Source organism: Panicum virgatum, chromosome 8N (genome assembly GCF_016808335.1).
Source record: "Panicum virgatum strain AP13 chromosome 8N, P.virgatum_v5, whole genome shotgun sequence".
NCBI lineage: Eukaryota > Viridiplantae > Streptophyta > Magnoliopsida > Poales > Poaceae > Panicum > Panicum virgatum.
In genome coordinates, this window is record NC_053152.1 from 42763730 (window position 1) to 42905897 (window position 142168).

The 142168-nt window shown below is 44.7% G+C and overlaps 11 protein-coding genes and 2 pseudogenes across 26 annotated transcripts; 9 read left to right on the forward strand and 4 right to left on the reverse strand.

Moving 5' to 3' along the window:
- Positions 1-1807: 1807 nt before the first annotated feature.
- On the forward strand, positions 1808-6093 carry LOC120685337 (annotated as a pseudogene).
- A 2520-nt stretch (positions 6094-8613) lies between these two features.
- On the reverse strand, positions 8614-14159 carry LOC120685340. Of its 3 annotated transcripts, none has more exons than XR_005679516.1 (5): positions 14020-14159; positions 12211-13121; positions 9767-12119; positions 8783-9687; positions 8614-8690 (listed from the first exon to the last, which is right to left on the reverse strand). XR_005679516.1 is itself a non-coding variant. In XM_039967195.1 (2 exons), exons 1-2 carry the CDS (start codon positions 12542-12544, stop codon positions 11776-11778), a joined length of 678 nt encoding a protein of 225 aa, XP_039823129.1. In that variant the 5' UTR covers positions 12545-12814; the 3' UTR covers positions 11709-11775. The 3 variants fall into 3 exon arrangements, 1 of the variants encoding a protein (XP_039823129.1); XR_005679515.1 differs by having other exon boundaries at positions 8860-9687; positions 14020-14158; XM_039967195.1 differs by lacking the exons at positions 8614-8690; positions 8783-9687; positions 14020-14159 and having other exon boundaries at positions 11709-12119; positions 12211-12814.
- A 3296-nt stretch (positions 14160-17455) lies between these two features.
- Positions 17456-18470, reverse strand: LOC120685338. Its single transcript, XM_039967193.1, has 4 exons — positions 18346-18470; positions 18098-18271; positions 17630-18019; positions 17456-17548 (listed from the first exon to the last, which is right to left on the reverse strand). Exons 1-4 carry the CDS (start codon positions 18460-18462, stop codon positions 17456-17458), a joined length of 774 nt encoding a protein of 257 aa, XP_039823127.1. The 5' UTR covers positions 18463-18470.
- A 6798-nt stretch (positions 18471-25268) lies between these two features.
- On the forward strand, positions 25269-29871 carry LOC120685336. Its single transcript, XM_039967192.1, has 12 exons — positions 25269-25558; positions 25844-25941; positions 26256-26338; positions 26449-26575; positions 27382-27445; positions 27865-27962; positions 28046-28130; positions 28244-28367; positions 28505-28606; positions 28774-28838; positions 29483-29564; positions 29639-29871. Exons 1-12 carry the CDS (start codon positions 25296-25298, stop codon positions 29720-29722), a joined length of 1275 nt encoding a protein of 424 aa, XP_039823126.1. The 5' UTR covers positions 25269-25295; the 3' UTR covers positions 29723-29871.
- A 15967-nt stretch (positions 29872-45838) lies between these two features.
- On the forward strand, positions 45839-47015 carry LOC120685339 (probable 3-hydroxyisobutyryl-CoA hydrolase 2). Its single transcript, XM_039967194.1, has 5 exons — positions 45839-45962; positions 46043-46141; positions 46227-46328; positions 46436-46477; positions 46596-47015. The coding sequence occupies exons 2-5, from the start codon at positions 46061-46063 to the stop codon at positions 46731-46733; spliced, it is 363 nt and encodes a 120-aa protein (XP_039823128.1). The 5' UTR covers positions 45839-45962; positions 46043-46060; the 3' UTR covers positions 46734-47015.
- A 3662-nt stretch (positions 47016-50677) lies between these two features.
- Positions 50678-54548, forward strand: LOC120686034 (target of rapamycin complex subunit LST8). Its single transcript, XM_039968191.1, has 11 exons — positions 50678-50835; positions 51390-51512; positions 51635-51736; positions 51818-51930; positions 52337-52406; positions 53020-53097; positions 53181-53297; positions 53384-53478; positions 53572-53651; positions 53760-53819; positions 53911-54548. Exons 2-11 carry the CDS (start codon positions 51405-51407, stop codon positions 54036-54038), a joined length of 951 nt encoding a protein of 316 aa, XP_039824125.1. The 5' UTR covers positions 50678-50835; positions 51390-51404; the 3' UTR covers positions 54039-54548.
- An 861-nt stretch (positions 54549-55409) lies between these two features.
- Positions 55410-63313, forward strand: LOC120685087 (proline-rich protein 36-like). Its single transcript, XM_039966928.1, has 3 exons — positions 55410-55685; positions 61203-61576; positions 62686-63313. Exons 1-3 carry the CDS (start codon positions 55410-55412, stop codon positions 63311-63313), a joined length of 1278 nt encoding a protein of 425 aa, XP_039822862.1.
- A 31047-nt stretch (positions 63314-94360) lies between these two features.
- Positions 94361-94819, reverse strand: LOC120685088 (protein FLORAL ORGAN NUMBER2-like). The gene is made up of 2 exons (XM_039966929.1): positions 94729-94819; positions 94361-94578 (listed from the first exon to the last, which is right to left on the reverse strand). Exons 1-2 carry the CDS (start codon positions 94817-94819, stop codon positions 94361-94363), a joined length of 309 nt encoding a protein of 102 aa, XP_039822863.1.
- A 7252-nt stretch (positions 94820-102071) lies between these two features.
- LOC120685089 lies at positions 102072-107099 on the forward strand. The gene is made up of 12 exons (XM_039966930.1): positions 102072-102442; positions 102589-103389; positions 103592-103613; positions 103808-103936; positions 104036-104225; positions 104501-104613; positions 104699-104911; positions 105113-105382; positions 105466-105589; positions 105865-105995; positions 106630-106710; positions 106784-107099. The coding sequence occupies exons 1-12, from the start codon at positions 102072-102074 to the stop codon at positions 106883-106885; spliced, it is 2547 nt and encodes an 848-aa protein (XP_039822864.1). The 3' UTR covers positions 106886-107099.
- A 9187-nt stretch (positions 107100-116286) lies between these two features.
- Positions 116287-120622, forward strand: LOC120685090. Its single transcript, XM_039966931.1, has 6 exons — positions 116287-117819; positions 117926-118033; positions 118114-118254; positions 118485-118534; positions 119127-119285; positions 120156-120622. Exons 1-6 carry the CDS (start codon positions 116287-116289, stop codon positions 120286-120288), a joined length of 2124 nt encoding a protein of 707 aa, XP_039822865.1. The 3' UTR covers positions 120289-120622.
- LOC120685091 lies at positions 120437-123375 on the forward strand (annotated as a pseudogene).
- A 1359-nt stretch (positions 123376-124734) lies between these two features.
- LOC120685801 (40S ribosomal protein S15a-1) lies at positions 124735-127550 on the reverse strand. Its single transcript, XM_039967896.1, has 4 exons — positions 127414-127550; positions 125425-125568; positions 125185-125345; positions 124735-125084 (listed from the first exon to the last, which is right to left on the reverse strand). Exons 2-4 carry the CDS (start codon positions 125555-125557, stop codon positions 124986-124988), a joined length of 393 nt encoding a protein of 130 aa, XP_039823830.1. The 5' UTR covers positions 125558-125568; positions 127414-127550; the 3' UTR covers positions 124735-124985.
- Positions 127551-131620: 4070 nt separating this feature from the next.
- On the forward strand, positions 131621-135441 carry LOC120685799. 14 transcript variants are annotated; one of them, XM_039967894.1, is made up of 6 exons: positions 131629-132631; positions 132713-132747; positions 133161-133247; positions 133641-133707; positions 133830-133883; positions 134368-135441. In XM_039967894.1, exons 1-6 carry the CDS (start codon positions 132011-132013, stop codon positions 134557-134559), a joined length of 1056 nt encoding a protein of 351 aa, XP_039823828.1. In that variant the 5' UTR covers positions 131629-132010; the 3' UTR covers positions 134560-135441. The 14 variants fall into 14 exon arrangements, 3 of the variants coding, with proteins under 3 accessions (XP_039823829.1, XP_039823828.1, XP_039823827.1); XR_005679768.1 differs by having other exon boundaries at positions 132394-132631; positions 132713-132792; positions 133597-133675; positions 134368-134457; XR_005679772.1 differs by having other exon boundaries at positions 132394-132631; positions 132713-132792; positions 133641-133675; positions 134368-134457.
- The last annotated feature ends 6727 nt before the right edge of the window (positions 135442-142168 follow it).

The window sequence follows — 142168 nt, forward strand, 5'->3', positions numbered from 1 at the left end:
CTCCTATAAATACGAACCAAACCCTGAGATAAAAGCGTCCAGTTCGATCAGCACAATGCAAAGCTAGCAAGCATTGGCATCTCTCCCCTAGAGTGTGCTTGCTTGTGCTTAATCAGTGGTGAGAATCAGAGGAAGTATTTCCAACGTCCAATTCGCGAGCCTCCGAAGGAGCGCCGGCCGGCCTCAAGACGCTTGCTTGCCCGTCCCAGGAAGAGATGGCCTCGCTGCCTCCCGGCAGCACTGCTGGTGCTGACTCCGACCAGGTCTGCCAGCCCATCTCAGATACCGTTAGCTTGCTTCTTGTTCGTCTCTGCATCTTCTACCTGCCGCTCTGAGGATGCTGCCTGATCTGTTGCTGCTGCTAGGCTGATTCCGCTAGTTAATTAGGCTTGCAGAATCCTGCTACGATGACCCCTTTAGGAGGGCTTCTCCTTCCAAAATGGCTGTCTTCTAGGCGATATTTGTTATTGTAGCAAAATAATGGCTTCTCCAAATGAACTAGAGCTCCAGCTCTCGCAAGCCAGAGATCAAGCTGGAGCCCTAACAAAGAAGCTCTAGATAGTCATCAGTCAAGGAGTTCTGTCCATACTCCATACTTAAGTTTATGTGTCCTGTCCACACTTAAGTTCTGATGAGATCCAATCAGGGCGGCGAGGTTTCTAGTAGCTATAATATGTCAATGGTGATGATGATCCCGGAGTATGTTTAAAAGACAGTTTACAGTATGTCATGACACTTGCCGAATATGGCTCCGTACATGGGCTATCCTTCAGAGGCATACTTTGCAAGACAAGCTTGTAGTGGCTTCTCATTTCTTGGCATAGGTGGCCAATAATTTTTTTGCCCGGCACATGGGTGGCGGTCTAGTCTTAGGATTGACAGTCATTAGTGTGGAAGGATCTATATCAAACTCTTTTTAGTCTGTGTGTTGTTTAGGCAGAGGTCGGGAAAATTTCAAGACGATGTATCACCTTGATGTATTGTGCTTGAAATCAATAAAATTTCCCTTTTCAAAAAAAGACACTTGCCGAACATATATATGCTCTTGTGAGTTGTATCATTTCTGAATTTTGTATTAGACAATTGTTCTCTGGTCAACTTACCAGGCCAGAAAGCTGTTTTTATTAATTTCCTACCTTCTACTTGCTAGCTTTTGGTAGAAGCAAGCGGCTACACGCGGATACTAATTTTGAACCGGCCAAAGCAGCTGAATGCACTCTCCTCTTCAATGGTATGTTAAGAGTTCACTTTTTTGAAAATGGAATAGTTAGTTCTAGCCTCCACATCAAGAAATGTCTTAGCTGTGTCTTATTACACATGCACTCGCAGCAAAAGGATGCACTTAATTCAAATAGGACAAAAATGCTTACTAAAAGAGAAGCCTTTATTAGTATATTGCACAGTACCTGGATTTACTTTTAGAATAGTGGATCCATGATGATTTTTCTTCCATGTTACGTTGCAGATTAAGGCACTCTTGAGGTGTTTCACTACTTATGAGAAAGATGATGGAGTTAAATTGTTGATAATGAAGGTATATGACACCACTATGTTTCTATTGTCATGTAACGTATGTCTGTGGTGGTCTAACATGGATTTAACATGTATGCTAGTGTTGAAGTTTAAGTGAATTGTCCACATTTCCAAATCATCTTAGGCTTTTGGTTAAACTGATCAATGCATGTAACTCTCTCTCTCTCTCTCTCTCTCTCTCTCTCTCTCTCTCTCTCTCTCTCTCTCTCTCTCTCTCTCTCTCTCTCTCTCTCTCTCTGAGCGCACGTGAAATAACACTTGGAAGATGAGTTGCCCAAGCATGCATGCACCTCTCAAAATCAATAATACAATTAGTTCCAAGTGTTATTTAATTTGTTCTGAAGCACTTTCTTACTCTGTTCCAATTTCAAATGACTGATTTGTGTTGAATTCATGAGGTGCTAATGAAGCGGTATTTGTAAATGTTACTCCTTGTATTTTATAGATCTAACTCTCTTCACTCCTTACTCCTTAGAACACCTTCAGACTCAGAGCTTACATTTTATTTTAACTTGCTGTTTTTTCCCCTTCAGTTCAGATTGCTTCGCATTTTCTTCTATTAGCTCCTATAGATTGATATGATAGTCATTATCCCTTTATTGCGTAGATGTTTCCTGTTGACCTCATTGTTCGTAATTTTATTGAATTTTGTTTCCAGGGGAAAGGAAGAGCATTTTGTTCTGGAGGTGATGTCACTGCATGTATACAGTCTATACATAATGGTAACTACAGCTTTAACTATATAATATTCAAATCTGATTTCTTTACATATTTAGTATTAACTTGGTTACCTGACATAATACCCATGTTACATGTTCCATATGGGTGTAATTTTGTTCCACATGTTTAATTCTTAAATCAGAGGGCTGGAAATGGGGTGCTGATTTCTTCCGAAATCAGTATTTGTTAGACTACATAATTGCAACTTGCACAAAACCTCAGGTAAGCTACATCTCTACATAAATATTCATTGCAACTATTTAATTATATATTCCTTTCCTTTAATGGATATATAAATCATTTCACTATAGGTTTCTCTCCTAACTGGAATTGTCATGGGTGGAGGTGCTGGTGTTTCTTTACATGGAAGTTTTCGAGTTGCCACTGATAAGACGGTATGCGCCATAACCGTCCCTTTTTGTGAGCTTGATCGCCACTATAGGTTTCTCTCCTAACTGGAATTGTCATGGGTGGAGGTGCTGGTGTTTCTTTACATGGAAGTTTTCGAGTTGCCACTGATAAGACGGTATGCGCCATAACCGTCCCTTTTTGTGAGCTTGATCGCTTCTAGTAGGTCTTTTACTCATTTGATATAGTATGGAGAATCTTTGCTTTCTTTTTATTGAAAAACATAATAGTTTCAAGTGCCAAATCTTTATCATTTACATTTCAAATATTCATGCAGATTTTTGCAATGCCAGAAACAGCTCTGGGTCTCTTTCCAGATGTTGGGGCCTCATATTTCCTGTCTCGGCTACCTGGGTTCTATGGTTACCATTAATCTCCATTTTTATTGAGTTGAAGTATATGTGGCCATGTCATTTGTATCTGTAAAATATTGCTGGATATTATTCACATTCCTGAAATATTGGGCATCACCGTCATGTTGTCTTTTGCAGTTTTCAAATTACCATGCGCTTAATTGACTTTTAGCAATTGTGCTTCTTGTGCCAATAATTTATGGAAGCACAGAACTGATTGTAGAGATAATAATTTATGAAGAAACAAAAAAGAGACCAAATTTCTGGTTGATGGTAAAAGTAGATCAGGAAACCTTTTTCACTAAACTGTTACCTTGTATTTGTCCAGGTGAGTATGTTGCTCTTGTTGGTGCAAGATTGGATGGTGCAGAAATGGTTATGTGTGGTCTAGCAACTCATTTTCTCCAGTCAAATGTAGGTTCACTTGTAACTTCAATTGTAAGAGATAGCATCACAAAGCATCCCTTTCTATAAACTCTTGGAACTATATAACAAATCACTGTAGCAGTCACCTTTGTTTTGAGTTATGATGTTTCCTGTTATAATTATGGTTCTTATTGTCCGGATTATGATACATAAATCTTGATGTCATGATATAGTATTTGTATGTTTGGATTTTTTTTTGTTGGCATGCATGGTAAGGCTATGCATGTATTATATGAGTCTATAACTCCTAATAAATACTATTTGTTCTCCAGAAGCTGCTATTGCTCGAAGAATCTCTTAAAAAGGTTGATACTTCCAATACTTTAGCTGTGTGTCGTATTATTGATCAATTTGCTGAGCAGCCATCACTGAAAGAAAACAGTTCCTTGAATCGGTAAAAGTGTTTCAGATTCAGTAACTGAAATATATATCCTGATTCACCAATTTATTAACTTGACTCTCTAGTCCACCACAGGTTGGAAATCATCAACAAATGTTTTTTCCAAAAGGACAGTTGAAGAAATTATATCTGCTCTTGTGAGTTTGTTACAGTAACAGCAGCATTATATGGGTTCACCTCTTTTGTCCTGCTAAATTAACTAGTATCTGTGATGACAGGAGCAAAGGGCCTCAAATTTGTCTGATGAATGGGTTGCTGCGACAATAATCCAGTCCTTGAAAAAGGCTTCTCCTACCAGTTTGAAAATCTCTTTGAGATCGGTATCCCTCAGAAACAACCTCATATCTATCATTAGTATACCACCTCAGTTGTGTCCATTAGAATTTAGTTGCTTCATTTTTTGTTTCTAACTTTGATTTCAGATAAGAGAAGGGAGAACACAAACTATTGGGGAGTGTTTGCGTCGGGAATATAGAATGGCTTGCCATATTGTGCGAGGTGACTTCAGCAGAGACTTCTTTGAGGTAGATATTAACATCTTTAATACTGCTCATTTTTATTCAAGATCTTTCTACTTAGCTGTCTTTGAGGAGCAAGGTCTCTATACTAATATCCAGTTCCTGTTGCAGGGAAGCAGGGCTATACTGATAGATAAAGATCAAAACCCAATGGTCCGGATAATTTCTTAATCTACATATTCCGATCAAAATTTATTTGACAACTTATTGTATCTCAAATAATAGCCTTTTGATGATGGTGATATTTTTTAGAGTAAAATGCACCGGAGGTCCATCAACTTGTAAAGAGGTGTCACTTAGGTCCACTAACTCTGAAAATGCATTTTTGGGTACATAAACTTGTTTAGTCGTTCACCACAGGTCCATAACTCTCCACATAAGTATGTAACGCTGACATGGCACGCTGACTAGTCATTTCCTCTCTCAGTCCTCTCCTGCTTTCTCTATCTCCGTCTCAAACATTTTATCGAGCATGTTTTGTGCAACCAGGTGAGCAGCTTCCTACGGTGGACAAGGCAATCCATCATGCCACGCTCCAGCCGCATCCTCACCTCTTCCAGGTCGCGGATGGCTCGGCTCATGGCATCGTCCGTTGTCCAGAGGCCAGCTTGCAGTGAGGCCATGGCGTGGATGTCCACGTCGGCGCTGGCGCGGAAGGAAGGCGGTCGCGTTTGCGCCGAGCCTCACGGCGAGCTCGTTGGCTGTGGCGTTGAAGCTTGTAGGAGCACAGGCACCTTCTGGTCTGCGTGCGTGGGTGGTCACGGGCAAGGTGTGGCGGCGCCGGCCTGCGGGCGCAGGCGGGTGTGCCACCACCGCATGGGTTGCGACCGCTTCGGGCTGGCTCTCCCCTCCTCCCCGGTGCCATTCCCTTCCCTTTCCCCCTTTCTCTCTTCTCCGATCCCAGCTCAGGTCGAGCCGAGCTCCTCCGCCACCGGCAGTAATACGCCGGCCACACCCCCTCCCGCTGCTGGGCGCTGAGGAGCTCGGCTGGGGATGCGCATGGCGCACGCACTCAGCGACGGCGTGGGCGCCGCCCGAACTGGCCACCACCGTGCCTTGCCCATGAACGCCGCCGTGTAGGTCGCGCAAGCCGCTGGCAAGAAGATGGTGAAGGTGGTGATGCTGGTGTCTCTTGATGAAATGCCTCAACCAGGAGGTGCTTTGAGGAGCCAAGTCAGCATGCCATGTCAACGCTAGGAGCACGCGTGGACAGTTATGGACCTGCAGTGAACAACTTAACAAGTTCATGGACCCAAAAATGCATTTTCAGAGTTAGTGGATCTAAGTGACACCTCCTTACAAGTTGATGGACCTCCAGTGCATTTTACTCTATTTTTTATGGGGATACTTGCAGTGGATGCCTCCAAGGCTGGAACAAGTGCATGATGAGGCAGTTGAACAATATTTCTCCAAAATTGATGATCCACAGTGGGAAGATTTGAACCTACCTACTAGACATTCCCATGGAAGAATTATTGAGTCCAAACTTTGAATGAAGAGTTGAAGTGTTGAACGGAGCCTCAGTAATGATCAGAAAATAAGACATCTCTTAAAGTTTTAGAGTTTGTGTAGACTGCATACTACTGATAAAATATAGCTGAATGTGCCTTATATGTCAACTTTTATCACAGTAGAAACTCTTTGCTATTTATTTATACCTGAAGTTGTACATATTTTAGAATAATTATGATTGGCATGTTGCTGTTGTAGTGATCTCTTATATGATTTGGTGATAGCCAATGTGTTTTGCATTTTTCTTTAGAAAAGGAAAAACTTTATTAATTTCAAGAAAGATACATCGAGGTGATACATCATCTTGAAATGTTCCCGACCTCTGCCCGAACAGCACACAGCCCAAAAGAGTTTGATAAAAGACCTGACACTCTAATAGTCGTCGATCCTAATACTAGACTGCCACCCATGTGCCCGGGCAAAAAAATCCTTAGCAACCTGAGCAAAAAAATGAAATGCCTCCACAAGCACCTCCTGGGAAGAAGGCCGCTGAAGAATAGCCCACATGCAGAGACAATACATAGTTGAGAAGATAACCTGCAAGAAAGAAGATTGTTTGTTATTGAACATCACTCTGTTTCTGCAGTGCCAAACAGACCAACACAAGGCTGCCGCGCCCACAAGTACAAATGGTTTGAAATCTTTAGGTACTCTATTTAGCCAGCTCCCGAACATGTTATACATATTATGCGGTTTGGGTATGCCCCATGCCGCATAGGTCGAGGCCTATACCATTCGCGTAAAACGGCAATCAAAAAACAGATGTTGTATCATTTTATTTTTATGACAGAAATAACACTGTTGATTGTCTTGCCAGTTTCGCTTCGCTAAGTTGTCTTTGGTAAGGATAACACCACGCCTGAGGTATCAGAGGAAAATCTTAATCTTGAGTGGGGCTTTCAATTTCCAGATTTTTTTATTATTGTTCGGGGGTGTTTTGATAGATTAGGCCCAGATAATGTGATTTAACTGAAAATACACCTGTCTGGTATAACCTCCATTTGAATTCGTCTCTGTCTTGGCTTAACACAATATTGGCAAGACATCCACAGGGCATCATCAAAGGCAGGGGCTTCGCTTGCCACCTCACAAATGGATTACAATTATCAAATCATGTCGTCTCTCTCTCTCTCTATATAATCAGACCGCTCATTTCAGCTGGCTGTGACCGCAACACTTTAGCAGCCAGCAAGCAAAATTTGCTGCAACTATTGCTTGCTGGTAGCTGTAGCTGCAGCCAAAATGAGCACAAGGCAACACAACCAATGCCATATTTGGCCTTTATAATTTGTTTCGATCTTTTCATTCATTACTCAAAGTGATAGAATAAAATTGCCCCTAGACACTCGATCGTGCTGCATACACAACCACCCATGCAGTGATGGAACCTGCCCCGTCCTAAAACAGCATGTGGCCCTGCCCACACCAGATAAACCAGTGGTATGAAAAATACACTCACCAGCATACCTGATTGTGGGCCATTGGACTCAATAAACCCGATCCATCCTGCCAAAAAAAAAAGAACAACCCAACAAGTACATCGGGCGGACTCGCACTATTTTTTTTTAGCTTGAGTGAATTATTCCAGGTTGAGCACTATAAGATCAAGGATACTGACTAGAGGGATGAATAGTTGGAGCATTGTAGGATCAAGGATACAGACTAGAGAGGGTTGAATATAATTAGTAACATAAGAGAGAACCTATTTCTATTAACCCTAATTCTAGAGAGGGTTTGAAACCTAGGCTCAAAAGAAACAATTCAATCTCTATAAAAGTAAATTGCAAGAATGAAATAAGCGGACACAGGAGATGAACATTATTTTGGTGTCGATGACTTGTGGATCACCCTTAATCGTCGTTGAAGTAAATTTAATGATTCAACCGCTCCTCTGTTAAGATGTTGCTTGATAGTGTCTCTCCAAATCTCAACTCTGAAAGCATCTAGGCCGATGGATGCTAATGGTAAGTTTCGGTGATTAGTGACAACCATATCTGACTAACGTTTGTTTTGATGGAATTATCTTGTATCCGTTAAATCACGAATGAAATATGAAAGGAGACCCCTCAAAATTCATGATCAACGAGCCACGGACTATTGCCACTGACAGTGAGCAGTGAAACTATTGTTAGTTATAGAAGGGTAAAACAAAGGATGCCGATGACAGTGAGCAGTGAAACTATGCATGAGAACCACAATCGAGATGCAGCCTATGATTCAGTCGACATACCTTTATCACTTTCTTCAGTCGACATGGCTGCAGCGAACACAGAAAAGAATTGATCCCAACCGATACTAGAAAAAGACCCCTACTTATCAGAACTTCAGTTCTTCCATGCACATGTTGTACCCAGGAAAAAAGATGTGCACCTACAAGCACAGTACCTACAAGTACATATATACACACACACACACACGCATGACACCGTCAGTTTCAGAAACCCATTCACACCTTTAGTGGATTCCCACCTGTTCACATCTTGAATGCTGATGCCCACACTACATATGCAGTTACAGAAACTGAAAGGGACACATGTGGCCAACTGAACCTGTTCATATACCCAACCTGTTCATTTCCAGAACCTGTTCATATACCCAATGAAACACATTCAGAAAGGACAGAAGTGGCCGGTTGAACTGTTCATTTTACTCCATTCACACGCATTCAGAAAAGCATGTTCAGACATGTAGGCCAAAAAAAATTACAGAATAATTCAATGGTAATTCTGACACAGGAAGAACTCTAAGCTCTGAACTAATCGATGCAGCCCACATCATGCAGGGAAAGGTGTCAACAGAAATGCCAAATAGGTCAGATACCTGAAACAACAGACAAGATTAAAGGTACATGTCACAAAATTGAATTCAGTGACTAAAAACAGGAATAACTGAAAACAGGACAGGGATTATACCTCTCCATATAAGTTTATACTCAGAGTTTCAGAGAACAATAAAATGTGGCAAAAAATGTGTCTCTACTGAAACTCACCTTAGTACATATCAGGAAACAATGTCTTCTTCAAATACTTCAGTGTTCCAACATGATCAACCTTTTCCTCATCCGTCATGAGCACATTATCTTTCACAAGAAGACAGTTATATGTCTCCATCATTTTGGCTTTAACCTCTAGAGTCTTGGCTTCCTTCTCAGCAAGTTTGACCTCTTTGTGCTCCTTTGCTACTAGATGGGCAACCTTTGATGACTCCAACCTCTCTACTGATAATTTCTGCTGCACTTCCAGTACCTTCAGTCTGTTTGCTTGAGCTTCTTTGAGGACTCTAACATCTGCGTCTTCTATAGACGAAGACATAGACTGCACCTTTGCTTCATATGCTTCCCTCTTTGCTACTTTATGACCAAGTGGTCTAGGTTTGTCAGAGATATCAATAGGGTCCACTTCTTCCCTTTCCTCTTCAGTTCCCTATTCTGTTGTCTTCCTTTTGCGTGCATTTATAAGGCTATCATTGTTGGTTTGCCATTTGGGCTCATTCTGATAGCATACCAAACATTCATCAACACAAAATGTCCTAGCTTGAGATCTTTGTTTTCGTCCTCGTAAAACTTGTGGGCTTGATCAATCCACATCTGATCATTCCACCAGCTTGTATTCAATCTACGAGCTTTCAGCCAGGCACAATGAAATAGTTCCATCCACTTGTTAATCTTGTGCCATCTATCTTTTACTTGCTTCATGTTCCTCTGCCTATGACTCGGCGTTGTGACGTTGTATGTCCTAGCAACATCACCCCAATACTGCTCATTCCTTTTTTGATTACCGCTAATAGAGTCCACCGAGTTCTTCAACCAAGCATTCATCTACCATTAACGACATACATATCAATTATCTAAGTGACCATCTTGACTAAATATGAAACTAGTGAACAAAGTAACTTACTAGTCTTAAATCTTCTTCTTGCGTCCAGAGAATACGCTTATCGGTCCTACCAATTACTCCCTCCGTCCAAAAAAAACATGTCACCCTAGAAAATTTCAGACAGATTAGTGAGGGAATATAATGACCATGCAGCCCCTACCTGTACAAGCAGGTCCCACGCACCATAATCACCGTAATCAATCAATTACGGATATCTGCATGGCTGCATGCAGGAGGTTAGTTGCCGCCATCACAAAACTTTTGGCGCCCTACACTGCGCGCTTTTATTTAGCGCCATGCCGTGTCTATTGCCGCGCGTCGGTATTTAAAAAGAGCCACGCACAAATGAAAGTTACTAGTATTATTCTCACAAGCGCTAAAATTAATTTTTTTATCCAAAATTTCATCCGGCGCCAGAACCTCCACGCACGACCTATAAATTTAGTCAATCTGGCATGTTGTCATTTCGCTTAACATCCTGTCACCCACATCGGCATGGATCTCAACATTCCTGCAGGTGTCCCAGATCTTAATCAAGCCATTGCAGAGGAGAAAGAAGATGGCCCAGATGACGTCCATGATGGTGGACATGATAGGGTTGTGCATCCTTTGGACTTGAACTTTGTTGCTGCCGAGGAAGAAGAAGAATTTATCCCAGGTAAAATTCTCATCGCATGTACTAGTACTACTCCTAAATTGCACTTGGTTTTTGTTAATGTCGAATCTTACCCATACACAGAATAATTGATTTATTCATTAGAGATAGAATAAATCTGACCGGCCTATTACATGTTGTAGCTCACGTCCATCCAGGAAGCAATGAGTACATAATTTTTTATGATGATGACCGTCATCTACCAGCACATCAAGGTAATTAATCAACAAAAAACTGCTTAGAGCAAGTATTCACTGCGTTCGGCAGGCTGCTCCAGCTCCAGACCAACAGTATTTTCCTCTCACACCACTCCAGCCACCAGCTCCAGCTCCAGCCAGCCCAACAGTATTTTTCTCTCACACCATTCCAGCTCCAGCCTCCAGCTCCAGCCTGCCGAACGCAGTGATTATAGCAGGCTGTAAGCATGCTGAATGATGAGGTGGAGGAGAGAGGAGAGGAGAGAGAGGGGAAGTGGGCTGTTAGCTTACAGGGGGCTTCGACACAAGAACCAAGAAACCTTGTGAGAGAGACAGGTGGACTATGATTAATGATGAAAGACTAAACCACTATACGAGTAGGCTGAGAGGTAGGCTACAAGAATCCTTACAGCCAGCAGTTGGCTAAATTATTAACCTTGCTCTTAGTTTCCCAGGAAACAGTTTTCAACCATTGAACTGAATTAATCTGTGGTTGCAGAATCTGTTTATGGGTTCCAAGATCTGGAGGATGATATCCACAATTATGGTGTGTATTCTATAGAAATTGATATAGAATTTGATCAAGAGGAATTGCCAGACTCAAAGGAAGAAATCCATGGGCATGCAGATAAGAGAACTAGGACCAAAGATTTAAAAGATAGAGATAGGCAAGACATATACGAAGCTTTACTTGAGGTAAGCAACTGTGGAATTTTTTTTTAAAAAAACAGCACAACTGTGATTGCTTATAGGTTCAATGTCAGTAGGCGTACAATTCAACGTGTATGGCAAAGGGCCATGGTATGTCGTGCAAACGGAGTGCCTGTTGATGTTAGGTCAAAGAAAGCAAAGAACTCTTGTAGGAAAAGGATTAGTGTGGAACTGTCAGATGTTGCTAGAATTCCATTGCATAGGAGGACCACTATTAGGTCCTTAGCAGATGCCCTAGGTATTAACAAAAGTAGATTGCATAGATGGTTTAAAGAAGGGGAGCTAAGACGGCACTCCAGCTCGCTAAAAGCCTTATTTGAAGGAAGCAAACAAGATTGAAAGGTTGAGGTGGTGTGTCTCTATGTTAGATCAGCATACTTGCCAAATGATCCAAAATTCATTGATATGATATATATTATCCATTCAGATGAGAAGTGGTTCAATGCTTCAAAGAAGAGGGAGACATATTACTTGTTACCTGATGAAGAAGACCCACATAGGACAGTGCAAAATAAGAATTCAATTGCAAAGGTTATGGTGTATTCAGGAGTTGGTATGCCTAGGTTTGATGCAGCTGGTAATTGTACTTTTGATGGCAAGCTCGGCGTTTGGCCTTTTGTAAGAAAGCTCTTCATCATTATAAGGATTAATTCCCTAATCGTCTGTCTCAGCATCGGCAATCGAGATCGCAGTGATTGACTTATTTGTAGTTGTCGTAGCCTGCTGATTGTTCTCCTTCTCGGCCACAATTGTGGTTGATGCTTCACTGTCTTCCCCCAACACAACCTGACGGTAATCTTGGACCAGGTTACTGGAGATAACAACCACACAGTTTAGAATAACACAAAACACACATCACAAAAATCAATTAGGAGTAAATAAAATGTCTATACGAAACTTACCCCAAAGAACGTTGGGGGACATCAACCTGAAGCTGTCCAATCTGTTCATCGTCAGCAATTTTCTGCACCTCTGTCTCCAGAACAACCTCGTCGTCGCCGACGTGCACATTGGATAGGTACCACCATCTTCTTCATCCAAATCAGGGATGAATTCGAACTCATCACTGACTCCATCTTGCGTATCTGCGACGAAATCCTTGCCTTCAACTGCGATACGCTTGTAGACCCGATCCCACCAAGTTCCTCGACGACGCCGATCCCAGCCGTGGCTGCGGATGCCACTGCGTTGAACTCCAACCCTCGGCCTCCATGTCCTGCGGTGGACACCACCCATCTTTGGGTCTTGCGTGGGCAGTGTGGGGGCTCGGGACGGCGCACTGGGGCTCAATGGTGCCACGGACGGAGTGGCGCCCACGCAGGGCTGCGGCGCACATGCGGCGGTAGCAGCGGTGCTGGGGCGCGCACGCAGTGGCAGTGATTTCGGCGACGGGGACGCAGGGGGCACGCAAGCGGCAGCGCTAGCGGCGGAGGTGCGCGCCGACGGCCGGAAGGGGAGGATGGGAAACGAATTGATAATGGTAGTTGGAAGGGAGAGGGTGGGGGACGGAAATCATGGGGCTCCGTAGATGGATTTTGCATCGTTTGTGGATCCATACCATTGTCCAAAAGGTGGGGTGACATGTTTTTTGTTTTTTTGGGACAAAATTCGAATGCTAGGGTGACATATTTTTTGGGGCAGAGGGAGTAGATCATTATCCATATTGTGATTACCTTGTGCTGGTGGAGTGGCTGATTCTTCAATTGGTGGCATGAAGGGGGCAGAGTGAGAGCTTCTCCCAACAAAGTGAGAATTTTCATTTTGGTCTTCAAACATTTGCATGAAGCCACCTGGTGGAACTGGATTATTATCCCTACATCAGAGAGCAAATAATCACTAGACTGAAAATTCAGTTCAGACAGAATTCAGTTCAGAAATATAATCACTAGACAAATTCAGTTTAGAAAAAAGATCAGTACACTGAACTTGATCACTAGACTGAAAATTACCTGAACAACTGAACCTGAAACTTAACTGAAGCTAAAGTTAACTTAAACTGAACTGAAAACTGAAAGAAAGTGAAACCTAAACCTTTTCTGATCACAGGTTTATTTTTCTTGAATACATATTAGTGGTTCTCATCACCAATATATATGTAGCAAGGATTCAGACTTGACATTCAAATCGGATGTCAAATTATCAATGAAATGCAGTTTTCAAGACCATTGACTGGACTAGAAGACCGATATTTAGTTTCACGGCCTGTAATGTTAACTGATTTTTACAGGGTGCTAAGATAGTTCTCAACACTGTAATGTTAACTGATATTTACAGGGTGCAAAGATAGTTCTCAACACCATTTAGTTTGCAGCATGGGAAGGGAAACTAAAAAAAACAGCATGATCATTCTGGTCCAAGAATTAGGGTGCAACATCACCAGACCAGAAAACAGAAATAATTTTCCAGCAATATGTATACATAAAAGACTGGAAAAGTTGAAATACTAAAAGATCACCTGAACCAAACACGTGAAGTGCATGAACAGCTAGCCTGAAATTTATGGTGAGCATCCAATTTCATGAATCTAGCTTACTAAAACAAACAGTAAATTCAAACAAGAAATTTCTGTGTATTCTAACCGCACCAGCTATCTACTGCAAAAAAAAAAAATTACTTGAGTTCTCTATTACACATCTATTAGAGCATACAAACATCCATTGCAGTTCATGCTGCAACCAAAGTTCCCACAAGATTGTGTTCAGAAAACATACCATTATGTGGGATTGACATGAATCCATGGTTGAGACTGTGATTGATGTCGGGCCATGGTCGACGATGTCAGGTTGGGGCTAACGGAGAAGCTCATGCCGCCATTGGACCTTGGGGTGGCCGGGAATATACCGCCGCCGATCGATCTTGGGGGGGGGGGGGGGGGGGGGGCGCCAAAGGTTGGGTTACCAGCGAGGCTTCGGCCGGTGAAGTTTTCCTCTACGGGCGTGCCCATGGGGATTTCGCGCCATCATTGGCGCCTTGGCCGCCAAAACCAACCTGGGGAGCACCGGATCGCCCGCCCCGTCGCCGAGTTGCCGCCGCGCCGTACAACGGGTGACAAGGCGTCGATTTGAGCTCGGGCCATGAGCTTGCGCTGGCGTCTGGCAAGGCGACGGCAACGCCCGTTTTTTGAGTTAATGACCTCTCTAATCGGAAAAAACCAGATAAAGACGACACAGTAATGGCCGTTGTACATGCCCTAAAAGGAGGAGAAAGCAATCTGTACACATCAAGACAGACTGAAGATTTCTACTGATCTCCTCGTTATCTCGGAGTAGGTGCCCGAGCAGAGCGCCATGGAGCTGAAGAAGCAGGACCAAGTGCCGCCGGCGATGAGCCACCACCCCAGCATCATCGCCACGCCGCACTTGTTCCATGCTCTGGCCATGGGTACAAAACAGAGGAGAGCAGACTGGGGATGATGATATGCTTCTGCAGAGCAAAGATCTTCACAGATTATATATTGTTAATTTCCCTTCTAAATATATAATTTTTCTATGTATTAAGATATGGTGTATATTTAGGTGCATAACAAATCCTATGAAGTGAACTCGTGTAGATGTAGAGACAATACACGAAAATAAATCTATCTAGACGTCTGGCTACTGCAAGCAAATTGAGCACCACTAACCCCAAGGACATAGACATGAATTTTATATTTCTGGCGTCTGGAGGCGTCTGGGAGCAAATGCTTCTTAATTTGCGCGAACACCTCGATCTGGATGTTCAAGTCTATTAGGTTTGAAAGAACAAAAAAGCAAACAGCTGGCATCACCTGTCACATGCATTGTGGCTATACATGCATCTATTCAAACAAAGCTTTTGGATCTAGGTGTAGATCATAGATTAGGTGAGCTTGTCAACAATTGATCAACGAGTCTGCAGCAGCACCAATACCATAATGAAGATTCCCCGCTAGATTCTGAATGAAAATTGTCATAATCTAGTGAGAGAGACCAACTACATCCACATACCGCACATCATGTCACATGGGTCTAAAGATATGAGAGCTTAATAAGGGAAACGACAAAATTAGGAATCTAAAACGGAAAGTAACGCAATTAGAGGTGCAAATGGGTTAGGTACCCATTGCCCTTCTTTAGTCAAAAAAAAATTATACTACTTTTTCAAAATGAGCTCCCACTTTGAAAAACTAGTATAAACTTTTGAATTAAAGAGGGGTGGTGGATACCTTTAGTAGCACCTATTTGCCCCGCTAAACGCAATATAAAAAAATATTTCTAAATCAGCGAAACTTGCAGTAATTGCTTATTACGCAGGGCTTAAAGAAAGTGAGGACACATAAGTATCATACTGCTTCGAAGTATGATGGATCAAAACACTCAAAAATATTTGTGGTGGGCGGTTGACCTTGGGAAGGGTAACGGCCCCTGCTTGTACTCCGTCACTGCCGGGCATAGTGTTAGTGTATTGCTTCTCCAACAGATAGGGAATCACAGGCCAGAGCAGAAGCATCCAGTTCACTAGTTCAGCAAAGCGAAGCATTGGCTTCGCTCCTCTGTGAGGGTGAGGCTCGTGAGTGGAAACACTACCTCTGAATCTCACCACTGATTAGGCGCTTGCTTGCCCGCCCCGGGAAGGAGAGATGACCTCGCTGTCCCCCAGCAGCTCTGCTGGTGCTGACTCCGACCAGGTCTGCCGGTCCATCTCACCTACGTTGCTTGCTTGCTTCTTGTTCGTCTCTGCATCTTCTACCTGCCGCTCGAGCTCGCTTTCTCGGCCGGTTCGAGATTTAATTAGATTGCTTAACATTTAGGGACCCTAACATTTATCACACAGGTTTTATTTTGTGTCAGTATGAGGATGCGGCAATGATCTTTTGCAGCCTTGGGATATATATTTCTAAATGTAGCAAAAATGATCGTAGAAGCCGGAGCCATACTAAATAGGCTCTAGATAGTCATCCCATTGCGAGTCATATTGTAAAATAAAATACCTCAATTAATTAATTTTTTTATTTGTCCTATCCATACTTAAGTTCTGAGATCCAATCAAGTTGCTGAGGTTTTTAGTAGCTGTAACATGTCAATGCTGATGATGATCCTGGAGTATGTTTGAAAAATAGTTCACAGTATATCATGTCGATGGTTGTTTCTACATATACACTACCGGACTTCCAAACTTTGCCGAGTGTCAGATACACTCGGCAAAGGATATATTACACTCGGCAAAGTCTTTGCCGAGTGTAACACTCGGCAAACGACACTCGGCAAAGGTTCCCACGGCAAAGTTTAATTTGCCGAGTGTCGGAATACGGGCACTCGGCAAAGGTTTTGCCGAGTGCCCTGATACTCGGCAAAGAAGCCACGTGGCGCCACCCTGGTCCCGCGGTTTGCCGAGTGTCCGACTCATACACTCGGCAAAGTCCCCGCAGCAGGGTACCTCCGCGTGTCTGGTTTGCCGAGTGTCAAGGCACTGGCACTCGGCAAACGTTCAAATCTTTGCCGAGTGCCAGTATTTTAGCACTCGGCAAAGTGACTGCGCTGCTGACCTGTGCAAGCTCATTTACCGAGTGTTTTGGCTTAAACACTCGGCAAAGTGGTGAATTTTTCTTTTTTTGTTTCGTTTTTCTCTGTTTTTTCATACAAATACAACAGAAATATATGTGATTGCAGAGGTCATTACATGCAGTTATAGTCCATCACATATGATTGACAATGACGAGAATGGCATCGATACAAATAACACAGTCCGTCACATATATCACAAGTCCAATACATAACACGAGTCCGATACATAACACAAGTCCATCACATAGAATATAGTCCACATATGTCACAAAGTCCGATACATAACACTAGTCCATAAAACAGAATATAGTCTGATACGTATAATAAGTCCAATACACTAGTACTACAAGGCACTCACTGCTCAGGTCTGTGGGGCCAAGTTGGCCACTGGGCCGCCGGCGAGTTCTGGTCCGGAGGAGGGTCGTTCGATGCGTTCCACGACTGATTCTGCAAATAGGAACATATAAATTGAAGTATAACAAAAATATAATAATATCTACAAACAAAGCATACTCACTGGAGTGTCAGAAGGTCCTGCAGGAAAGTAAGGCTGAGCTGGTAAGACGAAGGGAGGAGGCGGTGGCACATAGTTCATCCAGGTGACCATGCTTTGCAACATAACCGACTACTCCTCCCTCAGCTTCCGCTCCTGCTCCAGCTTGGCCTCGATCTCCAGTCGGCACCTCCTCTCCTCCTCAAACTTTGCCTCCATCTCGGCCTACAAGATTTAAACCTCCATGTTACAATACAAAGCAAAGTTTCATTTTAATCATAGAACGGCAACTAAATCTAAACTAACCTGTCTCTGGTGCACGCTGGCCACTGAAGTCTCAGGCCGTGGGCGAATGGGCGGGGTCGAGTCGGTGGTACTTGCCCTAAGCTGCGAGAGACTGGGCGTACTCGCCGTGTCGACCAAGCTGTTGGCGATCAAGTACCGCCCGTGCTTCTTCCCTTGTCCCGCCCTCATGATGGCTTCTCCGGAGAGTGGCGCGGTGGTCGGATCCCAAGTCTCCCCGTGGAGCGCCCTTCCCACCTCTGTGTACGCATTGATGCGCGCGTGGATGCTTGGGTTTGTGTAGGCCTCTGGTGGAGCCGCCGGGTTGTAGGCCACGTCCGACGTCACCCTGCCCATGTGAGACATGGCGTACGCCGTGAAGTTGTTGCAAGACTGGCCTGGATGAGACTCCGACTGCCAAGAAGTCAATAAGATGATTAGTAAGAATTAAAAATATAGCTTTAGAAAGAATGAAGATCATAGTGAACTTACCCAAGTATTCTTGTACTCGCTGAGGCTAAGGCTCCCTTGATGATGTGCCGGACCCGGCATCATCAAGCGGCGCTCCCGGCATAAGGCGTGCTGGCGGGCCCAATCCTCTCTGATCCACTTGTCCACCATCATAGACCAGCACTCGGCCTTGTTTGCGCACCAGTTCGGAGGCACCTAAACGTAATGAAGTGCATGACATATTGTATTATCAAATACAAGATAAATGAATAGAGATGGCATTTATTTACCCTTAAGTACTGGTCTCGCGTGAGGAAGATGTCCCTTGCGGTTGGTTTCTTGACACTCCTCTTCTCGAACTCGGCGCAGTACACAACGACGGCCTGGACACGCGCCTCGTAGTGCATGTCCTTCACCAGCTTGTAGCAAGGCGGGTGGAAAGATCTTCTCTAGCTTACATAGCAACACAGGGGCCACTTTTTCCATGTCCGAAATAACGACCCGAGATAACTCCTTAGCACACAGCTGGCGGAAGAAATTGCTCAACTCTGCCAACACTCGCCATATATTATCAGGGAGATAGCCTCGAACCATCACAGGAAGAAGCCGCTCAATCCATATGTGGTAGTCATGACTCTTCAGCCCGTTGATTTGCATCATAGCCAAATTAACTCCCCTCCTCAGATTCGCTGCATACCCATCTGGAAATTGTAACTTTTGGATCCACTCTAGTGCTTCCTTTTTTTTGGGGCCTCGTTAGGACGAAATCCGCCGGAGTCTTCCTCCATTATCTCCCTAGTCTCGGAGTCTTCATTTCGTATCTTGGTCTATTGCACAAGGTTGCCAGATCCACTCGAGCCTTGACGTTGTCCTTCGTCTTATCAGGAATGTCCATGACAGTTCCAAAAAGAGCCTCGCCCCAATTCTTTTCAGTGTGCATGGCATCAATATTGTGTGGAAGGAGGAGATCATTAATATAGGGAAGCCTCCACAAGCCAGAGACCTGAGTCCAAGAATGTTCTTCGCCATATCCCACAAAACCACCTGCATCATTGACCTGGAGAGCATCTATCTGAGCATGAAGCACGACACCCATCAGCATCTGCGGTGCAGATTCTGTAACTACGACACCTTTCGTGAAGTTCTTAATGTCTCTTCTAAATGGATGGTCAGCAGGAAGGAATTGTCTATGTTTGTCAAACGACGAATACTTGCCCCCCTTTCTCAACCAAATGAACTGCAGAGTTTCCTTGCATGTTGGGCATGGGAACTTTCCATGAGTACACCACCCGCAGAAAATGCCATACGCTGGGAGGTCATGCAGAGAGTAGTGGTACCACACATACATTTTGAAGTTTGTCTTTGTCGCTCGGTCGTACGTCCACACCCCCTCCTCCCATGCTTTGATCAACTCATCGATTAGAGGCTCCATGTAAACACTCATTTTATTCCCTGGGTGCTCAGGAATAATCAACGACACAAATATGGTTTGTCATTGAAAGAGAACACCGGGGGGGAGATTCAAGGGAATAACGAACATGAGCCAACATGAGTACGATGCGGCCATCATACCATAAGGATTGAACCCATCGGTTGCTAGCGCAACACGTACATTACGAGCTTCTTTAGATTTTTCATGATGAATCTCATCAAAATGAGTCCATGACTCACCGTCGGAGGGATGCACCATCTTATCTGGGTTGTATCGAACACCTTTTTTGTGCCATGTCATCTGTTTCGCGGTTTCCTCGGTCATATAGAGTCTTTGGATCCTTTGAATGAACGGAAGATAACGTACGATTTTCACAGGAATCGTGAGCTGCCTCTTGGGCTGACCGTCACCTGCATCCACCTCTAGGAATCTTGAGGCTTTGCATTTTGGACAGTAAGTTTCAGCCTCATGCTCTTTCCTAAATAAAATGCACCCATTAGGACAAGAATGTATCTGCTCATATGGCATCTTCAGTGCACTAAGGATTTTCGTCGCCTGATACATTGTCTTGGGCAGAATGTGATCTTCCGAAAGAATGCTCCCAAAAACGGTCAACATACTATCAAAGGCGTCTCAGCTCAGGCCAAACTGGGACTTTAAGGCCATAAGGCGTCCAATGCCATCTAGCTGAGAAACCTTTGTTTGGCCGTGAAGAGGTTTCTGTGCCGCCTCCAACATCTCGTAAAACGACTTTGTGCTTGCCTCTGGCTCCTCCTCCTGCGGTCCTTCACCGAAATGTGCCTCCTCATAGTCGTGTAACATGTCCCCAATCCCACCAGCAGCATCACATTCATCGATGCGTTGCCTCACGACCTCGTCCCTCATACGATGGGCTTCACCGTGAAAGATCCTCCTGGTATAGTCTGGCGTAAATCCATAATTGACAAGATGTTCACCCATGACCTTCTTTGTCTTTCGTTTCTGGTTTCCACAACTCTTGCAGGGACACCACATGAATCTCGACCCTTCAGCTTGCGCCCATGCCCCTTCCAAGAACTCGTTAGTCTTCTCAATCCATTCATTGGTCATGCTAGCTCGAGTTACCCAGCTGGTGTACATCCACTCACGGTTATCCATCTTCCAAGATATCAGCGACTACTATCAAATTTAAATGCATGTAGACGTTCAGCTTAGACTCTAGTAGGTAAAGATAGGTCCTAATCCCACCCGACTATGCGTAGATGAGGTCAGTTTATATGATCCACTCCTATCCAAGACAGAATTTCGGCAGCACCTCCCCGCTGTTCTCCAAATACACGTCCCGGAAGGGAGATTGTGTATCCGGAGAACAATGGAGAGATGTTGCCAAGATTCTGTCTTGGATGGGAGGGGACCATGGAAACTAACCCCATCTACGCATCATCGGGCTGTCCAAATAACGTGGACAATTCGAAACAGATACGGCCATAGATATGTAAAAATCTGCATATTTCGAACTGTATCTGTTTCGAACGGGAGACGCCTAACCGGGTTACGAGAACTACGAATAGAATACGAAAACAAAGTCTTGTACACGTGCTCACCTACGGGCTCGATGGTCGGTGCTGCTCGACGACGGCTTGCGGCCAAGTGAACGAGTCGACGACGGTGAATCAACCTCCCTTGTCAACAAAAGAAAAAAGGGTGTCAAATTAGTGTCAACAAAAGAAATCAAGCACTGGCAGAAAGAATTGAAAGGATTGGAAATGATCTTTGACTCATGGACGGTGCCATTTCATTTATGACATGTTCATATGTTATAGCCTTCGATTCAACAACCTTATGGTTATGGTGGTCATTGGTCAATTACGAGTGAAGTAGCTGGTGGTACTGAATGACTTCTGATAAAGGAAGATATGGAGGAGGTTCAGATGCTGGTTCCAGGTATTTGTTTTAAAAAAAATGAAATTAGAGAATGTAAAAGATTGATCGTTTGGGATCGATAAAAATGGTCTGGTTGATCACTAGGTTACATCGCAGGTATCACACTGCTTGTTTAGGTGGTGAAACCAAACCATTTAAGACAGATAAATAAAGGGGAAAACATTGTGGTTGATTGCTGAGCGCTTATTGTTCTTGCCGTTTGTTAACATGTATGCTAAATAACTTTGCAGTTAATCCTAGCAAAGAAACAGTATGGAGTATGGACAATCATGTTTAGCTCAGAAACATGAATCAAAATCTATAAAAATGAAAATTGCAAAACATTGAAGTATACAATGTTTAGTTACAGACCTACACGTTTGAGCCTTTGATCTTGTATTTGAGATGAATGGGTGGCGGGGTTGGTGCGAACCTGCGACGCCCCGGCGAGGAGGCGCTGCAGCGGCACAGTGGAGGGAGGCCGGCGGCACGAGGCCCGGCCAGCAGCTCCGGCGTGTCCGGCGGCGCGGAGCCAGCTCGGCAGCTGCGGCGTCGTGGCCGGGGGCGCGGGGCCCGGCCGGCAGCTCCGCGTGGCCGGCGGCGCGGCACCGGCCCGGCAGCTACGCGTGGCCGGCGGCGCGGCACCCGCCCGGCAGCTCCGGCGTCGCGGGGCCCACCCAGCAGCTTCGGCGTGGGCGTCGTGGGCGTGGAGGGAGGCCGGGCGCAGTGGAGGGAGGCCGGCGTGGCCGGCTGTGCGGGGCCCGAACGACGTGGCGCCCGCACGGCAGATCTGGCATGGCCGGCGGCGGCGGCTGCGCCCGGCACCTCCGGCGGCGGCGGCGGCGAGCGGGACCTCCGGCTTCGCAAGGCGGCGCGCGGAGGGGAATTGCTATGTGTGTTGCGTGTGTGTGTGTTGCGTGAGTGAGCACTGAGTCAGTGTATAAGTGCAGGACTTTGCCGAGTGTCGTGGATCTGGCACTCGGCAAAGTTTACGAGTTTGCCGAGTGCCCAGATCCATGGCACTCGGCAACATTTTTTTTTGTTTTCTGCCTTTTAATTCATTACAAAGGTTTAAGTAAATTTGTTTGAATTTTTTTTGAAAAGTAACTTTACTAATTCACTAAAAAGGTTCATATTTGATGTGTCAACGAAAGAAATCTCATCATTTCATGTAGTATGCATTCAAATTCAATTTACATCAATTTCATTAATATAGAAGTAAAAAAAGATATATTATCAAATGGACTCAAAAAATGACGAAAAATTAACATGAAGCAACCCATCATGACTGTTGCCTATATAAAAAGTTTTGAACTCAAATCTCAATTCGATGTCACTTTGAGTCAAAAGCTTAACGAATCCTGTCACAATTCTCTTAAACTTCTTCGAGGTTCTTTATTTCGTAACCAACATACGTCACAACTTTTGCAAAACCGTCTCAATTTTTTATCACAGCATCCACATATGATATCATGATATTATGACAAATCACATGATTTTCAGAGTTCATTTGCATTTTATAGAATTTAAAACCTATTCGGTCACACGTTCCTATAAATGTTTTGCAGACAAGATATTTGAATTTTCCTTTCAAATCTTCAACATGGGCTCAAATTGGACTCCATTACATGAATATCAACTTTTCCCCGTCATTATAGTACATTATTCCATACAATAGCGGTTCAAATTTGAATTTTTGAAGAAATACTTTTTACCAAAAGAAATTAACTAAATATAGAGAATATAAGGAAAAATATACTTAATTTTAATATGTACGTCTTCATATCGTAGGAGACCAGGGAAAAAAATTGGGAATTGGGAGTGAATTTTTTAAAAAAATTTCGCCGAGTGCCTCAAAGGACACTCGGCCAATCTGACAATTTGCTGAGTGTTACTCCTTTGGCACTCGGCAAAGACATATATTCGCCGAGTGCCTCAAAGGACACTCGGCAAAATCAAATGGAACGGCTGGCTGGTAGCTGTTACGGTTTTTTTGCCGAGTGTCACATTCTGGACACTCGGCATACTCTGGATTTGCCGAGTGTCTATATTACGGCACTCGGCAAAAGCAGAGTTTGCCGAGTGTTTTTGTTTTGCCGAGTGCTCGAATTTTGGAACTCGGCAAATATAGGGTTTCCGGTAGTGATACCAGGACTGAAATCATTTTTTTATTTTCTATCTTCTATTTGCCAGCTTTTTGTGGAAGCAAATGGCTATACACGGACGCTGATTTTGAACCGGCCAAAGCAGCTGAATGCACTCTCCTCCGAAATGGTACCTTATTAAGAGTTTGCTTTTTTTTTGATAATGTAATAGTTCCAGCCTCCACATCAAGATATGTTTTAGATGTTTCTTATAACACTGCACTCTCAGCAAAAGCACCACTTAGTTCAAACTTCAAATAGGGCAAAATGCTTAATACAAGAGAAGCCTTTAGCATATTACACACTGCACAGCTTTTAGAATATATAGTGGGTACGCTACAAATAAAACGGAGTTACTGTAGCATCCGACCGGCCCCTAGAAAGTATTTTTATGGACGGATCACCCCTTCACCTGCCCCTAAAAATAGTGACATTTCTAGAGGCGGGTGATGGCCTCACTTGTCACAAAAATGCATTTTTAGGAGCGGTGATGGCATGGCCCGCCCCTACAAATGGGATCTCGGAGAAGTCAAACTTTATATCAAAATTGTAGAGAATAACAAGATCTAAAATTTTGTAGTTGATAACTTTTTCATTTAAGGTCATTTGTTTATCAAAAAATTATTATAATTTTTTAGTAGATATAACTATATAGCATCTCATATAACTCAAGTCATTCTTTAAGTTTTTCACAATCTTAACTTTTATATACACGGAAATATACTTGGCATTTTTATTTGTTTCTATAGTTCATAATAATCATAGTGTAGAACTTTCATTTTTATGTATTTTGCTATATGTAACGATTTAAATGAATTTTTGGGTAAAATTGAAAAATATTTTCAGAGGCGGGTGATGTCCTCACCCACCCCTGCAAACAGCCATTTTTAGTAGTGGAAAGCAGGGGCGGGTGGGCCATCCGCCTCTACAAATGCTTTTTAGTAGTAGTGCAACAAGCTAAAGTTCCCCTGGGTTAAGCGCGTGATGTTCTGCAAATGCAAGTCTAAAATAAAAGGGTGAGAATCTTTGTCGTTAAGTCTAGGGATCAAACATCGACGGATAGTAATATAATATGTACTAATATTTATTCGGATATATAGGAATCTTATAAGGATCTAATACCAAGATTTATTCATCGTCGAAGCTAAGGAGATTTGAGACCCAAAAATTGCTTATCTAGTTGATCGTTCGCATTGCCACAAGGGTTGTGTCGGTGATGGAGTTACACTAATGCAAGGCCACCCACCACCACTACTACAGATTCGTACATTAGTGTCGGGTTGAAAAGGCCCTCTCGTTGCTGGTTTTGCACATTGCACTATGCAAATCCACAGTGAGTAACCGTTTTTTATTTTAACCCTTTTAATCTAAAATATTAAAAACATCATGTAAGTAACTACATTTTCAGAAAATAATCATTTTTGTCACGCTAGAGATAGTCGCATGACAAGTGCCCAGTCACATAGACGTTTTGAGTCAGTGCAAACCACCAACTCGGTGCAACTGTGAAAACCCTCCTAAAAACTATACTTAGAGGTTTCCAAAAAATTTGAAATAAACGATACACATCCATAGTTCATCTATAGAAGTACGTTGTAGCAAAAGGTAGGAGTCAAACTCATTGCGTAAATACACCGACGACGGGCCGGTGATCTGATCTCGAATCCTCGATTATATATACTCCAAGTGTGTACGGTTTATGTATATACTAGTACTATCTACCAGATCAGAACAGAACAGATCCCCTGTGCTGTGAGCTGTGATGATCACGTTGACCTTGTTGTATATGCAGGCTCAAAGCAAAGGAATCATCGCCGCCATGGGAATGGTCCGAGCATGCATGCCAGTGCCGCTCCCGGCTCTTCCTGCTGCCGCTCATTCCACCGGCGCTGCCGAGAAGAAGCCCTCGAGGGGCGGCCTCCGTGTGCTCGTGCTTGGCGGCACTGGCCGTGTGGGCTGGTCCACGGCCACCGCGCTTTCCAAGCTCCGGCCTGACCTCCGCATCCTCATCGGAGGCAGGAACAGGTACATGTTATTGCCTCTCTCTCTCTCTCTCTCTCTCTCTCTCTCTCTCTCTCTCTCTCTCTCTCTCTCTCTCTCTCCCCCATTAGATCTCCCATTAGACACATCTCGATCGAAATCTTTGTACTCGTACTTCATTATTATTCATGCATAATTAGTTCCGCATTATATGTTGTCCCTCAAAATTTGTCAGAGAGGATGGTCGTAGCACACTCGATCGGTTGGTTTGGACCTGATATGTTCTCATATATCTTAGTTATTGACTAATTAATGTGATATATTTGCTAGGGAAAAAGGTAAATCTCTGGCATCTAAACTTGGAAAGCGATCGGAGTTTGTCCAAGTTGATATTCACGATCCAAGCATGTTGGAGGCGGCCCTGTATGGTTAGTAATGCAACAACATATCTGTTTAATTATGTGACACAACATGATCAGAATGCCACTCTTGTTGAACAGAGGGAGTACTTAAGTTGTATATTTTACTACCTCTGTTTCGAAATGTATGTCCCTGGACTTATGGTTCGATGTTTAACCATTTATTTTATTCAAAAAAATTGTGTTTGGATAAATTTTTTTGATAAGACGAATGATCAAACTTTGTATAAAAAAGTCAATGGCGACATACATTTCGAAACGGAGGAGTGTCCTATGTCACATCTTGGATATACCGATATTGACTCCAGAGTACCCTTTCCCAGGTGCGGATTTAGTTGTCCATGCTGCAGGTCCTTTCCAAAGGGAGGACAAGTGCACTGTCTTGGAGGCAGCAATATCTACTAAGGTGTCCGTGCTTGAGAGATCGACAGCGCTCATCAGTTGCATAATTTTCCTTGTATCTGTCGAGGTTAATGATATGCTTATTAACGAACTTTGCTCATCTTCCATATATAGACACCATACATTGATGTTTGTGATGATGCTGATTATTCGTGGAGAGCAAAAGGTTTCCATGAACAGGCGAAAGCTAGTGGTGTTCCAGCTATTATTACTGCAGGCATATGTCCTGGAGTGAGCAACGGTATTCACCATTCCCGTGATACGATAAATTAGTCAAATTTAATTTGCTTTATGTTTATTGTTTGCGTTTTTGAGTAGTTAGTGTTAATGTTCTTGACTGTTACACAAAAATGGTTCCTTTTGCTTATTATCCTTTTGGCTAATAGTTTAGATAAATGGCGTGATATCCAACATTAATTTTCGAACCGAAGCACAAAATTTAGATTGATTACTCACAAGAAAAGGTGTGCTCAAACTTGAAAAAGGGAAGAAGAGAAATATGGATCTTTGATCATGTCAGTTGAGAAATCATAAACGAATAAATGGACATAACATGTTTTTATGAGGGAATGTACAGAGAATTAATGGGTTGTCTATACGATGCCACAAGTAGATCAATTTATCATAGCATGTGTTGATAAAAACTAAAACTATCTTTTTGGGGGTTAACTTATTCATACCAATTTCACTCTTTTTGAGGCTAAAAGCCCTGACCACACATATTGTCCAAACGTGCACGGAGGGGGACAGTATTGTTTAATTGCCAAGCCATATTCAATAACCAGGTCCTGGTCAAATAATTGGGCAAATGATGAAATCGGTTGCATGTGCCTTGTCCTTTGTGAAATTGAGGAAATGATGAAATTGGTTCCATGTGCCTTGTTCCGAGGACAGAGTGTGACACAAACCAAAGTAGATCACAATCTTTATAATTAATTAATGTAGCAAAATCAGATGGTAGTGAAATAGCAGGCAATTATGTATATAACAGGCGAACATATTGTTTTTGAAGTGCTTACTCATGTGTTTCATTATTCTCTGTGACAGTGATGGCTGCCGAGCTGGTGCATGCTGCTAGAAGGGAAAAGGCTAGTGAACCTGAAAGACTAAGGTAAGGCTAGAGTTTTTTATTGTCTAGAAAAGTAATTTTCAAAATAGTCATTCAGCCTGTTTGCAGAGTTGTCTCACTTGTACTCCACCCGTCCAGGTGCTTCTTTTTAAAATTAGCATCTCTCTCTTTTTTTGGAAAAGGGAACCTTTATTGATCTTAGACAATTACATCAAAGTGATACATCATACCAAAATCCAACCCGGCCTCTTACCAGTTCTTTTTTATGAAAAAAATCGATGCAAAAGAACCATTGCAATATTTGGTTTTCTTCTGCCATGTGAAACAGATAATTAAAGCAATCCCATTATTTCAACAATATATGCATTGCATTAACTAGTTTGGTACTTTAGTTTACTAAGTCAGAAATTAGCTTACTATATGAATCCATAGCTGATACATATGTTAAATATCTTTTCTAGATTCTTCTATTACATCGCTGGTTCTGGTGGTGTTGGCCCCACAACATTGGCATCAAGTTTTTTGCTACTTGGGGAGGATGTCATTGTATATAACAAGGGTACTTTTAACTTCTCCATTTGTTCACTATTTGTGTTCTTCAGTGTTGGAAAAACTCGTAAGTCATTCTTATTAGTCATTTAGGAAAGGAAAGGAAGCTAAAGCCCTATAGTGGATCTCTAAACATTGATTTTGGAAAGGGTGTTGGAAAGAAAGATGTTTACTTATTGTAAGTATTTTTTACTAACACTATCTTTCCATATCTTATAATTGACAAATTAGAAATTCAATGGACAAAACAGGATCGACACTAATAAATTCATATTACATTGTCTATTACAGGAATTTACCTGAAGTGAAGAGTACTTTTAAGATTCTAAGTGTGCCAACTGTTAGTGCTCGATTTGGTTCGGATCCTTTCTTCTGGAATTGGGGAATGCATACTTTTGCAACCTTTTTACCTACTGTAAGTAATTTTTCTTTTAAAATTATGCAGTATGAAGTTATTTCATTTTATCCTTCAGATAATAAACTGCAATGGAAGTTTCAAACGAATAGGTAGTAATAATACAATATATGTAACTCCATCTTGGTCTGTTTCAGGAGTCCTTGAGGGATAAAAATAAGGTCCTAAAACTGGTTGAGTTGGTTGATCCCATTGTTCGAACCATTGATGTCATTGCTGGAGAATGTGTCGCCATGAGAGTATGCACTATTCAACTTTTCTTATTATTATTTTCAGGAAAAAAAGAGAGAAAACTAACACCAACAGCCAAACAGCAGATGATTTCTAATGATAAATGTGTCCAAAGTAAGTAGGGACTACAACTACTAAATGGCACTACCCAACCAATTTTATTTCCTTTCTGTAGGTAGTCTTGGAGCATTCAAATGGCCAGAATAGTGTGGGATTATTTACTCACGAAAAGTTGTCGGTGTAAGTACTACTGAGCATAACTTACAAATTGAGCATATTCGAGATTACATGCACTTAGGAAGCTTCACAGTGTTATCAATGTCACGATATTAAATAGAAAAACAGATGCATAAGGATGCAGGTGTATTTAAAACCTCCCATACCCAAAGATGGTCGCAGATGTTTTGACTCCCTAGTGATTTTAGTTTCCTTGCTCCTTTGGAAAGAAAAGAATAACAGGATCTTTGATCGTTGTGTCCAAACGATCAATGAGGTGTTGTCTAGGATGGCCGATGAGATATATCGGGTCTTGGCTAGAGCTAGTTGTAGGTGCTCTAGGTTGGCTCTCAGGTCGCGCAACGTTTAAATGTAATTGTCCCCTGTGTCTATGTCGGGCCAGTTCCCCATTCTATAGCCGACCCTTTTGTAACTGTTCTCTCCCTCTTAATGAAAAACATGCTCAAGCACGGTCGGGAAAATTAGTTATTACGCATACATTTAACTTGAAGTCTAGGAGTAATCCTCATCAGCTTGCAGCAGTGAATAGAAGTATTGTGGAGTGCTATCTAAGCATGTAAGGGTTTTAGCAGTGCCCTAAACAAAATAGGAAGAGGGGTACTTGACTATGATCCTCATCTAAGCATGTTTAGGGTGATTTTTTTCAGATCAGTCGGCTATGCAGTAGCCGCATTCATTTTAACAATTATTGAGGGCAACACACAGCCAGGTGTCTGGTTTCCAGAAGAGGTGAGTGATGCAATTTGAGTTAATGAAGTACTCATTTCCAGCTGCCTGAAATGTCAATATTCGTTCCCGTGCAGCCCGAGGGAATTGCAAGTGAAGCAAGGAACCTGCTTCTTAAGCGTGCAACTCAAGGAGCAACTAACTTCGTGATGAACAAGTGAATTTTCTTCCAACGTCAAGATGAACCTTTAACCATATGTAAAGAAAAACAATTTAATCGAGTTGTGTTTGTGAGCTAACATGTTCCGCCACTTGAATTGGCAACCTTCATGGATGGTGGGAATTGATCCAAATGGAATTCGTTGAGGAATTTACGTGTGAGGATACATAATTTGTGTTCAAATACTATGATACCTGATATCTAGCAACATAATATTTAGCAATTCCCCTAGAAACGTTGGAGCAACTTATGGTCAACGAAGAAGTCAGAATGTGAGCAGTTTCCCACGGTTGAGTGTGATGTTTTCACATGTTCTGCTGAACCATTTTCACTACTAGAAAACAGGTCAAAGATTCAGGCCAAAGGAACCACTTGTTCCTTGAACCGGTACTAATGTGAGACATCATCACCGGCTGCATCAATAGCCGGTACTCTTGGCCTGCGCCGAGCGCTGGCAAGGCGCGCAACGGCACAAACCGGTGCCAATGCACTGACAAAGGCACCGGGTAACTCCTTGAGCCGGTACCAAAATGGCCATGCATCAATGGCACCGGGTGGTGGCAAGACCCGGTTCTTATGGAGTAGACATTAGCATCGGGTCATGCCATGATCCGGTGCCTGTGCTGGCCCTGGACATAGGCACCGGTTGGTGCCTTCAACCGGTGCTGATCAATTACTTTTGGAACCGGTTGATTAGCACCAACCGGTGCCTTTGTGCTCCTACTTAAATACCCCGCCCCCTCCCCCCCAAGCTACTGTGAACTCACTGTTCATGGCAGCTGAGTGAGGGAAGGGGGCGAATTTTTTCATTTTTTTAAAAGGTTAGTAATATTCTTTTCAATACTTTTACAAATTAATTTTGTAGATGTAGTTAGCACTTGATTTAGTTTATACACATAATAAATATTTGTAGATATATATTTTTGGACCTGATTTAGTTTATGTTTCATATTATTGTTATATAAAATATTAGGCATAAGATAACTATTTATTTATATATAGTTAGGATTTGGATTATTATATTTTTATATTAGGCATGCATAATATATATTTATAGTATATAATTTTGATGACACTCCAATTTAATTTGTTTAGTAATCAATCATTGATTAATTCAATATATTATTATTTTTACTTCCAATGTTTATTTAAGAATGGTTATGTTGACACTAGTTTGATGTTAATATATGAAATGTGAACCCAGATGAGTCGGCAATGGATGTACATGACGGACCGGCGTTCAATGGAGTTCATCGATGGTGTGCATGAATTCATTAAAGTTGCAGAGAACCACAAGTATGGTGGTTTTGTTCGCTGTCCATGCAAAAACTGCAAGAATGAGAAGGATTACTCATCATCAAGAACCATCCACAATCACTTGTTCAGTAGTGGTTTTATGCTGAACTATTATGTTTGGACCAAGCATGAAGAAAAAGGAATAATGCTGGATAATAATGAAGAAGAAGATGACAGGATTCCTGACTTTGCAGGCAATTACGGTGCCTTTTAAGATGACATTGCAATGGGTGAGTCTGAAGAAGATGCTGAAGGACACGATGTAGAAGATGATCTCGGTCAGATGCTGCGCGAAGCTTAGGAAGTTTGCGAAATAAAAAAGAATCGAGAGATCTGAAGCGTATGTTGGAGGACTACAGAATATTGTTGTACCCAGATTGCAAACAAGGCCAAAAGAAGTTGGGTACCACATTAGAATTATTGCAATGGAAGGCATCAAATGGTTTGTCTGACAAGGGATTCGAGAAGTTGCTGAAACTTAAAAAAAACTTACTCCCTGAGGATAACACCTTGCCGGAGACAACATACGAGGAAAAAAGGTTATTTGTCCTTTAGGATTAGAGGCACAGAAGATATATGCTTGTCCTAATGACTGCATCCTATATCGAGGTGAGTATGAAAATTTGGATTCATGCCTTGTATGCAACGCATGCCAGTACAAGATCCCTCAAGATGATCCAGGCGACATTGATGGGATGCGTGTCAAGAAGAGGGTGCCTACCAAGGTGATGTGGTATTTACCTCTAATACCACGTCTAAAACATTTGTTCATGAACAAAACTAATGCTAAATTGATGTGATGGCACAAAGAAGAACGTAAGCAAGATAATATGTTGAGACACCTCGCTGATGGGTCGCAGTGGAGAAAGGTGGACAGAACATTCCCAATATTTGCAAATGATGCGAGGAATGTAAGGTTCGGCTTAAGTACGGATGGCATGAATCCTTTCAGTGAGCAGAGCAGTGGCCATAGTACCTGGCCTGTGACACTCTGTATATACAACCTTCCTCCCTGGTTGTGTATGAAGCGAAAATTCATTATGATGCCGGTGCTTATCCCCGGCCCGAAGCAACCTGATAACGATATAGATGTATATCTGAAACCACTGATTGAGGATCTCCTATTGTTGTGGAAAGAAGAGGGTGTTCGTATGTGGGATGCACACGTAGAGGAACATTTTAACCTTCGTGCATTGCTTTTCGTAACCACCAACGATTGGCCAGCACTAAGCAACCTCTCCAGACATTCCAATAAGGGTTATAGGGCATGCACCCATTGTTTAGAAGAAACCGACAGCACGTACCTCAAGCACTGTAGGAAGATCGTGTATATGGGTCATCATCGATTTCTTCCGATCAAACACCCATTAAGGAGGAAGCATGCTCACTATGGTGGAAAGGTAGATCGTCATACCAAGCCTAGGCACCGTTGTGGGAAAATGGTGTTTGAAATGGTCAAAGATTTAAAAGTAGTATTCGGAAAAGGACCCGGCAGCAGATCAGTGCAGAGTGACGACGGTCGTGCACCTATGTGGAAGAAGAAGATTATATTTTGGGAGTTACCTTATTGAGAAGTCTTAGAGGTCCGCCACGCCATTGATGTGATGCACCTAACAAATAATCTTTGTGTGAACCTTCTAGGCTTCCTTGGTGTCTATGGTAAGCCAAAGGATACACTGGAAGCGTAGAAAGATCTTCAACGTATGAAATAACGGGCCGCCCTACATCCAGAAAAAAGGGATAAAGGACGTCATTACCTAGGTCCTGCGTGCTACACTCTTAGTAAGGAAAAGAACCAAAGTATGTTTGACTGTTTAAATAGTATCAAGGTCCCATCGGGCTACTCTTCGAACATAAAGAGGCTACTGAACCTGAAAGAGAAGAAATTCGCACACGTGAAGTCCCATGACTGTCACGTGTTGATGACGCAATTGATTCCAGTTGCACTTAGAGGTATTCTACCAGCTAATGTTCGGGCAACAATCATAAAGTTATGCGCCTTTCTCAACACAATTTCTCAGAAGGCAATCGATCCATCGAGTTTAAGCAGGCTACAAGAGGATGTTGTCCCAAGTTTAGTCAGTCTTGAGATGATATTTCCTCCATCATTCTTCAATCAGGCTCGTCCAGAAGGAAGCATTGCGAAGGGTTACGACACAGAGGAGGTCATTGAGTTCTGTGTTGACTATGTGGAAGAACTGTGCCCAATTGGGATTCCAGTATCATGTCATAAGGGGCGGCTGATTGGAAAGGGCACACTTGGAAGGAAATCAGTAAATGCCACAGATCATGCCACATTTAGCAAAGAACATCTCACAGTTCTGCAACAATCAGTCTTGGTGGCTCCATACATGGAGGAGCAGATGCAAATTGTGCGAATCATGTACTCTTTGAAGTCCGAGACATGGATTACAAAACATCATAACAATACATTCGCCACCTGGCTGCAGAAGAAAGTCATGGCCAACGATGAAATTCATGAGCAGCTAGCTTGGCTGGCCAGGGGTCTGGCAAATTCAATCCTGATGTACCAAGAATATGAAATTAATGGTTTCACAATTTATACAAGAGCCCAAGATAACAAGGGCACCAATCAAAATAGTGGTGTCAGTATTGATGCCACTGACTCTAGTAGCCAAACGAACTCATATTTTGGTTACATTGAAGAGATCTGGTAACTCGACTATGGGCCGTTGAAGATCCCTCTATTTCGTTGCCAATGGGTTAAACTGACAGGAAAAGGTGTCGATATCAACGAGTACGGAATGACAACGGTAGACCTCAAAGAGCTTGGCTATCGAGACGAACCATTCGTCCTAGCTAAAGATGTCACTCAAGTTTTCTATGTGCAGGACATGTCTAGCAAACCGAGAAAGGACAAGTCCAGAAATAAATTAAGTTTTGTAGGTCCAAAGGTGAGCCAAAGCGCCATATTGTTCTGGCAGGCAAAAGAAAAATTGTCGGAGTCGACGATGTCACAGATGAAGAAGAATACAACAAGGTTGAAGATATGACTCCATTCGCAGTGGAGGTTGACACAAGTATTCTTTTAGCCGAAGAGGAGGCTCCCTACGCACGCCATGATCACAATGAAAGGGATGATTGTAAAGCGAACCATCGTTAATATTCCATTAGTTGAATGATTATGTCTTGTAATATTTCTCTTGAACATGCTATTAATGATTATCTATGATTGTTATGGCAATTATCAGATTTATTATGCAATTATCTGATTTATTATTCAATTATCTTATTTATTGTGTATTTAAATGATTTATTATGGAATTATCTAATTTATTATTTATTTAAATGATTTTTTTTTGAAATTATCTAATTTATTATGCATTTAAATGATTTATTATGTAATTAATATAATTATTATACAATTATCTAATTTATTATGTATTTAAATCATTTATTTTGCAATTATCTAATTTATTATGCATTTAAATGATTTATTATGTAATTAATATAATTATTTTGCAATTATCTAATTTATTATGCATTTAAATTATTTATTATGTATTTAATATAATTATTATGCTATTATCTGATTTATTATGTATTTAAATCATTTATTTTGCAATTATCTAATTTATTATGCATTTAAATGATTTATTATGTAATTAATAGAATTATTATGCATTTAAATTATTTATTATGCATTTAAAAGATTTATTGTGCATTTAAAAGATTTTCCGTAAAAACATATTGGTACCGGTTGATATTTTCAACCGGTACCAATGCCTTTGCCAAAAAAAGATGGGTGACCTGGAGTCGAACCCGGGCCGCGGCGCATAGATATTTTTGCCTTTCCATTCAGCTATGTAGTGATTTCAAGTTTGAAGGCGGCAATATGTCTAAAGTACATTACTGAAAAGGGCCTAAGGCACTGGTTTTAGGAATTTAACCGGTGCCTTTGGCCTACGGGTTTCCATTGGTACCGGGTGGTCTCCCAACCGGTGCCTTAGGCCCTCTTTGGCACCGGGTGGAGTTTTCACCCAGTACCAAAGGCTCTATGGTATAAAAGGTTGTGTCCTCTCTTCTTCCTCACTACTTCCTTCCACTGCCGGCCCTCTCGACGCCCCCGATCGTCCGTCGTCGCCTCCTCCGACGATCGTCCTCTGCCGCCGCCCGGTCGTCCACCGCCGCCGCCTCCACGCCTGGACCTCTCTCTGCCGCGACGCCGCCACCTGGACGCCTGGCCACCCCCGCCCGACCCGTCTTGGTGCACCGCCGCCGCCTACGCCTCCGCCTCCGTGTCGACGCTGGCGCCCCCTCCCCTTCGCGCCGCCACCTCGGTCCGGCTCTCCCCGGCTGCCTCGACAGGTACACCCCCTCCAATCCTTTCTTTCACCTAGAGCCGAGCCCTCAAACCCCTATGTCTAGAACACCGCCCGTCGCCGCCATGGCCGTCCCCTAGCAGCCCATCTCCTCCACCATTTGCTCGCGCAGCACACGTTCCGGCCCCTCCCCTCTCCATTCCACCCCAATCCGAGCCCCCACTCTCCTCCCTGCACCCTGGAACGCCGCTCGCCATTGCCATTGCCACCGCCGAGCACCACCCCGCCGCGGAGCACTGTTGGCGCTCCTTAAGTATCCATTTTATCCCCTGTTTAACTTTGATAATGGCATGAATTTAATATCAAAATCACTAACCATCCTAACCTCGGCCCAATTATTGGTCGTTTTCACATTTGCACATATATTTTGGAGGTACTTCGTTTTTGCAGGTTTTTTACCAATTTTGGAGCATGAAATGGTGAGGCCCACGATCACGCGATGATACGAAGAATGACGAAGGCCAAAGCCTGAACAAAGGATCGAAGGCCGTGATGATTAGAGGCCCATTCATACACATCCACCCTCCAATGAAGCCCAAAAGACAAAGCCCACAAGATAAGATCGAGATGCTTCGTGGCTAAGCAAAGCAAAGAGATATTTAAGGAAGGATTTTCCATCCTATCCTTCTCCTCGAAGAAATCTCGAAGATAACGACGTCTAAAGGGGTGCAATCGTAAAAGACATAAACTCTAGAAGATTCCAGGAGACTTGGGGAGAAAGTTGAGCACCAGCCGGCGAAGGAAAGACCCAGGCCGGCCGGCCTAGGCTCATTGGGCCGGCCGGCCCAGCCTGTTTTTAGGTCGGTTCGACCTCCCCTTTGACCAAGGGTTCCCTGAGGCTATTTAAAGACCCCTCCCCAAGGTTCACGCAGAGATCAATTCGGGAGACGACGCCAAGGAGCAGAGAAGATAGAGGGACACCTCTTGGAGAGCCGAGGGTCGTGCTTGTTGTCTAGGGTTTGCCCTAGCCGATGTGGGAACCTTGCAAGGAAGACCACGTCGGAGTTCTGGAGCTAGGATCATCAAGATCAAGGTAGGGCCCCGGTTGTGATCTTGTGATGTACTATCATTCATGGTGAAGTTATTTGTGTTTCCAAATGTTTAGCGACCATGTTCTCCTCTTTCGATTTTGTTCTTTTCTTTGTGTTCGCTTCATCCTAGATCTATTATCGAGATAGATCACTTAGCACGATCTTGAAGTCATGGTGGCTAGAGGTTCATGGCGGAACTACCAAAGGGGGTTCGACTTGCTTCAGGGTATCTCGTTCAAAAGGGGGGCGTCGTGACAGGCCGTCTCCACAGAGTAGGCGGAGTATCGAGAGATCGGATTGGAGATTTTGGGTTTAAAGAGGCTTTTCATTGAGATTCACATCTATCTTACTTCACTTTATCTAGCTGGAACTACAACATATGCATGATCTAGGTGATCTAGATTGGTTATCTCTAACTTCCTCTTGCTACCTTCGGTGTTTGTCGTGTTTTTAGTAGATTAGATTCGTTTTCACCATCTCAACACAAAGGAATCTCTATGCTAGTAGATTATTTCTTGTCTCTTTGGTTCCATGGATTGATAAACCTTGGGGGAATACTCTGAGGGAAAAGCTACACGAAAACATGCGCTTGCGGTATATAAATCGGAGGCGCTAAGGAGCGTCAACAAGCACCCATCCCCGGTCACGCCCAGACCACGACAACCCCCTAGCAAGCTTCGCCTTCCCTCCCTCAAGCTCACACACCGCTTTTCCCCATCCAGGTCGCACGGAGGTCACCAGGAACGCCGCTCGCCACCGCCGTGAACGCCGCCGTCGAGACCCGCGCGGTGAAGGACTTCATCCGCGCCGAATCCGTGCAAGAAGACCCCCCAAAGAGCTTCACCAGATCGAGCCAAACTTCCCCGGCACACTCTCCGCCCGAGCCCGTCACCGGAGCAGTGCCACCGCAGCTCGACCTCGCCGCCGACTGCCTGCGCCCGCGGATCCGCTTCCATAGGCCACCTCCGCACGCGCGAAGACCCTCTCTAGGTAGACCTAGGTCTCCTCTAGTGATTCCCCCACAGGCCGCACGCCGTCGGCGAGCCTCCTCGCCGAATTCCGGCCGCCAAAGCCACATCCCCTGCTCTGTCTCCGGCCAGGGGCATAACCGTGAACTATATTTCTTTCTAGGGGCCTAACTGTAAAGTCTTGTTTTCTTTTTCTTTTGTTTCAAAAAACAGAAAACATGTAAAATCGGTAATAAATCGTAGAAAAATCAGAAAAATGCAAACTCAACTGTTATGGGTTCCTTATAACTAGATCTACAACTTTATTGCATGCACTAGAATTAGTAGAGAATTAGAGAGAATTCGTGAGAATTATTGAGAATTAGATATATTAACTAGAATTTACAAAGTGTTTGTATTATTAGATATATTAACTTGAATTGAATTATAGAAATATTTTTAGAATTCAATTATGGATATAGTGTTTTCTTTGTTATATATTAGATAAAGATTTGTATGTATCATGTAATTATTATTTAATTATGCCATTCAAAGACTATATTGAGTAGAATTATGTCATTCAAACACTTTATTACTTCTCGATCTCGCAAACTCGCGCTTAAATGCAAACACACGCTCAGTCACTAACTCTCGCTGACCAACGCTCTCTCCTTCTCACATACGCTCGGTCTCTCGCTCACACACACTCACTGACACTGGTACACACTCACACTCTCTAACACACACACTCCCTCTCTCTCACACACACACACATATACACACACTCACACTCTCTAACACACACACTCCCTCTCTCTCTCACACACACACACTCTAAATACTCTAACACATTTTACGTTTTCAGTTAAGGATGGACCCCTTTGGTGATGAGCAGGCCGCCGGGCAATACATGTTGGACGCAATAAACGAAGATACGAGGGCCAAAACCGCCCAGCAAATGGGTGAAGAAGATGCTCGGACAGCTGATTCATTTCTAAATATGTCTGGAGATGCCGAAGAAGAAGATGATGACTTTGCGCAGCCGCACAACCATCAGCAGCACGTTTCAGTACGTATCTTAATTATATATGCATGGTGACTTTGGTAGATTAGTTTTGCAATTAACATATCTTTTCTGTAATTTAGTCGACCTCCGCATCGACTTCGTTGGGCCAGTCAAAAGGGAGACGCCGGCCAACCAAGAAAATGGAGGGAAGACAGGTCGTCACAGAAGTGGACGCGGAGGGCTGTCTAAGTGCTCCAGAGGCTGCTAGCACGAAATTTGTCAACCAATGTGGGGGTTATTGTTCGGGCGAGAATTCCGATCACCACAAGACTATGGAAATCGAGCAAACCAGAGGAACAGCAATACGATGTGCCTCCACATTAGAAGAAAATGCTATGGACAGAACTCAATGATATGTTCACTCTTCCTGAAGGAGTTGACCAAGAACTTGTGAAAAAATGTTCCTTGAAAAAGATGGCCCCTATCTTTGCAAGTTTCAAGAAGAAGTTGTACACCAATTACATCAAGAAGGATAAGGAACCGAACTGGGACGATCTTCCTCAAGTTAAACCATACTGGGAGGAGTTCAAACAATACAAACTTTCAGAGGAAGCCCAAGAAAAATCCCAATAGGCCAAGGCGAATTTAGCAAATAAGAAGTACAGCCACCACCTTGGGGCTGGAGGGTACAAGAAGGCAATAAAAAATGGCAGAAGATGGAGCAGGACCTTATGGACAGAGGCATCAGGCCGATGACTTGGGATTGGCCGGATAGATCCAAGTGGTGGTTATTTGCTAATGGCATGACACTAAACCAGTTGGATGGAAGTTTGGTCGTGCTCGAGCATATGCAAGAAGTGTCCCGCGATCTGGTCGCTGCAATAGATGAGGCCCAACAAGGAATATTCCAGCCTCAAAGGGAGAATGATGAGCTGACAAGGGCTTTAAAGAATCCGGAACACCCTAGACGAGCCCGCGGCATCGGTGTGGTCCCATGGAAAGTTGCTTGGGCCGGAGATTCCTCTTACAAGACTCATAGAAAGAGCAAAGCGGAACAAGAAGAGAAACTCAGTGCCATCCAAGAAGGGATGAGTAGGAAGGTTGCATCCTTGGAATCTCAGATGGACGCCAGGGTCAATGAGGCAATAGCGCTAGCTCTGAGATAAAGGGGCACTGCTGGGTTGCACCCAGATGTTGTGATAAGCCCGGCCTCTCAGCGACGCAGCAGCTGTGCATCCACGGCTGCGCCCGACGTACAAGCTGAATAGCAACCCCAGATTGAGCCAACGGCGGTAGATGACCAGAGGTATCCAGTGGATGATATCACCATGCCGACACCGTGCGAGCTTCATGTGCGAGCAAAGAATATATCCATTCATGTCGCATACGGGTCAGCCCTGCCCCTGAATCCTTGTACTACAATTCATGGAAGGCTGATACCCCCTGGATATACCTCCGTCTCAGTCGAGCAGATAGTTGGAAACAATGAGGATCTTGAGCTCGACTTCGTTGGATGGGATGGAGAAAAGACATCGGGAGACGCAATGCACGGGATCGTTCTATGGCGCAAGGCTGCCATCAAACTTACTACAAGCACAATGGCTCCCGTGCAGACGAGTGATCCCGTGCAGACCGATCGCCCGTCTCCGCGGCCTCCCTAACCGCCGTCCCCATAACCAGCTCCCTCGCCACCGTCTCCGCCGGCGCAAAGGGCCACGAGTACTCCAACTCCTCCTGCACCAGAAAAAGGAAAGAAAAAGACAGCATCCCTCCCAGCAGCTGGACCCTAAAAGAAGAAGCAGAAAATGGTCGAAAGAAAATTGACCTATGAGAAGACCGCTGAGGAGTTGGAAGAGGAGACAGCTCGATATATAAAAGAATAGTTGAAGTCTAAAGTCCCCCCGCAGAAGGAAAAGGTACCTCTAGAATTAGGGAAAAAGCTTCTCGCGAACCTAGACAACCCACCAAAACCGAAAAACTTACCCTCGGACTATGATCGTACTCTGATAAAGGCACACAAAGTGAGAAATGACAAGAAAAAATGTGGCAAGACCATTCCTTAGCTTGGCACGCAACAAAAAGAAACTGAGCCCCTCCGGGTGCCAAGGTTGCCAATCCTACACCCGACGGACGTACAACTCCAGGCGGACCTACAGGCGGCGATATTTCTTTCAAAAACTAGATTGACGCTGGAGCAGGCAATGGGGCAAGACGAGGCAGCAGAAATCCCTGTCACTCTCGTTCTTACTCCATTCGAGCATGGAAAACCTTTTGTCACTGAGGAAGAGGAGAAATGTCTAGGCACGCAGATGTTCAATTTGCATAGATGGTACCTGTGAATGTCGAATGACGAAGGCAAAATGTTTTTAGTCAAATATCGTGACCAAGATTTCTTCCGCGGGGAGGACGACTTCTGGGTGTACTTCGAAGATTTATATCACATTTACCATCGACAAGCCGTCGACGTATCTATCATCACCATTTGGGTTCTGTAAGTATCACTTACCTCTACATTAATATTTTTTGTTAACAAGAATGTAATTATCTGTGTGCATTATAAAATTCCTATTATATCGTTTAGACAGGAGATTCAGAGAAGCCGAAAATATGGATGGCACCATCAGATCGGCTTCATGTCTCCGTTGCTAGTCAACCAGAAAATGCTCAACAAAAATTACAAGAACACATGCCAAAACATGTACGATTCGTTTACTAGACAGAATTTAAAATCCTATATATACATACCATACAACTTTGGGTAAGCCTTGGTCGACTCAATCCTCTGTTATATTACTAAATAAATACTAAGTCGTCTAATGCATATATGTATATACTCATACTCTCCATAGAGACTGGCAATCTTATAGTCTTTGACTCAATGAGAAATCCAAAGTCCGCAATCCAACATATCATAGACCCCTTGAACAGGTAAGTTCAGTTTGCACAATCAAATCCTTTTTCTGGTAATAGCAATTTCTGAATATCAAACTTACCTTTGAGCGCAGGGTGTGGAAAAAATTTGTAAAAATAAACAAAGGACGTGGTCAATGGAGGTCCGAACTGAACGTTAAAATAAATTATTCGGTATGTTGAATCACAAATATTTGTCTACTTAAGTATATAATCCCAAATTGTTCTAAATTGAGTAATTTATTTGTTTCTCCTTAAGTGTGCGAGACAAAAATAAGGAACTGATTGGTGTGGGTACTACGTATGCGACTACTTGCACAAAACGACTCCATGCGGGAAACCTACTACGGAGGACTTAAGGGTACGTACAAACCATTCACTAGTACATTTTCATAATTATACTAACACACATGATGTTAATATATCAGTCCTTTTTTCCTAAATTATAGATGTCTCGAATGACGAACGAATGTTACTCTACCAATCGGATCAACGCCGTGTGCGAGCAGCTCTCCGGATTCATTTTGAACGAGATACTGGATCCTAGAGGTGAGTTCTACCACGACGGTCACATCCATAGACGACTTCCATCGGCGTCCTGAGGGGCCCAGTGGTTTGACTACAAACATGACTTATAAATTTGTATATATTTCTAAAGTGAGCAAGTAAGCAGTGGCAGCACCCTCTTTGTAAACAAAGATAGACGTATCCGTAGCCGAGGCTGCGAAGCCAAGGCCACGAATGTATGTGGCAAAATGCTGGTACCATGCCCGAGGTGCCTGCTTGAGCCCATATAAGGACTTCTGCAAAAAAAACAGACATGATCAGGTGCAGTGGGGTCGACGAAGCCCATATAAGGACGGCTGCTGGCAGTAGACCATCTCGTCCAGATGACCATGAAGAAAAGCGTTCTTCACGTCCATCTGGTGTATAGGCCAAGCGCGAGAAGCGGCAATGCTGAGGACGACCCGAATAGTGGCCTGTTTGACAACCGGACTGAACATCTCGTCGTAGTCGAAGCCATACTGCTGTGAGAACCCGCGAACGACCCATCTTGCTTTATGGCGAGCAAGAGAACCGTCGGAGTTGTACTTGTGCTTGAAGATCCATTTGCCGGAGACGACGTTGGCACCTGGTGGTCGAGGAACTAGGCGCCAGGTGCCATTGTCAATCAGCGCCTTGTACTCATCCTCCATCGCGGCACGCCAATTAGGATCGGCGAGGGCACTCCGGTAGTTAGCCGGAAGTGGAGAGGCGTGGACGGCAGAGTACGTCAGACGATCAGCAGGCCCTGGAAGAGAACCAGTCTGCGCCCTCATCACAACACGACGAGGAGGATCCAGGAGCGAGCGCAGAACAACCACCCGGGGCGAGGACTGGAGAGCCCGCGCCTGAGGGATCGGGGACGGCGAGGTAGTCATGGACGATCGTCGAGGCGGCAGCGGACCGTTGATGTGCGCTGGAGGTGGGCGACGATTGTAGACGAAACAGAACTCGCATCCCGTAGGGCGCGGCTGGGGCGCAGCCGCGGTCGGAGCAGGAGCCGGTGAACGACCGACGGCCAGGGCTGGCGTAGGAGCGGGCGAAGGGGCCGGTCTACGTTCCGGTGGAGGCCCGCCAATGGCTGCCGCAGTCGGGAGAACAGGACCGCGCCAGAGAATGGCGGGGTCGTCCTCCAGGGGGTCGACCAGATCCCGCCCAGCGACAGGAGCCTGGGAGGGCTCGCTGGTCGCAGGAGGCGAGGGAGAGACGTGACAACGATCCTGCAGGAGAAAATCAAGAGCCTCCGCAGATGACTTTGTAGCCGAAAACGGAAAATTAGTCTCATCAAAAATCACATGACGAGAGACGATCATGCGTCTGGTCGAGAGATCGAGGCAGCGGTAGCCCTTTTGGGAGGAGGGATAACCGATGAACACGCAAGCAGAAGAGCGTGGAGCCAGTTTGTGAGGTGTCGTGGCACTAAGGTTTGGGTAGCACAGGCAGCCAAAAACTCGAAGAGAGGAATAGTCTGGCATAGAGCGATGCAGGAGATGATGTGGTATACCATTACTAATGGATGAGGAGGGCCGCCTGTTGAGCAGGAAAACGGCGGTCACCAGTGCCTCCATCCAGTAGGCGGGAGGCATAGAAGCATGAAACAAGAGGGTGTGCACCATGTTGTTGAGTGTGCGCAACATCCGTTCAGCATTGCCGTTCTGTGCGGAGGTATAGGGGCACGAGGTGCGAAGCAATAAACCGCGACTAGCAAGGAAGGTAGAAGTGGCGTTGTTGATGAACTCGGTGCCATTGTCCTCCTGAAAGCACTTGACAGACAAGCTAAACTGGGTATGAGCATAAGCAACAAACTCAACAATATGCCTGTGGACCTCAGATTTATGCCGAAGAGGAAAAGCCCAATAGTAATGTGTGAAATCATCAACCATCACAAGATAGTACTTAAAACCAGAGATGCTAAGCAACGGTGATGTCCAGACATCGCAATGAACGAGTTCAAAGGGGGCAGAAGTGCTAGATGATGAACTAGTAAAGGGCAGACATGTGTGTTTGCCGAGCAGGCAAGCATGACAAAGACCACGTGCTGCATTATTACATGAAATAGCTGAAATTTTATTAAGTTCACTAATGGCGGCTGGTGCAGGATGACCAAGACGTGAGTGCCACAACGAGGACGAAGCAGAGGCGACGTGGCAGGCGGCTGCGGAGGAGCTGGCGTGGGCGGGTGGAATGGTGTAGAGATCCCCGCCACTATTGCAGCGAAGAATCACGGTCTTGGTCTTCAGATCCTTAATAGAGAAGCCAAAAGCGTCAAACTCAACGGAACAGTTATTATCGCGAGTAAGCTGTCGAACAGATAACAGGTTACGAACAAGATGCGGAGCGATAAGAACATTATTGAGTTGAAAAAGATAATCAGCTATAGGAATACTGGAAGTGCCACGACAAGAAATTGGTATGGAATTTCCATTGCCGACTGTGATGAAGGACGGCGAATGGGAAAGACGGGATAGAAGTATACCGTCGTTGGAGGACATATGAGACGTCGCTCCAGTGTCGAGGACCCAAGGGCTGTTGCGCTGCTCCGCCATCTGGTTGAGGGCGGCGATGAGACCCGCCTGGTCCCATGCGCCCATCATGGAAGGGCCTGGTGCAGGGTAGCCGGCGGGCGTTGGCGCAGGAGTCGACACCTGCGGCGGCGCGAAGGCGGTGTGAGCCTGAGGGAAGTGCGCCATGGGAGGGCGCCACTGTTGCTGTGGGCCCCAGGCCCATGGGTTGAAGCAGACCCATGGGCCGGCGGGCTGGGGTCCGCCGCGCGCTCCTCCTTGGGAACCCTGGCCCGTCTGCTGTTGCTGCTGCTTGCGGCCGCCACCGCCGCCATCATTGCTGCTGCAGTCGTTGCCCTTGCCCTTGCCTCTGCCGCCGAGCAGCAGGACGCAGAGGTGCAGGCTGCCGTCGTGGAGGCAGTAAGGGCAGTGTTGGAGGCGACCTTGTTGTCGTTGGCGCGGCAAAGTTCCTTCAGGCGAAGCATGTTCACTGCCTCGGTGAAGGTCGGTAGTGGCCTCGTGTTGGCGATGATGTCGACGGTGTTGGCGAGGCGTGGGTTGATGCCGTTCAGCAGGTTGAGCACTAGTTGGCGATCCAGGATGGGGTGGCCGACATCGCGAAGAGCGTCGGCAGTCTGCTTCAGCTGCGAGGCGTAAGCCTCGATAGGAAGGTCGCCCTGAGACAAGGAGGCGAACTCCTGGTTCAGGATGATGGCGCGCGGCTCCTGGTTCGCCTGGAACAGATCACGGATGGCCGTGTAGAGAGCACGGGCGATCTGATTTGGCGCCATGGCGAGGTCAAGAACCCCATCGAAGACGGAGCCGTACATCCAGCTGCACACACAAGCGTCCGACTGATTCCAGGTGGGATCAGTCGGACGGGACGTGATGGTGCCGTCGATGTGTCCTAGAAGGCCGAACTTGCCGCACATGGCGGTGAAGAAGGCGTTCCACTTGTTGTAGTTTGGCAGCCGAAGGTCGAGCTCGATGGGGACGTGGGTCTTGACGTTGACGGAGGCGTACGGGTTGATGAAGACCGGGAGGACGGAGTCGGAGGAGCCGGGCGTCGTGCCGATGCCGGAGCTAGAGCTGGACGCCGACGAGGTGGACGAATCCGTCGACATGGCGCCGGATCAGATTGATCGGCGCTAGGGGCGGCGCGGCCAGGGAAGCGGCGCGGCGTAGGAGCAGCACGGCCAGGGGCGGTGCGGCCAGGGAGGCGGCACCTGGGGCGGCGCAACCAGGGAGGCGGCGCGGCCGGGTGGGGTGGTGGCCGTGCGGGTGGGGTGGCGGTGCACGGAAATTAGGGCAGCGGAGGGGTTGGGAGTTAGAGCCCGGACTCTTGATACCATGTAGAGAGAGATAGCGAGAGGGAGAAACACCACACACCCATTGTGGGGGGTGACCTTTCATATATATAGCCGAGACGGCTTGATATACAAGTAAGAGTCAAGTAGACTTAGAGTACAAGACAAGTCAGACTTAGACTACAAGACAAGTCAGCTATACATATATCTAATAAATAAGAGTGTTTCCAATTGAATGGCTGAAATATGCCCTGATTCATATTTCATTAACTTGATTCTCTGGTGCTCCCTAGCAGGTTGCAAATCATCAACAAATGTTTTTCCAAAAGGACAATTGAAGAAATTATATCTGCTCTTGTGAGTTTGATATAGTAACTGCAGCTTTCTATGGATTCACTGTTCTGTCCTGCAGAATTAATTAACGTGTTTCTTGTCAGGAGCAAGTGGCCTCAAATATGGCTGATGAATGGGTTACTGCGACAATCCAGTCCTTGAAAAAGGCTTCTCCTACTAGCCTAAAAACCACCCTGAGATCGGTATCCAGCAACCTCAGTTCTGGGGTCTCAGTTCTGTCCATAAGAATATAGTTGTTCCATTGTTTGTTTTTAATTTGAATTTCAGATAAGAGAAGGGAGAACACAAACTGTTGGGGATTGCTTACGTCGGGAGTATAGAATGGTTTGCCATGTCGTCCGTGGTGACTTCAGCAAAGACTTCTTTGAAGTAAACATCTACATATCCAACACAGCTCATTTTCATTCAATATCTCTCTATATTTTTCGTCCTGCGGGGCAAGGTTTCTATACCTAACATCCAAGTCCTATTTGCAGGGATGTAGAGCTATACTGATAGAGAAAGATCAAAACCCAAAGGTTCAGATAATTTTATATTTAGCACATTTCGATCAAAATTTACTTCTGTTTGGCGTAATTCATCTAAAATAACCTTTTGATGGTGGCGATCTTTTTGATGCGGTGTGGGTACTTGCAGTGGATGCCTCCAAGTTTGGAACAAGTGCATGAGGAGGCAGTTGAACAATATTTCTCCAAAATTGATGATCCACAGTGGGAAGATTTAAACCTACCGCCCAGACATTCGCATGGAAGAAATATTGAGTCCAAGCTTTGATTGCAATCTTGGGCAACAGTCGAACAGAGCCTCGGTGGTGGTCGAAACAACACATCATCTCAAGTTTGGAGAGTCTCTGCAGACTGGAGACTACCGATGAAACAAAAGTAAATATGCCTCATAGGTCACCTTTTATCACGACACAAACTCTGTGTTGTTTATTCATGAAGTTATACCTAATTTACAATAGTTATAGTCGGCCTGTCGTTGTTATGATCTCTTTTGTTTCGGTGACCGCCCATGAAATTTGTATGAGAAATCAAAGATTCTGTCATCATCAAAGATAGCTTTCACTACAATACCATCCTACGAAATAAGGGCCCATTTGGTGCGGCTCTGCGGGACATTTTGTGAGAGCCGGAGCCCTTTTTGCGGGTAGACAGGTGGAGCCAAAAAAAATATATATGGCTCGGCTCCAGCTCCGGCCTCGCAGGAAGCCCTTCCAAACGTCCCCTAAATTACAGTAAACAAGCCACGATGCCTTCTATGCCATATTTGCTCTTTCTAATTGATTTCGTTCACGTGTGGTCGTTCAATCTTCAGAGTTCAGTTCAGACGCGCTAGCTCGTTGTCGCCGGCGGCGAGGGGAAGATCGTTTTTCTACCTTGAAACGTTGCAGATAGATTGCCCGGAGCACTCATTTGGGCTTCATAACATAGACCTGGGCTGGATCACCACCAGTCTATCCAAAATGGGCTGGTACTCACCCGCGCGATCCAGCTACACTAAGCCCGGCGCCAGATATCTCTATGGGCTCGGTCGCAACATTTGTTTGGGCCGCCAGCCTATTGTGCCTGGGATTTTTTTCATTTTTATATTTAAAAAAAATTAAAATTTCAAAAATATATGGCCGTTTCGAAAAATTTCAAAACTATACCCCTGTCGCCCCCTGCCTGGGCGACAGGGGCCTGTCGCCCCCTGGCTGGGCGACAGGACCTAAACGTAAAAAAAATTACATTTAGGTCCTGGCGCCTAGGACGCATTAAACAGCGAACTTGTAAAATCGATATAAAATCGTATAAAAATAGGAAAAATACAAACTCAACTGTTCTGGATTCTATGAAACAAGATCTACAACTTTTGTTATATAAAGTTTTTCATTTGATCAATGTATCTTGCTCTATTTTAAATACCAATTTAATGCACTTTTATTTAAATCTCAAGATCCATCCTTTGGATGCATGTCATCTTTGGCCATAGTGTTGCATATGGTGAGCATAGGCTTGTAAAAAATTGGTAGGCCCAGAAAATATTTCTAGAATAAGCTTTTAAATTAAATCTTGCAATATGTCTAGTTTAAATGGGTTATTTATCCATGCTGCTATACTGAGTTTTAGAAGCCATAACTTTTACAGTACTATTATTTTATTTCCTATGAGCTATAAAAAAAAGTTTGGTAAATTTTAGATAAGCACAACTAGACCAAATAAATTATTTCAAATTTTTCTAGGTACAAGAACTATTTTTCTTGATTTAGTGCATTTACCTTAGTTATAATTCATTTGGTCTAGCTGTGCTTATCTAAAATTTACCAAACTTTTTTTATAGCTCTTAGGAAATAAAATAATAGTACTGTAAAAGTTATGGCTTCTAAAACTCAGTATAGCAGCATGGATAAATAATCCATTTAAACTAGACATATTGCAAGATTTAATTTAAAAGCTTATTCTAGAAATGTTTTCTGGGCCTACCAATTTTTTACAAGCCTATGCTCACCATATGCAACACTATGGCCAAAGATGACATGCATCCAAAGGATGGATCTTGAGATTTAAATAAAAGTGCATTAAATTGATATTTAAAATAGAGCAAGATACATTGATCAAATGAAAAACTTTATATAACAAAAGTTGTAGATCTTGTTTCATAGAATCCAGAACAGTTGAGTTTGTATTTTTCTACGATTTTATATCGATTTTACAAGTTCGCTGTTTAATGTGTCCTGTGCGTCAGGATCTAAATGTAATTTTTTTTTTACGTTTAGGTCCTGTCGCCCAGGCAGGGGGCGACAGGGGTATAGTTTTGAAATTTTTCGAAACGGCCATATATTTTTGAAATTTTAATTTTTTTTAAATATAAAAATGAAAAAGATCCGTGTCTGGGCTTTAAAAAGGCTCAGACCGGATCACGATTATACTAGCCCACTTCTCTACTTCAACGGGCCTAACAGCAGCGTTTTCCTGCTCTACTTCAACGGGCCAAGCGGCAGCATTTTCCTTTGGTCGGCCTGCTTCTACTCGCGGCCGACGGCGCCGTTCTCCTGCCAGACGCCGCCGAGTCCCGCATCCTCCTCACGCCCGACGACTTCGGCGACGGGGTCGCGGACGACACCAATGCTGCTGCGGAATATTAGAGCATACGCAGGCGCACGCACCCGCCACTACTCCAGGTCAACCTGCAAAGGGTGCGGTTTTTTTAGAGGGCAAAGGGTGCGGTTTGGAGCCGTTATATAAGATTTTGGACGCCCACGCTGACCGGACTCAATGCAGACGAAGCTGATTGAGTAGTCTTAGAACGCGCCATATTGGCGCACTCACACCACCACACACACTCACGCTACAGTAACCATGGGAACACTGTTCCCGGTGCGACACTCGCGTTGCTCCCGATGGGAGTTGAACGCGGGCCGGCAGCCTGGCGCATCTGGCGAGTTGCCAACCGAGCTGAGGCTCGTTCCTGGCCTTTAACTTTACATGGCCCAATATTAGCCCACACAACCACACATGCTTGGGGTTCTGTGCAAACGATAATTCCATGAAAAACATCTATATCTATTAAAATAAGTATCTAAATTGAATTCCGATTTCACCATTGAATTTCTTATGATGAGAACTTTGAAACAAGACCACCCTTAAGAATATTTAGATAATGTTTTTAACAAAATATATATTTTCTAGAGATGTAAAACATTTTAATTGTGAAGTTGGAATAATTGTTCCACCTTTATAATAAAATTATTCCACCTTCAAAAAGTAATTGTTGTACCTTAATAAAGAAATTGTTCTAGCTATAGAATCTTGTAAAAGTGGCCCAATTGTTCCATTTTTATAATAAAAAATTGTTCCACCCTCACAAAAAAATTGATCTATGTTAGTAAAGAAAAGGCAAAATAGACAATTCAACCCTCAACTTTCTTGAGAGGCTCAAATTCATCCTTCAACTATCAAAAATGCTAATTTAGTTCTCAAAATTTTCATTTGAGCTCAATTTCAATAACGTGGCATGCCTACATAGTATGCCAAATCATCCCAAAGTTCATGTAAAATTCTTAGTATGTTACCAAATGTAATATAGGTATCAATTTAAGTGCTATATTAATCCATAATTCATTGATACAACAAAACTAATTTATTGTTGATCTTATATCTATGAATAAAAGATTTATACTTCTATTTATTTGTGCATTCTAATTGCCTATTGAACCATTTTTTACAACACATCGAATGTGAGGAAAAAAATCAGATGTTAAAGAGTTTATTTATATCTGTTGATTTATTTTTAGGTCATCCATTGTTGACTAAGCATGACATGTTGGCATGACACATAGAATTAGAGATGAAATTGAGACCAAATAGAATATTTGAGGACTAGATTGGCCAATTTCATAGTTGTGGGTTGAATTTGAGCCTGAGCCAAAAGTTAAGGGATTAAATCGGCTATTTCACCTAAAGAAAATGTTCTAGCTATAGAATCTCCAACACATTCAAATATTATTTTTTTTCAAAGATTTCATCCTTAATAGTGCAATTAAATATAGTTTAGCCACTTTATTTTTATTTTTTAATCTAACCTTGCACGTACTAGGTGCGTTTGCACGCAGTCGCGCGCGAGGCTCCTAGCAGCCCCCCACGCACCTGCAGGAGGCCGCCTTTTTTTTAGTGGGGATTATTAAAGGATTGGGCTAGATTTTTGCTCGGCCCGTTTAGGGCCCATATGGAATTGGAAGATGAGAACCTAAGCCCTGTTCCCCCGAAGCCCATCGAGACCCGTGCGACCCGGCGTCTCCTCCGCCACCGGGCGCTGCTTCCCCGCCGCCGCCGCCGGGCGCACACCCGTGGCCGTAGGGCGCGTCCCGGTTGCTGGCGTCTCCACGGTCCAGAAGGTATGCTCTCCTCCACGTCCCCCTCCTTTCCCTCCTCCTTCGGCGGCGGCGGCAACCTAGATCACCGCGCGCCGCGCGGCCAACCTCGCCGCCGCCGGCTTCATCTAGCCCGCCTCGGATCTCTGCTCCTCTCGGAAGACCAGCCGACCTGCCGAGTGGCGCCGGCCGCTGTCGCCCAAGGCTTTGCTGGTTGACGCGCCGCCACCCGCCAGTCACCCAAAACCCCAGCCCGCGTATGGCCCGTAGAGACAGAGTTGCAGAAATGGAAACCTCGGACTGCTACTAAAATCTCTCGGAGCTTTAGAATCAGCAGGCTGCACACATCGCTATGACTTATAAGTATTTGTGTGCAATATGGTTTTAAGAAAAAAAAAAGTGTACCAATTAATGGCTCATTGGATCCATAACCATAAGGACAGGAGGAAATGCTCGATTGCAGGATAAAGTGGTTTCTTTGTAAGGTGTAGCGCCAAAGCTTATGGATTTGTTACATACGCCATCATTTGTCCATGTCTACATTTTTCAATCTAAGAGCGTGTCTTGATGTATGGCAGGCTATATGCTGCAAAATGGCTCAACCTTCTGTCATTCTTGCAACTGCAAGCTATGATCACACAATCAGATTTTGGGAAGCCAAGAGTGGTCGCTGTTATCGTACAATTCAATACCCTGACTCTGTAAGTACTTACTATTGGCGCCATGAACAGAGCTATATTTTTTTTGGAAAAATTGAAACAGAGCTATCTAGTTTAGCAGGAATCTTACATAATGTTTGTCTGCTGTAACTTTTTATCTGCAGCAAGTTAATCGTCTTGAGATAACCCCAGACAAGAGATTCTTAGCTGCTGCTGGCAATCCTCATATCCGCCTTTTTGACATCAATTCAAATAGCCCTCAACCGGTACGCATACATGTTTTTTACAACAACCAGTATGAATCATCATGTTGGTTTTTCCTTATTTGATGAGAATACTCCTAACAGGTAATTAGCTATGATTCGCATACTAGTAATGTGATGGCTGTGGGATTCCATTGCGATGGTAACTGGATGTACTCTGGCTCTGAGGATGGTACTGTGAGAATCTGGGATTTACGGTGAGCTTTTGAAACCTAATATCTTGTATATTGTTACTTAAGTTGCAAGCTTATTTGCTTGACCTGCAGTTCTACTGAAAGATTGAAAAAATTTGCTTAACTAGGGGACAATCCAGTGCTGATACAGCTCCAGGTGCTATCATGCAAACGGATGATATGGTCCACTGGGTTTAGTTTAAATGGACTAGGGTATAAGGATCCTGATGCACCAATGATATGAAAATCTGACTATCTGATCCCACCAAATCTCATACAACTTCATACATCAGAATTTGTGTGGTAGCACCACTAGATTGTGTGAATTAGAATGTTTGATAATGCGTTCTCATTCTGTACTTTGTTTACCATACTATATTTATTCTATGATTCCCTTCAAAAAAAATTATTTGTGCATGTATGGTTTCAGAACTGGCACTTGTCAGCGAGAATATGAGAGCCGTGCAGCTGTCAACACTGTAGTCCTGCACCCAAATCAGGTTACATTCATTTTTCTTCCTTTTCTATTTCTGTGTCCTTAAGTAGTTTAACTAATTGCAAATTTCATCATTACAATATTGATTAAGTTACACTTCGCTATAAACTTGTTGGCTAGCTAGGGCGTTCGTGCATTGCTTCTGTTTTCAGAGATTGTTTGGCATTGAATCCTTTGCAATTCTGTAATGCAAATATGCTGACAAAACAAAACTGACCACATGAAGCTATTTTTTCTTTGTAAATTGAAAATTCAGAGGTTTCAATATTGTTGTGGGTACCCATGTTGGAATCAACTTGGAAGAGTAAACTGGACTTTTATATGGCTTGCCTTTATCACAAACTGCAGAAATGCTTGCTAGTTGCGTGTTTTGGTCTGCTGTACAGAATTGCAGCCAAAAGATGCTACTATGCTGAACTGGGCTTATGTACACTTTCTTTGTTTTTTTAAAAAGAATCCTGTTAAATTTCATTTTCTTATATCTGACTAAATAGCAGTATTAGTGCTCCAGCCTGTATGGATGATTTAAGATAGTTCTGTTTTGCCAATTCACCCCTTTTACTTCTGTCAGTTTATTTCCACCATATTTAGTAACATTTGTATCTTTAATTTTTCAGAAAGAACTGATATCTGGTGATCAGAATGGAAACATACGTGTGTGGGATTTAGCTGCTAACTCGTGCAGCTGTGAACTGGTGAGTCACAATCCAGTTTTGTGGCACTACTGTGGAAAGGGAAATGCAAGAACACAATTGATGTGTTGGATCCACTTATGTAGGTACCAGAGGTTGATACCGCTGTAAGATCTCTGACAGTTATGTGGGATGGGAGTATGGTGGTTGCTGCAAATAACCGTGGGACATGTTACGTTTGGCGCCTGCTTAAGGGTACTCAGGTCAGTCGATTCTGCTGACCTACATGTTACTAAATATAGAATTTGTGATTTCTGAATTTTTCAAGTTGGCAAATTCTGCTGTGTAGACAATTACCTGCTTTGAACCTCTACACAAACTGCAAGCCCATGATGGCTACATTCTGAAATGCCTGCTTTCACCAGAATTTTGTGACCCTAACAGGTAATGTAGTGGTCAAAAAGACTTATTTTCATGTTTCATCCAATGTTATTGTGTTGCTTTCGGTCATGCATCATATTTTGGGATTTTTTTTAGGTATCTTGCCACAGCATCATCTGACCACACTGTAAAGATTTGGAATGTCGATGGCTTCAAGTTGGAAAGAACTCTAGTCGGTAATGTTCAGAATGAATCTTATTTACAGTTTACACAACATCCCATCCTAGATTCGCCTCGTATTCCGAGTGATATCCTGAAACTCTTTGGACAATCAACTTTATCAGGCCATCAACGCTGGGTTTGGGACTGTGTGTTCTCCGTCGATGGTGCTTATCTGATAACTGGTACGAAGTGCGGCTTACCTCGCCCCGTCTTCCCAACAACCACCAGTTACCAGAGTTAACCAGATGAAACATTTGTTCTCCTCTATTGCAGCTTCTTCTGACACCACGGCGAGGCTATGGACGATGTCGACTGGAGAGGCCATCCGGGTGTACCAGGGCCACCACAAGGCCACCGTGTGCTGCGCTCTCCACGACGGAGCTGAATCGGCCCCTTCATAAGCATGCTGTGTGACTCTGCATTCTGTACATACTTTCGATTGCAGAACTGTTTCAGCACTCCTACTGTAATTTGAGAACTAGTGGCTGTTAACGTTGAGTTGCTGAATCGCTGGGTCGTAGCTGCTGCGCTGTGCAGCAAACCTGTAGGGCTCTGTACAAATAATCCGCGTGCTGTTAACGTTGAGTTGCTGAATCGCTGGGTCGTAGCTGCTGCGCTGTGCAGCAAACCTGTAGGCTGTAGGGCTCTGTACAAATAATCCGCGTGCTGTTGTCCGATGTTTGTGCAGCATCTTTTGTAGTAAGGCCGGACTCAGTGGAAGTGTCATGAGCATTAAATTTGCTGACATGATAATATTTTTATGAAGAGAGAGAATGTGGAGTGTCATAGATTGTGAGAGGAGTGTCATGGTGATGACACTCCTCTGGCTCGATTATCTGGTTTATAATCTTAGTAACTGTGTCAACGACACTCCCACTGAGACTGGCCTAAGAAATGAAGGAAATCAAATGTCAAGGTTGTACCTTCTCGTTTTTTTTAAGATGCTGGTGACGCTAAAATTTTGCAAATGTATTTATGGAAAGATGGTGTAATAAATGAAGCAGATGGAGAGTCCTGAGGGAGGTCAATGATCGAAGTAGTCAGGATTTTTGGTCAAGGTGATGTGGATCCGGTTGAATTCGGTGACGATTGCAGTAATCGGACTAGGATGATGATGTCAGAAGAAGATTCTATGAGAGTTTGATTTAAGATTCTATGAGTTTGATTTCCTTTTATAAGTTTGTAAATATATTAGTGTTTCTTTCTTTTTTGCCAAGTTTTAGTTTGTCGTAATCGCCTATGAATCTTTAGTTTCAGAGTATAGTCTCCGTAAAAAAAATCATCAATCAATACAATTTTTCTCAGCTCATCGCTAAAACCCTAGGAGTAGAAGTAACAGTAGATCTTGACGACTTCATTAAACAGGGCTATAACGTTTCGATCTCCGGTTTGCTCGTATCTTTACTTTAATTACCAGTGCATCACTGTAGCTTCATCTATTTTATCTGCCAATTTATCAATCTCTTCTAAATCTCGAAATATTGCATCGTTCCGATCTCTTGTTAGTTTTAACTGATGTCACGAGTTATCAATCTCTTTTCCAGCGCATCTCTTGTTCCGATCTATCAAGTTCCGATCTCTTTTGGTTTGGGCAATTGTACGTATTTTGATTATTACACAGCGTAACAGATTTTGTTTGCCACTGTTTGTTCGGAATGTAAACAGGTTCACAGTGGCAACTGCACTTGCAACAGAACATTTTTTGTACATGAATGCCCAACTGCATGATCCTAGTACTACTAGCCGCCAGGCGCACGAGGCGATCGAGGAGCATGCCGTGGTCATGGGACCACGGGCAGCAGAGATTCTGTGCTCAGGGGGTGGTCGGCTCCAGCTCCGGCCGCCACGGGCTGCCGTGGTGGTGCAGCGGGTCCGGGCCCCCCAGCACCGACCGCAGCTCCGGCCTCACCCTCCCAGCCGCCGCCGTCCACGACGATGACCACGCAGTCGACGCGGCCTTCGCTGCCGTGCCGCGCTGCTGCTCCGAGGTCCGCCGGTTCGTCGCACCAAATCCACCGGCCAGACCTGAAGATCAAGAGCAAAGAAAAGTCAGAGATCGGTCACGGGGATATCACGAGCGCAACAAAGAAAATGCAGAGGAAAAGAGTTTTGTAGAGAGAGAGAGAGTTAGAGAGAGAAGTTTAAGCAAAATGTAAATACTACCAATGCCAAGGCGCCCCTGCGCCGAAGGAACCAGCAACGCGAGGCAGCAGCACGCCGCCGCCGCCAAGCACAGGAGGGACCGCCGGACCTAAGTGCCATGGCTTGTTGGCCAAAGGCGACGACAACCTGGACCTGGAAGAAGATAGAACCCGGGGTGTAAAAACCAGAGGGCAGGGCACGGCACGGCACGCAACCTGTCCTCAAGAACTACTGAACTAGCAGTGGTGCAGTAACTCCTAGCACAACTCTCTGGGGATAGAGAGAGGGCTACTTAGAGCATGTATTATGACTGACTGAGAATCGGCGAAATGCCGACGTGGGAGAGAGAACACTGTTGGAGAAACGCTTATCGGTACCAGCAGTTTAGTGCCGGTCACGCAGGAGCCGGCACTAAAGTGTGTGTACAGTACACAACGGTCACGTTAGTGCCGGCTGGACTCCCCAGCCGGCACTAAAGTGTCACCCCCCAACGGTCAGTAGCCCACCCCTAACGGTCAGCAGCCAATTTAGTGCTGGCTGGATTTCCCAGCCGGCACTAACTTGGCACGGTGCAGGTTAGTGCCGGCTTAAGGGTCCAGTCGGCACTAACCGTCGACAGTTTGTGCCGTCTCAAATTACTGGCCGGCACTAAGTTGCCCCGTATATACTGGCTCCTCTCTTCTTCCCCAGCCCGACCCATCCATTTGGCCAAGCTTCTCCTCTCTCCCATGGCGTGTTAGAGGGAGGTGCTGTCCATTTTCTCCAAAATTTGTGAGAATTTCACCCATCCAAGTGCACCAAAGGTTAGCAACTTCTTCCACTCTTCTTTCACGGTGTTTATTCTTTCGTTTCATGCTTTCTAGGTAAAGAAAATAGTGATTTTAAGGTTGAGGAACAATGAGCATAATTTTTAAATTTGTTCATTAATTTGAGCAAAATAGAATTGATTTGTTGTGTTTTAGAGAAGGATTACTAGATAGTTTGAGTATGACACATTTAGATTAATTTTTTTGAATTATTTCACGGGGACATGTCTATATGTTATTATGCAAAATTTTAAGGATTTTAAGGATGAGGGAAAATGAACATGATTTATCAATTTGTTCATTAATTTGAGCAAGGTAGAATTATTTGTTGTTTTTTAGAGAAGGTTTACTATATAGTTTGACTATCACACATTTAGAATGATTTTTTCGAATTATTTCATGGTGACATGTGTATATGTTATTGTGCCAATTTATTTTGCTATTTACTTTAGGTTTACTAGATAGGTGGCCTATGACACATTTACAAAATTTTTTCGAATTACTTCATAGTAACTTGTTTTGAGATATGTAGAATTGATTTTTGTTTTTATACAATAATTAATTACAGATGGACCAGCAATTGATGCACAGCAGCCGGAGCACCTCAGCGTGGATTCAGGGTTTAGATTCTTTTCTCAAGGCGGCAATGGCAAATAGGTCGCCAAAGGGTTTAATGTGTTGTCCATGCAGTGTTTGCGAAAATAAAAAGGAATTCCGGAAAAGAGATATTCTATGGAATTACCTGGCCTTGAATGGATTCATGAGTAACTATACCCATTGGACCAAGTACGGCGAAATTGGAGTTATGATGAAAGATAATGAAGAAGATGCCGATGATGATAACAACCTTCCAGATTGGGCATGGGTTCATTAAGCAGGTGGCTTTCAAGATGAACCAATGGACGAGGGTGAAGCAAATATTGCACAAGAGGAGCCACCTGACGAGCTAGGTCAGGCATTGCTTGATGCACAGAAAGACAGTGAGACTGTGAAGGAGGCATTAAAGTTCGAGAAGATGTTGGAGGATCACAAAAGGCCGTTGTTCCCTAGTTGCAAACCGGAGCAAAAGAAGTTGGGTACCACGTTGGAGATGCTGAAATGGAAGACAACTAATGGTGTCACCGATAAGGGATTTGGTGAGCTATTAAAGATTATAAAGAACATGCTTCTTGAGGGTAATGAACTGCCGTCAACAACATACGAAGCTAAAAAGATGGTTTGCCCTCTTGGATTGGACGTGCAGAAGATTCACGCATGTCCTAACGACTGCATCCTGTATCGCGGCGAATACGAGAACTTGGAAGCTTGTCCTGTTTGCAATGCATTGCGGTATAAGATCAGGCGAGATGATCCAGATGATGTTGATGGGCAGCCGGTAAAGAAGGGAGTTCCCGCAAAGTTGGTGTGGTACTTCCCTATAATACCACGTCTGAAGCGCTTTTTCAAAAACAAGGATAACGCTAAGTTGATGCGGTGGCACAAAGAAGACCGTAAGGAGGATCACATGATCAGACACCCAACAGATGGGTCCCAGTGGAGAAACCTTAACCGAGAGTATCCTCAATTTGATAATGAACCAAGGAATATAAGATTTGCTCTAAGTGCAGATGGAATGAATCCGTACGGTGAGTTTGGCAGCGCTCATAGTACATGGTCTGTGACTCTATGTATGTTCAACCTTCCTCCTTGGTTGTGCCTGAAGCGTAAGTTCATCTTGATGCCGGTGCTTATAGAAGGGCCAAAAGAATCTGGCAACGACATTGATGTGTTCCTGAAACCCTTGATGGATGATCTCTTACTACTCTGGAAAGAAGAAGGTGTACGTATGTGGGATGAGTATAAACAGGAGTCCTTCAACCTCCGAGCTTTGCTTTTTGTATGCATCAATGATTGGCCTGCAGTTGCAAAACTTTCGGGACAGTTGAACATGGGATACATGGCCTGCACCCACTGTTATGATGAGACCGATAGCATTTATTTGAAACACTGTAAGAAGTGCGTATACATGGGCCATTGCCGATTCCTTCCTACCGATCACCCCCTAAGAACCGAAGGGAAGCATTTCAAAGGAGGGCCCGAAACTCGTCCTAAGCCTCTATTCCATAATGGAAAGCGTGTGTTCTCGATGATCAAGGATGTGAAGGTAGTATTTAGAAAGAGTCCCGGTAGCCAACCTGTTCCCAAGGATGACCAAGGACATGTTCCAATGTGAAAGAAGAAGTCTATATTATGGAACCTACCTTATTGACAAGTCTTACAGGTTCGCAACGCAATTGATGTGATGCATCTGTCGAAGAATCTTTGTGTGAACCTACTAGGCTTCCTGGGAGTATATGGTAAGTCAAAAGACACATTGGAAGTAAGGCGCGACATGTAGCAGCTAGCTGGACGACAAGGCTTGCAACCCGAGAAGAGAGACAAATGATGCCACTATTTAAAACCTGCCAGCTATAATCTGAGCAAAGAGGAGAAGGAAAATATGTTCGATTGCTTGAACAGTATCAAGGTCCCGTCTGGGTACTCCTCAAATATACAGGGCATAATAAATGTGAAAGAGAAGAAAATCCAAAACTTAAAGTCCCATGACTGCCACGTCCTAATGACACAATTACTTCCGGTTATACTGAGGGGTGTTCTACCGGAAAATGTGAGATTGGCAGTTGTAAAGCTTTGTGCGTTCATGAATGAAATTTCGCAAAAAGCAATTAATCCAAATAATCTAATAAAGCTGCAGAAAGACATTGTCGAATGTCTTGTCAGCTTCGAGATGGTCTTCCCACCTTTCTTCTTCAATATTATGACACACCTTCTAGTTCATATTGTGACAGAAATAACTATCCTGGGTCCTGTTTTTTTATACAATATGTTCCCTTTCGAGAGGTTCATGGCCGTATTGAAGAAGTATGTGCGCAAACGTTCTCACCCAGAAGGATGCATTGCTAAGGGCTATGGAACAGAGGAGGTCATTGAGTTTTGTATTGACTATCTTCCTGATTTCAATAAGATTGGGCTCCCCGTGTCACAACATGAGGGGCAACTAAAGGGAAAAGGCACACTAGGAAAGAAATATAATATGAACTTCCCATGCAGTGAATTCAGCCAAGCAAACTTCACGGTTCTTCAGAATTCATCCAAGGTGGCTCCATATATTGATGAGCACATGAATATTATATGGTCCGAAAATCCACAGAAGAATTTTGCTTGGATTACACACCAACATATAAAAACTTTTGACGGCTGGTTCAAACGAAAATTATTGGGCAACAACACAGTTGATCAAGAACTTCAATGGCTGGCCAGGGGACCATCAATAACCATCCAGCAATACCAAGGGTACGAAATCAATGGGTATACATTTTACACGAGAGCTCAAGATAAAAAAAGCACCAACCAAAACAGTGGTGTCCGTATGTGTATAGTAAACAGTAATGGAGAAAAGAACAACTACTATGGTGTCATAGAGGAGATATGGGAACTTGAATATGGACCCATAGTTGTCCCTCTGTTTCATTGCGAATGGTTGGCTGGAGGAGGCGTAACGAAGGACCGGTATGGGATGACCATAGTTGATTTTAAAAAGATTGGATATAAAGATGAACCATCCGTTCTAGCCAAGGATGTGACATAAGTGTTCTATGTGAAGGACATGTCGAGCAAACCGAAGAAGAAGTCGGATAAGATGTCTCAAGCAGACAAGGCTGGAAATGAGCTGAAATGACACATAGTTCTTCCAAGAAAAAGAAAAGTTGTTGGAGTCGAGAATATTTCGGACAAGGATAAAGTCCATTTTTGGCCATCCAACTCTTGCATCGGTTTGGTTTTGACCATTGAACTCCAAAACCGGGTATCTTTGACCACTCAACTATTAAAACCGTTCACATTTGGCCATCCGGCGGTTTTGCAGGGCGGTTTCGCTGATGTGGATGCCACGTGGCAGTGGGGCCCACCTGTCAGCGTTACCTCCCTCTCTCTCCTCTCTATATCTCCCTCTTTCTCTCTCCTATCTCATCTCGCCATGGCTCCACGCGGCTCGCGCTCGCGAATCTTTCCGCCCTCGCTGCCGCTCGCTCCGCCATGACCTCTGCCTTGTGCGGCACACCGCTGGCCCGTGCACCGCCGCGGCCTCTGCCCCTGCCTCCGAGCTGGGTCGATGGGTGGGAGCCGGATTTGTTTGGGTTCCTCGCCGCCCAAGCACGTCGCGCCGCCGCCTACCCCCGGCAAGCCCGCGTGCCTCCGCGTGCCCTCGAACACCCGCGGAACCGCGCCGCCGCTGCCCTCGTCGGCTTGCGCCGCGCCGTCGTAGCCTTGCACCCGCCTACGCGCTGCAGCTACCCGCCGGCCAGGATCCTTCTGCTATGCTCCAGACAAAGCCACGCCACCACTCTGCTTCCGCCGTCGTGCGTCGCCTTCCGGCCAAATTCGCCACCACCACGCCGCTATCTGTCGATTCCTTTGGTGGAGAGCTCCGCCACGACTCCGCACTGCTTCCCCGCCAGTCCTCTTGGCTTGTTGACCGACGGGAGGAACCGGTGGCGGCGAGACCGGCAGCCAGATGCGCTCCCCCCGTGAGAGCCCCCCATTCTAGCTCCAGAAGCCAAATGCGCTTCCCCGTGAGAGCCCTACCGCCGCCACCCGCAGCGCTCCTCCCCTAGCCCGTCCACGCCGCCGGGTAGGCCGATCCGACGGCCCCTGCCACCCCCATGGGCCGCGGCTCCGCCGCCGTGGCACGCGCTCCCGGACGAGTTCTGGGAGCATGCCTTCTCCTTCCTCCCAGCGGACTTGGACCGGGGCACCGCCGCGGCCGCCTGCCACTCCTGGCTTCGCGCCGAGCGCAGCTCGCGCCGCCGCCTCGCCATCGCCAACTGCTACGCTGCATCCCCACAGGATGCCGTCGATCGGTTCCCGTCTGTACGCGCCGTCGAGGTCAAGGGAAAGTCTCACTTCGCGGACTTCGGGCTCGTGCTGCTCGGCTGGGGCGCTGCCGCCGCACCGTGGGTCGCCGCCGATGGGATTCCCTGAAATAGGAGAGAGAAAGAGGGAGATATAGAGAGGAGAGAGAGGGAGGTAACACTGACGGGTGGGCCCCACTGTCCCGTGGCGTCCACATAAGCGAAACCGCCCTGCAAAACCACCGGATGGCCAAATGTGAACGGTTTTAATAGTTGAGTGGTCGAAGATACCCGATTTTGGAGTTCAATGGCCAAAATAAAACCGAGGCAAGAGTTGGATGGCCAAAAATGGACTTTATCCTTCGGACAATTCGGAAGATTATGACCAGATTGATGACCTTCCTCCATTCTCAGTTGACGTTGACCCCAGCATCCTCTTATCCAAAGAGGACACGCCTTACTTACGCCGTGATCACGTCCAAGGCACTTTCGTCAAAAGGAAGATTATCAATGTTTCAGTAGATAATGATGATGAGTAGTACTTTTATATAAATTATATATTGTATTTTCTCATTAAGTGATGTAATGTAACACACCGCGTCGTATTTGTCTCAATTCTCGATACTATTCGTCCAATTAGGACACAATATCATCTTCAGATAATATTATATTTTTGCATGGTATAACTATTATTTACTTTCACTAATTTTGCATTACTAGGAGTGTTGAAACATTAAATTACAAACAAATAATCAAGTAATTTGCGAATTGATTACATCATTGTATAGGCTATTACTGAAAAGACTTTTGAATATTTTTGCATGGATCAAACTGAATCTTTTTTGATTTATTACGAATAATAGAAGCATACTAACATATAAACCCTATACGCTACACATAATTGATAATGGTAGCATATTTGTTAATTTACTTCAATTGCTATTATTATTGTATAGATATAATTACTATAATTATTGTGTAGCTAAAAAATTAAGATATAAATTTTTGTTATATTATTCTAATTATTAAGCCTATTATGAATAAATTTATGAATACTAAAAATTTAGTGTAAATGGGAATTGGTGTGGCCAAATTTCAGTTCCCGCCAAATGGAACACGGTACCAACTGGCACTAACGTGTCCATCTGACATCATGGGGGCACGTTAACCGAGCTATCCCCCCAACAAATTCCCCCCTTCGCCAAATTCAGATCGACGTCGCCCTGCCCCGCCACCCCGACGTCACCCAACCCACCCCTGCTCGCTCGCCCGCGTGCGCCACCGCCTTCTTCCCCGGCCGCGCGTAGGTCCCTGGCCGGCGCTCGACTGTGGCCGCCCCTCGAGATCGTCCCCAGCCCGCCGTCCCGGCCGCCCCGGCCACCCCCACGCCTCGTCGTCCTCGCCCGCGCCGCTGCGCACCTCGGCATCCTCGCCGCCCGGTCCGTGCAGCCGCCCCTCGAGGTCATCCCCCGCCGTCGCGGCCGCCCTTGTGCCCCCACCGCCACCCGACCACGCCGCCCCCGCCGCCGCGCCCCTCGTCGTCCTCGCGCCCGGCCCGTTTCACGCAGCCCGTCTGCCCCCGCCGCCCCGACCACGTCGTCCCTGCCCCCGCCGCCGCGCACCTCGTCGTCCTCGCGCGCAGCCCGTTCCACGCAGCCCGGCTGCCCCTGCCGCTTCGAGGTCCTCCCCTGCGCCGTCGTCCCGGCCGCCCCGAACTTCGTCCTCGCCCGCGCTGCCGTCCTGGCCCGTGCTGCCGCACGCCTCGTCATCGACCTCATCCGATCCGCGCTGCCGTGCCTCATCATCCTCGCCGGCTGCGCCCGGAAAATAGGTATTTGATTTGATCCGAACTAAGGAATATGCAAACCATTGTGTACACCTTACCACACTACAATTGTGTACACTTGTTTGAATATGCAAACCATCTGAACCTGGATATGTTTGAATGATTGCTGGTTTGTTTGAACCATGAGAACCATGTGCAAAGATTATTCAAGCTGACCTGTTTGAATGATTGCTTGCTTTCAGCAATTTAAACTTTGAGTTAGTTCAGTATGAGTTTTCTTAGTTTGACAAAAACCAAACACTTACCGAGTTATCATTCAGTGTATCTGTCTAGTTCATTCAGCTATCATATAGGATATAGCAAACACAAATCCAAACTAACATTAATGCATATATTATATAGTGCTTTGGGGCATATATACACACCTTTTGTTTTTTTGTTGTACATTACAATGGGATATTTGAGTTTGGATGAAAATGTACAGAAAAGTCCTCTTCTTTCCCAATGAAATAAAAAATATCAACACCCAAGCATAGCTCATTTCAGAAATGCCAATTTTTTCCTTCACAGTTTCTGTGATAAACAATTCAGATACGCCATCATTCTCTCATATCAAGTGTGATACAATATAAGTTTGCAGTGACTCATATTTCAAAAATATTCTAGTTGAACATATTTAGTCTATGAAGAGATTATTGTAATTTTGCATTCAAATTCAGCGGGACAAACACTCAAAATGGATAATTAAAATAATGTATTACCTGATATGTAGGTATTGAGCTTCTTTCTAATGCAGAAACCTAACCTGATGCTCTTGTTTCTAGTCTAGTTCAAAAATTCCCATTTAGCATCAGAATCAGAGCCTATGTCAAGCAAGTTTGTGCCCCTATGTTCATATAGGAATCAAAAGGAAACAGGATAATCTAATCCATCAGAGCACCTACTGCATGCAATCATATTAGAAACCTACAGTGACATAATATGATAGTGCTAATTATGCTTCAGAGTTTAGTCCCTCATATAATTATATATGAGTAGCCAGTACTATAATTCAAGCATACACACTCCAATGCAAAACGAAAGCTGCATTCCTTAACATACTAAAGCTAGCCTGAACCTCAACCTCGAAGGAGCCAAAAGCCTACTCAAATATGCAATAGGTGTTAGCAAAACTTCCAGCATTAATCTTCCGAGCTCCAGGCAATGTGAAGTGAATTTATCCATGTTAAGGATAGCACCATAAGTCATTCCTCAGTCAAGGTAGCCAATAAAATTGGTAGAAAACTAGCTGGATGCCCGTCTGAACACCGCATTTTAGATGATTCTTGTCAACCTAGCTGGATTATTTTTCGATTTCTCTGTATGATTGCTATGATTGCCTTGGTGTTTTGATTTCTGGATCTAAATAACCATGTGAAGCATGCCCAAATTTTCTTTGTGATAATGTTACCATTGGTGCTGAAATGGTATTCTTAGTATTTAGAGCTTTAGAAAAATGCAAACTGAAAACCTAGTTGAACTGAAAGCCATCATGATTTCAAGGGTTAATTTCAAAGTGGCCTTCATTTACAGAACGTGGTTGGAATTTTCCATTGATGTTCAACTGTGCTTATGGCTTTATGCTATTAATAATTTTTTGTCTGAAGAGTGCTGAATTCAAACAAATTATAAACATGTGTTCAAATTCAGCCATGATTTAAATTGAGTTTAAATTCAGCCATGATTTAAATTGAGTTTAACCTTTGATTTAATAGATGCTTTGTAACCTCATAATCAATTTTTTGCTAGAAAAAGATGTTTGGCAAAGTTTTGCCACCTCCTGAATTCAGCCATGATTCAAACAAAGTATGTGGCTTGTTGTCTATGCCGATTGAATAAAAAAAATCCTATGAGCATTTATGAATATAAACATGTGTACAATATTTTTGCAAATATGTACATTTTATTAGTACTAGAAAATACTTAATGTTTTTTTATTGTTTCAGATAGTGGAAATGGATCCTACAGACAACCAAGATGAGTTAATGCACGAGCTCATTCGTGGTAGTACTGGGTACATAGCTCCAGAGTTTGATGAGTACGAGAACGATGGCAGCCAATTTTTAAACTTGCATTATCATGGCGACGAGGAGCAATATATTAGTGGGGAGGAAGAAGAAAATGTCGAGGAAGCCGAGGTATAAAAGTTTAGTGATTCTTTCAGGCATCAGGATAAATGTTTTGTCAATATATATGTGATTAGAATTTATTCAGATTGCAGGCGGGGCGGGTTCTTATATGTGATTAGAAAATTCTTGTTTGTGACACATGCGGCCCAGCTGCGAACTATTTGTGCTATGTTGCTAGCTTTGTTGATGTTTTCAGTCCTTGTGTAAGCAGTCGTGCTCCAGCTAAAAATTCTCATGAATGTTTCAGTCAATAAGTTACCTAATATCATGATAATTTTCGATTTGGAACCCTTGCTTGCGGGTTATGCAGGTTACACATACCTGCCGCGACGTCCACTAGTTGCTAGCAACCCGCTTGATAAATTTGCGATTCTTTCAGGCATCAGGATCGATGAAGCCTAAACGGAAACGTGGCTCAAAGAGGAAGATGGTAGGATGTACGACCATCACGGAGATCGACGAAGCAACCGGCGAGCCACTAGCCCCTGGTCAAATTAAGACGACATTTATAAATCAATTGGGATATCTTGTTAGGGAAAGTGTCCCCATAAAGTACAAGCTTTGGGAGAGAAATAAAGTCTCTAATCGACCTGAAGATATCGTGCCAGATTCAGAGAAAGATTTGTTATGGAAAGAGGTGTCGTTGCACTTCAACTTTCCCCCAGGCAAAGCTGACAAAGTAAAGGGATGGGCATTTAAGAAGATGGCAATTCAGTTCGGCTCGTTCAAGAAAAAATTGGTGGCAAACTTTGTCAACAAGGGCCTCACACCAGATTTTGAAAAAGTCTGGAAGAAGCAACGAGAGTAGTGGAATGAATTCGTGAATTACAAGCACAGTGCTAACAACATGACAGCCTCGATTCAAGGCATGAATGCTAGCAAAAAGACAAACTTCCATAGACTTGGGCCTAAAGGTTATAAGGTTGCTGTTCCGAAATGGGAAAAGATGGGAAATAATTTAATTGCAAAAGCAATCGTACTGCAGACATTGAGTTGGCCCAAACGAGCAATGTATTACTTCTATGCTCATGGAGGCACACTAGACCCCGACACTGGAATGTTTGTGACTAGCGACGTACTAAGAGAGGCTGCCTAAAGACTCGACGACGCAATGAGGCGTACGGAAGAAGGAACCTTCCAGCCCAACAGAGAGAATGACGAGCTGACTTACGCTCTTGGGAATGCGGAACACACTGGACGGACCCGGGGCGTGGGCGTAGTTCCATGGAAATATGGCTTTTCCGGAGATCTCGAAACCTACCGAAGCCGATGCAGAAGCAAGGCAGTAGTGGCAGAGAAGATCCGTAGCCTAGAAAACCGGATAATGTCACTTGAGGCAACAGTAGGGCAACGCTCGGACCAACCAGCTGCCAATGTGGAGATCAGCCCCCCCTCCCAGCGTCGTAGCAGTGTTGCTTCCACGGAGCACCCTAATTTGGGTGCCGACAGGCCGAGGGACCCCATTGACGATATCACCATTAGGACCCAATGTGAGCTTCTGGTTCTTTATGGGAAAAAACTCAAAGTTTGTGCTGAGGGTTATGCGGAAGTCCAAGAAGAAGATGGGACAATACATTGCCAGTCGATTCCTGAAGGATTCGCAAGAGTCTTTGTTGACCGAATTACTGAAGAACGATGGGAGGACATGGACCTCCTGATCCCTATAGGTCCTGAAGAAACAGAACTACAACATGCCGTACACACATGGATCGCGTGGCCAAAGCGCGACATAATATTGGTGCAAGCAGCCACAGATTCCGCTCGGTGCTCAAGGCAAAGATCACCAATGCTAGCTGACAGGAATCCTAGTGTTGGCCCACCTTCTCCACCGCCTGCACGGGACCCCAGCATGGATCTGCCATCACCAGCCGCACAAAGCGAGCCAATTCCGGCATCATCACCAGCCGCACAACAGAATCAGAGTCAGCGACAGAAGGCATACATGGTACCTTCGGTCCAGCCATCTCATAAGCAGCAAAGAAAGAAGAAAGCGAAGGCTCCAGAAGAGGAAGAGACAGAAGAATTGTTTCAAACCTTCTTGCTGAAGCGCAAGCTACTGAGGGAGGCTGCGAACAAGAAGCCAGAAATAGATCCGGCTGCAAAGGCACACTTCATTAAACACTTCATTAAAGATCCCACCAAGGAGAAAGAAAGGGAGTCGGATTATGATCGGCAGATCAGAAAGTGCTACAGCAACCCCAAGAATCGGCGGATTATTGCAAAGACTGTTCCCCAGCTCGGAGAGCGGTCCAAACAATCGATCCCTCCGTTGATAGTGCCACGTGAAGAATGTCCCGATGAATCAAGAGATCCGTTGACCATGGCTAGGATGATATTGCTTTGTATTCGAATTGAGGAGCACAAGGTCTTGGTGTACGACTCGTTAAGGCAAGATAAATCAAAGTACCAAGATCTCATCGAGGTGGTAAATATTGCATGGAGTCGCTACCTCCACAAACACATAGGCTTGCCCATAGGTGAAATCGAGCCTCTTCGTTGGTTCACTGATTTTCCGGTATGAATATACTCTCGCTACTAATGTCATTCGCAATAAACATCAGAAAAATTCTATATCGTAACCCACATTTGTCCATAGTGTTAGAGACAGGACTAAGGAAACAACTTATGTGGATACTACGTATGCGAGTGGATCAACTCTTTTGCAAGTGAAAAAAGACAAATGATAGTGGAGGCATTCAATGTATGTGAGCACAATCACATCTGCTCATTATTTTAATTCATTATTCTTTATTCTCATGACTTCATCGAAAAATGTGACAGCGTTGGTGGATGAAAGAAGAACTCATTGAAATGGCTCGGGTCAGGGCAATTCAAGAAGTTATATGCGGATTCCTGCTCGATGAATTTATAGATCCTAAGGGCGAATTTCATGGCGATCTCCGTACAAGCGTTGCCAAAAAAATCCGACAACGAGGAAGCTGATACATTACTATAGTTGATGCTTAATAATTTATAATATCTCAAGTACTTTTGAACTCCGAAGTGTTCCATATATGAACTATATATGTATGTACATATATTATATATATATATATTATATAATATTATATTAGTGTGATGCGATCCTAATATTAGTGTGCAGTAAGTTACTAATATGGTCCTAATATTAGTGTGTAATACGGTACTAATACGGTTCTAATACGACACAAATACGCACAACAATTTGTATAAAAACAAAAAGAAAACAAAAAAAGAAAAATATTTAGTGTCGGCCAGTAATACCAGCCGGCACTAAAGTGGATGTCTGGGTGGGCGTGGCGTGGCGTGACAGCACACATTGGTGCCTGTCACAGTAGCCGGCACTAATTTATTATCACGTTAGTGCCGCCTATTTAGTGCCGGTCACCGGAACCGGCGCTAATAAGACATTCTCCGACAGTTAATGCATGAGAGAAGGTAGCGGGCCACGACCGAGACGGCAGCATTCGGCGGGCGGATGAGCTATTTTGGCCAACCAGCGCCGCTCCCTCCGTTGCAAATTGGCTGGTGTCGCTATCATCGAATAAATAAACTCAAAAAGGCTGCAGCATCCAGCTGAGCTGGAACTTTCTTTCGCCGGCAAGCGGGCGCCCTTATAAATCTTGCTCTTATAGATGCAGAGTTTAGTTTTTTCTTTTTTTTTGAACGGGGAGTTTAGTTTGTACTGCTGCCGTGTAGTGTAGCCTGTAGGGAGGTGATGAAGACAGGTGGAGAGTAAAACCGGGATCAAACGGTGCGGGGGGTAAGTAAATTTTGAGGGTGGTTACGTGGTTAAGGCGTGACGAGACGGCGGCCGTCGCGTCAAGAAATTTTACCGTGGCTTGCTTGTTTGTTCTGGGAAAAGGTAGATCGGCAGCTAGCTGTAGCAAAGATTGTGTGCGGGAGTGGAGCAGGAGCAATAGCAGGAGTGAGAGCACTGGAGTGGAGATCCCGCGGATCCAGTACGCGGTCAGCGGGGAAAGGGAACTGATGATGACCGCATTTTTTGCTTGCTCTGACGTGCGAGGAGAGAGAGAGGGGTCAGTCAGAGCAGCAGCTAGAGACACAGCTTGCACTACTAAAAACACGACAAAGGTCCTGGTTGAAAATAACCGCTGCTTTTGCAACCGGTACTATGTGGCATCAGTACCGGTTGCAAAAGCAGCTGATATCTTTGGCCAGCGGCGATTTTAGGTATGAGGTTTGGTACCGGGTTAAAGCATTACCCGGTACCAAAACCCCAGAATAGGCACCGGTTGGTGCCACCAACCGGTACTAAAGGGCGGACAATGGCACCGGGTTTTGTCATGACCCAGTGCCGTCACGTGTCTACAACAAAGGCACCGGTTGGTAACTTCAACCGGTGCCTATGCCTATTATTTGGCACTAGTTGTTGAGCACCAACCGGTGCCTTTGAGCCACGCCTATAAATACCCCAAACCCTCCCTCTCCAAGCTGTCGTGAACTCACTGTTCAGACAGCTGAGTGAGGGGAGGGGATGCGAATTTTTATTTTTATTTTCAAAAAAGATTAGTTATTTTTCTCCATAACTTAGCAATTAGTTTTTAGAATCAGTTATCACTTAATTTAGTTTATACATGTGATAATTATTTTTAGTTGTAGCATTTTATTGTAGTTATATGCGTTATCAATTTATTTGATATGTGAATACTATCAAATTATTGTATTTATATGTTTTATTAATTTATTTGATAAGTGAATAGTATCTATTTATTATAGTTATATGCATTATCAATTATATATTTGAATTCAAATTTTGTATGGAAATATTATCAATTACATATGCAAGGGTGCTTTATTTAGTTCCCTTTAAAATTCCAAAACTTTATAAGATTCCACATTCGAGATGCATGCTGCGCCAATTCGAGACCCGCAGCTCAGCTAGGCCAGAAGGCCACATGTGTCGTTTCTTGTACAAAAATATAAAATTCCATATAGAAAACAAAGTTTTTACACAGTCATGCAGTCAGAAGGCCATATGCATCGTTATAATTTTGCAGTTCAGTTTTATTAATAGCGTATTCAATATTAGTTATAAATTGGTAGTATGAATGAACTATTTGTACACTACAATGATGTATATAAATGTATTGTGGACCCAGATGAGTTAGCAATGGATGTACATGGCCGACCGGCGTTCAAAGGAGTTCATTGATGGCGTGCATGAATTTATAGAAGCGGCCTAGAAACACAAGTATGGCGGTTTCGTTCGTGGTCCATGCAAATTCTATAAGAATGAGAAGGATTACTCATCATCAAGAAACATCCACAGTCACTTGTTCAATAGTGGTTTCATGCCGAACTACTATGTTTGAACCAAGTATGGCGAAAGAGGAATTATGCTGGATAATAATGTAGAAGAAGAGGACAGGATTCCTGACTTTGTAGCCAATTATAATGCCTTTTTCAATGACACACTGCAATGGGTGAGCCTGAAGAAGATACTGATGTATACGTTGTAGAAGATGATCTTGGTCAGATACTCCAGGCGACGTTGAGGGGATGCGTGTCAAGAAGAGGGTGCCTGCCAAGGTGATGTGGTATTTCCCTCTAATACCACGTCTGAAACGTTTGTTCATGAACAAAACGAATGCGAAATTGATGCGATGGAACAAAGAAGAACGTAAGCAAGACAATATGTTGAGACACCCCGCTGATGGGTCACAGTGGAGAAAAGTGGACAGAACATTCCCAACATTTACAAATGATGCGAGGAATATAAGGATCGGCTTAAGTACGGATGGCATGAATACTTTCGGTGAGCAAAGCAGTGGCCATAGTACCTGGCCTGTGACACTCTGTATATACAACCTTCCTCCCTGGTTGTGTATGAAGCGGAAATTTATTATGATGCCGGTGCTTATCCCCGGCCCGAAGCAACCCGGTAACGATATAGATGTGTATCTGAAACCACTGATTGAGAATCTTCTATTGTTGTCGAAAGAGTAGGGTGTTCGTATGTGGGATGCGCACGCAGAGGATCATTTTAACCTTCGTGCATTGCTTTTCGTAACCACCAACGATTGGCCAGCACTAAGTAACCTCTCCAGACAATCCAATAAGGGTTATAGGGCATACAGCCACTGTTTAGAAGAAACCGACAGCACGTACCTCAAGCACTGTAGGAAGATCGTGTATATGGGTATTGGGTTATCGTCGATTTTTCTTCCGATCAAGCACCCATTAAGGAGGAGGCATGCTTACTACGATGGAAAGGCAAATCATCGTACCAAGCCTAGGCACCGTTGTGGGAAAATGGTGTTTGAAATGGTCAAAGATATAAAAGTAGTATTTGAAAAAGGACCCGGCAGCAGATCAGTGCAGAGTGATGACAGACGTGCACCTATGTGGAAGAAGAAGAGTATTTTTTTGGGAGTTACCTTATTGGGAAGTCTTAGACGTCCGCCACGCAATTGATGTGATGCACCTAATAAAAAATCTTTGTGTGAACCTTCTAGGCTTCTTTGGTGTCTACGGTAAGCCAAAGGATACATTGGAAACGCGGCAAGATCTTCAACGTATGAAACAACGGGCCGCCCTTCATCCAGAAAAAAAGGGATAAAGGACGTCATTATCTAGGTCCTGCGTGCTACACTCTTAATAAGGAAGAGAAGCAAAATATGTTCGACTGTTTGAACAGTATCAAGGTCCCATCAGGCTACTCTTCGAATATAAAGAGGCTACTGAACTTGAAAGAGAAGAAATTCGCACACGTAAAGTCCCATGACTGTCACGTGTTGATGACGCAATTGATTCCAGTTGCACTTAGAGGTATTCTACCAGCTAATGTTCGAGCAACAATTATAAAGCTATGCGCCTTTTTCAACATAATTTCTCATAAGGCAATCGATCCATCGAGTTTAAGCAGGCTACAAGAGGATGTTGTCCAAAGTTTAGTCAATCTTGAAATGATATTTCCTCCATCATTCTTCAATATTATGACGCATCTTATAGTTCACCTGGTCAAAGATATTGGTATTCTCGGTCCTGTTTTCCTTCATAATATGTTCCCTTTTGAACGATACTTTGCAATCCTAAAGAAATACGTTCGTAATCGGGCTCGTCCAGAAGGAAGCATTGCGAAGGGTTACGTCACAGAGGAGGTCATTGAGTTTTGTGTTGACTATGTGGAAGAACTCTGCCCAATTGGGATTCCAGTATCACGTCATGAGGGGCGGCTGATTGGAAAGGGCACACTTGGAAGAAAATCAGTAAATGCCACAGATCATGCCACGTTGAGCAAAGCACATTTCACAGTTATGTAACAATCAGCCTTGGTGGCTCCATACATGGAGGAGCACATGCAAATTGTGCAAAGCATATACCCTTTGAAGTCTGAGACATGGATTACAAAACATCATAATGATACATTCGCCACTTGGTTGCAGAAGGAAGTCATGGCCAACGATCAAATTCATGAGCAGCTAGCTTGGCTGGCCAGGGGTCCGGCAAATTCAATCCTGATGTACCAAGTATATGAAATTAATGGTTACACATTTTATACAAGAGCCCAAGATAACAAGAGCACTAATCAAAATAGTGGTGTCCGTATAGATGCCACCGACTCTAGTGGCCAAATGAACTCATATTTTGGTTACATTGAAGAGATCTGGGAACTCGACTATGGGCCGTTGAAGATACCTCTATTTCGTTGTCAATGGGTTAAACTCACAGGAAAAGGTGTCGATATCGATGTGTACGGAATGACAATGGTAGACCTCAAAGAGCTTGGCTATTGAGACGAACCATTTGTCCTAGCTAAAGATGTCACTCAAGTTTTCTATGTGCAGGACATGTCTAGCAAACCGAGAAAGGACAAGTCTAGGAATAAATCAAGTTTTATAGGTGCCGGAGATGAGCAAAAGCGCCATATTGTTCTGATAGGAAAAAGAAAAATTGTGGGAGTCGACGATGTCACAGATGAAGAAGATTACAATAAGGTTGAAGATATGACTCCGTTCGCAGTGGAGGTTGACACAAGTATTCTTTTAGCCGAAGAGGAGGCTCCATACGCACATCATGATCATAATGAAGGGACGATTGTAAAGCGAACCATCGTTAATATTCACTTAGTTGAATGATTATGTCTTGTAATATTTTCTATGAACATTATCAGATTTCTTATGCAATGAATTGATTTATTGGGTAATTAAATGATTTATTATGCAATTATTTGATTTATTATGATTTATTATGCAATTAAAATGATTAGTTGTGCACCTAAATGATTTATCATGTAGTAATTAGAATTATTGTGCATTTAAATGATTTATTATGCAATTATTTGATTTATTATGCAATTAAAATAATTAGTTGTGCACCTAAATGATTTATTATGTAGTAATTAAAATTATTGTGCATTTAAATGATTTATTATGCAATTATTTGATTTATTATGATTTATTATGCAATTAAAATAATTAGTTATGTACCTAAATGATTTGTTAGGCAATTATAAGAGAAAAAGAAAGACGAAAGGAAAAGAGAACCATTGGTACCGGTTGGAAAATCCAACCGGTACCTTACCGGCCTATTTGGGTAAAAAAAAGTGGGGTGTCGCGCGGCAGTCGAACTATGGCCGTGGAGCCCAAATTACATCGCGTTACCATTGAGATACTGAAAAATTCCATTAAAATCCGGTTAAAGTAGATAGAAAAGTTAACTTCAAAAGGCCTAAGGTACCGGTTCCACAAGTCAACCCGATACCATAGGTGATTTTTATTTCCCGCCTGTTGGGCCTAAAGCACCGGGTGTGCCAAGAACCGGTACCTTAGGCTTGCCAAGGGTACCGGGTGGATCAACAACCAGTACCTAAGGATTACATAGGTACCGGTTGTGTTTTTTACCCGGTACCTTTGGCCTGGGGTATAAATCCGTCTCCTCTTCTTCTTCCTCCCGATTCTCCACTGCTCATCGCCTCCTCCAGTCGCCTGCCGCCGCGCGCCCTCGCATCGTCGCCGCCGGTGCCGCTCTAGCCATGCTGACCCCCCCCCTTGGCTTCGCTGGAGCCTAGTGCGTCGACCCGTAGAGTCCAGGAGCCCGGAGGTGTACTCCTGCAGCCCCGTCCACGAGCACCGCACCGCCCTCGCCGCCGGACATCGCCGTCGACCCCTCTGCACCACGCCATCTTCCGTGTTGAGCCTCGGTGAGCCTCGCCTCCCTCTCCTCTTCCTTTTAGGCCAGCTTTCGTAGCCTATGGCAAGCCCCAGGGGCCGGAACATCGGACACCAGTGCCTCGCCACCGCACCCACCGCGGATCCGCCGTGGACCTCACTACAGCACAGCACAGCACAGCCACGCGCGGCCCTTGTTTTGGCCCGCGCAAACCTTGCGCATGCTCACTGACCCGGTTACGCCCAGACCCGAGCACTGGCGTCGCCCAACTGCTTGCGCCGGCGAGATCCGCCACTACAGCGCCGCCTCCGCTGCTGCGCACCATGCTCTGACCCCTGCAGAACCCCGCTGTTGCCCTAGGAGGGTTACGCATGTCGCGTACACCACCCCTGACCAGAACTCGGGTCGAATTGGACCCCTGAGCATCGGATTTAGCCAAGTCCGGCGAAGTTCGCCCAGCGCCGCCGCGGGATAGCTCGTCGACATCGTCGACCCCGGGCGCCCAACCAACCCTGGCCGCCCAATCCGGGACACGCGGCCCAGATTAGATCCCGCGTACCCCTTCGCTCGGGATCGCACGATCGCGATCCAACGGCCCAGAGCCGTTTGACCCGGCCGCGTACCGGTCAGCCCAGGCAGTTTTGCTAAAGAGCCCCTCTATTTATTAGAAATCAACCCGCAGTCCAGCGTAGTTCAAAAATAATTCCAGATCAGCCCAGTTTTTAACGTTTAGTCCCCTGACCTTTTTAAAAATAGGACCCGCCGTCCAGCCCCTGTCTTTTTGCATGTTAGACCCTAGATCTAAGGTTTAATTATGTTTTAGTCCCTAGTTTTTGCGCAGAAGCCCCTAAAACCTTGGTTTTTCTCGCAGTTTAGTCCCTAGATCTAGTTTTAGCTCTAGTTTTCACGTTCTAGCTCCGTTTTAGGTGTTCTTTTTGCCCAAGCGATCGTTGTAACGCGTAGAATAGCTTTAGCTTAGTTTTGGTTGCCTCCTCTACTCTTTTCCTCTTGTTCTCTTTGGGGATACTCTGCTGCTGCTCAGTTCCCGGCGACGCGGAGGAGTTCACCCAGAGCTACCAGGAGTACGAAGACTTCTAGGCGGCCGTCTCCGAGTCGACGTCCCTGTGGCGCCCAGCTTTCGAGTTTCATACATGTTTTACACTTCCGCATACTCTGTATCAGACATTTATCATTTATGTAATAAATAACATTCGTACTCGCTTTATTATATCTTTTACGTGATATGTGCTGTGATATACTGTTCATTCTATTGTAATAAACTCACGCATTCGCCATCCCTCGACTCTCGACCTCGAGCCTCGACCCCGACTCTCAACCCCGTCCCTCGACTCTCGACCTCGACCCTCAACCCTAGACCTCGACCCTCAACCCTCGACCCCGTTCCACGACACACAAACACACTCCCACTAACACACACAGACACACACACACTGTCTAATACACTCTAACACACACACACACACACACACACAGACACACACAGACACACACACACACACACACTCTAACACACTCTAACACATTTATATAAAGTATCGACCCTCGACCCTTGACACACACACACTCACTCACACACACTCACACACTGACTCACACACACACACACACTAACTCTCTCTCTCTCTCTTTCTCTATCCCACTAACACACAAACACACACACCCACACACACTGACTCACACACACACACACTAACTCTCTCTCTCTCTCTCTCCTTCTCTATCCCACTAACACACAAACACACAGACACACACACACACACTGACTCACACACACACTCACTAACTCTCTCTCTCTTTCTCTGTCCCTATAACATACACACACACACACACTCTCTCTCTCTCTCAAACACGCATATTCGTTCAAAGAATTGAATTCTCCTACTTCATTTAAGGATGGACACATACTCTAACACATTTTTACGGTTTCAATTAAGGATGGACCCCTTCGGTGATGTGACATCCCGAAAATCTATCAAAATTAAATCACGCGCTAAAATAATTTTTTTCCAAAACTTTTCATTGTTGAGCTCAACATCTTCCTAAAACCCTGAACCCTAGTTCACGGAATCTTTCTCTGTTCCAAATGTCCGATTTCCAACCCCCAAACCCTTTCCCTGTGGCCTCGTACGCGCGCGCCCGCGACCGCTGAGCGTGGCCAACCGGCCCCGTGGTCGTCGCCGTGATCAGCGCCGGCGCGAGTCGCTCCCTCTCTCTCTTCCCCTTTTTCTTTTTCATTTTTCATTTTTCCTTTTCTTTTTCCTCTCTGTCTCTCTCCCCTTCCTCCCTCCCTTCTCTACCGCACACCGCACGCCCCGAACGCCGCTCGCCGCCAAGCCCCGCTCCACACGCGCGTGCGCTCTTGGGCCGCTCGCGCCGCGCACCATGCCTGCCCAGCCCGCACGCCTCGCCTTCCTGTGCGCGCGTGCTGCCCCCGGCCTGCCCGTGCGCACGCACACGCGCGCACGCACGCGGCGCTCGGCACGCCGCCCCTGCTCGTTCGCCCCGCGCCGTGCTCCCCCTGGCCCACCACCCGCCACGCCTGCGCCTTCTGCCCCACTGCGCGAGCGCTGCTGCAGCCGCAGCTGCTCGCCGCTCGCCAACGCGCGCACGCGGCCGCGCACAGCACGCGCCATCACCGCCGGCCGTACGCGCGCGCTGCTCCCCTGCCTTGTCCACGCGCGTGCACGTGGGCCACGCGCCACGCCGCGCCGTGTCGCACGGCACTGCATCGCCGCCTTGGCGCTCGCGCACAAGGCGAGCACAGCTCGCAAGGCCGCTACGCGCCCCCCTCCTCCACGTGCTCGACGACAGCCTCGACGCCCACGCCACCGCCGCACGCCGCGTCGTGACACAAGCAGCCGGCCGAACGCCATTAAGGCGCCCCGCCGAACCCGCCGGACCGCCACCGACGCGGTTCCTCCCCTCCACCACCTCGCCACCGCCATTCCTTGGCTATAAAAGGGGTCCTCGGCGTCGCCATCACTCCCACAACCCCGGCCGCCACCACCAGCACCCTCCCACTGCCCGCAGCGCCGCCGCCTAGAGCTGCCGTGGCCACCGCCGCCCGCTCTCATTGCCCCACCTCCCTGCTCCACCCCAGCTCGAGCTAGGTAGGGGAATCGAACCCCCACCTCCTCCTCTCTCTCTTTTCCCCTCCTCCCGAAGCGCCGTCGAGTCCCAGGCCGCCGGCCTCAGGGGCCGCCAGCGTCGCGCCGCCCCTCCCCTGTTTTCCAGCGTGGGGAGAGGAAGGGGAAGGGCTTTTTGCCCAAACCCCCCCCCCCACCTTCCCTCTATTTACTAAAGAACCCCACCCATTATAACCCTTTTTCCCAAAAAGACCTTTCCTGTTTTCCTTTTTTGCAAACAAACCCTCCCACCATATATAATTGATTTTAAATAAATCCCTACACCTTTTCAGTATGTCCTGGATATTTCTAGAAATTACAATCAAGCCCCTCCACTCTCAGAATTATTTACAAATAGGCCCTTGAGTTCTGGTTTAGCCCTGAACCCCTCTCAGACCTAATATTTTATGTGCCAAACAACCCCCGATCGATCCGAAACTCTACCACGCCATTTCTAGCATAGTTTTGGCCATGCCATTAGGAAATCGCCCAAAAATATTACTTCTATCTCCATACCTTATTCGTTTCTGAATCGAGCTCAACGATAAAGCTTTTATTTCTTTTTCTTGATTGTGTGCTTGTTTGTATACGTCATAGATCACGGTGTGAACGAAGGAGAGCCCGTCGACGAGCAGTATTGCGAGCAAGCGAACGAGGACCAGTTCTGCGACACCGAGCCCGAAGGATAGCACTTCGATTAGGAACCCCCGAAAGAGTTTGAAGATGGCAAGTTCAATCCCATCCTTTGATGCATGTTTTGTCCCAGTTTTTATAAACACAACCTATTGGCCTGTTTTACAAAATTGCATATATTTTGCCTGCTGAAAACACGGTTGGATAGCCACCCCTTGATTTGTTATAATCATTCCTTGACCACCTAGGTTAATGTCTGAATGTGTTTGGACGTTAATCACTATTAGAACGCTTAGGACCTTAAACTCAATACAATTTGTTTTATAAAGGAAAATGTGTGAGTGTGTGGGAAGGGAAAATGTTAAATTTCGAAAGTTGAGTTTAGATGGGATGGATGGCATTTCTGTGTGATTTGCCGATTGGTGTGCTTATGCCTGTGTGGCAGAGCAAGGAAGGAAGATATTCATCTTGTCACAATTAAGGATCGAGTTGGTGTGTCATCTCACCTAACTCCACTATCGTGCAAACCACTCGACTGTTGAATGGGTAACGGCTTAGCATAAACCCCACTAGTTAGTCTGATAGCTATCAGGAGAGCTGAGAGCAACGGGTGATCAAGGAGAAGGGATTAGTTCTGTGTGACTTATGCCCCAGTTAAAACCTCTGTGATAGGTCAATGACCCCTTGGTGGATCCCGTGATGGCTAGTCAGGTCTAGCTAAGGTGGGTAATGGCTTTGTTGGGATCTGCAACGACACTAAGGTGATCGAGTTGCGGTACCCCGCTTGTGGGTAAAGTTGCACACCTCTGCAGAGTTAAAATCTATTCGAATAGCCGTGCCCACGGTACTGGGCGAGTTACGGTGTGGTCACATAACTAGTGTTTATTTCGGGATGGGTTGGCGTGAGTTGTTTTAGAAATGTGTCCGGCAGTTGTGCCGTGTGATACGGCGGATGAGGAGTCCGGTAGTAGCTTAAAACTTGGATCCTGTGTGGATCAACCCTTCGTGTTACTCGGTACAACAAAACTGGTTTTGGAAATGCTTTCCTTCAAATGAACCCTTGCATAAAATCTAGCTTTTCGCAAAAGTAAACCTTAAACTTATCCTTGAATTACCCTGTGCATTATATTCTGTTTATTCCCCCTCCGTGGATGTGGTTGGACTTGCTGAGTACATTTGTACTCACCCTATTCTTTATTTTTACAGGGGAAGATCCAGACTTCATTCCTGACGATGCTGAGTAGGGGTACCGTCCTGCACTCAACCTTGCCTGTGGAACAGGGTCACCCGCAGGAGTTTCCGCTTGGCGCAAGACTCTGAAGACTCCCTCTTCGTAGTTAATGTAGTTGTGTGGGGTTTTAGTGGTAATCCTCGCGATAGTGGCGCTTCACTGCCCATTATCGCGTAGAGTTGTACGGTGATGAACCATCTGATGTAATAAATGTGTCATCAGCCTCCTGGGACTGATGTTAATGTCATATTTAAGTCTTCTCTTATGAGGGGACGCTTCAGGTGATGACGAGGTCGCCAAGCAATACATGTTGGACGCAATAAATGAAGATACGAGGGCCAACACCACCCAGCCAATCGCTGAAGAAGATGCTCGGACAACTGATTCGTTCCTGAATATGTCTGGAGATGCCGATGAAGAAGATGATGACTTTGCGCCGCCGCCCAATCAATAGCAGCATGTTCCAGTATGAATCTTAAAACTATATGCATGGTGACTTCGGTAGATTAGTTTTGCGATTAACATATCTTTTCTATAATTTAGTCGACCTCCGCATCGACTTCGTTGAGCCAGTCAAAAGGGAGACGCCGGCCAACCAAGAAAATGGAGGGAAGACAGGTCGTCACAGAAATGGACGCAGAGGGCTGTCCAAGTGCTCCAGAGGCTGCTAGCACAAAATTTGTCAACCAATGTGAGGTTATTGTTCGGGCAAGAATTCCAATCACCACAAGACTATGGAAAACGAGCAAACCCAAAGAACAGTAACACGTCGTGCCTGCACATCAAAAGGAAATGCTATGGGCAGAACTCAAGGATATGTTCACTCTTCCTGAAGGAGTTGACCAAGAACTTGTGAAGAAATGTGCCTTGAAAAAGATGGCTCTTGCCTTTGCAACTTTCAAGAAGAAGTTGTACATCAATTACATCAAGAAGGATAAGGAGCTGAACTGGGACGATCTTCCTCAGGTTAAACCATACTGGGAGGAGTTCAAACAATACAAACTATCAGAGGAAGCCCAAGAAAAATCCAAACAGGCCAAGGTGAATGCAGCAAATAAGAAGTACAGCCACCACCTTGGTGCTGCCGGGTACAAGAAGTCAGTTAAAAAATGGCAGAAGATGGAGCAGGACCTTATGGATAGAGGCATCAGGCCGACGACTTGGGATTGGCCGGATAGATCCAAGTGGTGGTTATTTGCTAATGGCGTGACACTAAACCAGTTGGATGGAAGTTTGGTCGTGCCCAAGTATATGCAAGAAGTGTCCCGCGATCTAGTCGCTGCAATAGAGGAGACCCAACAAGGAACATTCCAGCCTCAAAGGGAGAATGATGAGCTGACAAGGGCATTAAAGAATCCGGAACACCCTGGATGAGCCCACGACATCGGCGTGGTCCCATGGAAAGTTGCTTGGGCCGGAGATTCCTCTTACAAGACTCATCGAAAGAGCAAAGCCGAACAGGAAGAAAAATTTCGTGCCATACAAGAAGAGATGAACATGAAGTATGCATCCTTGGAATCTCATATGGATGCCAGGGTCAATGAGGCAGTGCAGCTAGCTCTAAGCCAAAGGGCCACTGCTGGGTCGCACCCGGATGTTGTGATAAACCCGGCCCCTCAGCGACGCAGCAGTTGTGCATCCACGGCAGCGCCCGACGTACAAGCAGAACAGCAACCCCAGATTGAGCCAACGGCGATAGATGACCATAGGTATCCAGTGGATGATGTCACCATGCCGACACCGTGCGAGCAAGAAATATATCCATTCATGTCGCATACGGGTCATCCCTGCCCCTGAATCCTTCTACTACAATTCATGGAAGGCCGATACCCCCTAGCTACACCTCCGTCATAGTCGAGCAGATAGTTGGAAACAATGAGGATCTTGAGCTCGACTTCGTTGGAGGGCATGGAGAGAAGACATTGGGAGACGCACCGCATAGGGTCGTTCTATGGCACAAGGCCGACATCAAACTTACTGCAAGCACAACGGCTCCCATGCAGACCGATCGCCCGTCTCCGCAGCCTCCCTCACCGCCGTCCCCACAACCACCTCCTTCACCACCGTCTCCGCCGACGCAAAGGGCCACGAGTACTCCAACTCCTCCTGCACCAGAAAAAGGAAAGAAAAATATAGCATCCCTCCTAGCGGATGGACCCTCAAAGAAGAAGCAGAAAACGGTCGAAAGAAAATTAACCTACGAGAAAACCACTGAGGAGTTGGAAGAGGAGACTGCTCGATATATAAAAGAACAATTGAAGCCTAAAGTCCCCCGCCGAGCGAAAAGGTACCTCTAGAACTAGGGAAAAAGCTTCTCGCAAACCTAGAGAACCCACCAAAACCGAAAAGCTTACCCTCGGACTATGATCATACTCTGACAAAGGCACACAAGGTGAGAAATCTGAAGAAAAAATGTGGCAAGACCATTCCTCAGCTTGGCACACAACAAAAAGAACTCGAGCCCCTCTAGGTGCCAGGGTTGCCACTCCTACACCCGACGGACGTACAACTCCAGACGGACCTACAGGCTGCGATATTTCTTTCTGAAACTGGATTAACGCTAGAGGAGGCAACGGGGCAAGTGGAGGCGGAAATCCCTGTCGCTCCCATTCTTACTCCATTCCAGCATGGAAAACCTTTTGTCACTGAGGAAGAGGAGAAAAGTCTAGGCACGCAGATGTTCAATTTGCATAGATGATACCTGCGAATGTCGAATGACGAAGGGAAAATATTTGGAGTCAAGTATCGTGACCATGATTTCTTCCGCGGGGAGGACGACTTCTGGGTGTACTTTGAAAATTTATATCACATTTACCATCGACAAGCCCTCGATGCCTCTATCATCACCATTTGGGTTTTGTAAGTATCACTTACCTCTACATTAATACTTTTTGTTAACAAGAACATAATTATATATGTGCATTATAAAATTCTATTGTATCGTTTAGACATGAGAGCCAAAGAAGCCGAAAACATGGATGGCACCATCAGATCAGCTTCATGTCTCCTTTGCTAGTCAACCAGAAAGTGCTCAACGAAAATTACAAGGAAACATGCCAAAACATGTACGATTCATTGACCAGGCAAAATTACAAATCCTATATATTCATACCATACAACTTTGGGTAAGCCTTGGTCGACTCAATCCTCTGTTATATTACTAAATAAATACTAAGTCGTCTAATGCATGTATGTATATATCCTATCTATATCTGCAGTTATCATTGGATTTTACTCATACTTTCCGTAGAGACCGGAAATCTTATAGTCTTTTACTCAATGAGAAATCCAAAGTCCGCAATCCAACATATCCTAGACCCCTTGAACAGGTAAGTTCAGTTTGCACAATCAAATCCTTTTTCTATTAATAACAATTCCTGAATATCAAACTTAACTTTGAGCGCAGGGTTTGGAAAAAAATTGTGAAAAATAACAAAGGACGTGGTCAATGGAGGCCCGAACTAAACGTTAATATGGATTATCCGGTATGTTGATTCATAAAGATTTGTCTAGTTAAGTATATAATCTCAAATTGTATCTCCCTAAGTTTGCGAGACAACAACAAGGAACTGATTGGTGCGGGTACTACGTATGCGACTACTTGCACATTATGACTCCATGCGGGAAGGCTACTGATGAAGACACGAGAGTACGTCCAAACCGTTCACTAGTATATTTTCATAATTGTACTAACGCACATTATGTTAATCCTTTTTACTTAAATGATAGATGTCTCAAATGGGGAATGAATGATACTCTACTGATCGGATCAACGCCGTGTGCGAGCAGCTCGCCGGATTCATTTTGAATGAGATCATGGATCCTAGAGGCGAGTTCTACCACGACGGTCACATCCATAGAGGACTTCCATCGATCTCCTGAGGGGACCAGTAGTTGGACTACAAACATGACTTGTACAATTGTAAATATTTCTAAACGTGATGTCTTGATGTTTGTATATTTGTAAATATATTAGTTCATCTAATTAGCTTAATTATATGCTCGCATTTCACTTTTAGTTAGTTTCAGATATTCTTTGAAAATGAACACATATGTACGACCAATGAACGTATACTACTGTAGAGCTCGAGTGCGTTTAGCAATTATAAAAGAATAAATAGTAATAAATAAAATAAACAAAACTAGAATACATGAGAAAAAGGGGAAAAGGTCATTGGCACCGGTTGGAAAGACCAACCGGTGCCAAAGCGGCTGCCGGACCGAATGTGAGACACTGTAGCAAAAAGCTATTGTAGCGTCGCGGGTACTGTAGTAGCAATACAGTACTTCCCAGTTTAGTCCCATACCAGAAACGGAACGAGAGACAGACTAGCTTAAAAGCTCGGTCGTGGGAAGCTAATAACTTCGGTTGCAATCTTTTGCGCGAAGCGAGGATGAAAGCACAAGAGAGTTATTTAGCAGGTGTGGTTTACTTAACATGTAGAGTAAATTTTAGCCGTTATCCCGGGCCGGGTCGTAACAGGGGTATCAGAGCCAAACTCTCGCGGTTTCACGCCACGTACGGGCAGAAGTGCGCGTACATGAGCACGTTGTGCGCGTGGGGACACGGATGCCACCGGACGGACACACACATGGGTTGCTGGCAGTGAACCCACGGAAGTGGCACATGGGATCGTTAGTACTAGACGTATGGGACGTGCCCAAGAGAGGAGATCATGCTCCTTTGTCCCATATGGGTAAGCTGGTTCGATGTCTCGACGAGGACGTCGAGTCCTCAACGGGGGGTGATTGTCACAGCCCGTGGGCCGTGTTGGGACGGACCGAATGTGCGACACTGTAGCAAAAAGCTACTATAGCGCCCCCGGTACTGTAGCAGCGGTACAGTACTTCCCAGTTTAGTCCCATACCGCAAACGGAACGAGAGACAGACCAGCTTAAAAGCTCGGTCGTGGGATGCTAATAACTTCGGTTGCAACCTTTTGCGCGAAGCGAGGACGAAAGCGCAAGAGAGTCATTTAGCAGGTGTGGTTTACTTAACGTGTAGAGTAAATCTTAGCCGTTATCCCGGGCCGGGTTGTTACAGCGTTTGTGTTGATCCTCCATCTAGCTTGTTTTGCATTATTATTGTGCTCGAGCAAGGGGAGATGTATGTAATCTTTGTAGCGCATTTGTTTTTAAGGTATACTAATCTTTTTGTCTTGTCAAATTCAGTTGTTATTTTGTTTCGTGAATGTTCATATTCGTAGGAAAAAAATATGTTCGGTCATTTGAATATAAATAGAACATGTAGCAGCTGTGATGACATTCACCTCGATGAATATTCCATGACCCTGCTCGAAAAAATTCATTAGTTCCATGGCCTGCAGCTATTTTAAAAAGTAATTTGTTCTCACGCCTGGTAATCCTGTACTAATCTGTCTATTAACTAACCTTGGCCCGAATCTCGACGAAAGATCGGACGACTCCGCCAGATTGACAACAGGTTGCTTTCGTATTATTGGTTATTTGGTTTATTACTGCAATCGCCATTTTTTAGCTAATATGCCCGTACGAGCCATACTAAAGAACATATCATACATTTCTCTTAGATAAATGGCTAACAGTCTGGAAGTGTATGGCAAAACACTATTTTGTGTTTTGCGGGTGTTTGAGGGGGGCACAACACATGTTGATGTTAGAAGCGATGGCGAACAAAACGATGAAAAATAGAAAGATCAAACCGCAGAAAGACACGAAGATTTAACGTGGAAAACCCCTCCAATGCGAAGGGTAAAAACCACGGGCGCCAGCCAGCAAGAACTTCACTATATCGGGTGTTTGTGTACAACGCCTAGCGGCGGCTTACAAGAGGAATAATAGGATTGATATTCCCCGGTGAAGCCTATGGGTTAGATATATAGGAGAGTCACGTGGTCTCCTCAACTTCTACTAGCAATGTGGGATTAAAAGTTTGCACCACATGGGCCTTAATGGGCCAAGCCCAAATTCCAACACTCTCCCATCAGAATTTGGATCACAATATAACATACTCCACCTTGAGACAAATTCCTTCTTGTCGCATATCAAAATCATCACCTGAACACAACAAAGAACAGAACTTCTGACGCCAAATAGCCTCTTGGGCTAAACTGTCAAACCAACTAAGCTTGAGCAAAGCTCAAACTTAGCTACAGGAACTGGTTTAGTCATCATATCAGCTGGATTATCATGAGTACTGATCTTGCATACCTTCAATTTACCTTGTGAAATAACATCACGAACATAATGGTACTTGACATCAATATGCTTTGTCCTTTCATGAAACATCTGATCTTTAGTAAGGCAAATAGCACTTTGACTGTCACAGAATAGATCAATGCAAGAACCAACTCCACACAGCTCAGTAAACAAACCTTTCAGCCAAACTGCCTCCTTGCACGCTTCAGCAATAGCCATATATTCTGCTTCTGTGGTAGACATAGCAACAACAGGCTGCAAAGTAGCCTTCCAACTCACAGCACAACTGCTAACAGTGAACACATAACCTGTGAGTGACCTGCGCCTATCCAAATCAGCAGCATAATCTGAATCCACATAACCAATGAGTCCCTGATCAGTTCTCCCAAACTTCAAACAAGAATCTGCTGTTCCTCTGAGGTACCTGAAAATCCACTGAACTGCCTTCCAGTGTTCTTTACCAGGATTAGACATGTATCTGCTAACCAAACTCATAGCATATGATAAATCTGGGCGAGAGCAAACCATGGCATACATCAAAGAACCAACAGCACTAGAATATGGGACTTTTGACATGTATTCAACATCCTCCTCAGAACTAGGGCACTGAGCAGCTGACAATTTAAAGTGAGGTGCAATAGTAGTACTAACTGGCTTTGAATCATGCATATTGAAACGCTGAAGAACCTTGTTAATGTAATTATGCTGACTAAGAAATAATAAACCAGATTTTCTGTCTCTAGTAATCTCCATACCTAGAATTTTCTTAGCAACACCAAGATCCTTCATATCAAATTCACTACTCAACAATTTCTTTACTGTAGTGATTTCTTTTCTGCTCTTGGCAGCAATAAGCATGTCATCAACATATAACAGCAAGTATATAGGTGATTCCTCAACAATCTTAATATAAACACAGCTATCATATTCAGATCTTTTAAAACCATGTAACAACATAAATGAATCAAACCTCTTATACCACTGACGAGGAGACTGTTTCAAACCATACAAGGATTTCTTTAATTTGCAAACATAATTCTCTTTGCTTGGCACTATGAATCCTTCTGGCTGATTCATGTAAATTTCCTCCTCAAGCTCTCCATGTAAAAATGCAGTCTTCACATCTAACTGCTCAAGCTCAAGATCATGCATAGCAACAATACTAAAGAAAGTCCGAATTGAGCTATGCTTCACAACTGGAGAGAACACATCATTATAGTCAACACCAGGAATCTGACTGAAACCTTTTGCAACTAACCTTGCCTTAAATCTTGGAGGCTCACTAGAAGACAAACCCTCCTTTCTCTTGAAGACCCATTTGCAGCGAACAGTCTTCTTTTTCTCAGGCAAGCTTACAATCTCCCATGTGCCATTCTTCTCAAGAGACTGCATCTCCTCATGCATAGCTGAGATCCACTTCTCCTTATCAACTGAATCAATGGCTTCAGAATATGTTGCTGGCTCACTAGCATCCTCCACCTGTTCAGCACAACTCAAAGCATAATAAGTCAGATTACACTCCTCAATTAAACGGTTTGGAGGTCCACAACTCCTCTTTGATCTGCGAAGAGCAATAGGTAAATCTACATCCTCCTCATGCTGCAAATCAGACTGTGAAACTGGAGGTGAGTGCTGAACAGTATCAGGAACACTATCTGAAACATCATTACCAACAACTTCATTTTCCTGGTCATCCATAAGCTCCACCTGCACACTAACTTGTGACTGCAATTTCTCAACTAAAGCATCATCTGTGGACAAACTGTCAGTAAACATCACAGATTCATTGAAAACAACACTTCTGCTCATAAAAGTCTTTCTAGTTTCAGGATTCCACAATTTATATCCTTTGACTCCCGAACCATAACCAAGAAATAGACATTTAATAGCTCTAGGCTCTAATTTTCCATTATCAACATGAGCATAAGCAGTGCAGCCAAAAACTCTCAAGTGTGAATAATCTGCAGGTGTACCAGACCATACCTCAATAGGAGTCTTCTTGTTGAGTGGAATAGAAGGCGATCTGTTGATCAAATAACATGCTGTATTAGCAGCCTCAGCCCAAAAACGCTTGTTCATATGGGCATTGGACAGCATGCAACGAGCCTTCGAGATGATAGTCCTGTTCATACGCTCGGCCACACCATTCTGCTGAGGAGTGTATGGTATGGTGTGATGCCTAACAATGCCTTCTTTTCTGCAATAATCATCAAAAGCATCCGAACAGAACTCTCCACCATTATCAGTTCAAAGCACCTTGACCTTCTTCTCAGTTTGCCTTTCTATCATAACTTTCCATTCTATAAAAGCAGCAAAAGTATCATCTTTGCTTTTCAGAAAATAAGGCCAGACTCTTCTAGAGTAATCATCAATAATGGTAAGCATATAACGAGCACCACCATATGAAGGCTTACGTGAAGGACCCCACAAATCAGCATGAACATAATCAAGTGTACCTTTTGTGGTATGAACAGAGGTATTGAATTTGACCCTCTTATGCTTACCAAATACACAATGCTCACAGAACTTCTTGCCACTCAGAATGCAGCCATCCAGCAGGTTTCTCTTCATCAATTCTGCCATACCGAGTTCACTCATGTGTCCAAGACGCATATGCCAAAGGTCAGTCTTACTAGGTTCAGCATTAGCAACATTAGCAGCAGAAACAGAACCATGCAAAGTACAACCTCTGAGAACATATAAATTTGAAGGATTGAGATCACCCAGCAAACATACAAGAGAACCTTTAGATACCTTCACAACTCCACCTGAACCGGTGTATTTGAGTCCTTCTTTATCAAGTGTGCTCAACGAGATCAGATTTCTTTTCATCCCTGGTATGTGCCTTACATTCTTTAGTATGCGAATCATGCCATCATGGGTCTTGATCTGAACAGAGCCAATGTCAATAATCTCACACGGGTTATCATCTCCCATGCGCACAAAATCACCGTTCTGCAAAGACTCATAGGAACTGAACCAATCTCTATTAGTGCAGATATGAAAAGAACATGCAGAATCAAGAATCCACTCATCATGACCAGCAACACAACCAGCAAAGACAACCAAACAATCTGACTCAGAGTTTTCACCAGCAGAAGCAACACTAGCCTTACCATCAGATTTATTTTTCTTCTTCTCCTTATTCTGCAATTTCCAGCAATCCTCAATCATATGAGATTTCTTCTTGCAATACTTACATAATTTCTTCTTGGGACCTTTGGACTGGGAGCGGCCTCTACCGTCATTGCTCTTGCCACGATCGTTGTTATCACTTGAGGATCTTTGCTCTGATCTGCCTCTGACATGCAAAGCATCGCCCCTAGAGGACGAGCCATCTGTCTGCACCATGCCTTTCATCTTCTCCTTAGACTGGAGTGCCTCACAAACTTCCGCAAGGGTTAGTTCATCACGGCTTAATAGTATGGTGTCACGGAAACTTGCATAAGAACTTGGCAAAGAGCATAATAAAAGAAGACCTAAGTCCTCATCTTCATACTTAACCTCCATCGACCCTAGGTCAGCAACGATCTCCTTGAAGACAGATAGGTGACCCATCACCGAATCACCCTCCTGCATCTTAAGCATGTACAGCTTCAACTTCATATGCAATTTACTGGTAAGATCCTTCGACATGCAGATCGATTCCAGTTTTAGCCACAATTCTGCAGCAGTCTTTTCCTGCAGCACTTCTTGTAGAATATCATTAGATAGATGAAGCTGAATAAGAGAAAGAGCCTTACGGTCCTTGCGCTTCTCCTCATCGGTCCACTCATCCTTCTTTTTCTTCCCGAATTTTTCCAGCGCCTCATCAAGATCATTGGTTTGCGCCAGAATAGCTCTCATCTTGACTTGCCACAGCGAGAACCTTGTCTTGTAGTCCAACATCGGTAGATCATACTTCATCGACGCCATCACGAAACCCAAACTTGAAACCACGGCTCTGGTACCACTTGTTAGAAGCGACGGCGAACAAAATGATGAAAAATAGAAAGAGCAAACCGCAGAAAGACACGAAGATTTAACGTGGAAAACCCCTCCAATGCGAAGGGTAAAAACCACGGGCGCCAGCCAGCAAGAACTTCACTATATCGGGTGTTTGTGTACAACGCCTAGCGGCGGCTTACAAGAGGAATAATAGGATTGATATTCTCCGGTGAAGCCTATGGGTTAGATATATAGGAGAGTCACGTGGTCTCCTCAACTTCTACTAGCAATGTGGGATTAAAAGTTTGCACCACATGGGCCTTAATGGGCCAAGCCCAAATTCCAACACTCTCCCATCAGAATTTGGATCACAATATAACAGTTGACCACCCTTGTTCCCATGGCTAGATGGAAGCTCAATGCCCATGTATTTTGGCCAAGAAATTGAACATGGATTGTACGTATTATATACACGGTACGCATAAATACTTATGCAACATATTGGCTCTCTAACACTACCACTACCAGAAACGGGGAGCCTCCTGACGGTAGAGGCCGACCGTCAGGAGCCCAATATGCCCAGCGCGGCACCCGCAGCCCCGCACCAAATCACCCAGCCCAAAAGAAAAAAAACGACAGGAACCTGCTTCTCCCCCCAAACCTTATCCTCTCCGCTCTCCAAATCAGACCTCCGCCACCGCCGCCGATTGCGATCTCCCCGGCCTTCGCCGCCGCCATCGCTCCCTACGTCACTCCTCGCTGCCTGACCGGCTTCGAGGTCTAGTCCATGCCGCCCCATCGTGTCCTCCCCTCCAAGTCAGATCCGGAAGCTAGGGGTCGCCTTCGAGTTTTCCCGGATCTCGCCTGCGTCGCCGGTGTCGCCGGCACTGGACAAGCGGGGCGCGGGCTCAGTTTTGGCAGCAGCGAGCCTAGCGGTGGAGGAGGTGCAAAAGGTGCGGGTGCTGCGCGCCTCGCAGATGGAAGTGGTGCGCAGATTTGGTTGCGCCGCTGCCGCCGAGCTGGACAGAAGTCCGTGCTCTCCATCAGGCGCTCAATGAGACTGGATGCGTGCCCGTCAAGACCGTCTTCCTCAGCACCATATGGTACATTTTCTCTTCCGTGGTGTTAATTTCTCTCTAGGTGACTGAGTAAAGATTTGACTGGAAACTATATTGTTCTGGTGAGATTTTCTACATGTTTTTCTATGTTTCCCAACAGGAATACATTTACCATTTACTTGTCTATCAGAAGGAATTAAAATATGCAAAATAAGCTTGTACGATATTGTTGATAAGTAATTTGTATAAATAAACACCATTCACTTGTCGTGTATGATAGATACTGTTGAGATCCAATGATAAGACTAGGACATTAAACTTTTTTGCAAGTGTAGCATCTAGTGTGTATTTCTCTGAAATAATTGCATTTGTGGATATATTTCATACAGTGGATGCCAATTATTTCATTTCATGATTGTGTTATAATCTTGTTGGTGAAATGAAAGTGAATAAATGATGTGCAATTGTGGTAATGGAAGTTAGTTCTAACATTGACTCTGTTATGTTCTTAATGATATAGTCTAGAAGGTGAGTGCCTCTATTATGTAGTACTTCTCAGTTTTCCTAGAAGGTGAGTGCCTCTATTATGTAGTACTTCTCAGTTTTCCTAGACATGACTTGAGGTTGTTCTTACTGGTGGATTAATTAGCATGGTACATGCTACCTACTCAAAATTTGCTCTATACCTACATGTCGGTGTAACCAGCATGCATAGCAGCAGCAGCCACTTAATCATGTCATATTCATTGTTGGGCTGAATTCAATCTCCAGGTTAGGTATAATCTTTTTCGAACATTGCAATTTAATGATTCTACCATTTCTATGCCCCAAATTTGGATTCTGAATTCTGATGAATTAAATTTGTACTCTGAATATATTGTAGGTATTGCTGATGTTTGATCTGAATATATATTGTAGGTACTCGCCCCAAAATTTCTCATGTAACTATGTAAGTAGCTTTGTTCCAAACCAAACTGTCATAAGACTTTACATCATTTATTCACTGCTGGTGTTTACTGAATTTAAGTTTGTAATATGCATCCTCTGCCTTAGGTTGAAAGTTCCTTTCAGTTTTGACAACTTGAACATGGCTGCAATATGATTGAGTTAATTTGGTTCTTCATCAGGTACAAAAATACAGCAGGACAAAGTTAGCACAAACTGTCATCCTTTATGTCACTACAATTCAATTTCAAGGTTAACTTTCAGTTACCTTTTATTTGACTTATTTGAGTACATTAGAAGTTAACAAAACCAGCTGGGAGTCATAGATACAAGGAGTTGTATATAGAATTTTAAGCACTATGATATATTAAGTTCTCTACATATCTGAAAAGATGTATATGTGGTGCAGTAGTCATTTTTAGGAAATAACTTGATGGATGCCAACGTCTGTATGTATAAATTGTAAAGGACATGTATATGAAACTATCATACAAATTGGATTTGCTGGAACTGTGAAATTGTAATCTCGGATGTAGGTCTGAATGCATGTATATATTTTTTTTAGCTCTTTTATCTGATTTCCTGACGGTTTTTACCGTCAGAAATTGATCTTCAAGGCATCCTCATGAAGACCGTCAGGAACTACCGACACGAAAGGATTCCTGTCGGCCAACCGACAGGAGAACTTCACTTTTCCTGACAAAGGACTCCTGTCGGCGAATTCCTGATGGTGACCTGTCAGGAATCGTATTCCTGACGGTATTTCAGGCTTTCCTGACGGTTTTTGGCCGTCAAGAGTTTCCCGTTTTCTGGTAGTGTACTAAAAAAGATTAACTGAGGTGGGCAAAAATGATTAACCGAGTCATTTTTCGCAACCGCCTCGGATTGTAGGTCATGGTAAATGACCTATTTCCCATGTGGTTGGCTGCCCGGCTCGTTTAATCAAATAAAAAAATTATAAAAAGAAATAGTCCGTCAAGCCGATCACGTGCCTAGCACGCCCTCCACCACCACGTCCTGCTCGACCCACCGCCACCGCATCTGCCGCAATCGCCGCTGTGTTCGCCATTCGCTAGGGACTGTGCCCGCCCCGTGCGCCCTTGTGCCGGCGGCCGGGCGCCCGTGCTGCTCTGCATCGGGTTGCGCCCGCGCCGGCGCTTGGGGAGCCACGCCAGGGGCCAGAGCGGCCGGCGGGGGCTGAGGGAGGGAGAGGGAGGGGCGGTGCGGTGGCTGAAGGAGGGAAAAATACTCTAAGTCATAAAACATATATAGGTCTAATAGGTGGGTAAGATACAGGCTTCCTTTCTAGTATTGGGTTGGGTCAGATTTTAGGAGACAGGTCTATGAAATAACCCCCTCGGATAATTGATTTAGTTGATATACTGAGGCGGTGTCGATCCAATGGCCGTTTCGGTAATAGGAATTAACCGATGTTATATTACACTGTTCGTCTCGGTTAATTGATTTTAAAAGGCAATTATTTTTATCCATCTCGGTTAATAAAAAATAACCATCTCGATTAATCTGAGGCATTAACCGAGGTGGTTCATGATTGTTCCCAACTCTTTGAAAAGATTACGATTAATCTTTTTAGTAGTGTAATAATTGCAAAAGCAAGTTTTGGTTGGCTCAACTTAATTCATGTATCCCGCACCCGCAGGATTGTTGGATTTACAACATGACTTAATCTTAGGATCAGTTAGTCTAAGTACATGAATACCGAAGAACTGCAAAAATTAGAACTTAATTACTTACATGAAGAACAATAGATCCCCTTAGGGGCACTGACGACCCGTGCCTGCTCCATTCAGGCGTGATGTAGGGGTGGCGCAGGCCTTCAAGCCATTCATGAGCTAGTGGAGGGGTGAGTGCCCATACTTATAGCTCGTGGTGGCTTGGGATCTGGCCCACTTAGCTCTTGGATGGGCCCACTAATCATGGGCTAGGCTTGGTCCAAACGGCCCAATTCTTATGGGCCGTTAGTACTCTCAGGACTAGATCCTCTTTGACTAAAGCCAAGATTAATTCCAATATTCCCCCCTTGATTGTAAGGCTTATAATCATCTTTTACTCACAGTAGAAAAACATACAAGGTAACGCATCACAATAATCAATAAACACCATTGCCACTTCATTACCCACAATACATCATCCTACTCCAATTTCTTATACATAATGGGAGATGACATATTTACTTATGGTCCTCATGTGCAAATTGTTTTCAACTTCATCATGCGCATTTAGTAATAAGAAAACAAAACTTGTGTTCAAAATCAAGGATTTGAGATCTCAATTGTCCTAAAATTATAGGTTGTCTCAATTCATAAAGCCGGTATAATTTGATACAAACCATCAATTAGGAAAAACTTAATCTTAGTGATGATCAACCTTTAACACTTATATGTTGAGCATCATCTTATATCATAAGAGCATGAGTTCCGTGGTTTGGACAATCGTACGTAATTTGATTGCACAGCGTAACAGATTTTGTTTGCCAGTGTTCGGAATGTAAACAGATTCACAGTGGCAACTGCACTTGCACAAAGATCCAATAGCAACAAAACAGTTTTTGTACATGAATGCCCAACTTCATGTCTGCATGATCCTAGTACTAGCCGCCAGGCGCACGAGGCGACCGAGCATGCAAACGCAGGGCGACCAAGAAACATCGTGGAGCCTGCAGCCAGAAGAGATTCTGTGCTCAGGGGGTGGTCGGCTCCAGCTCCGGCCGCCACGGGCTGCCGTGGTGGTGCAGCGGGTCCGGGCCCCCCGGCACCGACCGCAGCTCCGGCCTCACCCTCCCAGCCGCCGCCGCCGTCCACGACGATGACCACGCCGTCGACGCGGCCTTCGCTGCCGTGCCGCGCTGCTGCTCCGAGGTCCGCCGGTTCGTCGTCGCACCAAATCCACCAGGCAGACCTGAAGATCAAGAGCAAAGAAAATAAAGTCAGAGATCGGTCACGGGGATCTCTATCTCACGAGCGCAACAAAGAAAATGCAGAGGAAAAGAGTTTTGTAGAGAGAGAGAGAATTAGAGAGAAAGTTTAAGCGAAAGGTAGTAAATAGTACCAATGCCAAGGCGCCCCTGCGCCGGAGGAACCAGCAACGCGAGGCAGCAGCACGCCGCCGCCGCCAAGCACAGGAGGGACCGTGGTGCCATGGCTTGTTGGTGGCCAATGCAAAGGCGACGACGACCTGGCCGGAGCTGGAAGAAGATAGAACCCGGGGTGTAAAAACCAGAGGGCAGGGCACGCAACCTGGTTCTCAAGAACTACTGAACTAGCAGTACGTAGTGGTGCAGTAACACCTAGCACAAAACAAACATAGGACTTGTGCTTGTTCCGGGCCCCTCTGGGGATAGAGAGAGGGCTACTTATAGATGCAGAGTTTAGTTTTTTTTTTTGAACGGGGAGTTTAGTTTCTACTGCTGCCGTGTAGTGTACTAGTGTAGGGAGGTGATGAGGACAAGTGGGGAGTAAAACCGGGATCAAACGGTGCGGGGGGTAAGGCTGTCCGCACCCCACACCTCCAGAGCTCCCCCAAACATTTAGAGTTGCTATTTAGAGTTGATATCAATGCAGCCCACTACTCTACGCTCCCTCCATTGGTTGGGGAAATGCCCCACCCCTCCATCTGCAGCGCATGTACGGCGTCCACCCCATCCACTGTGCAGCGTGTGTGGATGACAGGCGGAGGGAGAGAGGGAGACAGGGGGCGGAGTGGGGAAGGGAGGGGTGGTTGAGTTTATAATATAAAGTAATTGATGGTGGGGTATGGAGTAAAAATCTGGAGTAGATGGAGCGCGGGATAAATTGGTGTAGGGGGGAGAATCTCGCTGACCAGACATGAATATTCCTTTTAGAGTTGAAATGTAGGGGAGATGGGGTGTGGATAGCCTAAGTAAATTTTGAGGGTGGTTATACGTGGTTAAGGCGTGACGAGACGGCTGCCGTCGCGTCAAGAAATTTTACCGTGGCTTGCTTGTTTGTTCTGGGAAAAGGGAGCTCGGCAGCTAGCTAGCATTCTAGCAAAGATTGTGGAGCAGGAGAGGAGTGGAGTGGAGATCCTGCGGATCCAGTACGCGGTCACCGTGGAAAAGGGGACTGATGATGACCGCATCTTTTGCTTGCTCTGACGTGGGAGGAGAGAGAGAGAGGGTCAGTCTTAGTCAGAGAGCAGCTAGTCACAGCTTTGGTTCGAGAAAGCTGGCCGTGCATGGCTGCATGCACTCGATCATGTATGTGCAAACAAAAAGGAAGAATCAAAGTACAGTGTGCAGCCAGATAATGGGACGAACGATGATGGTGTTTGTGTTTATCCTCCATCTACCTCGTTTTGCATTTTAAACCTAATTAATTCATAATTAAATATTAATTATCAAATAATAACGAAAGTACTACAATATCCAAATCTAAAAATTTCCGCGAATTAAACATGGTGCTCGAGCAAAGGGAGATATATGTAATCTTTATATATAGCGCATTTGATTTTAAGGTATACTAATCTTTTTGTCTTACTAAATTCTGTTGCTATTTTGTTTCGTGAATGTTCATATTCGTAGGAAAAAATATGTTCAGTCATTTCCAAATAAATAAAACATGTACCGGCTGTGATGACATTCACCTCGATGAATATTCCATGATCCTGCTCGAAAAACTTCATTAGTTCCATGGCCTGCAGCTATTTTAAAAAGTATTTTATTCTCACACCTGGTAATCCTGTACTAATCTGTCTCTTAACTAACCTTGGCCCGAAAGATCGGACGACTCCGCCAGATTGACAACAGGTTGCTTTCGTATAATTGGTTATTTGGTTTATTATTGCATTGCCATTTTTTTAGCTAATATGCCCGTACGAGAGATACTAAAGAACATATCGTACATTTCTCTTACATAAATGGCTAACAGTATGGAAGTGTATGCCAAAACACTAATTTTATGAGTTGCAGGCAGTGGCGGAGCTAGCCACCAAATCAAAGGAGGGCTCATTTTCTTCTCTCCTTGCTTCTTATCTTCTTCCTCTCCTTTTCTTTTTTCTTCCTTCTTTTTTCTCAAAAATAAAGGGAAGGCTACATTGTTTTTGAGGGTCTAGGAGGGCTCCAACCCCTCCTAGACCCACCCCTGGATCTGCTCTGGTTGGAGGTGGTGGAGGGGGGCAACACACATGTTGACCACCCTTGTTCCCATAGCTAGATCGAAGCTGAATGCCCATGTATTTTGGCCAAGAAACTGAACATGTATTGTACATATTAGATACACGGTACGCATAAATACTTATGCAACATATTGGCCCTCTAACACTACTACAAAAAACGATTAACTGAGGCTGTAAAAATGATTAGCCGAATCATTTTTACAAATGCCTCGGATCGAAGGTCACGATAAATGACATATTTTCCAAGGCGGTTGGCCACCCGCCTCGGTTAATCAAATAAAAAAATAAAAGAAAAAGAAAAAAATCCGCCGAGCCTATCAGGAATCCATCCCGTGCCTGGCACGTCCTCCACAGCCGTCCTCCGCCACCGCATCCCGCCCGGCCCACCGCCGTTCGCCGCCACCATGACCGCCATCCGCCGCAGCGTCCACCGTTTGCCAGGGACTGCGTCCGCCCAATGCGCCCTTGCGCCAGCGGCAAAGCGCACGTGCTGCTCCGTCCCGGGTCGCGCCCGCGCCAGGGGCTAGAGCCAGCGGCGGCAATGGCTGAGGGAGAGAGAGGGAGGGGCAGCGCGACGGCTGAGGGAGGGAAAAAACCCTAGGCCTTGTTTATATACAGGCCCGACAGGTGGGTAAGATACTGGGCTCTTTCTAGTGTTGGGTTGGGCTAGATTTTAGGAGGCGGGCCTTATGAAATAACCGCCTCGGATAATTGATTTAATTGATTTACCGAGGCGGTGTCGTTACAATGACCAGTTTGATAAATACGAATTAACTGAGGTGGTTATATACACTCCTCGATTAATTTAGTTTAGGATTAATAAAAAATGATCGCCTCGATTAATCTGAGGCATTAATCAAGGCGGTTAATAATTGTGCCCATCTCTTAGAGGTTTTGAAAAGGTGACGGTTAAGTATTTTTAGTAGTGTAATCATCGCAAAAGCAAGTTTTTGTTGGCTCAACTTAATTCATGTATCCGGCACCCACATGCAGGATCACTGTCCGCAGCTGAAATTTGGTACTCCTGCAGCTGCAAGCAGGGTTTTCAATTTCGTTTTTGCAAAAATTTCGGCCACCATCGAAATTACTGAAATTCGTGAAATTTCGCCGATTTTTTTTGAGACTAGCACATAAAGTATGTTTGTTCTAAAAAAATTTAGATCTAAACAACTATTAGTGTGATTTATGAATACACATTATGGAATAGAAAAATATGCAATATGAACAATAGAAAACATGAGTCTAAAGTTATATAGCACATGTATTAGTGTATTACAAAATTTCGGAATTTTCTTTCGGCCACCACCGAAATTACCGAAATTCACGAAATTTCAACGAAATTACGGTGAAATTTTGAACCCTGGCTGCAAGTAGAGCAACACCGGAACGGCCTCGATGTGTGGCATGCAACTTGTGAAGTAGAGTAGCTAGGAGTACAGGTACAGCCAGGAGTCAGTCACCAGCGTTCTCCGGATGGCTGGATGAGGGCTCGGCACGAGTCGGCAGTCGGCAGGCAGGCAGCAGCAGTCCTCGGTACCTGGAGGCTGGACTACTGGAGCAGAGCACGAGCGGCACAGAGCCTGGCGCGCGTGACGTCAGCGCAAGGCGAGCTGGGGACCAGACACCTCGGGCCCTGTTTTGTTTAGGTTATCACAAGTAGCACAAAATTTTTGACCAATAATTAAGGATAATAAATAAAGGTAATTTATAAAACTAACTCCACAGCTGTGTTCTACTTCGCGAGACGAACCTAATGAGGCCTTTGACCGCACGATTCGAGGATGGTTACTGTAGCAACACTGTAGCCAATCATCGATTAATTACTATCATTAGATTCGTCGTGAAAAGTTACACACATTCGTGAAAAGGTTTTATAAATAAACTTCGTTTAGTACTCCATGCATTGAAGATTCTTTTCTCGAGAAATGTGTGCTAGTAGTACTAGCAGTAAACCATCCATCCATCGGCTCTATCCCGAAAAGGGGCGCCTGCGCTGCGCACCGTCACCACGGCCGCCAGCTCCGGCGCCGACGCGACGCGCCTGCCGCGGATGACGGCATGACGTACGCGCGCTGGCGCCAGACGAGGCGGGGCACTGGCAGTTGCGGTCGCCGATCCTCTCCTCCGATCCAGCTGCGGGGGCGACGGGCCGACGTGACCGCGACGCCGCCTCCGCCCCGCCTCGGGAGGGCGGCGCGCATAGCGGGCGCAGCGGCGCGGCGCGGGCAATGATGGCGGCGCTCTGGCGCCGGGACGGGCAGCGACGGCCGGCCCGACGCGACGCAACTCACACTCGCGTCCCCTCCGTCCGCCGCTCGTCCGCCCGGCGGGTGACCGGCCGACGGGACGGTTGGACTCGTTGGCCTGGTTTGGATATCTACAAATCTAGTTATATTTTCGGAAAAAAGAATCTCGTATGTATAAAGTATTAAATAAAATTTATTTGTAAAATTTTTTTAGGAATTGGTATAACTTTTCGCAACGAATCTAATGACGGTAATTAATCGATGATTTGCTATAGTGATACTACACAAATTATTCTCTAATCGCGCGGTCAAAAATCTCATTCTGAAGTTAATTTTATAAACTAATTTTATTTGACACTATTCACTAACATCTAACATATTCTAAATAATAGCACCATCCAGCACGACTCGCTGCCGCCTGCAACTGCAAGCTGCCAGCATTTACGCCGCTGTCTCCCGTCTTGTCCGGAGACAATGCAGTCAGGTAGGCCAGTAGGGACAGTCCTAACCATAGACTCTACTATGGAGTCTAAATTTTTTATTTAACCACAGACTCTACTATGGAGTCTAAGTTTTTTATTTATTGTGTTTTATTGATGTGGCAGTATATTTATAGAAAAAATGGGAGAGAAATCGAGTCAAACTCGTAGCACACACACCGACGAAGACACTTAAAAAGGGACAGAGGGAGTATATGTTAAAAGTCCATAGTATCCCTTCCTTGATCTTCATCATATTGCTGCACACGCACAAGGTTTCCCCTTAATCCGTCCAGTTCCACGGGAATGGCAGTATGAAAGAGAGGGATACAGTCAAATGAAATGAGATATAATATAAACGGTGCTGCTATAACTAGATTATTCTCAATGCAAATGTCATATGAGTTTCATTTCTTATTAAATGACATGACACAGAGGAAAAAATGATAGCATAATGTGTGATTTATGAAGAAAGAGAAAAAATAGAGTTTTATGGGTTGAAACTTAATGTACCGTTAACAAGAGCAATGAAACTAGAATGGAACTTCATTGAGAGAATTCGAATTTCATCTGCATACATTTATCAACTTATATTAGTCACCTACTCCCTCTGTTCCTTTTTAATAGTAGTTTTCGGTGTGCGCGTCATAAGTTTGACTCGATTTGTAGAAAATACATGCAACATTTATATCTTCAAATAAATTTATAAAAAACTAAATTAAAAGACCTATCTAATAATATCAATTATGTACCATAAATATTAATATTTTTTATATAAAATTAATCAAAATTATTTCTCGGAAAACGAAAACAACAGTTATTTAGGGACGGAGGGAGTACTCCCTCTGCCCCTAATTAAACGTCCCCACAAAACTGAGCTAGGAACCAATGCTAGGGGCAAAAGAGCCTATGTAGCAATCATTTCTCAGCTGACACATTTAGGTCATATTTAGTTCCCAAAATTTTTTTGCACAGTATTGGTTACATCGAATCTTTGGACACATGCATGAAGCATTAAATGTAGTTGAAAAAATAACTAATTACACAGTCTAACTGATTAGCACGAGCTGAATCTTTTAAATCTAATTAGTTCATAATTGAATATTATTTGTCAAGTAACAACAAAATGAGCTACAGTACCAAAACCCAAACTTTTTCACCAACTAAACACAACCTTGGATGGACATGCAATTAATGTTGTACTCATGATGTTAAGAAGTACACATACCACACACCATCAAATATTTTACATTACACAAATCAGTAGTTACGTCCCCTTTTTCATAGTTAAACATGCAATACAGTATTTTGGGTGAGGCAGCAATGGGAGAGTCTGGAATAGCTCAGTCTTAGTGGGAAGTGTCATCGCACTGTTGCCAAAAATGCCACATCAGATTGATACTGGAATGACATAGTCACTCTCAGTATACATTGTCATGACACAGTTTTATAGATAACTTACAGCATTAAATAGTGTAATGGTTGTGTGACCAAATGTGCCATGACTCAACGAAGATAGGCTACAGTGGGAATGTCATCCTCGTGTCATAGCTTAGCAATCGTAACAGAAGAGGGTCATGGTGATGATCCAAGTCATCTCTCTCTACTCTTAAAGCTAATCTTAGTGGAAATGTTATTGGAGTGCCATAAACATTAAATTTGTTGACATGGTAGAAGAGCGAGGAGATAGTGTCATGGGATGTGAGAGGAATATCGTCATCATGATACTTCTCTGGCACGACTATCTTTTATAGTCTTGGTAACTGTACAATGACACTCCCCACTGAAACTGATCTAACTCTGTTGTCAAATCAGTAATTTTGCTGACGTGTCATAATCTTTAATACATATGACATTCTTATGACACTAACACTCAAAATGGCCTTAAACAGGTGGTGCGGTGCAGCTACATCTTGGTAGGAAGTGTAGCCGACTACAGTTAATTAGGGACTAGCTACCGTAGCGCTAACGATATTTAATTAGGGGCGGACGGAGTTGATGAAAACATTTAAATAATATACTAACATTTGAAACCGTGAAGTGATACTTTGCATTAAAGATATAATTTCATTCATCTACTCAATGATCAGTAGATGATATGATACTCTTGGAAATCAAGAAATGAAATCTTGCTTTGAGAATGACGTAAGCATAACACACTCTACATGTACGCCTAGCAGATAAGATAAGGAATAAGATTAATATTTTAAATAGAATTTGAAGAATTAAATCGATCCAAGTGAAAGGTGGAAGACGAACTGGATCCTTGAGAAATAGTTGAGCGACGAAGACCTCTATTTTGCCCAAAGAAAAGGATACGAGGTGAGCACGTATACGGTTACAGCTCAAGACCGAGAGATCTAAGGTCATGTCACGCTGACGAGTGGGTCCCACGCCTGCAGTCCCCCTACACCCTCGAGTCGTGCGGACTCGCTGCTGCTTCTCGCCGCCGTCGCGCGTGGTGATCTGCGCCGTCGGCGGCACTGCGCCGAGCACCCTGCCGGCGGCACTGGCCCCGCACTTGGACACCCCAATGGGCAGGAAGAGCAAGAAGGGCGGCGGCAGGAAGCCGCCCCGCCCCGCGGTGGGCGCGCCGCCGCCGCCGCCGACCAACGCGGACTGGGACGACTCCACCGCCGCATTCAGGAAGGAGGCCGAGTCCGCGATCCGCGCCCTGTCCGACGGCGGCGGCGCAGCGGCGGCGGCCCGCCTCGCGGAGCGCCACCCGGCATCGCCCCTCGCGCACCACGTACTCGGCCACGCGCGCGCCTCGGCCGCGCGGGCGGGCGACGCGGTCCCGGCGCTCCGCCGCGCCGCGGAGCTCGCCCCGCGGTGCCCCGGGATCGCCGCCACGCTGGCCTCCGCGCTCCTCTACGCGCGCCGGCCCGGCGAGGCCCTCGCGGAGTGCGCGCGCGCGCGCTCGCCGTGGCGGACCCTACCGACCCGGCCCTGCACGCCGCCGCCGCCGCCGCCGCCTCTCGCCGCGGCCTCACGCCGGCGAGCCCCCAGGCGCGCGTCGCGGCGGCGCGGGAGCGGCTCCTCGGGGTCAGCGCCGACGCGGAGGCCCTGGAGGCCACGGGGTTCCGCCACGCCGCCGCGCCGCTGCAGCCGGTGATGGCGCCGACGAAGATGTCCTGCTGCTGCCGCCACGCCACCAAGCGGAGCGCGGTGACCGACGACGACCTGCGTGGCTTTCTCACGGTGAGCTTCGACGACCTGACGGCGCACTGCGACCAAACGGGCAGCGTGCATCTGCTCACCAGGGCAGTGGAGTTTGCCAAGGCCACGAAGGCGTGGGCAGTATGGCTGTGCCCTGTCTGCGACAATGCTTTCTTGGACGCGAACTCGTTCTTGTTACACGTCGAGGGCGAGTACATTCATGAGCTTCAGGAATTGCAGCCATTGATGCCCAAAAGAGCAGCCTTGGATGCTGACGAGTTTCAGTTTTCCTTGAAGTGGACGCCATTTGAGCTGGGAGAAGAAGACCCCGAGCGAAGAAGAAACTTGGACAAGATCAAGGAGGTCTTTTCTTGTCTCAATACATTTAAGGCTCTCCCTGTTGGCCTTATGGACAAGGTCATCAAATTAGCGAGGGGCAGGTCCAAGAAACCATTGCCATGTTGCATTCCTTCCTGTGCCACCTCGTTGGATACCAGGGAACTTCAGAGGCTTGTGAAACCATTGGAACAGCTTCGTAACCATTTGACCAGAGGCAGGGAATTTGTGAGGACTTTGGTTAACGAAGGGAAGAGCAAGGGTCGTTCTGAGATCATATCTCTGGTTCAAGATGGGAGCTTAGTGTTATCCTTGGACGCTGAGAAGATTGTTACAAGAAAAAAGGATGGTACTTAGGAGGAGGATGCATTGTTTAGATGGCTGTTAAATTCTCTGGAAGAGGTAGCGATGCCATGGGCCAGCTTGAGGCAGAAGTGTGTTCATCATGGAAATGAAGTACTGGAAAGGATATATGAAATATCAGATTCATTGCTGAGACAATCAAATCTGAAGTGTGCTGGAAAGGAGAAAAATCACAGGGGTTATTCCCTGACGGAGCTCCTTACTTTGCATTTTAATGGTACTTATGTTTCGATTTAAAACTCACTGTGGGTTGCATGCAATCAAAACATGGGGAAGTTATCTCTTTTAGGATCTGTAGAGTAGATGGAAGTTCGATTTATATTACTAGTAAACTGAGGGAATGCATCTCAGCATCTCACTTTCCACAATGCTTGTTGATTAATGTTCAGATTTTTCCTGGCAAACATGCAGGCGGATTCTATAGATGTTGAGATGTTGCTATTGGATAATGAAGTGGGCTATTTAAAGAACAAGCTCGTGGAAGTTTGTACTTTTGATTACAGTGCTGCCATTTTGCCTCTTATTACGGCCTATATATGGGTTAGTGTAGTTCTTCTTATCTCAGTTTGACAATTATCCCATAGGCCATATCTTCTATCATATTGCAATTGCTTGAATGCTTGTATTCACGTTCCACAGGATAAGTTGAATAATTCTCCAGAAGACTTGCGGGATGGGGTTGATAAAGGTGCTGTCAACAATGGAGATGGTTTTGACAGCCTGCATGCTGAATCTTTATTCGAAGATAAAATTCTAGACACTGATTCAGATGTGCAATTTACGATCAGCAGGACAGATGAATGTGAAAACTCCTCGCTCTCACAATCAGGTAAAACTGCAAACATCTCTATTAATTTGTTTTTATTTTCTGATCAGCTTATTTCAATGAGATCGAAACACCAAACAGAAAAGGACTTCTGAGTAGCATTGCATCAATTGTGCAAGACCATAGGAGCAAGTTATATAAATATTTTATTTGGCCATGTGATGACCGTAAAGAAATATTAGTCTTGGTTACTCTAAATGACAACTATCATGTTATTCAATTCTTTTGCCATAAACTTATGAAGCACTTATTTGACTGACTGAAAACATCGCAAACAGACAGCTCGAATTTTTCAACCGTTGAAACTGAAAGTTTTTCCATCGACAGTGGAGTGGCCACTGTACTTCACATTACTGCTGACGATCTGCAGATATTGAATGTGACTCTCCGGGTAATGAATTATTTTCATTCGTCTGTCAAAATATTCATTATTTAGATGTTTTTCTACTTAAAAAGATATCCTAATATTACTGCAGGCATTGTGGCATTCAAGGCAATTCCATGATAGGTTTGTGAATATGCCACTTGTACTGCCTCATTTTACAGTTGAAGTCCACTGCATTGTCTGTCTGTTGCGAAAATTATTTAATGCATGGGACAATGAGAAAGACCACGGAGTCACTACTTTTCCAAGTGATGTAAGAACTGCTTTCAGTGGTATTTTGAATGATCAGAATCTTTTGGGGAAGGTTTGTTCCTTTTACATTTTATTTGTCTACTTCTGTTATTCCTAAGTGGAGCCTCTGCAAAAGAATATGTGATACATCATTTCTTAGGTGCTAACCACCAGACAGATACCGTTATGATCAAAGTACCAATGATGTACTTTGTTTGGTCCATTGGTGATTCTGATTGTAACTAACTAGATAAATTGATTTTTTTGGTTGTAGGAAGGTGTGAACATTGTATCAGAGACTGTATCAATAATCTTTGAGGCATTGCACAAGTCACATGCTTCTCTGCATTCTGACAATCCAGCATTTGAACACCAAGCAATAAGGGCTATGAGATTTCTTGATTTCGCATGTCTAGCACATAATGTTTTTGGTTTGCCCATTAGAGAACAAAAGAAATGCAACTGTCTAAATGAATCCTCCGAAGAGAAGGACTACACTACATTTTTCCATAGCGTTGATGTCAGTGCAATTCAAACAATGGAGGTAAACAGCATCTTTGCCTTACTTATTTAATGCCCTCATGTGGAAAATACTAATTTCAGTATTGTATTTTGTTGATTGTTCAGATGAAATCATTTGGTCAGCTCCTGAGAGATGCGGACAAGCAGAATCAGTATGACTCTGAGAACTGCCCATGTGGGAATAAAACTGAGCGTTCTCTTCAATCTGCATCTCCTGTTTTTGCTGTTGGTACAGTTGCTTGTTCCATGCATAATTTTTTATGTTAAGAAGGGAAGAAGGAAACGCAAAGCAAGAAACTATACAAGACTAGTGCATTTGTTGGTGTGTTCAAATACTGTAGCCCCACTATAAAACGAGACTAGCATATAACCAGTACAGTTATACACCAAACTTGTGTTTCTGCTACCACCATCATTAAATTTAACAAGAAAACATCCATTCTCGGCAATAATTTTTTATTTTGCATCATAAACTTGATCTATCTATTTGTACCATTGTTGCAGTGTTTAACTGGGCGATTGATAAGGAAAGCCACATAGACATGTCAGAAGTACTGATGAACATAACCACACCGTTGCAGTTTGATGTGCTTTATGAAGTCCTGCGTCGAGAAGAGTATACTCTGGCTACAGCCGTATGTTCTAATATAATCTCCTGATTTTTTGTACTTGTTCCTTAATTTCTTTGTTCATGAATACTCAAATCTGCGATGTTCACCTTCAGTATATATGCTATGCACTTTAGGTTGTGAGTTCCATTGGGAGAGCACAAGAGAAATTGCAAATGTCTTGCCAACTCTTAACATTCACTCCCTCCGTTCTACATTATAGGTCATTTTGGCTTTTCTAGATCAAGGTTAAAAAAAACGTTATTAAACTTCATTTAATTGAGATTAAACGCTAAATGGAGGTCTAACGTCTACGTTTAACCTACATTTAATCTACGTTTAACCTTCCTTGGCGCTAGTCAATAGGCTAGCGCCTAGCGTTTTCTTGAACATTGTTAGATACCTATCTTTTACTACATATCTAGACATAGTGTATATCTATATGCATAACAAAATCCACGTACTTAGAAAAGTTAAAACAACTTAGAATTTGGAACAGAGGGACTATTAGGCTAATTGTGTATACTGTATAGTTCTGTATAGTAAACTGGACTGTTGGCCTCCGTGCTTCATAGTTTCATTTCAATCTACCGGTGGATTTGTACACCTGTTCATATACAGACCAGTTTATGATAAGCACACAACTTTACTTTGTAATCAGGTATGTTGTGTTGAGGAGGAACATCTCTGCTTTGCCTGGAAAGAGGGAAAATGGATCATATATGGAAGCAAGACAATAGAGGCATGAGTTCTTGATAATCTTTTACTTTTTTGTTCTACCTTGTAATGCTCATGATCTTTGTTTGTATTTGCAGTTTGCAGATTCTTGGGAGAGTTTGCTCCATCGGTATCGCCATAGAAGTCTCCGACCCCAAATACTTTTCTTTGACTGTGTTAGATATAGCAGTATTCGTTGATCACTGCTGCTGAAGTTATTTTCTCATTTGATTGTGGTAGCATTCACATGGATAGATGCAAAGCCAATTTGGTGCCACAATCTTTTGTACATCCTTGTCTAGTCTTGATTAGATATTTAGGTGCCATTTAGCTGAAACTTGGTTCACATTATTTAGCTTTATAGCGCAGTTTCTTGAGAAGCTAAGATATCATATAGTGCTTTGTGCAAGGAAATGGGCTCCCCTGCTGCAAAGAAGCAGCAATGATTTCTGACCGTGTTGTTGGGTTTGTTGGCTGCCACCGTATGTTTGGGTTTGTTGGCTGCCACCGTATGTTTCCCAATCTCCATAGTTTGGGTTCCAAATAGGTCCTTGTATGTTCAATTCATACCGTTAGTAAAATCCCCATGTTCCTAATAAGTAATATTAGGAATATATATACTTCAAATTGCACCTAAGTAACATAGTCAAAGAAAAAGGAAATGGCAAAAATGAATCCAAAGAAGAAAATTAATTCTGGATTCTTAAAAAATGAAGTAATTTTGGAATATGTGCTTCCTCTCTTGGTGAACACAACATTTTAGTAACAAGCACAAATAATTCATCTGTGTGAATATCATATGATTTATAGACAGTAGAAGAAAGAACATGTTATAATTAAAATAGCACCTATTGGAAAAGTTGAGTACTAATTATGCGTATGTGAAACCTAATATTTGGTTTATTTGGTATACTTCGGAATGTAATTCCAACCATTTGAGGTCAACTCTAGCCAACCTTGTAAAAAAACTCGAATAACATAATAGGAATTAGTTAACTTTGAAAAAAATGAAATATATACCAAATTTTGATTTAAAGATATCTAGATGAGGATCATATCTCTACCTCCTGTCCTCCATAGTCACAAATGAATATATTTCTTTAGCCTCATTGTAGCAATGTGCAATGCTCTATCTATATCTCGGATTGTGTGAAATAGCTTGCAATGTAAAAAGGTAAAAGATCAATGTAGGATTTTCCTAACAATGTTGTTTTTTAGGCAACTATGCTAACTAGCTATAGGAAACAAATGCATTAGAGCAGCTAACCAAATATGAGCAAGCCTAGGTCATCCCCAGCCGCCGCCGACAACAACAACAACAACAACCCCACTTTGTCTAGAGGAGAAAATTCATGTTTTGTTACATTGCCCAAAAAAAATATAGCAAAATTTATAGCGCCATTAATATTCATTTGCCATTTAATTCTCTACTAAATTTTAGTATGCCCCTATAATATTATCATTTTCAAGCCACACTATACGACTTAGGCAGTGTGGAAACCATAATGAATATATGACCGAACCTCATCAAATTTTACATAGTAGGTGAATAATTCATATTTGCTTCATTTCTCATAAGAACGCTTAACAAACATTGATAACGCTCTTGAGATTTATCTACTGTTTAATTCTCTACCAAACTGTTTATCTCTTGAGATGAGCACAAATGATTGTGGTTGTTTTTTTTTTGCGTGCCAAAGGAAACAATTGACATGCTACATGACAACCGCATGTATAGGAGGATAGGTTAGGCAACAGCTGCACAATAGACTGATAAAGGGTTGGAACACGTGAATTTTCAAAAATTTTGAGAGCATCACGAGGTTTGCATCATGATATTCTGTAAATTAGATACCAATTCAAACATAGTCCATCGAACCCTCAATTTATAAAAGTACGAAGGCAGTAGCATCACGGCCTAGCCTACTTTTGGGTTGGGGGTTGTGGGATGCCCACATAATATTATCGCTTTCAAACCACACTATACAACTTAGGAAGTGTGGAAACCAAAACGAATATATGATCTAACCTCATCAAATTTTACATAGTACGAAGGCAATAGCATCACGGCCTAGCCTACTTTTGGGTTGGGGGTTGTGGGATGCCCACATAATATTATCACTTTTGAACCACACTATACAACTTAGGAAGTGTGGGAACCAAAACGAATATATGATCTAACCTCATCAAAGTTTACATAGTAGGTGAATAATTCATATTTGCTACATTTCTCGTAAGAACGCTTAGCAAAAGTTGATAATGCTCAAAAGATTCGCTCGCCATTAATTCTCTACCAAATTCTAGTATGAATCTGATCACATAATTTTGGCACTACCAAAACACAACACTGTACAGCTCAGGCGGCAAAGGAATCGAGACGTGCACAAATGATTGTGGTTGTTTTTTTTTTTGTGCGCCAACGGAAACAATTGACAGGCTACATGACAACCGCGCGTATAGGAGGATAGGTTAGGCAACAGCTGCACAATAGACTGATAAAGGGATGGACCACGTGAATTTTCAAAACTTTTGAGAGCATCACGGGGTTTGCATCACTGTATTTTGTAAATTAGATATCAAGTCAAACACATTCCATCGAACCTCAATTTATACAAGTATGAAGGCAATAGCATCACGGCCTAGACTACTTTTGGCTTGGGGGTTGTGGGATGCCCACATAATATTATCACTTTCAAACTACATTATATAACTTAAGCAGTGTGGAAACCAAAACAAATATGACCTAACCTCATCAATGTTTACATAGTAGGTGGATCATTTGTTTTTGCTTCATTTCTCATAAGAACACGTAGCAAAAGTTGATAGCGCACTTGAGATTTATCAAAGTTAAACTAACTACCAAATTTTAGTATGCCCACTCAATCTTAGCGCTTCTGAAACCCCATTATGGGGCCTTGGCAATGAGGAAATTCAGGCGAGCAAAATGAATATGATGGCGCTCATGAAACGTACCTAGTAACATAAAGGCAGGATATGCACTCCATGATAGGTGAACATTTCATATTTGCTTTGTTGCTCACTGAACGCCTCAGGAAAATCTGATAACGCTCAAACAATTCACCCGCCATTTAATTCTCTACCACTTCTAGTACAATCTCACAATTTTAGCACTACCAAAGCACGACATTGTACAGCTCAGGCGGCGCAGGAATTGAGACGAGTACAAATGACTGTGGTTGTTTTTTGTGTGCCAACGGAAACAATTGATAGACTACGTGACAATGGCACGTAAAGGAGGCAACAACTACACAGTAAACTAATAGAGGGATGGACCACGTGAATTCCAAAAATTTTGAGAGCATCACGAGGTTTGTGTCACGATATTTTATAAATTAGATATCAAATCAAATACATACCATCCAACCTTCGGTTTTTACAAGTACAAAGGCAGCAGCATCACGGCCTAGCCTACTGACTGGTGGTCCCAAGAGCGTCAAGTCTTTAGCCTAGTACCGGAAGTACTCCGGCTGACTGGTGGACCCAAGAGAATCACGCCATCCAAACTCCTCTGTCCCGGGCACGGCCTAGCCTACTTTTGGGTTGGGGATTGTGGGATGCCCACATAATATTATCACTTTCAAACTACACTATACAACTGAGGCAGTGTGGAAACCAAAACGAATATGACCTAACCTCATCAAAGTTTACATAGTAGGTGAATCATTTGTTTTTGCTTCATTTCTCATAAGAACGAGTAGTAAAAGTTGATAGCGCACTTGAGATTTATCAAAGTTAAAGTAACTACCAAATTCTAGTATGGCCACTCAATCTTAGCACTTATGAAACCCCATTATGCAGCCATGGCAATGAGGAAATTCAGGCGAGAAAAATGAATATGATGGCGCTCATGAAACATGCCAAGTGACATAAAGGCAGGACATGCACTCCATGATAGGTGAACATTTCATATTTGCTTTGTTGCTCACTGAACGCCTCAGGAAAATCTGATAACGCTCAAACGATTCGCCCGCCATTTAATTCACTACCAATTCTAGTACAATCTCACAATTTTAGCACTACCAAAGCACGACATTGTACAGCTCAGGCGGCATAGGAATTGAGACGAGTACAAACGATTGTGGTTGTTTTTTGTGTGCCAACGGAAACAATTGACAGACTATGTGACAACGACGCGTAAAGGAGGCAATAGCTACACAGTAAACTAATAGAGAGATGAACCACGTGAATTCCAAAACTTTTGAGAGCATCACGAGGTTTGTGTCATGATATTTTGTAAATTAGATATCAAATCAAATACATTCCATCCAACCGTCGGTTTTTACAAGTACCAAGGCAACAACATCACGGCCTATCCTACCGATTGGTGGTCCCAAGAGCGTCAGGTCTTTAGCCTAGCACAAGAAGTACTCCGGCTACCTAGTGGACCCAAGAAAATCACGCCATCCAAACCCCTCTGTCCCGGGCACAGCCTAGCCTACTTTTGGGTTGGGGGTTGTGGGATGCCCACATAATATTATCACTTTCAAACTACACTATACAACTGAGGCAGTGTGGAAACCAAAACAAATATGACCTAACCTCATCAAAGTTTACATAGTAGGTGAATCATTTGTTTTTGCTTCATTTCTCATAAGAACGAGTAGCAAAAGTTGATAGCGCACTTGAGATTTATCAAAGTTAAAGTAACTACCAAATTCTAGTATGCCCACTCAATCTTAGAGCTTCTGAAACCCCATTATGCGGCCATGGCAATGAGGAAATTCAGGCGAGAAAAATGAATATGATGGCGCTCATGAAACATGCCAAGTGACATAAAGGCAGGACATGCACTCCATGATAGGTGAACATTTCATATTTGCTTTGTTGCTCACTGAACGCCTCAGGAAAATCTGATAACGCTCAAACGATTCGCCCGCCATTTAATTCACTACCAATTCTAGTACAATCTCACAATTTTAGCACTACCAAAGCACGACATTGTACAGCTCAGGCGGCACAGGAATTGAGATGAGTACAAACGATTGTGGTTGTTTTTTGTGTGCCAACGGAAACAATTGATAGACTATGTGACAACGACGCGTAAAGGAGGCAATAGCTACACAGTAAACTAATAGAGAGATGAACCACGTGAATTCCAAAACTTTTGAGAGCGTCACGAGGTTTGTGTCATGATATTTTGTAAATTAGATATCAAATCAAATACATTCCATCCAACCGTCGGTTTTTACAAGTACCAAGGCAACAACATCACGGCCTATCCTACCGATTGGTGGTCCCAAGAGCGTCAGGTCTTTAGCCTAGCACAAGAAGTACTCCGGCTACCTAGTGGACCCAAGAAAATCACGCCATCCAAACCCCTCTGTCCCGGGCACAGCCTAGCCTACTTTTGGGTTGGGGGTTGTGGGATGCCTACATAATATTATCACTTTCAAACTACACTATACAACTGAGGCAGTGTGGAAACCAAAACGAATATGACCTAACCTCATCAAAGTTTACATAGTAGGTGAATCATTTGTTTTTGCTTCATTTCTCATAAGAACGAGTAGGAAAAGTTGATAGCGCACTTGAGATTTATCAAAGTTAAAGTAACTACCAAATTCTAGTATGCCCACTAAATCTTAGCGCTTCTGAAACCCCATTATGCGGCCATGGCAATGAGGAAATTCAGGCGAGAAAAATGAATATGATGGCGCTCATGAAACATGCCAAGTAACATAAAGGCAGGACATGCACTCCATGATAGGTGAACATTTCATATTTGCTTTGTTGCTCACTGAACGCCTCAAGAAAATCTGATAACGCTCAAACGATTCGCCCGCCATTTAATTCACTACCAATTCTAGTACAATCTCACAATTTTAGCACTACCAAAGCACGACATTGTACAGCTCAGGCGGCACAGGAATTGAGACGAGTACAAACGATTGTGGTTGTTTTTTGTGTGCCAACGGAAACAATTGACAGACTACGTGACAACGACGCGTAAAGGAGGCAATAGCTACACAGTAAACTAATAGAGAGATGAACCATGTGAATTCCAAAACTTTTGAGAGCATCACGAGGTTTGTGTCACGATATTTTGTAAATTAGATATCAAATCAAATACATTCCATCCAACCGTCGGTTTTCACAAGTACCAAGGCAACAGCATCACGGCCTATCCTACCGATTGGTGGTCCCAAGAGCGTTAGGTCTTTAGCCTAGCACAAGAAGTACTCCGGCTACCTAGTGGACCCAAGAAAATCATGCCATCCAAACCCCTCTGTCCCGGGCACAGCCTAGCCTACTTTTGGGTTGGGGGTTGTGGGATGCCCACATAATATTATCACTTTCAAACTATACTGTACAACTTAGGCAGTGTGGAAACCAAAACAAATATGACCTAACCTCATCAAAGTTTACATAGTAGGTGAATCATTTGTTTTTGCTTCATTTCTCATAAGAACGAGTAGCAAAAGTTGATAGCGCACTTGAGATTTATCAAAGTTAAAGTAACTACCAAATTCTAGTATGCCCACTCAATCTTAGCGCTTCTGAAACCCCATTATGCGGCCATGGCAATGAGGAAATTCAGGCGAGAAAAATGAATATGATGGCGCTCATGAAACATGCCAAGTGACATAAAGGCAGGACATGCACTCCATGATAGGTGAACATTTCATATTTGCTTTGTTGCTCACTGAACGCCTCAGGAAAATCTGATAACGCTCAAACGATTCGCCCGCCATTTAATTCACTACCAATTCTAGTACAATCTCACAATTTTAGCACTACCAAAGCACGACATTGTACAGCTCAGGCGGCACAGGAATTGAGATGAGTACAAACGATTGTGGTTGTTTTTTGTGTGCCAACGGAAACAATTGACAGACTACGTGACAACGACGCGTAAAGGAGGCAATAGCTACACAGTAAACTAATAGAGAGATGAACCACGTGAATTCCAAAACTTTTGAGAGCATCACGAGGTTTGTGTCGCGATATTTTGTAAATTAGATATCAAATCAAATACATTCCATCCAACCGTCGGTTTTCACAAGTACCAAGGCAACAGCATCACGGCCTATCCTACCGATTGGTGGTCCCAAGAGCGTTAGGTCTTTAGCCTAGCACAAGAAGTACTCCGGCTACCTAGTGGACCCAAGAAAATCATGCCATCCAAACCCCTCTGTCCCGGGCACAGCCTAGCCTACTTTTGGGTTGGGGGTTGTGGGATGCCCACATAATATTATCACTTTCAAACTATACTGTACAACTTAGGCAGTGTGGAAACCAAAACAAATATGACCTAACCTCATCAAAGTTTACATAGTAGGTGAATCATTTTTTTTGCTTCATTTCTCATAAGAACGAGTAGCAAAAGTTGATAGCGCACTTGAGATTTATCAAAGTTAAAGTAACTACCAAATTCTAGTATGCCCACTCAATCTTAGCGCTTCTGAAACCCCATTATGCGGCCATGGCAATGAGGAAATTCAGGCGAGAAAAATGAATATGATGGCGCTCATGAAACATGCCAAGTAACATAAAGGCAGGACATGCACTCCATGATAGGTGAACATTTCATATTTGCTTTGTTGCTCACTGAACGCCTCAAGAAAATCTGATAACGCTCAAACGATTCGCCCGCCATTTAATTCACTACCAATTCTAGTACAATCTCACAATTTTAGCACTACCAAAGCACGACATTGTACAGCTCAGGCGGCACAGGAATTGAGACGAGTACAAACGATTGTGGTTGTTTTTTGTGTGCCAACGGAAACAATTGACAGACTACGTGACAACGACGCGTAAAGGAGGCAATAGCTACACAGTAAACTAATAGAGAGATGAACCACGTGAATTCCAAAACTTTTGAGAGCATCACGAGGTTTGTGTCGCGATATTTTGTAAATTAGATATCAAATCAAATACATTCCATCCAACCGTCGGTTTTCACAAGTACCAAGGCAACAGCATCACGGCCTATCCTACCGATTGGTGGTCCCAAGAGCGTTAGGTCTTTATCCTAGCACAAGAAGTACTCCGGCTACCTAGTGGACCCAAGAAAATCATGCCATCCAAACCCCTCTGTCCCGGGCACAGCCTAGCCTACTTTTGGGTTGGGGGGTTGTGGGATGCCCACATAATATTATCACTTTCAAACTATACTGTACAACTTAGGCAGTGTGGAAACCAAAACAAATATGACCTAACCTCATCAAAGTTTACATAGTAGGTGAATCATTTGTTTTTGCTTCATTTCTCAAGAATGCGTAGCAAAAGTTGATAGCGCACTTGAGATTTATCAAAGTTAAACTAACTACCAAATTTTAGTATTCCCACTCAATCTTACGCTTCTGAAACCCCATTATGCGGCCTTGGCAATGAGGAAATTTAGGCGAGGAAAATGAATATAATGGTGCTCATGAAACATGTCTAGTAACATGAAGGCAGGACATGCACTCCATGATAGGTGAACATTTCATATTTGCTTTGTTGCTCACTGAACGCCTCAGGAAAATCTGGTAACGCTCAAAAGATTCGCCCGCCATTTAATTCACTACCAATTATAGTACAATCACACAAGTTTAGCACTACCAAAGCACGACATTATACAGCTCAGGCGGCACAGGAATTGAGATGAGTACAAACGATTGTGGTTGTTTTTTGCGTGCCAACGGAAATAATTGACACTACATGACAACGACGCGTAAAGGAGGATCGGCAGGCAACAGCTGCACAGTAAACTAATAGAGGGATGGACAACATGAATTCCAAAATTTTTGAGAGCATCACACGCTTTGTATCACGGTATTTTGTAAATCAGATATCAAATCAAACCTATTATGTTGAACCGTCGGTTTTTACAAGTACGAAGGCAGCAACATCACGGCCTAGCCTACTAACTGATGGTCCCAAGAGCATCATATCTTTAATGTAGCACCAAAAGTACTTCGACTTACTGGTGGGCCTAAGAGAATCACGCCATCCAAACCCTCCGTCCCGGACCGACTCACACTCAGGGTTTTGAATTTCGTTTGTCAAAAAATTTTGGGCATGGCCGAAATCACCGAATTTCGCGAAATTTCGGCCGAAATTTATTTTAAAACTATTTTTAAAAATACTTTTAAATATATTTAAATTATTATTTCCGAACTTTTCAAATTTCGGAAGGGGACGAAATCACTGATTTTTGCGAAATTTCGTCGAAATTTTGAACATTGCTCACACCAAGCCCTCGTCGTCCTCTACAAATCTCATTCCATGAGGCCCCGCACACCTCACGCGAACCGGAAGTACTCCAGCTTACTGGTGGGTGAGAATCACGCCATTCAAACCCCTCCGTCCCGAGCCCACCCACACCAACCCCTCGTCGTCCTCTCCAAATCTCATTCCACGAGGCCCCGCACACCTCACCGCGGCGGCCACCACCGGGCCCACCACCCTCCGCCATGGCGTCACTATAAAACCCCCCCTCCGTGACTCCGGCCCTTGGCCTCCACACCTCCCCCGAAATCAAATCAAAACCCCCGAGGTCCGCCGCCCCCCGCCTCACCGCGGCGTTTCCCCGAACACCACGCGCCCGCCTCCTCTTCCTCCCGCCCCCCTCACCCCCACCTCCACCCGCGCGATGGCCAACGCTGGCGCGGCCGCCGAGGCGGAGGCCGTCCGCGCGCAGGCCGCGGTGATTATGCTCGCCGACCACGACGGCGACATGGACGAGTCGCTCGCCCGCGCCCGCGGCCTCGTGCTCGCGCACCCGGGCTCGGTGGTCGCGTACCGCCTCCTGGGCGAGCTCCACTACGCCGCCGCCGTGCGCGCGGCCCGCGGCGAGGGCGCCCCGGAGGACCGCCTCGCCGCCGCGGCGCCGCACCTCCGCGTCGCCCTGGAATCGCTCACCGCGGCGCGCCACCTCGCCCCGGACTGCGTCGACGTCGCCGCCACGCTCGGCGACGCGCTCGCGGCCGCCCAGATGTACGCCGAGGCCGAGGCCGAGTTCCGCCGCGCGCTGAGCATCCCGAACCCCTCCGACCCGGCGCTCCACAACGCCGCCTATGGAATGTACGAGGGCTACGAGCACGAGCGCGACCCAGCCTTCGTCGCCGAGCGGGTCGAGGAGGCCAGGGAGCGGGCCCGCGGCTCCTACGCCCGCATGACCGTCGAGGAGCTCGTTCCATCCGCGGTCCAGCGGGTGCTCGAGGCCGGCAAGCTGCTCGGCGCCGCGGAGGGGCGCAAGCGCGGCAAGCTCGTCGCCGAGACCTTCCCCAACCTGGCGCGCGCGCAGTACCTGCACGCGTACATGGACCTGGAGTTCGTGCGCAGCCTCGACCCCGCCATCGACAAGCGCCCTTTCCTGCGCCGGACCCTGACCGTCGCGGACCGCCTGGCGCGGGCCTTCCCCAGGTCGCCCGTGATCGCCTGCTTCCGCGCAAAGCTCCTCTTCATCCTCGGCGAGTACGACGCCGCCGAGCGGGAGTGCCGCCGCGCGCTCGACATGAAGGAGCCCGACGACCCGCAGCTGGACTGCATCCCGGTCGGGTCCATCAGCGGGGAGAACCTTGGCGCGAGGCTGGTCTCGCTGGCCTGCGAATTCCACGAGCTGATCAACAAGATCCTGATGGTGGCAGCCGATTACTGGGACTCCATGAGCGGCGAGAGGCGGCACGACAGCTTCCTACGGGTGAGGTCCGATGTGCTGCAGGATGAGTACAGCAAGGTCGATCCGTTGTGCGCGTTCACCATGTCCGACGTGCGGAGCTTTGTCAGGGAACACAAGTCTTGGAAGTTCTGGATCTGCCCCATTTGTGATCGCAAGAGGTTTGTCGACTCTGGCCTGCTATTGTCACACATGTGCGGCAAGCATCCAAGGGCAGTCCTGCCACGGCTGCAGTCACTTTTAGATCAAGCGCTCAGTAGCGAAGCATCAGAGGAGGGGGGTTTTCTGGATGGGGTGACTTTTTGTGAAGATTCAGCCGAGCAAGACATGATCTGCCTCAACAAGAGCAGTGTTGTATTCAAATGGTTGTTCTATGCACCTTCAAGTGGAGTAGGGGCAAAGCCACTTCCTGAAGTACGAGCAAAGAAGCGTGAGAAAGGATGTATGATACTCGAGGGCATTAAGGAGAAAATGAGGACCCTGCCTACAGATAAATCTAGTACAGAGGTCAGACAGTTTTGCGACATGATTTTGGTTCTGCATTTCTTCCCTAGATGAACTCTTGTACTGGTAGTTTTAATGAAACTAATGTTTCAGTATTTTTGGATTGCAGTTTGCAGAGGCTCTTCCGAGGATCCAGGAGTTGTGGCACAATTTTCTCAAAGCTTCTATGTTGGATTATCGAGGAGTCATTCTGGAACTTGCAAGATCATTCCTATGGGTTTGCATCTCTGAATTTTCTTTCTTAGTCTACTGATACAGTTATTTGCTCATATTGTATACGGATAACCATCTTTGCAGAGAGAATTGAAGAAATGCATGACCGAAGATCCACAACTAGCTGCTAAGAGGATCAGTGCTACTGATATTGATGCCATATTCACTACAGAAGCTGAGCCATCCCATGCAGAGGGGGATCATGAAACAGGGGGCAATGAACAGGTAAAGATCTAGATGAAGATTGTTTCTGCTAATTTCACATTTTCTGAAATGATAATACCAAGGTTATGCGATCTTTTGACCACTCCTATGTTATATTATTGTCTCATTAATTGATGCAACTAAAAGAATTAGATGTAAAGCACTGCTTTACAGAATTCCTTTCAGTCTTATTATTTCATTAGATGGTATGAAATAGAAATAGAAGTGCTAACACTAGGAATTCCTTTCAGCCTTCCCAGGCAGATGGGGCTCTGATTGTCAGTGAGGATCATAAAGAAAGGTAATTACTGTATTCCTGACTTCCTGTCCTGTTCTTAACTTTCATTGATTGATGATGTTTTGTTTAGTAGTTCAATCAACTGCTTCTACTTTTATCTTATTGATCGCAATTATACATGCAATGGAATGAGCTACATAACATTATTTAGGATTGTCTAGAGTAGAAAGGGGTGTTTCATACCGATAACATATTATTGTGTAAAAAAACACCTTGTCCAGTGGTTCCTATTCACAGTATTGGAGTATTTGTTAGTGTTGGACTTTCTGCAACACTTTTCTTAATTTATTATTTTTGCCATGAATGTAATTTTCAGAAAAGTAGTTAAAATCTAATAGAACTATGCAGTTACCTCCTTAAAAATTCTATTGGGCCTTTTTTTTTGCGTTTGATCATATTAAAGGTTTTGTTAGCCAAATGAACAGTGCAGTTAACCATTTGCACATGGGGATATTATTAGTCATAACAGCAGAGTCATTACCATTCACTGGTTTCATTTCTTGAAATTTCGTTGCGATATCCAAATAGTCCCCTGTCACTGAATGTCCTTTTCTTTCTCATCTTCTCAACTCACAAGTTTGCTTATTGTTTGCAGCAAGGTTCCCATTGAACATGGTGAGAGTTCTGAGACCCCAGCAAACAATACAGAATTGACAGATCTGGTAACCAGTGTGGCTGAAAGCGGGAATGACCTATATGCAACATTGGATAAGTTGGATATTGATCCAAAGATCAATGAGAATAATCAAGAAAGGTAATAATACTCTCATTTTATTCTGTTTTATTGCTTCCTATCTGCTTTATAACCTTTTGCAAAGTTAGGTACTTGATGTCCTGTAAGTTCAATAGAATGCTATTTTTTTTCTGGGAGGAACTTGCTTGTCAAATGTCTAGTAGTTCTACAAATTATGTTATTGGTCGTGATGTACTAGATGTAATAAACAACATAACATTAATAAGGTCGCCTGTGGTGTCTATTCATAACAAAATAGAATATTTGTCATACCTGTCCTTGTCCAGAACTTTCTTTAAACAGTTATAACGATTGGTTACTGTTCTTAGTTCACAAGTATCTGTATATGGATTCACATGTTAAAGTTGATTGTAAAACTGATGTCTAATATTGGGAGTGTAATGTGTGGTCGCTATCCATGTAAGCGTTTGGTACTGCCGTATGGGTTTATAGTGCCGGCTCTAGAAAAGTTGTTTATTCTAGTGTTGCCAAGTTACACTCTAAAAAGTTAAAAGTAGAAGAAAGAACACATATTAAAATAGCATTAACATGGGAAGTTTAGCTCCTCAACGATAAGCTTCAGTACCAATTACCAGATAAGATGTTTGATGTGCAACTCTGAATGTTACTAGCTTTATGGCAGTTGCTATATTTGGTTTACTGGAATACTGCTGAGCACTTTTGCTGTTGACCACATTCGAAGTTTGATACTCTGATCTTGTGAAGCCAAACACCCACTACAGCGAACCATGTGCTCCCAGTGCAATAACCATTTTCTGGTTTAGTTTAGAAGTTTTCTAGACTGAACATGCAAGCCCTTCTATTTTCACATTCGCTACCGCTTGTTGTGTTAGCCATCTACTAAGCTCGCAGCACTCGCTATTGTTGCAGTGAGTTTCAGGTTGAAGGTGAGAGTTCTGAGGCCACGGTGACCAACATGGCAGATCCAGCAACCAGCATGGCGGAAAGCGGGAATGACCTTGACGTGAAGCTAGAGAACTTGCAGATCAATCGCAACTTCTGATGCCGGCTCGAGTGCCCAAATTGCCAAACAGGACTGAGACGATGGTGTAGGGAAAACAGGGCTTCTCACCTGTTAATTAGGCATTCATTGCCTAGTAGGTTGTAGTTCAAACAGCAGTGGGATACTGTGGAGTATGGTTGAGGTTGAGATGGGGTACATTCATCAGATGTATGGTCGTGTGGACGCATGGGTCGTGTGATGTCTTCAGCCTCCTGCCTAGATGATCGTCAGAAGTTGTGGTAGAAACGTTATGCAGTTCATACTTCATACTCCATGTGCCAAATGATAGACCTTGGTCGGTGCAGGTCTCGAATTAAATCAAATGAGTTTACCAGCTGCCTTGGTCGTTTTGGTTCTGTGCCGTCAACGATTTAAACTGAGCCCATCTATACCTTTCACAGCGGAGCTACTGGACAAGGTGAGGCAGAATGGAGTGCACGGTGCAAGCTGGGGCGGCTGGCGGGAGGAGGGGGAGGGTAGGATAGGGAGGGACGGCAGAATCGCGATCCGAATATTTGCATATAGCCCTCTCCATATTTACATATAACCTCTGATTTGGATCGCGATTAATGATCGCGATCCGAATATTTGCAACTATAACCTTGGAATTTGCATATAGCACCCCGGTCCGGGTCTGCTTGTCCTCCTGCTTGGTCACCGCCCCTACACAACTTGCTCATAAATAAGCTCAGACATTGCTAGTGCTGCATTCTTGTGGGTTTCAAATCCATTAGAGTGGTATTTTTTATGCTAGTTTGCCAAAACCTAACGCAACCCTTCTTCTTTACCCAGGCTTGGGACCGGCTATGTTGAGACGACTCCGGAGAGAGAGTCTTCCAGTCAGCATAGGCGGAGTTGGGGCGTAACACTCTTAGCGACGCGCTACATCGGAACCCGGGTGTGGTGATAAATGGGCAAGGGCCGGGTCGCCATCCCCCCAAGGGCGCGTCGTATCATGACCTGGGTACGATGATAAGTAAGCAAGTGTCGGGTCGTCACCTGAATGGCGCGCTACATCTACGCCCGGGTGTAGTGAAAAATGAGCAAGGGTCTTCGCACTTTCCTCGACGGGTGCGAAGGGTAAGGAAGCTAGCCGAGCCAACTAGGATTCGTATAGGTAGCTGGAACGTAGGGTCCCTAACGGGTAAGTTGCGAGAGCTAGTTGATGTAGCAATTAGGAGGCGTGTAAATATTCTATGCGTTCAGGAGACTAAATGGAAGGGCCAGAAGGCGAAGGAGGTTGAGGATACTGGCTTCAAGCTTTGGTACACGGGTGCAACTCCGGGTAGGAATGGTGTAGGCATCTTGATTGATAGGAGCCTTAAGGATGGAGTCGTAGAGGTTAGAAGGCAAGGCGACCAGATTATCCTAATCCGGTTGGTAGTTGGAGATTCGGTTTTGAATGTGATCAGTGCCTATGCCCCTCAGGTAGGCCTTAGTGAGAGCACCAAGATGCAGTTCTGGGAAGATCTAGATAGCATGGTTAGTACCGTGCCTACCAGCGAGAAACTCTTCATAGGAGGAGATCTCAACGGCCATGTGGGTGCGACTAATGTAGGGTTCGAGCGAGTGCACGGTGGTTTTGGGTATGGTAGCAGGAGTCAAGAGGGAGAGGATGTGTTGAACTTCGCGTTAGCCTACGACTTGTTGATAGCGAATACCGTGTTTAAGAAGAGGGAATCCCATCTTGTGACGTTTTGTAGTGGACAACACTCGAGCCAGATTGACTTTATCCTTACTAGGAGGGAGGATAGACGTGATTGCTTAGATTGTAAGGTGATACCTGGGGAGTGTGTTGTCCCTCAACACAAGCTTGTGGTGGCGGACTTTCGTCTTCGGGTACGTGTCCACCGGGACAAATGTGCCAAGATTGCGAGAACAAAGTGGTGGAAGCTTAGAGTGGAATCGGCACAAGCGTTTAAGGAAAGGATGCTAGGTGAGGGGCATTGGGAAGAAGGAGAAGACGCAAATGACATGTGGCTAAAGATGGCAACATACGTTCGGAAGGTGGCCTCAGAGGTGTTTGGCGTGAGTAGGGGAGGCAAACAGGAGGGGAAAGACACCTGGTGGTGGAACGACGAGGTGCAAAGGGCTATTAAGGAGAAGAAGGAGTGTTTCAAGCGCCTCTACCTTGACAAGAGTGCAGCCAACATCGAGGGCTATAAATTAGCGAAGAGGGTTGCAAAGCGAGCTGTGAGTGTAGCAAAGGGTAAGGCGTATGATAACATGTATCAGCGGCTAGGCACGAAAGAAGGGGAGAAGGACATTTATAGGATGGCTAGGATCCGCGAGCGGAAGACAAGGGACATCAACCAAATCAAATGCATTAAGGATGGGACAGATCGACTGCTAGTGAAGGATGAGGAGATCATGGATAGATGGAGAGAGTACTTCGACAAGTTGTTTAATGGGGAGAGTGAGAGCCCTACCCTTGACTTAGATGACTCTTTTGACGATACAAACAGACGTTTTGTGAGGAGAATTCAGGAGGTAGAGATCGGGGAGGCTTTGAAGAGAATGAAGAGAGGTAAAGCGATGGGCCCTGATGGTATTCCCATTGAGGTGTTGAGATGCCTAGGAGATAGAGCAATAGTATGGTTAACTAAGCTTTTTAATCTCATTTTTCGGTCAAACAAGATGCCGGAAGAATGGAGGAGAAGTATATTAGTACCTATCTTCAAAAACAAGGGCGATGTTCAAAGTTGTACTAACTACCGTGAGATTAAGCTGATGAGCCATACGATGAAGCTTTGAGAGAGGGTTATCGAGCATCGCCTAAGAAGAGTGACAAGTGTGACCCAAAACCAATTTGGGTTCATGCCTGGAAGGTCAACCATGGAGGCGATTTTCTTAATACGACAATTGATGGAGAGATATAGGGAGCAGAAGAAGGACTTGCACATGGTCTTCATTGACCTTGAGAAGGCATATGACAAAGTACCGAGAAATGTCATGTGGTGGGCTTTGGAGAAGCACAAAGTCCCAACTAAGTACATTACCCTCATTAAGAATATGTACAAGGATGCGACGACGTTTGTCCGGACATGTGATGGCAACACCATTGACTTTCCTATTAACAGAGGCCTACACCAGGGGTCATCATTGAGCCCTTATTTATTTGCTTTAGTGATGGATGAGGTCACAAGGGATATACAAGGTGAGATCCCTTGGTGTATGCTCTTTGCTGATGATGTGGTGCTAGTTGACGAGAGTAGGGCAGGGGTTAATAGGAAGTTAGAGCTGTGGAGACGCACGTTAGAGTCGAAAGGGTTCAGACTTAGTAGGACCAAGACCGAGTACATGATGTGTGATTTCAGCGCGACTAGGCATGAGGGGGGAGACGTTAGTCTAGATGGGCAAGTGGTGGTCCAGAAGGATACTTTTCGGTATTTAGGATCGGTGCTACAAAAGGATGGCGACATTGATGAAGATGTTAGGCATAGAATTTCAGCTGGCTGGTTGAAATGGCGGCAAGCTTCTGGCATCCTTTGTGACAAGAGGGTGCCACAAAAGCTAAAAGGCAAATTCTATAGGACAGCAATTCATCCGGCGATGTTATACGGTGTTGAATGTTGGTCTACAAAAAGGCGACATGTGCAGCAACTGAGTGTAGCAGAGATGCAGATGTTGCGGTGGTTTTGCGGGCACACAAGGAGGGATAGAGTCCGGAATGAAGTTATTCGGGATAGGGTCGGGGTGGCACCAATTGAGGAGAAACTTACTCAGCATCGGTTGAGATGGTTTGGACATGTCCAACGAAGGCCTCCTGAGGCGCCGGTGCGTAATGGGGTTCTTGAGCGGGTCGATAATGTAAAGAGGGGTAGAGGTAGACCTAAACTGACGTGGGATGAGTTGGTTAAGAGAGACCTTAAGGATTGAAATATCTCTAAAGAGATAGCTTTGGATAGGAGCGCTTGGAGACTAGCTATCAATGTGCCCGAACCTTGAACTTATTTCTTTCGGGTTTCATCTCTAGTCTACCCCAACTTGCTTGGGAAAAAAGCTATGTTGTTGTTGTTGTTGTTGTATTGCTAGTGCTGCATTGCTTTTTTTGTTATAGGCTGTCCCTATCCTGAATGGATGGAAGAAAACTGTCGTTGACTGTATGGTTTGGCAACGCACATGAATTTAGGACAACAGATGAACAGTTCAATGAAATGTCACAAATTCGTGAGCTAAGCAGAGTTTCAGAAACGAATGTGTATTGACATCTTTTGAAAGCACTCGTGCAGAATTTGTCATCCACATGACAGATGAACCAACACGATGAAATTCACATTCTGAATTCTTAAGTCATAATCTGAAGATTACCTAAACGATGTTTAGACATGCAACTAACGCATCATATTGGTTATCAACGCTCTCGATTCCTCCGCTCAACCAGAGGACCTAATACTTTGCTTTGCATGAACAATATGCACAGCAGCAAGCACAATACTCAGGAACTCGAGAGCAACATTTCCTCCACTTCAAACGGGGCATACCATCAGGCAAATTCGACAACTGCCAACACAAGCAAGATCCACCCAGTGGCACATGATAACATTTGGAAATAAAATTTGCAGGCATAATTCTTCAGAACTACCAAAACAGCTCAAATATCCCTCTTAAGTGCTTTCGGTAATCAACTAGGAATAGACAGGATACATCATAAGATAAATATCCTACTACACCGATCACTTTCACAAAACTTTCATTCAGTAGAAGAAGCCGAGCACTTTGCCACCAACATTCTTCCTCCTGGCTTCCTCATGGTCCATGATGCCAGCAGAGGTTGTCAGGACAATGTACCCAAACTGCATGTCAAACAATGAAAGTTGATTAGACTGTTATGATATCAATCTAAAAGTAGTTTTTGCTGAGAACAATGAAACCAGTTAGGGTGTAGAAAGGGACCTGACGAGATGGGAGCAGCCGGGCAGTCCACCCCTCGATCTCCTTCACGCCAACATCAAAGCGAGGGCTGATCACCCCGCACTTGTTGAGCCTCCCGTTCAACTCAACCACGATCTTCCCAGCCCGATGGTCATCAACGTACTCAAACTCACCAATGTAGCCTATACAGAAGAGATCAGTAATCATGAATCCATGAGCTCAAATATAACCAAACAAATTACAAGTGAAAGACAAACTAACCATGGCGCTGCATGACGATGAGGAACTTGATGATCACTTTTGAAGAGGGCCGGATCATGACTTGCCTCTTACCACGCTTCTCTGCGTTGTACATACTCTTCAATGCATCATTAAGGACGCTGACTCTCACCATCTTTGCCTAGCCTGCAGATGTGTACAACAGATTTGGTAAGATAAACATATGTTGCAAAACAATAAGTAGGAAACAATAAGTAGGTCAGTTATATAGGGAATAGTGGTAAGCTAGGAATTTGAATGGCAGTTAAACGAAATAAGTAGCATTTTTCAAATTGCAAGGAAATTACAGTCCATACAAGATGAAAGGAGACATGCAGAAAACTATGCATTACATCAAAATCAGCAGATGAAACTACTATGACCAATAAGCCTCTAAATCACAATCAGTAGTACAATAGTACACAACTAAATGCGCAAGACAGCATGTTAAATGTTGGAGAAATAAACATACAACCGAGCAACGATACAGCATGTGGTGTCCAATCTACTCATGACACATGACTTTCTACATAGACTGTGAAAACCCCAAATCAGAGAACTTTCAAATTCACAAAGTGAAGACTAGAAAATAATCCGATCGATGGTCAGATCAACAAAGAAATCAAATAACTAATAGGTAGCTCGTAAACAGACAGTACACATAGGCAAGCATCTGCAATTGACCAGTTGGAAATGGAACTAATCCAGGTCTGCTATCAAAAACAACAATCAAAGCACCGCGCAACAATTTCAATGTCTAATAATATACAAATTAGATAGTGGACTACACAATCACAGATGCACAATCCATGGAAACATATTACATGGAAGTCAAGACTGTAAACAATGAAAAATACATCAAAACAGCATGTACAAACTGTGTAAGCAAAAGATAGAAACAGTAGAGGTGTAGCATGTACTGTACAAATTACCACTGCAAACACAAGAGCTCTCCGACAAACAAATTAAAATTAGCTAGAATCTAAAATACCACAAAGAAAAGGTCAAGAAACACAGATAACAACATCATTATGACCTCATCAAATTGAGTTATCTGTTCTAAGTATTAAGCACCAGCATAGCTCAGTACCCCGGGTTTTGACAAGGCACAATGCCAACACAGCAATATACATAGTTACCCTGAAGGAAAATAGTTGAAACAAGATTACTAACAGAGCATAACTACATCATTTGAGTTTTCCTTAAACCAGATTAATAATCCCAGGCATAACTACATCTTTGAAAAACAGTAAACATTTCAACATTCCCATTTTGGTATCGCCAAAATATTAACAGTAAGAAAACTGACTAAGTTGGTGTCTGTTTCAAAAAGCGTAACTTTTACATGTGATAGCATCAACACCAATAGGCCGACTCAGCTAGCATACATGCAACACTAACACATAAAACTGTACGCAAATTAGTGCACAAGACAAAACCATAACTAACAAATTTGAAAAATTTCAGGATTTCCAATTTTATTCGGCAAACAAAGCAACAGAAAGAAACTGGAATATAGTGGTGTTTGTTCCAAAAATGTAATTCAGACAGCACGTGCTTTAGTGGCAGCTAGAGCCCACTACACTGTCTTGGCAGCGGCATCCCAAACTACTGCTAACCGGATACCCAGAGACGTCCTACACGGGGCTGAAATGGGAGCACTAGTCAATCAACGCAACATAAGGTCCAGGCTCGTGTGACCAACAAGTAATACAGCATCGAACATGAAGTGTGACCTAGCAGCATTTCTGCGATTAGCACCAAACAAATCTGGGACAGGCTCGCAACCGCGACCGAAACGCACGCCAAGGCGAGGGATCCCACCAGAAGAACCCCACCATCCTAGCGCCCAGGGGTGAGATCTCGCAACAAGAACTCCCGAACCAAAACGCCTCCCTCCGGGCCGCCTCCGCAGCTACGGCGGCACACGCGCACAAGCAGAGAATCCATGGATCGGTGACGCGAAGGCGGGGAGGAGGATCGGCCGCTCACCTCGGGTCTCGCCGCCGCCTTCCGGGCTGGGAGATGGGATCCGTCGATGCGCGCGCGCCGCCGGAGAGGAGGAGCTAGAACCCTAGTGCTAGAGCGCCGCCGGGAGAAGAGGGGAGGGGAGGGGAAGGGAAGGGCAGGTGGCGAGGTTATTATACCACCAGGGGAGGCAAAGCGGGCTGGGCTTTACGGGCCGTTGTGCGGGTGTTGGGCCAAACTCTGGGCCTGGTTGGTGGTTTTGGTCCGCGCGGCGCTTCGGGCCGTTTCCCTTGGTGCAGCCAGTTGCTGAGGGCTGTTCGGTGATGGCCCACTGGTCCAGATGGTGGGTGGGCCGAGCAATCAGAAAGAGCCCATCGTGGTGAAGCCAGCAAGCATGCAACACGGTTCTGGAACTTTTTCCAAATTTCTCCCGGAGAAACAGAATATCTTTCCCCAATTATCTAGGAGTACTCTCTCCAAAACATAGCATTTGTTATTATCGTAGAAAAGTATGAATACCTGCCGCGTCAAAAAGTAAAACATGAAAATTTGTTCCTCGATGGGTCTAACAATACAAATTTGACATCATAAATGTTGTTAATTTTTTCTATAAGACTAGTGAAATTTAAGATGCATGGTTTGATTTAGTGTAAAACGTTAAAAAAAAAGAAAAGGAAGAAGAAGAGGCACGATTGGCGACGACGGGTTGGAGCCAAGCAGTCATATCCAAGGTGTGGCAGACGAGCTTTTTGGATTCTGACCATCATGGGAAGTGGACTTCGAAGATATACCATCCCTTAACGGGGCTTCGAAGATTTGCCATTATGAAACGTGTCGCACCCGCTGGAATGTCATCTGAGCATCTTTACCTTATTTTCTTTCTTCTCTACCCCTGCTTCTTTCTTTTTTTCCTTCCCCTTCGACGCAACAGAGCCAGGCCGGAACGGCTCGAGCACTCGCTCCTCTTCCTGCTCGCACCTCCCGGCGGCACACAGATCCCCGGCGAGCCAACCCCCCCCCCCCCACGCCTCCTTGCTCACCTCCGCTCCGCCTCCCTGCTCCTGCTCGCTTCCGCCTCCCTACTCGTCTCGACCCCACGGCGGCGCGCACCACCGCCCCCACGCGTGAGCTCCCCCTCCCCACACGGCCCCCACCCCCCCACGCCGCCTAAGCTGCAGACCCTTGACGGCCTGCGTCGACTACCTGCGGCCCGCTCGCCATGGCTGGCCCCAGGTCGGCTTGGCCACGCGACTAATGGCGCCTCCCCGTCGTCCTCCCCCAAGGCTTCCCCGCCGGGCCCGCCTCCCGCCGAAGGCCGCCTCCCACAGCGAGGCCACCTCCGAGGGCCTGCTCTCGCGCCGGGGCTGCCTTCGCGGCGATGCCGCTGCGTGCGCCGAGGCCCGGCTCGCGGCGAGGAGCAGCAGCACGAGGGCGGCGTGCGTGCGCGAGCACAACGAAGCCCGTGAGATGGGCGGCCTCGAGGACTAGGCAGGCGACGTGCAAGAGCCTGCACAGCGAAGGGCTCTTCGCCTGCTCCGACCATGGTGTCTAGCATGGTCATGGAGTCCACGCGCGCTTAGCCGCCGAAGCTAGGCGTGGCGTGGGAGCCAGGCCTTGGCGTAGGGGGTAGGGTGTAGGAGGTAGGGAGGGGGGGCTCGCCGGGGAGCGAGCGCTCCGGCACTCGAGCAATAGTAGGCGCTTGATCTGTTCTGTGTCCAAGAGGAAAAGGAAAGAAACAGGGGTAGAAGGGGAAGAAATTTAACTAAAGACCTTCGGATGGCATTCTAGCGGGTGTGATATGTTTCGTAATGGCATATTGGCGAAACCCGCTCCCACGATGGCATTTCTTTTTTTTTCTCGAATACGCAGGAGAGCTGCGCATCATTGTATTAAGAAGGAGGAAATTTTGAGAGATGCAACCACGCACGGCAAGCCTTGCCGTGCCCACCGGCATGCCAGGATGCCAACCCGATTCTAAGAGCTATATTACACAAAGCAAAACAACCTAGGAGGGAGAGACCCAAGGCTACTCCTCGCAAAAGAGACGACCGAGGTTCTTGGCTCCAGCCGCAATCCAGTTCTCTCCCTCAAGTTGGATGAGCCGAAGGACCATGGATGGCTGCAGGGCAACTCCACGGAAGGTCCGGGCATTGCGCTCCTTCCACAGCTGCCAAGCGATCAAGGCAAAGAGAGAGTCAAAACCTTTTCGCTTGTCCTTCCGAAGCTGTAGGCGAAGGTGCAACCACCAGTCCGAGAGCGACATGCCCGCTTGTGGTGTGATGTCTTGGAAACCGACCTTCTGCAAGATCTCCCACCAGATTTGCCCCGAATAGGAGCAGCGGAAATTAAAAGAAGGTGATCACAAGTTTCATGATCCTGGTCGCAGAGCTTGCAAGTCGCGTCGTCCTGCAACCCGCGCCTGAACCGTCGTTCCGCGGTCCAAAGCCGGCCCAGAAGTGCCAGCCAGAGGAAGAACTTCACCTTGGATGGGGCCCAGGACTTCCAGACGAGCTTGGCTCCTTTGATGGATGCCGCACCGAGGTGGAGGGCGCTGAGCGAGCAGTGTACTGTCCATTGGCCGTCCATCTCCAAATGAAGGAATCTGCAAAGGGCCGTGTGCTGATACCTTGAAGGCGTTCCCAGAGTACGTGATACTACCCAGCGCTGGTCGGCAAGTGCCTGAGCCACCGTGCGTGAGTTTCGTGCCCTGGCCCGTACGAGAGCAAACAGGTTTGGTGCGATGTTGGGAATGGCTTCTCCCTCCAACCAGCTATCCTGCCACGATGGCATTTCCCATGATGGTTAGAATTCAAAAAGCTCGTCTGCCGCACCTTGGATATGACTGCTTCGCTCCAACCCGTCGTCGCCAATCGTGCCTCTTCTTCTTCCTTTTTCTTTTTTTTGGCACAGACTTGAAATGCTTTCACTTTCACTCTCCAAAAAAAATTAGAATAACTTATAATTTGGCACAGAAAAGAAGGTAGCTAGGTGCCTAGAAACCACACGTTTACGCACACGTTGCACAGGCAGCGGAAATTCTTTGACCCCCTCCCGAGTGTTCCTGCGCCGGCTGGCTCTGCGCCCCGGTGCATCCCGGCGGGCGACGGAGCAGCTCGGCCGTCGCCATCGCCGACTCGCCGGAATAAATGCTGTGTAGGTGTTTCTGTCATGCAGTGTTGGAGTAATGGGCTTGGCTCATTTATTTTAAAGCATTAAAAGAATTTAAAGCCCACTATTAATGCTAGGGAATCAATGTTTAATTCCGTACCGAGAATTGAGGAGGATCTCAACCGACTTAAAAGGTGGACTTCTTATACACCACTTGTGAAGCCGGTAAGAGGAGGACGGTGAACCACACGCGCGCGCGCGCTCGCTCGCCTCGCCGGGCCGTGGCGGTGCGGGGCGGTGCGATAGCATCACCTAAATGACTCTGATGGTGTCCAGGTTCAACGATCACCAGAGCACTGAGGCAACTCGGCTCCTCTCTTCTCCCTCTCCAGTTGCAACAACTGAGTTCCCCAACACTAATTTCTGCGCGCACAGAATTAGCGTGAGCAGGCCTCCGAAACCTTGCTCGCCTTGAGATCCTGCACGGGATAGGCGGGCAATCAGGTTTTTGGGTAACGCTTTAGCGTGACTGCTCAAAAATACTAAGGCTTTGCCCGATTGTACGACTACTTCCTGGTAGACGAGCCGAACGACTACGTCGACTACATTCTGGTGGCCGAACGACTACGTCGACTACATCTTGGTGACCGTTCGTGGGACTGCACTGCGAACTTCTTCCTGCACCGATTTAGTTCGACTACTTCGACTGAGGCCAACCGAGTAGATGTCTACTCCAGTTGGTAACAGCGCAGCCAATGCCTCCGGCAACGGCCCCGCTTTAGGGTACTCCCTGAAACTTTGGTTATTTATATTGTTTATGCTTATATGTGTGATAAGTATAAACATGTTCACATGTTTTATTTTACTCCTTAAAGTCATAGAAATATTGCTAGTTTATACATTTAATTTTGGAATTAAAGTATACCGAAAATTGCCTAGATTTCTAACAATCCAAAAACCTGATTGCGTTAATAGGCTTTCGGTATCTAGCTTTGCTGCATCAATCAAACCATCACCTTTTGATGGTTCAAATTACAAACGTTGGCAAGAGCGGCTTATACTGTGGTTAACACTATCGAGAGTGATCCATGTGAAAGAGGGTAAGCCTGAACAATTCTCTCCAGAGGAAGGGTAAGTCTGAACAATTCTCTTCAAATTACAAACGTACCCGCCTCCTGTAACAGTTTCCTCATTGGTCTCCTCATCGCCGTGATCATCGCGGGGCGCGGTGCCCTCGCTCGCCAGTCGCCTGGAGCATCGCCGTTTCCCCCGCTCCAGATTGACGAGGAAAGGAGGTTACATTCCCCATCCCCTCCCCATCCGCGGACCTCATCCACCCCGCGACCATGGCATCGACGCGCCGGGGGCCGGGGTGGAGGACGGGGCCGCGCCCGCCCCCGCGCACCCCGAGCGGCGTCTCCCCCCGACCCTCCCAGTCCCCAGATGCCGGTCACGGCGAGCGGCTGCCCGCGGCCGGAGGAGGCGGCAACGGCGGCGGCCCGCATCCTCCTGGATGGGGACGAGGCCGGAGGAGCTGACGGCGAGGCTGGCGGCCTCGGGGCCCGCAGCCCCGAGCGCGGGTCGCGGCGGCGCCGGCGCCGGCGCTCCCCCCGAACCTCCCAGATGCCGGCCACGGCGAGCGGCGGCGCGCGGCCGGAGGAGGCGACAGCGGCGGCGGCCCGTGACCTCCTGGATGGGGACAAGGCCGGAGCAGCTGACAACGAGGCTGGCAGCCTCGGGGCCGGCAGCTCCGAGCGCGGATGGGGACGAGGCCGGAGGAGCGGACAGCGAGGCTCGCGGCCTCGGGGCCCGCAGCCCCGAGCGCGGGCCGCGGCGGTTCCGGCGCCGCCAGCGCCACCCCCACCCGCCGCCAGGAATTGCTCCGCCTCGATCTGCTCCGTCGCGACGTCTTCTTGGCGCCGGCCTGGGTGGTCACCTACCTGGACAACACCGACGGCTGGAGGAAGCGGACCAGCGGCTGCTCAGCATGCTCAACGCCGTCGCAGGAGCCTACAGCGAGAACTTGCCCGTCATCTGCATCACGGGCGGTCCCCAACTCATCCTCCACCACACCATCGGCCTCCTGGACTTCTCTCAAGAGCTCCGCGGCTTCCAGACCGTCACCTGCCACCAGGTGCGTCCTGTCTTCCTTGGCATTTTGGCCGGGTTTAGAGTGTCTGTTTCATCTGGTTGGTTTGCTTGCTCGTGGATTCAGGCGGTGGTGACCAATCTGGACAACGCGCACATCAGGTCAAGAACTCAGGCATGTCCTGGTCACTGACCGCTTCAGGATTGGTTTGTTTGCTAGCCTAGCATTGTTTCTTTCATTGGAAACTCGACCATTGATTATGTTCAGAAGTCCCAGTTTGTTTCATGTTTTTAGTGCCATCAGCTTGTGAATTCAGTGATTGGCGATAATTCTGGAAATGTCATGAATAGTTCTGAACCAGATTTCTGGAAATTTTTTTGGTTAGGGTTTAATTTTAGTGCACACACAACCGTTCCCCACACAACCACATGTGATTTGCCTGGCATGCATACCGCACATGGGCTCTGCTAGGTTGGAAAAAGTATCTTTAAAGTTTCTACAATGAATTGTGGTTTGATTTAATCTCAATTAACATCACCTTAATGAATTGTGGTTTGTTTTTTCCCTTTCACAGCCACATGCTTCTTAATGCTAGGTTTCCATCAGGTTTGGAGAGCAACACTTGGATGAAGGAGAAGGAAAATAACACTTTGGGGGCCAGGTAAGTCACTGGTTTCTAGCATTACTATCTATCTGAACCACATTTCATTTGTCAATGTAGTTACATGTTGACAGAAAGGTTTACCATCTTAGCTAAAGCAATGATACTTAGATGTTAGCTACTTAGCTACCACTCATGCTGTCATTCAGTCATGCTTCAAAGCATGTGGACAGCTGAAAAGGATGAAATGGGGTTGCATTCTTAGCTAAAGCATTGATGTATCATTGCATTCTTAGCTAAAACATTATAGCCTTCTTTTCAGTATAGCATTTAGCTTTTTTACTGAATCAATACAGCATTGATGTATCATTGCTGAGGCTCTTTCAGTTACTCAAATTATTCCTTCCAGATGGATTCGCAGGAGAAACTGACTGCTTTGCTTGATGCGTGTAGTGAGCTGGGTGTGGATACAGGCCCAAGAATGATAGGTAACTTAGGAATCATTACCATTGTTCTCATGGTATGACAAGGTCATTTGATTTTCCATGCTTCAGTAACATTTGACATTACATCCATATTATAATGCTCTACATTCCAATGATTATCCTTCTTTCTCACCTTGCTTGCTTAATTTGTCTACAGAGCTTTGACAAGGAGAAGGATGTTAACAGTGTGCGCGTCCCTTCTCTAGAGATGGTAGTCTGGCCTTTCCCTCAATACATGTTCCTCGTTTGCAAATAACTGTTACAGTATTACCAAGTATAGTCAATCAGTGCAGTTTTTAAGATATTGAGGTGTCCCCTATAATTTGCATCACGTGTTTTACAGCTTGACATGACCCAGAATCTATTCTTTGACCTGGATGGCCGACCATAGTTATATTTGCTTTTTTTTACAATGTTGTGTGGATTCCATATTAGCAAAAGGATCACTTGTTTTATTTTGCAAAATTGGGTATCTCAAAAACCAGGTCTTCTACTAACAAACTCACTGTCTAAGTACCCATACTAAGATGTAAAATGGGAAAGATTGCATTCACACACACTGAAGCACAAATATTTTATGATAGGCGGGCCGTGATTGCTCTCTTTCTTAGCTTCTTATTAGAAAAAAATTGGCACAATTAATCCTAAAACTCCTTATATCTATGAACTGATAATTTCTGGTTTTCTTTGAGCAGGTTTGTAAAGACTTTCATGCTTGTAAATGGCCTTCAGACCTGGCAAACGATGATGAGTCTATTGCTCTTTACTTCGACAAATTGAATGACTGTAACGAACATGGCACCATTTATGCCATTTCGAGTGATTTTGGTGATCGTATGACAACGCAATCAATAGGACTAACAAGTTTGTTAAGTGAATCTTTCTAGGTCCCAAAAATATATTAAAAAGAGTTAGCAAAGCAAAACATGAAGAAAGAACTCAAAGAAATTCTGAATTGGACGAGTTATGTAAAAATCAGTAGCACCGGTTCTTCCTATGACCCTGCACCGGACCTTCCGACAAGCATCGGTTTAACCGACGCTCAAAACTTATTCAAATGAGATTGACTTTAGCATAATCTTGTAGAGAATTTCACAAGCTTTCCAAAGAGTACAAGATCATTGAAATCGGAGTTCCGAATAAAAAGTTATGGTCAAAACACGGAGAAGCTGATTTCTGTGTGGCACCGGTTGAACCGATGCCTATCACCGGTTATTCCGATGCTCAACATTTGTTCAAATGAGATGGATTTTATCAGAATCTTGTGGAGAATTTCACAAGCTTTCTAAAGAGTACAAGATCATCCAAATCATAGTTCGGAGTAAAAAGTTATGGCCAAAATACGAAGTACCTTGAAGCTGATTTCTATAAGCACCGGAAATTCCGATGCTACAAAAAAGGGCATCGGTGCAATGCCCGTACTATTGTATAGAGAGCATGTTTTTAACCCCAGAAAGTTCCTTTAGCACCGGAAGTTCCGATGCTACCATCGGATATTCCGATGGTACCATTTTTCAGCTGCAGAACTCATCAGAAAGGCCCACGGCTAGTTCAAGCTATTAGTGACCGGAAGAACCGATGCCCTAGCACCGGAAGTTCCGATGCCTGCGTAGAAATGTGCCCAACGGCTCTAAACAGCTAGTTCAAGTTGGAGGCCTATATATATGTGTTCCCCCGACCATTTGATGCTTGCTGGAGTCCCAAGACATCACATACACACCCAAGAACACCTCCAAGCCATCCAAGAGCATAAAGATCAAATCCTTAGTCCTTAGCACAAACTTTGTGAGTGTTAGTGCTATGTTAGCTCTTGAGTGAGTGATCAAGCAAGGTTTAGATCCTTGTGCTGTGGTTCTAAAGTGAACCAAAAGTGTATCTTGGTGCGCCGACCATCCTTTGAGTTTTGGTGGCTCGCCGGCAAGTCAACGACCCTCCGGCTTGGTGTGGAGCGGCGTCGACAACATTATGCGGGGGACGGAGACCCCTCCTTCGTGGGCAATCTCCCTTAGTGAAGATCGGGATCAAGGTGACCGTGATTGTGTTCACGGAAGAGACTTGATTGCCGGGAAGCGATACTCTTCGTGAGTGCTTCAACAACGTGGACGTAGGGGCGCCTTTGTGGCAATCCGAACCACGGGATAAATCCTCCAGTCGAGAGTTCGCTTCCTCTCATCCCTCTCATTAAGCTTCCGCATTTCATATTGCAACTTGTGTGCCTTTACTTTCTTAGTGTAGTATCTTGCTAGGATTGGCTATAGGTTGCAAAACTCTTTTGGGATGAGGGTTTCACACTAAGGTGAACCGTAGTTGCACATCTAGATAGCTTGAATTAGTTTAAATTTTGTGCAAACTAGTTGGAGCCATAAGTTTAGGTTTTAATAGTGCCTAATTCACCTCCTCCCCCTCTTAGTCTAGAGCACCCGATCGCTTTCAATTGATATCAGAGCCGGGACTCACTTCTCTCACAAAAAAAGCCAATTCCATTAGCAAATTTATGTTTACCGGCTCATTAGATCGGTAGGCTTCACCGCCTAGTGAGTTAGCCCTTAGGGGGAAAGGATGTATCCTTTTAGACCAGCTCCACGGTTCGACGGCACAGGCTTCCAACGTTGGAAGGTCTTGATGCAAGCCCATCTCCAAGCAATGGGATTAAACGTTTGGAGAGTTGTGAGTGAAGGTGTAAAAAATAATGATCAACAAGAGAATCAATATGTTGTCACCGCTAAATGCATAATCTTGTCTTCTCTTAGTGATAATGTATTCAACCGGGTTTATTCTTGTGAAAATGCTAAAACGCTATGGAAGACTATCTTTGAGAACCATGAGGACACGGAGGATGTAGCCAACGAAAGATATCATGTTCTCATTGATAAGCTTAATAGCTTTAAGCAACTTGATGATGAGAATGCCGAATCTATGTACTCACGTTTGAACACTCTTGTGAATGAGATTAATTCCTTAGGTGTGAAGCAAATTGAAGATTTGCAACTCATTCGCAAGATCCTTCACTCACTCCGAAGGCCGGACTATGATTTGGTTACCACAATTCTATATGAGAAAGAGCTCGACACAATGACACCAAATTAAGTCCTCAACAAGGTGATCGCCCATGAGCTACGCAATGACATCAAGGCAAAAGCGACATCTTCTTCACCAACACATAGCGCACTTGCATGCAAACATCTCAATATGTTGAAGAAGATGGCCATCAAAGATAGTTCAAGTGATGAGGAAGAAGAGGATGCAAGAAACTCAAATGATGAAAAAGTGCCAATGAACCCCAACCTCCACAAGCAAGTGAAGAAGATGAACAAATGTTTGAAGGAAATCAACTCAATGGGGTATATGGTCTTCCTCAAAGATGGACCTCACCATAAACTTATGAAGGTTGAGAAGAAATTCAAGAAGAACAAGCAAAAGAAGGAGAAGAAGCCCAATCATGAATCATATGCCGTATTTGGTGAATGGGTAAGCGGTGGTGAAGAATCAAGTGCAAGTTCAAGTGATGAATCAAACAAGAAATTCACCACCCGCATGGGATCATCATCCAACACTTGCTTCATCACAAAAGGTATGGATAGAGATGTAAGTGACGATGACTCCGACTCTCCTTCAATTGATGAACTTCTTGACCTTGTTCATGAGTACCAAAAAGTCATTAAGAAGCAATCAAAAGAAATTAAAAATCTTAATGCTCTTAATGATCTAAATACTTATCTTGCTACAAATTTTGAAGATTTGATGTGCAAATTCAAATTGCTTAGCAAGGAGCATGAAGAGCTCAAATTAAATTTTGAGAGCATTAATGATACTAATGACTCTTTGAAAATGAAGCAAACTATCCCGTGTGCAATTCCTATCTCTAGGATAGATGCTTCAACTTCTTACATTGATTTAATTGATGATTCTTACTCTAACCCTTACAATGAGAAATGCTATGAGAATGTTGTTGTAGAATCATGTGATGATCTCATTGCTAAGAAAAATGATGAGCTCAAGCAAGAAGTAGAAAGGCTCATGAAGGACTTGTATAGATTGAAGGGCAAAGGCATAGAGAGAAATGTCCAACCTTCTCAAGATAACCGTGAAGACAAGGTGAAAAAGCTTGAGAAGGGGTCCACCGTGACTTGCTCAAAGTGCCACAAAGAAGGCCACGAGTCCAACAAGTGTCCTCAATCAAGGAAGAAGCTTCCGGATGAGAAGAACAAAAAGAAGCTCACAATATAGAGTTCTCTCATCTACACCAAGCCCAACCGGAGGAACAAAAGGAATAGCACCTCCTATGTGATAAAAAAGAAGACAAATGACAAGGTGGTTGCTCACAAAGTTGGGAAGAAGGAAAGGAGTTGGAACCACTCCATTTGGGTGCCCAAGGACATCATCACAAATATGAAGGGGACTTAAATGGTGTGGGTTCCAAATGAGACTTAAAGCCAAGGAGGGCTTCGGGGGATTTGGAGGCTTAGCTTACAAGTTGAAGTGTAGTTTCAAGCCAAAACAAGCTAAGCTCACAACTTGGACATGTGTTATCCAAGTCTCCCAAAAAGTAATGGTAGCAAGAGTTCATTTCAAGCATCATGTAGCTCCATTGTTTTTGCTAAGATGTTTGCATATTGCATCTCCTAGTGTTATATATGGTGGGTTGCTTGTGTCATGATTCTAACCCATGAGCAACCTATATGTTTTGATAAATGTGTAGAAAACTACACAAGGTTACCCTTCATGGTACATGGATCTCATGAGGTATGTATTTCATATGTGTACCATGAACACAAGTTATAGGGTAAACTTTCCAATTGTGTCAAAATCAATGTGCATACATTTGCTTGGTGATTCAAACACTAAATGCACACATTTAGGGGGAGTTCACTATGATTTGTGATTTTTTAGACTAACATGTTTGCAAGTTTATTATTTGTAGTCTCATGATGGAGTTAACACTCTAAGATAATGTTATTCACAATCAATGTGAACAAACAACTCTGTAAGAGTGATTAGATAAATTGTGCTTTCATGCATATTGAGTCATGCTCTATTGAACTTAAATGCTCATATCTAAGTTCATAGGCTATGTGCTCATACATTTGCTTAACCTTGGTGTACCAAGTGCTCTTCGTTTAAAGACTTTCCATTGGTTGCAAGTCACTTTCAATTGGTACATGTAAGGTAAACAAAGGACCCCCGGAGGTATGCAAAGTTCTAAATTTATTCAATTAGTATCTTTGTCATTTCTTATTATTTTAGAGCTACCTCCGTGCATGATATGATCTAAACTTTCTAGATATAACATCTAGTTGTGCACTTGTTTTTCACATTATTATTTCGTGCACATACTTATGGAAAGCATAGCTCATGTCATGCTAGTTTTGTGATTTTGTGATCCACCGTAGTGAAATTTTTAATTGGTATTTTCATTGATATCATACAATTAGATCATGAGTCATGGAACTAATTCCCTAGGCTACTAACCTTCTCTTGAGCTATATTGTTTTGCAAGATCTTTTTAGGAGCAAGACTTTTTAGGTGATTTGATTCCAAAGGGGGAGAAATATGGATCAAAGCAAGGCATGTTCCCAACAAAGGAGGAGAAATGCCAAGTGAATCAAGTCATGAGGGAGAAGTAGCGAGATTTGGGGAGGAACAAAAGGGGAAATCATGGTTTTAGGGGGAGGCCAAACCATCATTGGATGGTGGTAAGCATCCAAGTAAGTGTAAGTGGTTCAATTTGTTAATATTTGTAAATTTTATGCTTGCTTTGATTGTGTTTTCATCAATCACCAAAAAGGGGGAGATTGTAACGAACATGGCACCATTTATGTCATTTCGAGTGATTTTGGTGATCGTATGACAACGCAATCAATGGGACTAATAAGTTTGTTAAGTGAATCTTTCTAGGTCTCAAAAATGTATTAAAAAGGGTTAGCAAAGCAAAACATGAAGAAAGAACTCAAAGAAATCTTGAATTGGACGAGTTATGCAAAAATCAGTAGCACCGGTTCTTCCTATGACCCTGCACAGGACTTTCCGACAAGCATCGGTTTAACCGTTGCTCAAAACTTATTAAAATGAGATTGAATTTAGCATAATCTTGTAGAGAATTTCACAAACTTTCCAAAGAGTACAAGGTCATCGAAATCGGAGTTCCGAGTAAAAAGTTATGGTCAAAACACGAAGAAGCTGATTTCTGTGTGCCACCGGTTGAACCGATGCCTATCACCGGTTATTCTGATGCTCAACATTTGGTCAAATGAGATGGACTTTAGCAGAATATTGTGGAGAATTTCACAAGCTTTCCAAAGAGTACAAGATCATCCAAATCAGAATTCGGAGTAAAAAGTTATGTCCAAAATACGAAGCACCTTGAAGCTGATTTCTATAAGCACCGGAAATTCCGATGCTACAAAAAAGGGCATTGGTGCAATGCCCGTACTATTGTCCAGAGAGCATGTTTTTGACCCCAGAAAATTCTTTTAGCACCGGAAGGTCCGATGCTACCACCGGATATTCCGATGGTACCATTTTTCAGCCGCAGAACTCGTCAGAAAGGTCCAACGGCTGGTTCAAGCTATTAGTGACCGGAAGAACCGATGCCCTAGCACCGGAAATTCCGATGCCTGCGCAGAAATGTGCCCAACGGCTCTAAATGTCTAGTTCAAGTTGGAGGCCTATATATATGTGTTCCCCCGACCATTTGATGCTTGCTGGAGTCCCAAGACATCACATACACACCCAAGAACACATCCAAGGCATCCAAGAGCATAAAGATCAAATCCTTAGTCCTTAGCACAATCTTTATGAGTGTTAGTGCTAGGTTAGCTTTTGAGTGAGTGATCAAGCAAGGTTTAGATCCTTGTGCTGTGGTTCTAAAGTGAACCAAAAGTGTATCTTGGTGCGCCGGCCATCCTTGGAGCTTTGGTGGCTCGCCGGCAAGTCAACGACCCTCCGGCTTGGTGTGGAGCGGCGTCGACAACATTGTGCGGGGGATGGAGGCCCCTCCTTCATGGGCAATCTCCCTTAGTGAAGATCGGGATCAAGGTGACCGTGATTGTGTTCACAGAAGAAACTTGATTGCGGGGAAGCGATACTCTTCGTGAGTGCTTCAACAACGTGGACGTAGGGGCGCCTTTGTGGCAATCGGAACCACGGGATAAATCCTCGTGTCGAGAGTTCGCTTCCTCTCATCCCTTTCATTAAGCTTCTGCATTTCATATTGCAACTTGTGTGCCTTTACTTTCTTAGTGTAGTATCTTACTAGGATTGACTATATGTTGCAAAACTCTTTTGGGATGAGAGTTTCACACTAAGGTGAATCGTAGTTGCATATCTAGATAGCATGAATTAGTTTAAGTTTTGTGCAAACTAGTTGGAGCCATATGTTTAGATTTTAATAGTGCCTAATTCACCCCCTCCTCCTCTTAAGTTAGAGCACCCGATCGCTTTCAATGACAAGTACCAAGTGCCTAATTATATACTTTTTTCAGGTTTCAAATATTTTGTCTATTTTACCACAATTTAGACTTCGTTGTTTATTTTCACTATATATAGTTTCTAAAAATGCTTGTGTAACTAAAATTTAATGTAGTTATTTTTTCGCAACATTATTTTTGAGACACGTGCGATGTCGCACGTGCACCTACTAGTATTTTCAATTGAGCTACTCCTTCTATTTCAAATTGCAAGTTATTTTGGCTTTTGTAAATAAATAGATTTTATTATACATCTAAATAAACACTATGTCTAGATACATAACTAAATCACGTATTAAAAAAAAGAAATAATGATCTATAATTTGGAACGAGAGAACATGTCATAAAAAAATTAATGCATCCTTGCGTGTCATTTGAGCTATTAAGGTCCATGAAAACTATACAAATTAGAAAGCAATTATCAGGTAGGCCGTAGGGACGAAAGGTTGGGCCTCCAGGCCGAGGAAGCAGAAACCCGTCGTCAAACCCGCCCCAAGCATGCCCTCATATCAGTGTACTGCTGAAATTTCTTTTCTTTTTTTGTTCCAATGACAATTACAAATAGCTGTATTAATTAGCTGTGTTTCACTCTTCTTTGTTCCAATTCTTTTATTGCACGTACACTTACTTATTTCGAAAAGAAAAAAATATATCGTGCAAGATTCTGGGCCTTGGTTCGGACAGGACTCTGGCCAGGCTCTCTATATCCTGTCACGTAAGGGTGTGTTTTGCTGAAAAATTTTGGATGTTGGTACCGTAGCACATTTCGTTATTACTTGATAAATAATATATAATTATAGTTTAATTAGGTTTAAAAGATTCAGCTCGTGCTAATCAGTTAGACTGTGTAATTAGTTAGTTTTTTCAACTGCATTTAATGCTCCATGCATGTGTTCGAAGATTCGATGCTCTATTGTTTCAACTTGGAAGTGTTGTGACGGCTCACAATTAACACAACGGCTAGCTTGGAGCCTTGGACGACCCAACGTGTGGCAGACCGTAGGCACGTCGATCGTCGAAGCTTGCCGCT

Coding starts and splice junctions, on each gene's coding strand:
- LOC120685340 (XM_039967195.1), bottom strand. CDS start 12,544: ATGGGTGGTGTCCACCGCAGGACATGGAGGCCGAGGGTTGGAGTTCAA. Junction 12,120..12,210: donor GTCCCCCAACGTTCTTTGGG/GTAAGTTTCGTA, acceptor TGTTATCTCCAG/TAACCTGGTCCAAGATTACC.
- LOC120685338 (XM_039967193.1), bottom strand. CDS start 18,462: ATGCACTACGAGGCGCGTGTCCAGGCCGTCGTTGTGTACTGCGCCGAG. Junction 18,020..18,097: donor GCGAGTACAAGAATACTTGG/GTAAGTTCACTA, acceptor ACTTCTTGGCAG/TCGGAGTCTCATCCAGGCCA. Junction 17,549..17,629: donor CCAGCGTGCACCAGAGACAG/GTTAGTTTAGAT, acceptor TAAATCTTGTAG/GCCGAGATGGAGGCAAAGTT.
- LOC120685336 (XM_039967192.1), top strand. CDS start 25,296: ATGATCACGTTGACCTTGTTGTATATGCAGGCTCAAAGCAAAGGAATC. Junction 25,942..26,255: donor GTTGGAGGCGGCCCTGTATG/GTTAGTAATGCA, acceptor ACCCTTTCCCAG/GTGCGGATTTAGTTGTCCAT. Junction 29,565..29,638: donor GTGTCTGGTTTCCAGAAGAG/GTGAGTGATGCA, acceptor GTTCCCGTGCAG/CCCGAGGGAATTGCAAGTGA.
- LOC120685339 (XM_039967194.1), top strand. CDS start 46,061: ATGGCTGATGAATGGGTTACTGCGACAATCCAGTCCTTGAAAAAGGCT. Junction 46,329..46,435: donor TCAGCAAAGACTTCTTTGAA/GTAAACATCTAC, acceptor TCCTATTTGCAG/GGATGTAGAGCTATACTGAT. Junction 46,478..46,595: donor AGAAAGATCAAAACCCAAAG/GTTCAGATAATT, acceptor GGGTACTTGCAG/TGGATGCCTCCAAGTTTGGA.
- LOC120686034 (XM_039968191.1), top strand. CDS start 51,405: ATGGCTCAACCTTCTGTCATTCTTGCAACTGCAAGCTATGATCACACA. Junction 51,931..52,336: donor GTGAGAATCTGGGATTTACG/GTGAGCTTTTGA, acceptor GTATGGTTTCAG/AACTGGCACTTGTCAGCGAG. Junction 53,652..53,759: donor GTTGGAAAGAACTCTAGTCG/GTAATGTTCAGA, acceptor CAACTTTATCAG/GCCATCAACGCTGGGTTTGG.
- LOC120685087 (XM_039966928.1), top strand. CDS start 55,410: ATGCCGTGGTCATGGGACCACGGGCAGCAGAGATTCTGTGCTCAGGGG. Junction 55,686..61,202: donor AAGATCAAGAGCAAAGAAAA/GTCAGAGATCGG, acceptor TCCCCGTGAGAG/CCCTACCGCCGCCACCCGCA. Junction 61,577..62,685: donor TGGGGCGCTGCCGCCGCACC/GTGGGTCGCCGC, acceptor CGCCAAATTCAG/ATCGACGTCGCCCTGCCCCG.
- LOC120685088 (XM_039966929.1), bottom strand. CDS start 94,819: ATGGCACCACGGTCCCTCCTGTGCTTGGCGGCGGCGGCGTGCTGCTGC. Junction 94,579..94,728: donor GCAGGGGCGCCTTGGCATTG/GTACTATTTACT, acceptor CTTGATCTTCAG/GTCTGCCTGGTGGATTTGGT.
- LOC120685089 (XM_039966930.1), top strand. CDS start 102,072: ATGGGCAGGAAGAGCAAGAAGGGCGGCGGCAGGAAGCCGCCCCGCCCC. Junction 104,226..104,500: donor CTCCTCGCTCTCACAATCAG/GTAAAACTGCAA, acceptor CATCGCAAACAG/ACAGCTCGAATTTTTCAACC. Junction 105,590..105,864: donor ATCTCCTGTTTTTGCTGTTG/GTACAGTTGCTT, acceptor CCATTGTTGCAG/TGTTTAACTGGGCGATTGAT.
- LOC120685090 (XM_039966931.1), top strand. CDS start 116,287: ATGGCCAACGCTGGCGCGGCCGCCGAGGCGGAGGCCGTCCGCGCGCAG. Junction 117,820..117,925: donor CAGATAAATCTAGTACAGAG/GTCAGACAGTTT, acceptor TTTGGATTGCAG/TTTGCAGAGGCTCTTCCGAG. Junction 119,286..120,155: donor AATGAGAATAATCAAGAAAG/GTAATAATACTC, acceptor CTATTGTTGCAG/TGAGTTTCAGGTTGAAGGTG.
- LOC120685801 (XM_039967896.1), bottom strand. CDS start 125,557: ATGGTGAGAGTCAGCGTCCTTAATGATGCATTGAAGAGTATGTACAAC. Junction 125,346..125,424: donor CATCGTCATGCAGCGCCATG/GTTAGTTTGTCT, acceptor TCTTCTGTATAG/GCTACATTGGTGAGTTTGAG. Junction 125,085..125,184: donor GGCTGCTCCCATCTCGTCAG/GTCCCTTTCTAC, acceptor TTTGACATGCAG/TTTGGGTACATTGTCCTGAC.
- LOC120685799 (XM_039967893.1), top strand. CDS start 132,011: ATGGGGACGAGGCCGGAGGAGCTGACGGCGAGGCTGGCGGCCTCGGGG. Junction 132,748..133,160: donor CTGGACAACGCGCACATCAG/GTCAAGAACTCA, acceptor TCCCTTTCACAG/CCACATGCTTCTTAATGCTA. Junction 133,884..134,367: donor GCGTCCCTTCTCTAGAGATG/GTAGTCTGGCCT, acceptor TTCTTTGAGCAG/GTTTGTAAAGACTTTCATGC.